Source organism: Leuciscus leuciscus (genome assembly GCF_965113295.1).
Source record: "Leuciscus leuciscus genome assembly, chromosome: 15".
Classification (NCBI taxonomy): Eukaryota; Metazoa; Chordata; class Actinopteri; order Cypriniformes; family Leuciscidae; genus Leuciscus; species Leuciscus leuciscus.
In genome coordinates this window covers 26,631,418-26,775,596 of record NC_138739.1, presented here as the reverse complement: position 1 = coordinate 26,775,596, position 144,179 = coordinate 26,631,418, and the positions used below count along the sequence as shown (strand labels likewise).

At 37.6% G+C, this 144,179-nt stretch overlaps 9 protein-coding genes across 18 annotated transcripts in view; 4 read left to right on the top strand and 5 right to left on the bottom strand.

The window, feature by feature from the left end:
• The window catches only part of slc30a7 (solute carrier family 30 member 7), a 16,785-nt gene extending 3,634 nt beyond the window's left edge, over window positions 1-13,151 (top strand). The window contains exons 4-11 of the mRNA XM_082138246.1: window positions 48-135; window positions 233-362; window positions 454-606; window positions 1,794-1,844; window positions 4,988-5,123; window positions 10,673-10,763; window positions 12,192-12,341; window positions 12,441-13,151. Of these exons, the coding sequence (XP_081994372.1) occupies window positions 48-135; window positions 233-362; window positions 454-606; window positions 1,794-1,844; window positions 4,988-5,123; window positions 10,673-10,763; window positions 12,192-12,341; window positions 12,441-12,488 (847 nt within the window). The 3' untranslated portion in view covers window positions 12,489-13,151. The remainder of the gene's footprint in view (window positions 1-47; window positions 136-232; window positions 363-453; window positions 607-1,793; window positions 1,845-4,987; window positions 5,124-10,672; window positions 10,764-12,191; window positions 12,342-12,440) is intronic.
• Window positions 13,152-14,515: 1,364 nt separating this feature from the next.
• dph5 (diphthamide biosynthesis 5) lies at window positions 14,516-25,389 on the bottom strand. Its single transcript, XM_082138254.1, has 7 exons — window positions 25,032-25,389; window positions 23,791-23,915; window positions 22,694-22,802; window positions 20,038-20,158; window positions 18,548-18,587; window positions 15,441-15,544; window positions 14,516-15,261 (listed from the first exon to the last, which is right to left on the bottom strand). Exons 1-7 carry the CDS (start codon window positions 25,164-25,166, stop codon window positions 15,029-15,031), a joined length of 867 nt encoding a protein of 288 aa, XP_081994380.1. The 5' UTR covers window positions 25,167-25,389; the 3' UTR covers window positions 14,516-15,028.
• A 29,299-nt stretch (window positions 25,390-54,688) lies between these two features.
• On the top strand, window positions 54,689-57,661 carry s1pr1 (sphingosine-1-phosphate receptor 1). The gene is made up of 2 exons (XM_082138271.1): window positions 54,689-54,845; window positions 55,752-57,661. The coding sequence occupies exon 2, from the start codon at window positions 55,952-55,954 to the stop codon at window positions 57,038-57,040; it is 1,089 nt and encodes a 362-aa protein (XP_081994397.1). The 5' UTR covers window positions 54,689-54,845; window positions 55,752-55,951; the 3' UTR covers window positions 57,041-57,661.
• Window positions 57,662-60,071: 2,410 nt separating this feature from the next.
• Window positions 60,072-69,136, top strand: zbtb37 (zinc finger and BTB domain containing 37). The gene is made up of 4 exons (XM_082138231.1): window positions 60,072-60,595; window positions 62,673-63,643; window positions 64,115-64,214; window positions 64,464-69,136. Exons 2-4 carry the CDS (start codon window positions 62,703-62,705, stop codon window positions 64,983-64,985), a joined length of 1,563 nt encoding a protein of 520 aa, XP_081994357.1. The 5' UTR covers window positions 60,072-60,595; window positions 62,673-62,702; the 3' UTR covers window positions 64,986-69,136.
• serpinc1 (serpin peptidase inhibitor, clade C (antithrombin), member 1) lies at window positions 68,415-72,752 on the bottom strand. 3 transcript variants are annotated; one of them, XM_082138237.1, is made up of 8 exons: window positions 72,596-72,752; window positions 71,570-71,931; window positions 71,275-71,490; window positions 71,060-71,197; window positions 70,317-70,535; window positions 70,061-70,235; window positions 69,686-69,750; window positions 68,415-69,565 (listed from the first exon to the last, which is right to left on the bottom strand). In XM_082138237.1, the coding sequence occupies exons 2-8, from the start codon at window positions 71,924-71,926 to the stop codon at window positions 69,386-69,388; spliced, it is 1,350 nt and encodes a 449-aa protein (XP_081994363.1). In that variant the 5' UTR covers window positions 71,927-71,931; window positions 72,596-72,752; the 3' UTR covers window positions 68,415-69,385. The 3 variants fall into 3 exon arrangements, with proteins under 3 accessions (XP_081994363.1, XP_081994365.1, XP_081994364.1); XM_082138239.1 differs by having other exon boundaries at window positions 71,570-71,927; window positions 72,596-72,749; XM_082138238.1 differs by having other exon boundaries at window positions 71,570-71,980; window positions 72,596-72,744.
• Window positions 72,753-73,030: 278 nt separating this feature from the next.
• Window positions 73,031-95,718, bottom strand: rc3h1a (ring finger and CCCH-type domains 1a). Of its 3 annotated transcripts, none has more exons than XM_082138208.1 (20): window positions 95,560-95,718; window positions 91,061-91,496; window positions 87,303-87,423; window positions 85,973-86,218; window positions 85,714-85,889; window positions 85,105-85,305; window positions 84,763-84,895; window positions 84,541-84,659; window positions 83,422-83,534; window positions 83,056-83,343; window positions 82,201-82,406; window positions 81,758-82,116; window positions 81,512-81,673; window positions 80,685-80,831; window positions 79,069-79,273; window positions 78,895-78,979; window positions 78,704-78,797; window positions 78,392-78,523; window positions 78,062-78,153; window positions 73,031-77,768 (listed from the first exon to the last, which is right to left on the bottom strand). In XM_082138208.1, the coding sequence occupies exons 2-20, from the start codon at window positions 91,289-91,291 to the stop codon at window positions 77,612-77,614; spliced, it is 3,267 nt and encodes a 1,088-aa protein (XP_081994334.1). In that variant the 5' UTR covers window positions 91,292-91,496; window positions 95,560-95,718; the 3' UTR covers window positions 73,031-77,611. The 3 variants fall into 3 exon arrangements, with proteins under 3 accessions (XP_081994334.1, XP_081994336.1, XP_081994335.1); XM_082138210.1 differs by having other exon boundaries at window positions 85,973-86,212; XM_082138209.1 differs by lacking the exon at window positions 95,560-95,718 and adding an exon at window positions 93,608-93,806.
• Window positions 95,719-96,202: 484 nt separating this feature from the next.
• On the bottom strand, window positions 96,203-107,448 carry stil (STIL centriolar assembly protein). The gene is made up of 17 exons (XM_082138207.1): window positions 107,152-107,448; window positions 106,823-106,909; window positions 106,618-106,725; window positions 105,458-105,573; window positions 105,195-105,376; window positions 101,415-101,656; window positions 101,245-101,328; window positions 101,008-101,094; window positions 100,430-100,577; window positions 100,059-100,168; window positions 99,793-99,919; window positions 98,711-99,697; window positions 98,509-98,641; window positions 98,228-98,426; window positions 97,937-98,081; window positions 97,546-97,832; window positions 96,203-97,469 (listed from the first exon to the last, which is right to left on the bottom strand). The coding sequence occupies exons 2-17, from the start codon at window positions 106,906-106,908 to the stop codon at window positions 96,746-96,748; spliced, it is 3,765 nt and encodes a 1,254-aa protein (XP_081994333.1). The 5' UTR covers window position 106,909; window positions 107,152-107,448; the 3' UTR covers window positions 96,203-96,745.
• Window positions 107,449-109,767: 2,319 nt separating this feature from the next.
• Window positions 109,768-136,363, top strand: eps15l1a (epidermal growth factor receptor pathway substrate 15-like 1a). Of its 6 annotated transcripts, none has more exons than XM_082138217.1 (26): window positions 109,768-109,865; window positions 111,420-111,461; window positions 111,553-111,642; window positions 111,724-111,771; window positions 111,851-111,946; window positions 112,025-112,090; window positions 112,186-112,311; window positions 114,283-114,342; window positions 114,646-114,888; window positions 114,966-115,123; window positions 115,210-115,366; window positions 117,682-117,744; window positions 118,299-118,384; window positions 119,378-119,450; window positions 120,446-120,607; window positions 120,695-120,892; window positions 121,112-121,276; window positions 122,383-122,488; window positions 122,729-122,779; window positions 124,166-124,302; window positions 124,394-124,454; window positions 125,691-125,773; window positions 125,963-126,053; window positions 129,983-130,188; window positions 132,577-132,593; window positions 133,193-136,363. In XM_082138217.1, exons 1-26 carry the CDS (start codon window positions 109,839-109,841, stop codon window positions 133,260-133,262), a joined length of 2,682 nt encoding a protein of 893 aa, XP_081994343.1. In that variant the 5' UTR covers window positions 109,768-109,838; the 3' UTR covers window positions 133,263-136,363. The 6 variants fall into 6 exon arrangements, with proteins under 6 accessions (XP_081994343.1, XP_081994342.1, XP_081994341.1 ...); XM_082138216.1 differs by having other exon boundaries at window positions 109,769-109,865; window positions 129,983-130,141; XM_082138215.1 differs by lacking the exon at window positions 132,577-132,593 and having other exon boundaries at window positions 109,769-109,865.
• Window positions 136,364-139,367: 3,004 nt separating this feature from the next.
• On the bottom strand, window positions 139,368-142,156 carry klf2a (Kruppel like factor 2a). The gene is made up of 3 exons (XM_082138245.1): window positions 141,783-142,156; window positions 140,431-141,328; window positions 139,368-140,315 (listed from the first exon to the last, which is right to left on the bottom strand). The coding sequence occupies exons 1-3, from the start codon at window positions 141,852-141,854 to the stop codon at window positions 140,140-140,142; spliced, it is 1,146 nt and encodes a 381-aa protein (XP_081994371.1). The 5' UTR covers window positions 141,855-142,156; the 3' UTR covers window positions 139,368-140,139.
• Between the last annotated feature and the right edge of the window lie 2,023 nt (window positions 142,157-144,179).

Sequence of the window (144,179 nt, the reverse complement as noted above, 5' to 3'; positions counted from 1 at the left end):
GTTGCATCACTGCATTCTAATGCAAGCCCATTGGATTATTTTTGTAGGTATGTCAGAGCAGAAGTTCTCGCGGGCTTCGTGAACGGCCTTTTCCTCATCTTTACCGCCTTCTTTATCTTCTCAGAAGGAGTAGAGGTACGTACGATTATAAGATTACAGTTGATTCACTTGCCAAGTGACACTGATCCAGTCAAATCTGTTTATGAATGATGCCATCTCGTCTTCTCACCAGAGGGCGCTGGAACCCCCTGATGTGCACCATGAACGCTTGCTCCCGGTGTCTATAGCTGGGCTGTTGGTGAATCTTGTAGGAATATTCGTTTTTCAGCATGGAGGACATGGACATTCACACGATGGGGAAGGTAAGCATCTTGTAACTATTTGGTGAAACAGGTCCGAGTCGTTCACACACGTGCTTCTTCATAGATGTGTCATCTTGATTACAATTTTAAGGTCATGGCCACAGTCATTCTCTGTTTAATGGGAATGTGGGACATGGACACAGTCATGGAGACCACGGCCACAGTCATGAGTCCAAACATGGACATGATCATGGTCATTCACACGGAGGACATGGCCATTCGCATGACGATCCCCACTGCCACGGTAAGACCTGAAGTTACCTCACTGATTTGTGTGCTATATATACAGTGGTGTAGTCTAGTTTTTTGTAGTGAGTATACTCTAATATAACACCCCCAGCTCTAATATAACACCTGTCCCTGAAGCACAGGTTTTATCAGTTGACAATTATCAACAATTAAAAAAACAAAAAACATTATAGGCACAAATACAAATTTACTTTTAGAAATGGTGTTTTTGAAAAAAAAAAAATTTTAAAATACATTTTACTGTGCAATTCCTTTCTAATTAATTTGAGTTAGACCGAACTTTTATTTTGGTGGGTTGTAGACATTTGAGTTTCTGTGTGTTTTAATAAACTATTATTATTATTATTATTATTATTATTATTATTATTATTAGGCCTGAAGTATACTCTGTGCAATAGTAATATATTTCTGTTATAATTTCTTCAAGTTATACAGAACTTTTATTTTGACAGGTTGTCGTAAAGACATAACAGTTTCTGTGTGTATATGAAACGAATGAATGACGATAGTTTTATCAAATGAAATGGTGAAATTCTCATCAAGTGACTCTCATAGCAGCTCTGCGATGAAATGCACATGTGTAGCCTACATCATGTCTCAATACAGTGAAACGCTGAAAACACCACGAGCGTGAGTCACGCGTGCTTCTGTGTGTGTGTGTGTGTGTGTGTGTGTGTAGTGGAGCACACTGAGCGCTCATTCCCAGAGACGCGTAGAACAATTGCAGTCTCTTTTAGCTTTAATATTCATAGACACTAGTCCATATCGAGATTTGATTCATTGTACAGCAGCTACTTTTGATTTATTCATTCAAAAATAGCCTAATTCCGTGACGTTCTGCTTTATATAGCAAGTTCCATTTGTGACTGGATTCCGCGATTCGATCCGTCGCTTCGCAAACACAGACGGGGTGAATTTATGAATGAAAGTGTGAAAGTTCTGACACAAAACGAAGTTGATACGTATCCTCACACTTTTTTTAAGTGGGTATACGCAAATCCTTGGCCTTTTCTAGTGGGTATACGGCGTATACCTGCGTATCACGTAGACTACACCACTGTATATATATATATATATATCTGTTTAATGCATCAGATGTGTTATTTGGTGTCCTCATGCTGTGTCAAAATTTGATGGTGTCTGATATAACATGATTAATTTCTAATCTGTCTGTGTCCTCAGATGACCAATCACACACACCGGGGAAAGGTGCCAGCAAGCAGATATTGCAAGGTATGTTTTTTTTTTTATGTATGTTTAGTCACCTCCAGATGGCGCTAGAGATCTCTTGTTTAACGATAATCAGCATGCTTTTAGCAAGGTACCAGATATGAAAATATTTACAACCACATCTATCAGGTCTAGACAGCTTTTTCCTCTTTTATAGGCGGTCAATATTTCGAATTCTTAGTAGATGAGGTTCTGTAGTCATAACAATTCAGAAAATTATGCATCTTCATTTAAACAAGGAAAACACTTGAAATGAGTGGTCTACATAAGATGTGACTGGATGATGGACTTTTATGTGTGGTGAAGTGACACCTCTGACCATCCCAACCTCTAACCTTTGACTCGGACTCTAACCTGGTTAACACTGACACTAGAGCAAGTGCGGTACACTGTCGCTTTAAATCCCTTTGTCCGAGCTTGTGTGGGAAAGAGCAGAGCAGAGAAAATAGTTTGTCCCCTTCACCCTGGCACACACAGAGAGAGAATGGATCCTTTGGGAGGCCTGCTCGAGGGAGAAAGAACGGGGCACAGAAGGGAGGACCATGTAGAGAAGGGGGAGGGGGGGAGAGGAGGTGACAGTGCAAAAGGTTACGCTGCCTCCATCCCAGCCGTGGATCCTCTTCTCCACTCACAGTGATGAATTTGCAAGTAGATTGTACCAACCTTCCATCCTGAAGCTCGTCATGTCTAATTTGGCTATGTTTGGAATAGCATTCTAGTGTACTACTCTTACCTTTTACACAGAGCTTAGTATGCTAATTTTCTGTACTGTGTTTGCCTAAATGTGCAGTATGCAATATAATGCACTGCACAGACTACTGTTCCCCAAAATGCAATGCCAATGGTGGACATTTTCACACAATTATCATCATTATTAAATTGGATTTCAATTTAGAATTTAGAATATTAATATTATTAATTTCCCAAAATAATGTTATTTGGGAAAAATATAATGGAATATATTAATTCCAGTAGTAGTAGTAGTATCATTATGAGATGAAAATATTAATTATTGATATTATTTTACAAAAGACAAATGTTTTCATTAATAATAATAATAAAAAAATCTTTTAATAATAAGAAAAGTAATTTGACAAAAAACATTGTTTTAATTCCATTATTATTATTATTATTAAATTAAAACAGTTTTATTACTATTATAATTTTACAAAAATAGATATTATTATTATTATTATTATTATTATTAAGGAAATTTATATATTTATAATAATAAAGAGTGATATGTTTTATCAAGTGTTTTTATTTTTAAAATATTTTGTTTAATGAATAATAGAATAGTAGTGTGTGTATATGTGTGTGTGTGTATATATATATATATATATACACACACATACACACACACACACACACACACACACACACACATATACATATATATATATATGTATGTATGTGTGTGTGTGTGTGTATATGTGTATGTATATATATATGTATATATATATATATATATATATACCAAAATAAACACTTTCAGGTCATTTTCTTTTTCATTTGTCTACTGTTCCCATTACTATTGTATTGTCTTAATTGTTGGCAGTATATACTGCATATAATCTGGTAAGCTAGTATTCTATTCAAAACACAGCCTGTTTATAAGGATGCGGTGAGCTCCAGCATTCTTGATATTTTTCTAGTATTTGCTTTGACCGCATTTGGACGGGGTCTTCACTTATTAGGGAGTTTGCTCCAATACTGCGGTCATGCTTTCTGCAAAACTGAGAGTAACCGCAAGTATGTCATCTCATTCTGGGGAAAGGAAAGGACTTAGTGGACTGTCTCATGGCGTGCCATCACACCACAGTCCACAACTATTCTCCAGTGTCATGACAGGACAGCCAGTACAGACCTTTGAGTTTAGGAAAAGTTGACTAACTCACTTCAAGGATTTAGCGGAGTATTGTATGTTTTGATATATTCTGGAGATTTTGTCAGGGATGACAGTCTTACAGGTTGGCTATTCATTCTAGGATGTTCTCGATTACCTGTTTGTGAAATTACATCATTAGTTTGAGGGTTACCACTAGACATGGTATCCCAGACAGCAAGTTCTGCCCACAGTCGTTATGTTTTGAATATGGGTGCTAGCAAATGTTGTATCCTCATCTCAGACTCAATATTTACTCAATATTAGTGATTTTTAAGTGAAAATCATGACCTTTCATGTAGACAAAAGCCCTAGTGCAGGGGTTTTCAACTCACTGCACTTATTTTTATATTATTTTTAATATAATTTGTTATACATATTAAAGAATTAGTTATAATATTAATATTACATATATTAATACTACTTTGAGATATCGAAAAATATATTTTGAGTATTTTTGTATATATTTTATATATTTATATATACACTACCATTCAAAAGTTTGAGGTCAGTATTAGGGATGCACAGTATATTGGCCACCGTATCAGTATCGGCTCATATTAAAAAAAATGTATTTGAACGTTATCGCCCCGATAAGAATATGGATTTAGATTTAGATTTATCGGCTTTGAAATATAAAGAATTATCAGCTATTGGTATTGGCTAAAATTTTCATATCTGTACATCTGTAATCAATATAAATATATATATGTAAAGAAATTCACCTTTATTCAGCAAGGATGCATTAAATTCATCAAAAGTGGCAATAAAGACATTTATAATGCTACAAAAGATTTATATATAAAAAATAAAAAAAGCTGTTCTGTTGAACTTTCTATTCATCGAAGAATCCTGAATTTTTTTCCCACAAGAATAAAGCAGATGATCAACATTGATAATCAGCATATTAGAATGATTTCTAAAGGATCATGTGACTAAAGACAATTTAAGCTTTGCATCACAGCAATAAATAACATTTCAAAATGTACTGAATTAGAAAAGTTACTGTAAATTGTAACAATATTTTACATTATTACTGTTTTTTTTTCTGTATTTTTAATCAAATAAATGCAACCTTGGTGAGCATAATTTTTAAGCACTTCTTTCAAAAACATTTAAAACATCTTAACCCCAAATTTTGAATGGTAATGTGTATTTTTTTTTTTTTTTAGGTTTTGGAACAACTAACATTTACATTTATTTGTTTAGCAGACGCTTTTATCCAAAGCGACTCACAAAATGCAAATTTTCTTCATTGCAGGAGTTTTTCTTCACATTGTTGCGGACACATTGGGCAGTGTCGGAGTCATCATATCAGCCATCCTAATGCAGAAATACGACCTGATGATCGCAGACCCAATCTGCTCCATGCTCATCGCACTTCTCATAGGAGTGAGGTGAGTACGCACACCTCGGCCCACGCTATTATGAGCATTGACCTCTCTCGACTCTGCTCAAGACATCCTCCACCCTCAACCCCACCCAGAAACCCTCAACAGCACCCAACACAGATCATACAAAAGCCACTTCACAGTGCCCTTCACCAAGAGCCCTGTGGAGCCGTTGGCACTCCAGCCGGGTGAATTACAGGATACACGCTCGGAGGGTGGGGCCCAGAGCACTTTCTCAACATGTGGCAAAGCCAGAAAACCCAGGACTGGAGTCTCTCATGTGGCATTTTTCAAACAACTCCAGTTGAGCAGGAAAAATGCATGCTTGTCTAGCATTCTTGTGCCTTTGTTCGCTTTTTAAACCTACCAAATCTACCATTCCTCCTGCATAATCTCGGAAATAGTGATGATTTATAGTGATGAATAGGCTTTATTTTTTCTGTGTGATGTAGGTAAATGTGCTTTACGGCTGTGTAAATTTGAGCAGGAGCTGCTGTGTGTGTGTGCCCCATGTTTAAATTGCAGATGGCCTGCGGTTACTGTGCTTCAGTGAAATACCACCGCTCCGATGGAGAACGCACAAACCCCTTTTTGCAAAATGCACAAGTCTTTCCCGTATATTCATCTCGTCTCTCCAACCCCCCTCTTCTGTGTTTGAGGCTTTTCTTCTCCCTCTCTGGAATGTGGTGGCGATCTGTGAATGTTACTGCAACAAAGGCATCTTTTAAGATGGATTTTTCCTTCTCTTTGTTTCTCAAAGAGGGGAGGTTTATGTCAGAGACCCCAGCTTAGACATTTTTTCCCCTCTGTTCTTGAGTTTTCCATGCATTTGCAGAGTGGCAAATACTGAGAATTGAGAGTAAGGCTAAGAGTATGGCAGCTTTCCCACATTGCACCTGCGTGACGGCGTCTCGGTCTCATTCAGGTGCAATCTGGAGGCGGATCTGGTATGGCACACACACAAAGGTATCACATGAAAATGGGAAGCCCTTCATTTCTAGAGCACACAATTAAAATTGTTGCAAACTAGAACAGAGCTTAGCCTCCATCTCATGAAGCTCTAGACGTCTCGTTCCTGTGGTCCATATGTAGACATTGTCTTTTGACGCTAACAGATTTTGATATGACTAAACCTGTATTGGTTTTCTCAGACCTCAGATTAAGAAAAAGTGTTCACAATTGAATACTAGGCAGTACAACTTTTGTTCAAACATTTGGGGTTGGTAAGAAGTCTCTCCTGCTCTTCTGACACTTTTGATAAATAAAATAAATGCTGCATACAGTCTGTTACACTTAAAAAATATGATGTGGAACAGTATGTATAATTGCTTCATTATGGAACGATACGCATTCCAAACAACATTCTAAATCACATGACCCAAATTAAAACTTTATTTTGTATTTTTAATTACATTTTATGTAAAATTGGTCAAAGAATGAGTTAAAAGAAGTAATAACTTCTGATTGGAAGGCCATGTCAAACACATTGCATTGTGGGATACTGTGGTATACCTGTTTTTGTCCATATAATGAATGTCAGTTGGGACCAAAACGGTTTTGGACCCCATTGACTTTTTTTCAAAGTATTTTATGTTGTGTTCCACTTAAAGTTGTGGGATAAAACACCCATTTTGCCAAATGTAGAAGGTCAAGGGTACTTGCGAAATTTGCATACTATATACTGCAGAAATTATTCTGAAAACAGCCTAAGAAAAGTGATGTATTATCCAGAACTAGGCTTAATGTGTTTGGGGAAACCGGCCTGTTACGTGTACATAGATTTATTAAACACATGATACCAGTATGAAAGATTTGGACCAAAGCACATATTAATCTGCAACTCTAGACTCTCTTATGCGTTTGAACTTCATGTCTGTGTACGTCTGGCACCGCAGAATCATTTATTGTTCGAGTCTTGTGAGAGATAAACCATAATTGGCCACGTGGAATGTCTGTGGTTCTTCGTTTGATCGTTAAGATGGACTCTGCTTTGTTTGGATAGCGTTTTTCCCCATGCACCCCACATTGTGAGATTGATATTCTCAGTAGAGTGCCTTATTTTGATCCAGCCATCTTGCTCACATTCAGATGTTTGACCTTTCACTAGGGTGAATGACTTCTCCTTCATCAGCCGCACCTGAGGCGTGACCCATGTGCGCGGGACTCTCCGCAAAAGACCCCCCGCTGTACGCGAACCGGGGCGTGTTTAGCTAAGGCCGCTCTGGGTGCGGTAGCCTTGCTTTAGGGGGATATCTGGGGAGCTGTCTTGGTACCCTGTGATTAGTAAGAGGGAGTGGAGGAGTCCTGCTGCTGTGACCTACAGCAGTCCCCCACCACCAAAGTCTCCCAAAGACCACTAATCGCTTTGGGTCGCAGCCTAAAGCCCAAGGAATGGGCGCGTAGGGAACATTAACAGTAATTAACATTTGTTCTGGGTGTACAAAGCTGGGCCTTTGAGGATGGATTCGTTTGTCTATCCAAAGCTGCTTTTGTTTCATGTTACTTTGTTATTCTTTGATTTACTGTATTTCTTCACATAATGTGCTTTAGCACTGTGCTGGCTGCATAACTAGCTACTTTACACTGTACTGGTTTTCAGAATTCTAATTCATGGTGTTTAATTGGTGGGGAAAAAGCCACATATACATGCAGCGTCATCCACTTTATTTTGGCTCAGCTCTGCATATTAAAATAATGAACGTTCACTGTTAACTTGATTTCTTTTTAATTTCATATTAACTGGTAAGTTCTAGCTCTTATAGAGCATATTTAAAAACAATCATTTGATTATTTTTTGCGTAACATTTCATTAAAATACATACAAAAAATGCATGATTTATATGTAATTTAATAAAGAAATGTTATGCAATAATATATTAAATATGAATACAGTATATATGTATTAGGCTAGATAATATTAATATTTAAAAATGAATTAATCTAATATATTATTTAATATATATAATCACTTATTTAGCTATATTTATTTATAAAAAATATAGTAGACTCTATTATGATCTTTTTTTTTTTTCTTTTTTGTATTTTAAAAATAAAATATTTAATTTTAATTCTTTTTACAGGCTTAATTTTTTTAGGTGAAATGAGACAGACGATTCATCCAGGTTTACTTAAATTGTCTTGTATATTCAGATTGGACCCCTTTTTACAATCAGCTTTGTGGCAAGAGAAAAAGTTTTAGTAATCATTTATAGTAAAGTATTGGCAGAGCTGGTCAGATGTTCAAATGTCTGTAGACACACAAAAATATGCCCTTGAATCCAGACATACATTTTTTTTTTTTATGTTCAAGGCCTAATAGCTATTTGACCATAACTTGAGTGCAGTAGGTTCCTAGCAGTAAATCACCTTCAGCTTTTTGTGGTAGAATCCCAAGAACTTCTTGCCCTAGAAATGAAAAAAGTTTGTTTCCTTTTCCATATAAATCTCAAGTTAAAAGTACCTGCTCTAATTCCCACTGTGCCGATTCAGACGCAGACTTCACTAAGGTCACATCATTCCTGCGGTGGTTCTGGTGTCATAAATGCTTCTGCGCTCCAATTAGGGTCTAGGTTGTCTGGGCGTGATAACCAATAATTTCTGTGCGGTTTAGAAGTGCTTGTGTTTTACTGTGACTCCAAGCTGGTTTCCGAAAAGTTCATAGGTGATTACATTCGTCCGTGCAGAAATAATTTATCCTGGTTGCCACCCTGACCTAGGTGGTGACATTTTGTCTATGTCACTGGCCAGCTTACCCTTGACACTCGCACGTAATTGTATTTTGGCTGGCTGAGTCACACTAATGTAACTGCATTACGGGTTTTTTCAGACAGGTTAGCGATCAAGCACCAGTGAACGGTGAGTGCCTCTGTTTCAATGAACAGGAAGGTGTGGAACAATAGTATGATGTCAGAGGTCTGAGGTACCCTCATCCAGTACTTTCCTGTTTTCATTTTATTTTCTAAAAGAGGGACAAACAGACCAGTTACTGAGAGGAATGCACAGTGGCCAGTTTTATGATGACCTGTCACAGTACATGTCGATGGGAAACATTATGTTGCAGTGGAATAGGTAACAGACAATAGAAAATCCTTCGGGAAGTTGGCATGTTCTGTGATGTGACATGCTGTACTCCATATAACACTATTTTAAACAGCATTTATTCTTAATTCTTCTTTATTTATTTATAAATGCAGCTTTTATAACCTAATTTTAATTAAGAGTCTACATGGAATAGTAGTATATAAAATTGCGTATATAATATATTAAAATAATAATATATATATATATGCGGTCAGTCTGCTAGTAGACTTGATTCATTTTACTTTCCAGGTGTACTCAAGCTGATAGATCCAAAGAAGGACGAGACAGACCACTCAGGCTCTGGTGTCATGTTCCTATATGGCTTTTATATAGATTACAAGTTTGTTCGGTTGCTTGGTAAACCAGAGTCATTTTAAGTGAAGTATTAACAAAAATGTTTGCATGCGTTGCAGTTTAACAAGTGCATTTAACGCATTACCTAATGTTACTTGACCACAAAGAGTCCTGAGTAGTCAGTAAAGCTATAGATTGGTCTGGAGCGCAGTGTAATATTACTCATCTCTGCTCTCAAAGTAGGGCAGTGAAAGTCTGTAGCACCTGACAGGAACATTTCAGCCAAGTCAAGACATGACTATTGTGAAATCGAAGCCTTGTGAGTAATATGATGGCAGTTTGTAATAATTTATCAAAACAATGTTGGGGCAAAATATTTTTAAGGCTGACATTGTTTTTTTAAGAAGGTAAAATGTTGTGAAATGCTTCTTTGTTGAATGCCACATTTGCGTTTCAGTTTTGTGAAGGTCTAAGAGAGACAACGATCAGCTTCTCCACTTTGGCGTGTCCCAAACTGAGGCTGGGGTTTCAGGGAGGAGTTCAGGAGAACGTGGGGGTGATCGAGTAGATTAGGGACCGGTAAAGAAGTCCAAACCAAGGAACCCTCTAATGGTTCCCAGATGGAGCAGTGGTCAGGCCTTGAAGGTTTGAAAGAGGACTGATGACTTTATAAGATGCTGGCCTAGCCAAGACCTAGCTTTGATGGGGCAGAAACGGCTGACTGGTTAGGAGAGAAATAGTCTTAGTCCTTTCCTAACCAGTCATCCGTTTCTGCCAAGTGATTCTTCTGCAGAATGAATGGGTTTGGATGTCTATCCTTGTGTGCTCAGGGTTGCTTGCCGGCTCACGCGCACTACATCTGTTGGAATGACATCAGCACAGCTCTCTGCTACTCCACCCCAACTATAAGATGGGCAAGTTTATGTTGGACCATGTTTAGCATGCTCTGAAAAAATCATGACAAACAAGAACTCTTTTCATTAGGATTATGACAGAATTTCCTCTCCCCAGTTTTATAACAAGATGTGTCAAGCTTTAAAATCACAAACCAAATCAAACCCAATGACGTCTTTACGTGTGGCATCCCTTCCTGTTGCCAGAGTTTGCCTTGTACTTGGCGCCCCATTGAGTTTATTTCTGATAGAACGGCGACTCATTTCTCACTTTCCTCTTTCCCACAGTGTGGTTCCTCTGCTCAGGGAGTCCATAGGGATCTTGATGCAACGGACGCCTCCTTCTCTGGACCATGCCCTTCCTGAATGCTACCAAAGGGTGAGTCGTTTCCATCTCCTGGATCCTGTTCTTCATATTTGCCTACTTGGTTAGAGATAGAGTTTCAGGATAATCTGGGATATCAACTGGGATTGTAGCCAAGTTGTCCCAAAAATTAACTAGCTAACCAAGTAGCCACATTTGAAGATTCAGGAACTTGACACCTTATTGAGGGTCTGATCTTTAAACTTTATCCTGCTGCAAAATGGCGATGCCAGGTTGTCCTTAAACATTTCCAGATAACCAATGAATTTGGCCTTAAGACTAGAGGTCTTCACGGGTCCAAAAATTCGTGCCCGAACCCGAAAGAGACCCGTAATGTGCTACAACGAACCGACCCGGACCCGTCTATTATTTCAAAAGCTGGACCCGGACCCGGACCCGTGCAGATCCGAGAAATGCCTAACCGGACCCGACCTGGACCCGTCTATTATTTGAAAGCTGGACCCGAAACCGCCGGGAAGACACAGACCCGACTGGACCCGATTGTCACATATTCCACCTTAAACTGCTTACAAGTCAATAAACCTGTTGCGAAAAATACAACTTTTTGTCTTACCTAATTTAAGGAGCCGTAGTAGCGTAGTAGGCTGGTCTCCTCTCCCTTCCTTGTAACGTTACCTGACTGGCTGTGATCATGCATTACAATCCTCCGACAAGTTATCCATGTTATTCCTCTCGTTATTCCAAGTCCAAGCTTAATCCACTCATTATTTCAGCTTCAATAGTCCACTTGATGTCACGGTGACGGATGACAAATGCAACTTTGCACATGTAACTTACATTCTAACTCGAGTTAACTCGCATATTAACTTTGACTGTTTGCCCTTTTGAACTATAATAACGATTGCTCGTTCAGTGCCATGGCCGCTGACGTTATTTATTTGCTATCATCTCCGTGCTCTCTGCTCTGCATCGAGTCTGAATCTGACCACTAAAACTTTAAGATTAAACAAGACGGTTAATTTATATTGTAAAATCTAAAGCGCGGTTTGGCGGTCCCTCACTGAAGCTCTGGTAACTGGTTGCCATAGAAACATGACACGCGCTTGAGACTGCACATGCGCGCTAGCTGGATCAACCTAAAATAATGCTTTTTAACGCAATTTATTTTGAGTGTCCTAATTTTACAAGTTGCAAGTTACAAAAAAACACAAGCAGTGTCTAATCACGGCCGTTTTTTTTCCGCGTCTGATCTGATGACTCCGATCGCACGGGTATTACACACAATGTTAAACAGACCCGGGACCCGAAGTAATAGATTCGGACCCGACCCGGCTGATCATTTAAAATATAGACCCGAACCCGTACGGGTCCCGGGTCGGGTCCCGGGTCGACGGGTCTCGGGTTCACTGTGAAGACCTCTACTTAAGACCTTAATGACCGCTAGAACCTCCTCAATTTGCTAACCAGTAATGTTCTTTGCAGGTCCAGCAGCTTCAGGGGGTCTATAACCTTCAAGAACCTCACTTCTGGACCCTTTGCACAGACGTCTACATCGGTACACTCAAACTCCTTGTGGCGCCCGATGCAGATTCTAGATGGCTTCTCAGCCAAACGCACAACATTTTCACACAGGTGGGGACTGTTGGAAAATATGGCTTGAACAAAGTCATCTTGTTAATTAAATGTCATTTCAAAGTTTCCATTACATGATCTTTTCCGCCCTGTGCCCAGGTTGGCGTCAGACAACTGTATGTTCAGATTGAGGTGGCTGCCATGTAGGAGTCGGCCAAATTTCTCCTGATCTTTGGGAGTCCCGGGACCAAAGACCTTCTGTGCTGCTGTGGGGAAGTTCTCCACCTCAACCCATCTCTTTGGGTTTCTGTCGCTCCACCTCCATCTTGGATCAAGATGGAGCTGGTGCAGTCCAGCAGTCTGACTCCACTTTTGCCAGAAAACGACAACTGACCAGCTACAACAATCTGATGTTTTGGAGGGAAGAAAGAACTTGCAACATTTTTGCACCCTCTTGGTCATTTGAAGTTTGTTTTTTGAAGTTCCCCATTGCTTTTTACTTTTATGATCCCACCAAACTGTTTCTTTTCCTAATAATTGTCGCCCTTTTCCATGATCAGAATGGGGTTTTAATTATTGGTGGTATGAATGTGGAGTTCAGTGGACATTTGTAAAAAAAAAAAAATAGCAGTATGTGATTCATTGACTCTTTTTGTACATCGCCTGCTTTGTTTCAGTTGTAAAGAGTTGCAGAAATTGTTTGCTAATGCCATTATGTAAACATAAACAGATTTGCCTGCAATTTCTTAAGTGCCTTTTTAAAAACGATCATGGACAATCGCTTGGACCGTGTTTGATGGTCAACATGAATGCGATGAAAACTGGATCTTTATGAATTTGAGTTGTCTACAATTAAAACATTCCTTTGCATTTGGCTTTGCTGTTTAATGCATGGTGTAAAGTTTGTATGAAAAAGTTTCTAAAACCTCATATCAACAGAACGACAAGGTAGCAGCTGGTTTCAAACATAAATCTGATGAACGACTTGAATGGAAATCGTTAAACTCCAATTGCACTTTTTTTTTTATGCACAAAGAAGGTACAAGCATCAGAAGCCAACTTCAACATATTTGCAGTAAAATGTCAGAGGCTATTACTGTTTATTTCCTTTCAAGTAATAGGTGGAAACAGTTAATCAAGATCGTTTAGTCCTGTCTGGACACACAGACCTTTTCCAGTTTAAAATGGCTTGATTTCCTTCAGTGAATTTCTCATATAAATAAACCTTTTACCTCGTGTTTTCAGCTGTAATTATAAATCTAAGCAAAACAAAAAAATATTCTGTTCTGCAATAAGTTGAAGAAAGGACATATGAAAATGTTTGGTTGCTTTTGAATGGTCCAATTATGTATTTTGAGGTTATGAGTTTCAGGACAATATCACATTAAAGTGTCAAACCAATTGCTAAAGCTTATTTTTACCAAGCTATTCAAATTGCACCAACATGTTAGATTTATCTTTATATAAAATTGCTTTAATGTTATGTAAAATATTCATGAACCACAATATTGTTCACAGATGGGTTGAATGCAGTGTTTTCAACCCTACCACTGAAAGGATATAAAGACAATAAAAAAAAATGCACTTCTCCTTTGTAAGAATAAACCATGTTTCTTTGAGACACACCGGATATTCTTGAGAGTGTTATCACAGAACCAGTTTCAACCAGTTACTTCTTAAAATAATGTTAAAGGTATAGCAGAGGATGTTTTACTTCCTGGTGGGTAACCTATACTATTGGTCCTCTTAATTGTCAATCATTCTGGTGAATCAATCAAACTTTTCAAAAAGTGGAGAGGGCGGGTCTTATCTAAAATTTGGAAAGATCCTCCGCTATACCTTTAACTGGAAATATAAAACTGTAAAAAAAAAAAAAAAGAACGACAAAATAGGCCAACACCATGTCGACGCAAGTTCTTAAAAACAATCAAATATATCTTAAGAATATTTGGTGGGTAGAAAACTTCTTCAAACAGTTAAGCCCATCACATAAAAACAAGAACACCACTTTTTCCCCTAGTTTTTTTTCTTAAAGGTGTGCCCTTTCGGCACATAACCTTCATTTGAAACAATAATTGTTTTATGAATTTGACTTTATATAAACAAACCAGAAAGAGGCAAAAGTTTGTTTGACAATTGCTTGGCTCACTTTCTATGCAATTCATGCCGACAGAAATGAAATGAGAGATCACAAGCAAAACCACAGATGTAGATGAAAACAGTCAAACTACATGTTGAGCGTTGATGTCATCAGTGGCAACGAAATGAGTGTCTTTATTGTTTGAAAATCGATCTTCATCCATTATGACATGGGTGGGTACATGCTCAAAAGAATCTCAAAATTCGCTTTTATCTTATTTACATTCTTACTGAGAAAGTTCCATTAAGAAAGGCTCTTGGTACAGAAACATGATGCCAATTTTGAAGAAAGCTCAATTTCATAGGCACTAATGCAACCCAGATGCAGTTGGTCCACAATAACCTTTTCCATTTCCTCTTATTATAATTCCATAATTTATTTTTTTGACAGCATGAACATGACTGCCACACATCAAAATAACCATCCCACTCCCAATCTAAATCTTCTGCAACTCTGGCCCGACTGGTGCTTAAAGGTTAAAGTGGTAAACTTTGATCTGGAATTCTTGTGACCCTCCAGCAGCTCTGGCCTCTCATGTGGACCAACTTCTGTCCACTTGTCCTGGGAAGTGAACCTTTCTTCTTCAGGACCACAAGCTTCTTGGATATCAGGAAATGTATGTGGAACTATCAGTCATCTTCAAGGTCTTCAATCCCTCGGGACCGCTGAAGAGTTTCAGCATGTCCACCTCCAGAGGGTGAAGGTGTCCACTGATGATCATTGAGTGAAGTGGTCCTCCCAGGTCACAGGAGGCCAACTCACGCAGCGTCCCGGAACGGATGGCCTGGTCCTCGGCTCCGACCCGAGCCAGACCAACACACACTGTGTCTTCAGTCATTGCTGCATTGAAAGAAAGAACATAGGATAAACCTATGAAAAAAAGCTTTCAATCAAATCTAATTCAATTTTCCGTCAATGCTTGCCAGTGTCTAAAAGCTGGCCAGACGTCCAGATGGTTCAACCACAGAATTCATTTTAGGTTTTCATGCAATTCAGAAAGGTTTGCGAGAGTTTCTTACCCAGTTCCTCGCCACGATCCCGTCTGTTCTGTAGAATCTCCAGGAGTTGCTCAGCTGCCTGAGCGACAGTCATGTACCTGGGAGGCTCGTAAATCTTTCGACCCCTGGAAACAAAGTGGACTTGTAAACTTTAAAGTGAGCAGAAGTGTCTGGTGTCTTCTATTAATTTGTCTCAATCCCTGACAGTCTTGAAATTAGATCTGAGCTGTTAAGGCGAGACACGGCAGGCAAAAACATCGGGTTTTTTTTCACTGGTCAATTTTGAGATTTTGGACTATTTGTCTTCAATAACATGTCTTCTTTCAGACTTGTGGTGAAAAAAAGTCAGAAATACACATTTAGGTCTTTATTTTACTACACTTTGTCTATTTGAGTCTGTAGATTTCTCCTAAATTCAACAAAAGTTGCCGTTCTAAATCATCCCGCTGCTCCGCGATCGCTGTCTGCACACTGTCATCACATATACCGTTGGAAAGCTCTCTCTCTCCTGTACAATGCTGTCAGATCCAAATATGGTCATTTCCTTTTTATCAGCAACCAATCGTGAAAGTACAATGGGGCATTTAACTCTAAAAGCGAAATCTCATTGGCTGATGTCAATTTCTGACACGTGATTCGTTCAGATGCATCACGTGACGTGCTCTGACATTTCCAGAGTGTGTTTTTGACTGTTTTTCACTGGGGTTCTGTTTAGTTGAAGACCATAAATGCTATGTTATATAAGTTTTGATGTATTTTATGTGGTTTGTATTGTTGATTGCTAATGATTTGATAAGATATTTTGTCAGTAAATAGTTGTTTCCACTAAAAAAGTATCAATTTTTACAATAAAAATCTTTAAAGGGATACTTCACCTCTGGAAAGATGAATGTGTATTTAAAATGGATCATTTATGTAGAAGAAATGTGAAATAATTTTTGAATTTGGAGCTTTCTAGACTGAGAAAAGTATGTGGATGAAAGACAACAACTCCCAGAATGCACTTGCTTCGCTGCCCTAGGAGGCCACTCCAAAGCCACGCCTACCGGTAAGAGAGCGCAACAGTTAAACAACAAGGCTAGGCTACTAGAGAGTCTCCGTGACGACTCGAGTCTACCCGGGATCGCCCAAAATGTCCTGGATTCGGCTTTTGCGTTCTACAGTCGCCATTCATTATGTTTATTGTGGCGAGCAGGACAGGACTGAGGGCCGTGGGAGAACGATGAGAGGCCGGTGGCGTGATTACCGATGAGCAGGAAACAAAAGGTGTGCATGTAAACAATGTATGGCGACTGCAGAAAGCAAAAGCCGAATCCCAGACATTTTGGACGATCTCGACGTCCGGACATGTCCGGGAAAAAGAGGATGGTAACCCCTACTACTCAGCTTTCTCCACAGAACAAGAGCCTGCTAGCTTAGCTTCCAAAGAAAGATGGCTGACACTATTTGTACATTCTGTGAGTGAGATCCCACTCTCTATGGGCGGTTTGAAAACATGCGGGACAGCCCCTACTACTGGCTGTAGTCTTCAGCCTCTGGCCAAAAAATACATAAATCTCTCGTCTCAGGGGGATATGAGGGTAGAAAGCACGGTAATACGAAAATACTACAGGTTTTCTACTAATACAAAGCTTAAGGCTAAATCCTGAAGTATCCCTTTAAAGGCCGTTTTCTCAAAATGTTTTTTTTTCTCATACTCATACCCAAACTTTCCAGTTGTATTCCTATCTATATTCTTAAGGTTTTTACAGAGGGGTTTGTTCATATATCGTTCAGATTCTTATTTATACAACATTTTATAACTAAAAACGGGGCGAAACTGGATTTTTCTGATTAATGGAGTGATAAAAAGAGATATCCAAAATCCCCTCTGTAAAAACCTTTGACTCTAATATGTCAACAAAATGAAACAAGAATCTGGCTTTATCCAATGTTCAGATTTCTCTTCTGGAAATATATGTAAATTAGTGCATTTTTAATGAGATAATACCTAATTTGCATATTTAAACATAAATATTCTTAAAAACTTGTAATACAAAAGATATTTGTCTTAATGTCAGTAATCAACTGGGGAAGTTTCATGCTGATATCTATTAGTTAATTTTTGTTTCCTATTCACCTGGGGTGTCTCCCATTAAAAAATTCTGTCATCATTTACTCACCCGTCAAGTTGAGTAAATGATGACAGAATTTTCATTTTTGGGTGAACTATCCCTTTAATGCGCAGGTAACTTGAAGTTGCAGTTGGTCCCAGAACCCTGAGCAAGAAGATGCCCATTAATGCGATTTACATCTGAGCTTTGAAGTCAAATACTTTGCATGCTTTACTTAAGGTGCACTAGCCATCCATCCTTGATGAAATCAGGCAACTTGAAGAAGCTGGAAACATGCTTTGAATTTCTTTTTGGGGCCGTTTCCCCCTCCCTGCAGTGAAGGGCATCAACCTCACTGGACAAGCATCTGACTGTGACCAAAACCATGCAGCATATGGTTATTCCATTTCCGAGTAATGGTACAACAGTGCCAATAAATCTGGGAGACATTAGCACACTTTCCAGCCTTGAACAGTGAACACGCACCAGGCCTAATGCTCGTCTCCTTATAGCGTACATAGTGGAACACTAAAACCCATTTGGGGTTTATGTGGATTGGATATAAAATTACACAAAGTACGCAACCATGGGGGGAGATAATTATAGGACACCAAGGAGAGAGCAAGGAGTTAACAGCCATCTTCTATGAGGAGAAATAACTCAAGTTCAACACCAGTGAAGGTTCTTCGGAAAGACTTCGAGTTCAAGTTTGAAAGCAGAGGATGAAGTTCCCTATTGCCGATAAAACATGTCTGAAGGCTTCAGATGGGAAAATTATAATGTGGCAGATCTGGAGGCGGCCCAGGGAAGGTCCATGATAACATATCATGCGTCCAAGTCAAACAAGCAGCCACAGTTTTTACTGTTGTTATTTTTTTCCAGCTTCACCAGTGTGCCCCCCTGCAACTCACATGAATGTTAACTCAATGTCTGCTGCAAACCACAAATCGACCCTCCCGGAAAAGCACCACAGACTTGATATAAATCTGCAGAACCCCCTCATCCCCACAGAAAATCAGAAAATGAGAGTCTTACCTCATTAAATTCTCCATGGACTGCTCTTTGACTTTGATATCTGCGAAATAGGGGAGTTGTAAGTGCCGTACGATACAATAAGCTTGGGTTTTATAAACTAGGCCTCTCTGGATGTTACTGTCACATCATAAATAGTAGGTCGCCCCTCCATCTGGCGCTGTTAACCCCACGCAGTCTGGAGTTAAGTACATTTTCAGACTGCACCTGAGAGAGGCCCATATTGAGAACAAAGCAAAGACAAATGTACAAATCATGACCCGTCATGTTCTCACACCATGTCTACACCGAAAGCATCGATGTTAACCTCAAAATGTTCAGGAATAACAGCAATCAGATGAAAGTTCAAGGCTAGACTTCGGCTACAGTCAAATAGTTTGCTTCCTTTGTTTGCTACTTTCTTTTGAATGCATTTTAGAATAGCAAAGCTTACGTCCAAGTTTTTTACCTTCCAACTTTGAAAAAGATTATTTAAATTAGTAAGCTATATACCAGAAAAAATCGTTATTAAGAAATTAGATTTGGGGGAATAAACAGAAATCAGAATATTGGCATAATGAATAAAAAAAAATTATTGACGTGGCTGTAGTTGCTGTGCAAATGCCACATTTTGAAACAGAATGATCTGACTATGTTGGGAGTAGACACTATATTTGCCTAAATTTTATTAGATTTCCAAATCTTACTTTGAAAATAATTTAGAAACATCAGCAAATAAATTGACCAATATTTGCCAGCTTGATGAATAGCCCATGTCTTGTTAGCAACATTATGATGAATGGATGCAGCGTATAGTCTTTGTGTTTTGTCTGTGTGTGTGCTTTTGTTGTGTCTGCGGGTTATTGTGTTAGATAAGCGCACTTGCGGCCAAGGGTGGAAGGGGGGGTGTCCGATCCCCGCCTCCCTCTGTTTGCTTTTGAATAATGAGGTTAATAACACTGATCCCTCCTCTCTTGCTCATTTTGGTCCTGGCTCTTGCTCTCCGAGTCCTCAGCTGGGAAGCACCTGGGGACTCCCACCACACCTCCTCTGGTCCCGCCATCCAATGAGACACGACAATCAATCTGTAGACTTCGATTTTACCAACATTCATTACCAAAGACGCCTTCCACTGGGAAATCCCACTGGTACTTTTGGGGGTTTATTGAGAGTTGGCTGGAAATCTCTACGGCACACAGATTTAAACGTAATTTATTTGCTACCATCTGCCTTGGGGGTACCAAAGCATTTGCAACGGGTCCAAGTTTAATGTGCCCCCTGAAGGGAAAAGCCTATTTGACGGGACGTCAAAATACGGGGGTCGTCGCATCTGGTTTTGACACATTCGTTGCTACAGTGACTATTAAAGATGCAACAAACATGCATGCTTGGATAATTGCTTGGGGACATGTGAGCTACGGGACAGACCGGAGAGCATGCCAATTGCACGGCACCATATAACTTTCTATCTAAATATAACATCACGTTCACAAAGACTTGAAGGGAGTGCTTACCCAGCAGGCACAGCGTGTGCAGGCCCATATCCCTGTTCTTCTTGATCTTATCATAGAAGCTCTCGGGTCTCCACGTGTCCGTCCAAAACACAATGGACACTGTCTCACCAAAGTTGTAGAGCTAAGGAGGAAAACGCAATCACGTTCAGATTTATTTTACTCGCACAGCATCTATGCTTCAGTGTGTTAATGTAGACCATTTTCAGCTCCGTTTCAGCGACAAGGTGCTTCCTGTTATTCAGTAAGCATGACATCATTATAAACACTAGAGTGCCGCACAGCTGACACAACAAAGTGTCATTACGGTTACTTTACGTTCTACAGACCTTGTAAAGCACATATTAGTCCGATATGACCCAACCAGGGTTATTATAGATAACTGAAACTAAAACCATGACCAAAATTGTTATCTGTAATAAAACACAAATGATTTTAATTCAGCTAGTTACCAACATTACTCATTTTCAATTTGTTTAACTTGATGCTCTAAAATAACACTGGACCCAACACATAGGTAGGGATGAAGTCATCAAACATCCAACCTAGTCAGTTAGTTTAGGTTAGATTAGTGACCTAGATGCATTTATTTTTGCTTAGCTCTAATAAATTCAGTTGTGATGATTTAAAGGGATGAAATTTAGAGTCACAACTTCATGGAGATAGTTTTTACGAGGTGATATGTTGGGGGAAAGAAATAAGATATCGTAACCAAAAATCTGGAATTTGTTCCCTAGTTTTAGTTAAATTGTGGAAATGGTGTAATTAAATTAAAACGTAGGAACAATTTAGTACAATGTGGACTCAATTCAACTAAACAAGGGAATGAATTAATATGTTTGTCGAACAATATAACTAAAACGAGGGAATTATTTAAGAAAACATGGCCACAAAGTGTGAACCAATTCTTAATTCATGCCCACTACATCTTTTTTTGTCACATGTTATGTGTGGGGCTCAGTAGGTTTTAGCATGTTGATAGTCTAATAAGTAAAGACGATATTTTGAAAAATATCTGGCGTTTTTTTGTCCATACAATGAAACTCAATGGGGTCCAAAACAAGTCAAGTCAAGTCAAGTCACCTACTGTCCAGCTAAAGTTAGTTTTGATTGTATGATTCACTTCTGTTGCGAAGATCATTAGTTATTAACTTAGTGTTGCTAACACAACACCGTTCTAAAAGGAAACCAACGCGCTCCGGCCCGCTAATCCGCACAACAACAGTGCCTGGTGTCTCGAGAACACACACTCCCTGAAATAGGTTTGAAGGTGCAAACGATTAACCGTTATCTCCGCGCAAACCTTAAAAACGCAAACCTGCGAAAACGCAGACGTCGTGCACATGCGCATTACGTGTTCAGTCCAAAGGTAAGTGCGTTTGAATATATGTGTAGTCCTTCTTTACAAATCATCCATAAAATAAACTACTTGTCTGGCGTTTTTTTCAAAACAACAACATCATACCCCATTGACTTTAATGGTATGGACAGTTGAACGTTTGAAACATTCTTCAAAATATCTTTTGTGTTCAGCAAAAGGAAGTCAATCAGGTTTGGAATGAAATGAGGACAGAAGTTACATTTTCCATGTGAAATATCCCTATGAATTCAGCATGAAATATCTTTTTTTTTTTGCATGTTTCATTATAAAAATTTTGTTTTGACCTCGTAATTTGTAATCAAAATGTCACAATGATCCGTCGAAACGTCAGACTTCACTCTAGTGATGTATGCTGGACTCCTCCAATCATTTTGTCCGGTTAAACTCCGCCCCTTTCTTACAATCGACTGCAAGCTCGCATTCAGATCCGCCTTACAGAGGAAAAGATCTGTCGCTACTTCCACTTCGTTATGACTTAAGACGTCATTCAGAATCCACTACCTGGTCATGGGGAAGTAGACCAAAACTAATCCTTCAAATACAATAATTCGTGTTTTGGGTAACAGATAGTTACACACATGGGTTGGGGAATGTCATGCTTTTTTCTGGCATCCCTATTTGTTGATTGAGTCCAATTGGCGCATCTTAATCTGCACCCAAAACAGTAATTGCAAAGTGTGTGTTAACCTCTGTAGCTGAGAGCGGCAGCTGCGGTAGATGATTTAGGACCTGCTTTTCCTACCTAAATAATATCCTTTAGAAATGGAGCCACTGATCTCAGATCAACTGAAAATGCCCATCGTGAGCTTAGGGCGGCATCTGGGGCCTCTTGGTACACAAAGCTGCCCTGACAGGTCAATACAGGGGGCTGTTATTGATGGCCACAAGGCTTCGTTGATAGACTCCGCTGGGACGCCTACAGCACAAAGGCCGTAATGCCGTTTGATCATTTTCACGCGAGACTGGGCACGAATGATGCGCAAAAGCAAATTACGTTCTCTGGAAAGTACATGTTGACAATGACACCACGGGGAAGGTGCGGTCACATTAGCGACATTTCGGAAAACTTTTGTATGGCGATGTATGAAGCACAACTGACAAAGGCGTCAATTTCAAACCAAGCAGCTTTTTGTTAGTCAGCGCAGCTAATTTGCATGACCGATTTGAACCAGTCAGTGGGGAAATATCTCGCCCTGACACGAAATTCACAATTCGTAGATTCCTATTGAAATGACTGGATTTCGCCTGTGAAAATTCGCCAAAGTGCGGGAAAAGTACCTGCAATCCACAGCAGCCCACCGCGTTCATGATGGAGGCGTTGTGGATAACGCGATACTGTATCCCAGCATTCAGCGCTCGCAGAACCAGGTCGCTGTGAGTTGTGGCCCTGGAGAGAAGCAAAAATGTATTTATTGTTTTGCGTACATTAATCCAAAATATGCGCCAACCGCAGATTGGCTACTTGTCAACATCTTTTCTTACTAATGTGTTGTGCGGTTTACAATTTGGAAGTAATCCAAATTGCGCCACAAACGCTTATCCTTTTCGATCTTGAATATATCATTACATTTTATTAAACCCACACATTCTTAAGTGCAGCAAAATGAGGAGTCAGACCCCCATCCCTCCTCCCAGCTTTGTGGGTTTTGGTGGTTTAGATGGAAAAACGCTGGAGCCAAACACTTCGCAACCGTGACTAGAAACGATAGAGACGGGAAAGTGCGGCGTAATTAGCTCATCTCTTCTGGAAAGTTCCCAAAGTACCCAGACCTCAGGCGTCCACATCCCACTAATCGTAAGACTGATAACATTGCAGCCCAGAGCATTGGTGCTCAACCACTCCGTGGTTCAAATATTCGGAATAATAGGAAACATTTACATTATTTATCTACAATTAGGCTGTAAGAAGTGTATTCTGATGGGTTTTTTGTAGTTTTTTTATACTTTTGGTTGAAAGGGAAATAAGTGCACTTAAGGGCATTATCAGAATCGAAATGAACCAAACAAGTCTGAACATTTCCTCCAATTTCTCATGTAATATCTTTTTTTCATTTTTTGATGAATAGGCTTGTGACAAAGCTTTCCAATAAAAGCTTGTGCAACATCTGAATTAAAATTTCCTGTTAAGTCATTGCACTTGTGGTATTGTGGTTTAAGTGATGGCAATGTCAGAGTGACTCAAAACATCATATGACAAATATGCACAGAAACCACAAATGAAAGTTGCCAACTATATTGTTGAGGGTAAATCCTCCTAAACAGTCTGACCGGATGTTTTAGTTCAGGTCAAGTTTGTAGTTGTACATATGGATCAAATATTTCTTTAACAGCGGAGACTGGTTGTTGTAGATTCTGAAGTAGTGTGTTAGTCTTACCCAAAAGGATCACCAACCACCAGGAACGCCACATCACTGACATCTGCTCCCTTCAGGATCTCATCCGCCTGTTGTTCCACCATGTCTCTGTCTGCCAGCAGCAACTCGCGCCCATAATACTTCTCCTGAGACAGAAAGCAATGGCAGCAGCAGAAATACATCAATATTTCAGATGATTCAAATGTTTCACATGTGGGTTTTCATATCAGTGTTGCACTTTAAGCACTCTAAGCACTTTAGGCTTAAATGTTTGATATTAATTGTGCGGATAAGTATAATAATTTAATAACATTATATTTGTAAGTATAATTAATATGATTAAAAATAAAAATAATAAAAATAAATATAATTGAATTTCTTATTGGACAGTTGAAACAAACCATGAAAGCAAAGGGAAATTTTTTTACTGGTACTGATTTCATTTAAAATAGTTTTGATTCTCAAAATATTAAACATGGAATTCATATTACTTCTGATATTTATGTGTGGCCTACACTCCGAAATAGTCCAGAATGTCTAGAGTGGTGTACACATTTTATTTATTTATAAAAAAAAAAAATATTAAATATTAAAAATTAAATATTGGGTTAAGTACGGTTGCATAACCTTATATTATCACTGCTTACAAAATACTTAATATCAGAAAAACTTTTGTCCGCCATATCAGTATGGGGTAACCAACATGCAGGAAGTCATTTTGTTGTCAAGTGACAAGAAAACTATTAAAGAGGAAATGACATCACAGAGAGTCAGTACAGTCCTTCAAAATATCACATATTTTGACCTTTTATGAAAAGCCACGGCTAGTTCAGGTCAAACTGAGTAACCAAAAAAATATATATTCTTAATGTTCATGATTCAATTATTTCTAAAACATTTTTAGCCTTGAAAAATGTGTTTATTTTATTTTTTCATGAAAAATTCTTATTTTAGAATCAATAAATAATTTTTTAGTAGAATATGTAATAAAACTTTTCAGAGATATTTGAAAAAGTGATGAACACAAATATCACATTTCATGGCATGTGTGTTTTAAACTAGTTTAAAAAAAATATTAGATCATTGCAAGCATCATTTGTCATCAACCTGCATATTCCTGGCACGTAACGTTACTATCTCTCCATCTTCGGTCTCAAATTACAGCAATATTTCAAAATGCAATCATAGTCTTCATCGAGATATATATCGAGCTGTCAACCGTCAAGATTCAGACCTAATAATATGTTTAATGATCCACATACCAAAGCTTCCTTCCCGACGGTCAGTATGGACGTGTAAGCCTCCAAATAAACGCGACTACACTGTCGGATGATCTCTAAACCTTTGACAGTGATGTCTTTAGCATCGCCCAGCCCGAGACCGATGAAATACAACATCTCTAGATCAGAGAACACAGCAGGTTTCACCGTTACCCGTCGCTAAAAGGCTAAATCACAAAAGAACACATTAAGGAGCGCTTTAAAGAATGGAAAAGAGTTGTCTGTCAATATACTGTTTCGCGATATTTTATCAGACACTAAAAAGCTTGCAGAATACATTGAGTTTCACTGTTATTCAGCACTCACATGGTGCCACATGGAGCTACTGACAACCACTGCCGTAAAGCATAGACTACTTCACGACAATGTCGCGTGCTGTAACCATAGAAACATAATAAACTGGAGTGAACTAGACGTTCATTTAAAATCACATTTATTGTGTCTAGGATGTGGTGCACAGTTAATAATTGCCATTAAGTTATTTTAAAGTTAAAATAATATGTATAAAATGTTCATATTTGTTCATATATTATAATAGGCATATATTTGAATATATATTTAATTAGTATATAGCCTATATATAGGCTACATTTAAATATATTATATAATAGAAAGGTTTGAACAAATATTAGTGTAGTTTATACTGAGCAGACATCTGTATAACTTTACTAACTAAATTGTAATTTTGTAATTTTAGCACGTGTCTTTGTGTGACCTATAATTTCCACACAGCTCCCAAAACACTGATTTAGAATAAATTCTAGGTGTTTAATGGGCAAACTCTCACTAACCTTAAAACCACACATTCAGACATTGTGCAATTACAACCATATTGTGTAGTTTAGTTCAAAATGATGAATAATTGCCAAGTTCAGGGCTATTTACTGTGCTGTTTTCTGTTTGTTTACTCTGTAAAGCCATCCGTTTCACCCTCAAATTGCAGAGAAACATTATGAAGAAAAACGTGCACACAATCTTCCCCAAATACCATATAATGCAATTAAATTTTTCTTTATGTGCTGTTGATTTATGTTTTGTGCAGCGCTTTTAGTATTTGGAGTAGCACTTTTTCTATGTTGCAGATTCCAGGATGTTTTTCATCACTTTATGGATTTATGATTGTTTGGATTGCTTGAAAAAATTTGCATAAATCTTAATAATAATGATGTGAAAATAATTCCCTTGTTGTCTATGTGTTGTATGTATGACTGTGTGAAGCTGTACTATGACTCATAATGTGATTTGGGATAAATCCATGGTACTTAATAACCATGGTTTAGTGGACCATGAGCTTGACCCGTTTTATTTGTAGGTTAATAGGCTGTGAATTAGGGTGAGGACCTTTTGTTATAGACAGCTGATACCTGTAATGAATGAACACAGAGTGCAGTCAAAGGTCTTAATCTAAATATAAGGCTTACAAGCCCTAAAGGCTCATGGACCATCTGGTTTCCACCCCCATTGAACTTGAAGTCCAACAAAGTCATGTCAGATTTTTCAGGCTGTGCTGATTGACACAATTATTTAGGTCTATCTGTTTTATTTAGCAAAGGACACTTGATTGGACAAAGTCTCTTAAAGGGATAGTTCACCCAAAAAGTTATATCATCATTTACTCACCCTCATGTTGTTCCAAACCTGTAAGGCATTCGTTAATCTTCGAAACACAAATGAAGGTATTTAATCAAATCAAAGAGATTTATGTCCCTAAATTGACAGTTATGCAATTTGACACTTCAAAAAGTTCATTAAGAGATCGTAAAACTAATCCATATGAATTGAGCAAGTCGGCCATCTTGGCCACGCCTCCAGGAAGCTATTTCAAGTCAAGCACAGCTCCTTCTGGAAATCTCAAAAAAACATTTCTTGGAGGAACGCAAAAGTTTGACAAGGGAAAGCAAACATTTTGCAAGCAAACGCAAACTTTCTGCGAGTAAATGCATTTTCTTGGGGGAACGCAAAGGTTTTGCAAGCATACGCAAAGTTTATTGGGGGAACGCAAAGGTTTATTGAGCGAACGCAAAATTTCTTGGGGGAACGCAAAACTTCTGTGTTCAAAATTATTGAAATATATTTTTAATATTTTTTCCATCACCATGTACCTTTAGGGACTCTGTACTATTTTATTTTTAATCTTTAGTGCTGTCAATTTGATTAACCGCGATTAATCGCATATAACATAAACTTTTTTTTACATAATATATATATATATATATGTGTGTATGTGAATATATTATATATATATATTACATATATACTGTATGTCTGAGTGTGTGTGTGTGTCTGTATACACACACATACAGTATACATATGTGTGTATATTGTTTATATATGTGTATATATATACATGTGTGTATATAATATATATATATATGTATATATATAAATATATATGTGTGTGTATATATACAGTATACACACATACATACATATATATATATATATAATATATATATAAATATAATAATATATATACACAGACATATATATTATGTAAACAAAACTTTTATGGTAGATGTGATTAATCGCCGTTAATCGATTTGACAGCACCTTTATTTTTAATTTTAGAGTAGTGCAAGTAAAATAAAACAGTAAATAAAAAAAGAGAAGAATATTTTAAAATGGCGATAATGTATAGTAAATATATTTTAAAAGTATAGTAGAGTAAAATATAGTAGTGAAGAGTAAAAGAAAGGACTTTTTTTTTGTAGAGTATGGTTGTGCTTTATTGTCATATGTACAAGTACATTGTCGTTGTTATGCAAAGTGATCTATCATTGTGTTTACTAAGAGGCGTTGTTGTTTGCCTCACTCAAACTGACGTGTTAAGCACATCTCAGACTGAGGTATGTGTGAAAACATATGACTCGTCTCGAGGCCTCTCCAGTGGAGCTTCCTCACCATTTGTAAAGAGCAGAATGGATTCCGTCAGTCTGCATTGTGCCAGGCAGAATGGGCTTAGTGGAGCCTGGCAAAGAGAGGGTTTTTTTTTTTGGTTTTTTTGCACTGTGGGCTTTGGATCCGGTGCTGTCCATTCCACTGCCAACGCTGCTCGCTGCCTCCCAGCTCGTTGCTACGGCAACCGGACCAGGCCAGCATCTGAAAACAATTTGGTTCTTAATGAGAATTTACTTTGCGCAAATGGTGGGAAAATTGGGGGTGGGAGAGAGAGAGGAGAAGGGGGAAAAAAGGAAGGAAGGAAGGAATGAGGCGCCTGGATCTTGCGTACTTGTCATGTACTTCTAAGGCATACTGGAGGAACCGAACATGTACTTTTTTTCCGTTGCATATTTCTTTAAAACTCTGTTTAATTTCTTGAATTTGTGCAGTATGAGCCCATATAAAATTGACCCAAAAAATGTAGAAACATTTTTACAAAAATCCCACGTTAGTTCCCAATCCCGAGTGAGAAACAGCTCTAATTTTTCCACCGATTTCTGAGTGCAACATTATGTAATGTTTCTGTTGATGCCCTGTGTGTGTATAAGGGGCATTGAGCTCTTCTCTGGATGAGGAACGATGCCAGCTTCCACTGGGATCCCCCCTTTGTACCCATCTCCCTTTTCCCTGGTTTTGTTTGGACCCAGTCAGCCAGTAGCAAATTGTCCCAGCAGAAAGGGCCAATCTGGTTGGACTGTGGCAAGAGAGAGGGTCCCTACAGCAAAATTAACTGTTTGTCAGTGCCAGGGTCTGGTTGTACCACCTTAACATCAGCTCAGAGGACCTGGTGCCACTAGATTAACAGAGGAGAGGTTGAGATAGGCGTGAAGGGGTGGGAATTTGGGGTTTCTTTGGACCAATAAATCAAATCACTGCTGTGACTTCGAAATCGTCTTGTTGGGAACTAATTGGGTGAATGTCACGAAAATGTCCGGGTCACATTAAACCGGCAAAATCAGAAATTGTATTCGAAATTATACAAATGATGTATATATGTATATATTCTGTTAAAAATATATATAGACATTTTTGAGACAATTGTTGACCTAAAGCAAGAGTACAGTGTTTAAAATGAATGTGAATAGATCATTTGGTTTAGGAAAAAAAAAATTTGAATGTTTATGAGACTTTTGAGTGTAGAATTGGAGTCTGACTGAGCACAGTTTGAGACAATGTTGAGATCTCTTTTTAAACTCTAGATGAGACAAATATCTCAATTTTCTCTGCCTTCAATCAATGGTGTCTTGGAGAAACAATTAAGATATTTGCTTCTTTTAGCTTCTGCTAGAAGTAATTCAGGTCATGAAGTATCTCAGGACTTACCAAGTTTGTTTTCTTAGCGATAAATTATTAGCATTCATGACATAGTTTATCTTCTTCCGCTATCGTTATGACTGGAATGTCCAGTTTATTATATTAAACCAATACAAAACCCCCTTTTACTCAGTCCTCTCTGCATCCATACAAATATCTACAAACAATAAATAGCTGATAATGCCTAGATATGTTTAAATAAACCAATAACAGGAAGAACGCCCCCTGTTTCCTATTCCTGTGCCCCGGGCATGAATATTCCCCCAGTGGCCACTGCCTTCTCCCACGATTCTCAGTGGGAAGTCTCTGGCTCTTTGCGTACGTCGTCGCTGTGAGGCAGACGTGTCAGGGGAATACTGAAGAATGTCTTTTTTTGGGGTCTGTTGTGTTTTCACTCCCCACCTTTTTCTCCGTAATCCTCCCTCTAGGTTATACATAGCTGACAGCATGGGGCTCTGAATAGCACCTAATAACCAGTGGGACCATAATGTAGAGGAAGAGAAAACATGTGCTTTCCACTGATCCAGAGTAGTGTGCGTGTCATGAAGTCATGTGACCAACTGACAACTCTTGGAACCTTCAGATCCTCATGAAATGTTCCAACTTATGAGTTTGGACTTAATAATAATGATTTGCATTCAAGCCATGTGTGTTCAGAAAAATTGGCCATTGGGGAAATTTCAGCTAGCCTTTTAGTGCTAATGCAACAAGATTAAGAGCAGAGAATGTGAATAAGGTATATAAATGCTTTAGCCATGTATTTTAGCATTCTTGTGCTGCTACAGTGAATTCTAGGACATTTTGCTTTGTTGCGCAAGCAAGTCACTTCATAAACACGGCTAAGCTTCATTGCTAAGACAAGCTTCATCGCTATGTTGTCATCAACAACAAAACAAAAAAAAGATGAACAAACTAAATCGTTTCATCGATATTCAAAATTATAACAAATTATGACCAAAAACTGATTTGCTTCCAGCATGTTTTCTTAACTGACATGCCTCCAACTCGGAAAGCTTTGAAAGCCACTCGCCTCAAAAATATGGCTAAATAAGGCAAGCTTCACCGGTATATTTCATCAATATCAGTACATGAAAAAAAAGATGTACACACTAAATAGTTCCATTGACATTCACAATTAAACAAATGGTAACCCTTTAGTTTAGGGTCCAATTCACACAATTAACTAGTTGCTTATTAGCATTAATATTACTAAGATATTGGCTGTTTATTATTACTTATAGATCACATATTAATGCCTTATTTTGCATGACCATATTCTACATTCCTTAATCCTATACCTAATACCTTACTATTAATAAGCAGTAATTAGGAGTTTATTGAGGCAAAAGTCGTAATTAATAGTTAGTTAATAGTGAGAATTGGAGCCTAAAGTGTGACCAAACAAATGATGACCAAAACTGAGTAGATTCTTCCATGATTCTTTAACTGACATGACTCAAACTTGGAAAGCTTTGTCGCGCAAGCCACTTGCCTTAAAAACATGGCTAAATAAGGCACTATTTTTCATCAGCATCAGTACACGAAAAACATGAAAACGAAACAGTTCCATCGACAGTCACATTATAATAAATTATGACCAAAACTGATTAGCTTCCACCATTATTCTTTATCTGGCACACTTTCTTGGGTTTCGCTCTGATACATAATCTCATAAGTATTGTTTTGGGAACATACGACAAGTGAGTCATTAGAATTCGATTACGACAGCATCCAACGTGTGAATGGACAAGTCCTGCTTTAATCGTACCCTGGGGAATCTGAGACATATCAAAACTGTTGGATGCGTCAGGAATTAGATGCCTCAAGAGTAATGAGCATGCATTATTAAGGATATACACCATGTGTAAACAATTTAAGGTCATGAACACGGTGCAATTACACTACAGATTGTTTTGTGTGTTGGCCTGGAAAAAGTCTAGAGTGACCAGGAAAGACCTGTGGAATGCAATCCTCTTCCAGTCAAGGGATGCGCTAGCCAGCCAGAGTGAGTCACTTCCTCAGCAGCTGACCTTTGTCCCGTTCAGCGTGCCCTACAAATGCCATTGACATCGACACATCCTTCCACTGAAAACGCCAAAGTAAAAGTTAGATTTGAGAGTTTGCCGGATATATAAACCCAAACAACAAAGAGACTGTCAATGCAATGCCAAGTGCATACTTAGGTGTTCAGGTGTGCAGGAAGCTGCCTCAGCAACTGTTGGGAAAGTCCAATGATAGTCTCCAAATGCTACTTGAAATATTCGGATGTATGGTGAAACTCCTGAGGAAATAGTGTGCAATGATTTTGGCAGCAAAGGTAAACAAATCAATATACGCTACTGCAAAAAACGGGACTTAGTGGCACCACAATGCAAAGCAACTGAGGGAATATGTGTGTGTGTGAGTGTTGCACGGAGAGCTCCTCTTAGCATTCCGCGTAGTCTTCATTTCCCATGCAAAGCCCTAGTGTTCAGTCCGTGCCTCCTGAATGAGCTCCTTTTGTGCGGTAATTGGAGATCGTCCTGTGTGGCTAACAAAGAGTTGCAGGGCCTCTCTCGTCCCTCCTCTGTCCCACTCTCTATTTTCCTGCCATCTTTCTTTTTTCCCTGTCCTCCTCATTACGCCTTGGGTCTCTTATCTCTTGTGTAATGTATTGTGTAAAGGTAGTTCAAAGCGTCTGTTTTCTATCTTTGGAAGAGGCCGTGTGGTAGCGAGTGGCTCTCGTCACAATCTTAGCATTTATTGGAATCGTGTTCCATTTTTGTGGTGCACCATTTCCCCATTTGCCTCAATCGACAGGCTTCTGCAATTTCAGTTGGCTGAAGCACAGTTCCACAATCCCAGCTGACCAAACACGGTGAAAAGCAGAAGAATCCGGTTTGAGTTATGCTCAAATCCGTATCCGTACCTAGCTTAATGTTTGTTTTGTAGACCTTGCACGGACGTGAATCAGAGTCCCAGACGTTGAGGTTTTCTCTGTTGAAAATACATCATCTTTTTGGTACCGATTGGAACGCCGACCATGGAAAATCCACAAAGTGCTCTATGAAATACATTAAAAAATAAATAAATATGCTCTTGACAGTCATTAAAACCATAATAAACAAAGAGTTTACTGGATCTGTAGTTGTTGACCCTCAAGACTCTTGACTAATGACGTCCATGCTACTATTGTTGTTGTAAATGTTTCGGTTTTAAATAAAGATATTTCTAGAAGCCACTGGCATCATTCACTGCAACTAAACTCTTTTTCTGGTTGTGACCTATTCTGAACTTCCTGAATTCCGATTGATCTCTGAATGCCTACTCTATTTCTCTCCAGAAGTCATGACCAATAAAATGTTTAATGTTTAATACTCTTTTAAACTAGAGTTGTTTGTATCTCGTAAGCCCTCGTTTGTCAAGGCGGGTATCTTGTTGTTGACGTCTTTGGTATTTTGATGTTTTGTGGTCTTCTCTTCACTGCATAATCTGATTTCACCAAGTACAACGTATTTCTGGATCAACATCCTTGTTGATCCTGGAACAACATTCTAATCAACCAATCAGATTTAAGGGACAAGTTAACAGTTTATGTTAAGTTTAGAAACAACCAGGGACAGGAGCTTCTACATCAGTGTTATTTACCTATCATTTCCCTCTGATTTTAGGGATAACTTATGGGTTGTGTTGGTAAGATTAATTTTTCGGACAGGAATGTTCTTCAAGGATCAACAAAAAATGTTGACCCAGGAGCTCGTCTAACTCGCCAAAATCAGGATGTGTGCGTACTAGTTTGATAACGAAATTTACGTCATGTGTACTATATGTGTAGTACCCAAGCATACGTGCAAAAACTGAAGTACTGTATACTTTGTGCTTTGTATGTGATAAAAACCAATGTGAAAAGAGCCAAACTGAATAAATCAATTATGTAGGGTAGGCTATACATAATGCAAAGTTAAGTGACAATCACATTTAAATGCAGCAGTAAATCTTGCAAAGCTCAAAAAATGTCACTGCCTGGCAGCTGTAAACAAGAAACGTAGATGCTAACAGTTTAACCCATATTTATTTTGTTTTTGACCAAACCATTGATGGCAACAAGAGATGTATTATCATCCATCAATGTTTAAAGATTTCAGCTGGTGGGATCAGCTAACAGTTGCTAGATGCTAACGCTAACTTGGTAAAAAATATCTATTACCCACTCTTTGAACTGCTAGTATCCCTATTCTAGTTTACAACCATGAGACTCCAAAATGGGAGTTTCAGTATGTACTGTAGCTATTGTCTGACTGGCTAGTTTCGATATGTATTGTCTGACTGGGTAGTTTCGATATGATTCCCCCCATCATGATCCTGAATCATTAATCCACAGCACACATCTCAACCCTTCTTCACAGTGACTTATTACAGTGAGTCATTCCAGAATCATGCCGGGAAAAAGCCACGGGTGATGAGACCGTTACACAGTAACAGACCATTATCTGCAGCATGCAAAATGGTCACCTGTAGTCATACCGCTCGAGTTCAACCAAGTTTTTGATCAGCCTCCATAAACTGTATCCATATGGATGTAGATAGCATCAAAGTGTTATTTAGGGACATCTCAGCTGGTAGTAGCGCAAGAGATTAGAGTGTGCTACTGTCAGACGTTATCATCAAACCATCTCAGGAATGTCACTTCCACTTATGTAATGCATCATTTAAACGCAATTGTTCACCGACAGCTGCCAAATAATTGTCGGCCATTGTGTTTAAACGATTTTTGTCAGTTTCACAGTGTTTTGTTCTTGTTTATGTACACTCTCTGCACAGTGTGTGTTTTTGTTTGTTTGTTTGTTTGTTTGTGTGGGGTGGTAAGAGAATGAGAGGTCCTAAATGACAGAGTTTCCTGAATTTCGAGACAATCTGTTCAAAGGAAATTGAAGAAAAGTGCATAGTAAATAAACATTGCAGCATGTTTCACTGACATCGTATGCTGTCTCAAGCAAAGCAAAGTTTCCTGTTACTTTGAGCTTCAAACATAATTTTTCTCCTGAAGATGTGAAAAATGAGAATGTGTTTGCCCATGTAGTACACTTTGTTACAATGCTAGATTGTTCCGGGTGGTTGCTAAGCTGTTCTGAGTGGTTACTAAGGGGTTGCTAAGGTGTTTTGAGTGGTTGCTAAAATGTTCTAATGGGTTGCTATGGCATTGCTACATGATTGCCAAGGTGTTCTTAGAGGTTGCAATGTTGTTTCCTTTCTAAGTGATTGCTAGGTGGTTGCTATGGCGTAGCTTGGTGGTTCCTAAAGTGCTCTGAGTGATCCCTTACGTAACGAAAATATATTTCCTATATGAATTATCAATATATTACATTTAACAGTATATTTGAAAATATACAGAATAATATTGAATATTGAAATATATTGCATTATATTTTGCATTATATTCCCATATATTTTTGTCCCGTAAGGGGTTGCTATGGTGTAGCTAGGTGGTTGCCAAGATATTATAAAGGTTTGCAATGTTATTGCTTAGGTTTCTGAGTAGTTGCTATGATATTGCTAAGGTGTTCTATTGGGGTTGCAATGTGGTTGCTGTGGTGTTGCTAGGTGGTTGATAAGGTGTTCTGAGTGGTTACTATGGTATTGCTATGTGGATGCTAATATGTTCTAAGGGGTTGCAATGTTGTTTCTTATGTTTCTAAGTGGTTGCTATAGATTGCTAGCTGGTAGCTATGGCGTAGATAGTTGGTTGCTGAAGTATTCTGAGGGGTTGCTATGGCATTGCTAGGTGGATGCTAAGATGTTCTAAGGGGTTGCATATTGTTGCTTAGGCTTCTAAATGGTTGCTATGGTATTGCTATGTGGTTTCTAAGGTGTTCTCAGTGGTTGCCAGGGCGTTGCTAGGTGGTTGCTTGAGAGATTTTTCTCCCGTTTTTTGTTCGTTTTTCCATGGTTGTTTAATAATAACGATACATGACTTATCATAGACAACCAATAAAAAAAGGAAGAAAGTCATAAAAGGAGAAGGAAATGCATCTTTACACATCAATAGCATTGATGTGCTATCAGACAAGCTCGTCGTAAACAACATCCTCTTCTTTGAGGTCTGTATACAGGAAGGCTAAAAGCCAACTGAAATCAATATATAAACCTCAACTACACACACTCTCTCTCTCTATATATAGTGGTGTTTATGTATAATGCCTTATGTCTTTATGTTCTAATGACAGATTGGCCCACGTGTATGTATAAAAACACAGGAGTGACCTTTGACCCATCTGTGGGACTGTGTCTGGAAACGGCTGTAGTGTTACTGTAATAGGAGCGCACATTGTGGTCTGGGATCTCTGCCTTTCCCAAACATAAACACACGCATCACTGATGTGCTGATGTCTGCAGCCGACAGTGGATAAGAGGCAATGGAAATGACGCACACAAACGATTACAAATTACATAGAGGACCTTCTATATGATTTATGTTTTTTATGTGCACTCTAAAAAATGCTGGGTTGTTTTAACCCATGTTTGGGTCAAATATGGACAAACCCAACTGTTGGTTTAATTTTTTTTATTAATGGTTGGGTTTGTCCATATCTGACCCAAACATGGGTTGAAACAACTCAGCATTTTTTTTTAGAGTGGGACAGTTTATTATACAGTTAAAGGGGCAGTTCACTCAAAAATAGATCTTCATTTACTCACTCTCATTTCGCTCTGAACCTATGACTTAGACATGCTCAAAAACCTGCACGTCTCCACAGATTAAACTCATCTGTGTTTGTTATGAACACTTTCAGACGCATCTCGACCAGACAGTGTCCACCTCAACCTGATGACCGATAGCACACAGACGCAAAGGTTTAATATTTCATAAAACCCATTTTAATTGGTTTATGGTTGATGTCATCTTTAAAGATGCTGCAGTGCTGACTAAGAAACCACGAAACAGATTTTCTATATAATGTATAACTGCTTGTGTGATAGTGTGTGTGTGCGTGTATTGCTTTGTAATGTTTTAATATGTCTCTGACTTAATAGCAATGGACGTACATAGATTTTGCCACAACAATGGATTATGCCATTGGTTTGTTGAATCAACAGCATCTAAGGATACACAATAAAAATAAAAAAAATGCTGGGTTGTCTCAACCCATATTTGGGTCTGCAAGTGTACCATGCAGAAGAGTGAACTAAGCTGAATTCATGGTATCTTTTATGGACAACTAATCAACTTCAAGTGAAACTTACTTTTTCTCTAAATGGGTAAAACTTTACAGCTGTTACATTTTAACATAAAGGAAAGCTAGCAGTTGGTTAAAAGTCAGTGTAAAATGGCATAGAGAAGTGATTCAATCATGCCTGCTACAGGAAGCAGTATTGCACTGAACTATGCCTTGATCTCTGTTATCTGATGCACAAAAAAAAAATCTGTCTGCCCATAATAGTATTTCATAATACTAAAATATTGCAGTCTTCTCTATTGAGGCATTTTGGCTCAAAAATAAATAAAATAAAATAAAATAAAATAAAATAAAATAAAATAAAATAAAATAAAATAAAATAAAATAAAATAAAATAAAATAAAATAAAATAAAATAAAATAAAATAAAATAAAATAAAATAAAATAAAATAAAATAAAATAAAATGTATCGGTTGTGGCTTCAAAATCGTTGTTATCCATGAAATAAATGTATGATGTTTGTTTGATCAGTACTGATTTTTTTATTTTTATTATTATTATTATTATTTTTTTTATTTTTTTTTAATTGCAAATTAAAAGACATTTTAGATTTAAAATGATCCTTGTTTTTTCCTCAATTCATTAGATATAAGTATATATATATATATATAGTAATGATCTATTTATTTTATTATAAGTCAATTTTCATCACTGCATTGCCGAATGTGGCCATTACTATTGTCCTCTTATTCTCTATACCATTATAACGGCATCTTTTGTTTTTCCATCGCCAACATCTGGTCATTAGAGCTTTCCGTTGTCTTAAGACAGAATTTAAATTTAATGACCAATGAGATGCTTTAATTATCGCATGTTTACATGTCTGCTTCACTGACCACGCCCCTCTCTCTCTTTATTGTTTGTTTGTCTGAAAGATTTCCTCCGTTGATATGCTTGATTATACCGGCACATTCACACGCAAACTCCAGATGAACACAAGGACACATGCACACAAAGCATAATTCACTACAGCTTCTGTACTCCTGGTTTGTTTTAGTGGAATTATCACAACTTCCCTTTTCTTCTCATTTCACTTGCACTTATCCCAGAATCAGAGGAGCAGCAGCGGCATAAACGGGGGAATTCCGTCTTGGATACAAACATCTGCAATTTTCCATTGCATTCTTCCAAAGAATTCCCATGTACCTGATGCCGTTTGCTTCTCTCTGTTTTCACCTCTTTCTTTGATTAACAGTGGGATGTATCCTGTTGAATGTTTTCAGTTCTTTTTGTTTACGGAGACCCTTTTTAAATGTGGTATGCGGTAAAAGGCACAAATATATGATAAAATCTCTTCCGCAAACATTAATGACCAGACTTACATCCCTTGATTGTTTCCCTTTTCACTATTTTATAGTTTTATTTTAGGTTGATGTAATCAGTTACATTCATATTTTACAGTATTAATATTAATATTAATTTAGATTATATATTATAATATTAACAATATTTGCACAATTAAGTGCAGCTGCTTAAAAAAAATAAAAAAAAATAAAAATAAAACAATACAAATAATGGTCTTAGGACTCAAGTGTAAGAAAAGAAGCGAAAGAAAAGAAAGTTGTTTTTTGCCAGTCTCAAGGTTTTTGTGTGTATTTAGTCTCAACACATTTCTTTTTATATTTGTCCCTATAGTGTGTGTTTCAAGGTGCATTCGAGATGAAACAGGATCGAAGTGCAGCAGCTTTATTCAAAAACAAACTCAACTTCACAAAACAGAATCTTGGGAACAGGAACATAAACAGAACAACCAACTAAATGCAAGGTAGAACTGGGGCCTGTACCATGATGGTAGTTGAACAAACTCAGGGTTACAGGATTAGTTTCGAGTTGACAAAACCAAACCAATCCAACCATGCTTTGTTGGTACCATGAAGCTGATCATCAACTTTCTCTGTCAACTCAGGCTTTGATCCTGAGTTTAGGTGTGACATCAGTAGCGAACAGCCAATCACATGCTGAGAAAGCGTGAAACTGCGATTCACTTCTCGCGAGAGAAACTCTTCTGCAGAATATTACGAGAGTGAAAAATATTAAGAATTTAAACAAATTTACACAGCAAGAAGAAAATAGCTGTCTATGAAAGAGGCGACTAAAAGAAAAAGTCTTGCTATATCAGTGCAAGTAAAAGTTGTGAAGTTAATTTATACAGTTGATAAAGGAATAGAGAGAATTGAACATTTAAAGGGGTGGTTCGGGATTTTTGACATCGGACCTCATTTTTAAGTCAGCCTGGTTGTTATTCATCAGTGGAGACATTTTTTTTTCAAAATTATCCAGTCCTTATATTTGGATAGTTAGCCGATGCTAGGCTAGCGCGAGTCAATGGTATATGTTAGCCAGCCATTAAAACCGTTTTACCCACTCCACAGTGCACCAAACGCAAATCAATTATAACATTAGACTATCGATGCAAATGTCCGTTGAGAGAATAATGTTAGAAATCAAACTTACCTTTCATCTCAATGATCCCAAAGGAACTAGTTTCTCAGCAGCTGCGGAATTTTACATTGCTCCTGTTAGTAATGTAATGCGGCAAAAAGTAAACACAGAACAGAAGCGCACTACAGTCGTTACATCCAGCTAACGTTAGCTAGCATTCCTCAGCGATATCAAAGTCGCGGCAGGTAACTACACTTGCGTCATGTGTGTACCGGCTCACTCGGTTGCCTAATCAATATCACTCCGCTGCTGCTGTAGACAAGGCTTATGATTACAGGGAACAAATTATAACTAATGCAATGTGATGAAAAGGTAAGTTTGATTTCTAACATTATTCTCTCAACGGACATATACATCGATAGTCTAGTGTTATAATTGATTTGCGTTTGGTGCACTGTGGAGTGGGTAAAACGGTTTTTAATGGCTGGCTAACATATACCATTGACTCGCGCTAGCCTAGCATCGGCTAACTATCCAAATATAAGGACTGGATAATTTTGAAAAAAAAATGTCTCCACTGATGAATAACAACCAGGCTGACTTAAAAATGAGGTCCGATGTCAAAAATCCCGAACCACCCCTTTAAGCTCACATGTAGTCATTTTATAGCTTTATCTATTGATTCTATTGTGTATTTATATTACCTTTATATATTTATTCCTTTAAACTGTGCGTAAAAATAATTGATAAATTAAAATTGTACGTGCGATCGATTAATAATTACATAAATAATATCTAAATCATAGCCAGACAATTTTGTCTTTAAAAATCATTTGCTATGTAGTGAGTTGACCTTTAATTTGGAGTAGAAACAGAGTGACTTTATCCTTTGCTCACAGCTGATTGGTCCAATTTCGGTTTGAGATCTCTTACCTGGAACATAACCTGCCTCGTACCAGGTTAGCCGTGGAGCGTAAGTTACTATGGTGATAAACACTGCTAAAAGCCAAACCACTTTCATGGTGCCTAAAACCCAGAGTTGCCGCAAACTAAACTGAAACATAGCTGGCTAGACACCTAAACCGGCTTCATGGCCTCCTTGACCAAGAACTGAAAGAAACACAAGACTTAAATAGACAGCAAACAGAGGAACTAATGAGACTAATTAAAGAGACACACCGAAACTCAAACTCAAATCAAACCAGTAACCATGGAAACAAACAGGCAGGGGGCGGAGAAAGACAGAAATTAACTAATTAACATATTAACCAAAAACAGACAAGAACGGAAATCAAAACAAACTGACATTGTGACAGTGAGTGTATTGTTGTTGTATTATTTTAAATGCTGTTGTTTTAGTCTTTCCCGAAAAAGTATTTTAGAGATTAGTCTGATTAATGAATCAATTGTTTATTTAATTATTTATATTTCTTTTTAAATATATTTTAGGCTATATATAAAGGTTTAACAGTACACATCAATACAAAAGTTTTTTATTTGTTTATTTATAGTATTAAATAATTAAATAATTAATAAAAAACATTTATATTAAGGTGTAATAAAGTATATACCAATAAAATGGTTTGTATGTTTATTTATTTATTTTAAAGTTTATTAATAGTTATATATTCCAATAAAGTAGTTTTTAATGTATTTATTTATTTGTAGACATATATGTATTTTTTTAAAATAATTTTTTATATATATATTTTATAAATAAAGGTTTAAACGAATTTAACTGAATGTATAATATAATATATATAAATATATAATATATCAATACAAAGTATTTTATTTTATTTTATTTTATTTTATTTTATTTTATTTTATTTTATTTTATTTTATTTTATTTTATTTTATTTTATTTTATTTTATTTTATTTTATTTTATTTTATACAAAGGTTTAAAAATAGGTACATTCAACCACTGGTCATTATGAGTCAGAATGAACCAGTGAATCATTCTTTCTGTGTGACATAATCATCTGTTCTTTTGTAGGTGTGCTTCTGTGAGGACAACATGACATCAGAGGATGAAGAGGAAGATTCACTTCTTCAGCCTAATGCTTTCACCATCATTACTCACAGCCTCTCTCTCTGGACTTTCAACTTTCTCAACACTCTCTTTTATGTCTTTTCTCCTTAAGGGTGGAAAAAAGGAGGAAAAGTTGCCTCTCCACTGTTTTTTCTGTTTTTTCAGAAATGCCTTTCAAGAAGGCCTCCAGGAAATGACCATTTAGAGGCATAACTATAGTTAAGCCATTTTTCAAAAGCCGTGCAGCTGAGGGGAACTATCTATAGATAGTCATGATACACGTCACATCACCACTATTCGTCAGAGCTAGTGGCAACAAGGCACGACTTGTCCGACTCATCCTGAAAACCATGAGTCCGTTTCTCAGGAAAGACAAGAACATTTTTGCATCATGATTAACTGAATTGCAGTGCCCATATAGCAGTTTTGCGGGCTATCGCTTGTACCCGTGCGGGCAGCTCATTAGTAAATTACAGGCTCCGGATTCGAGCAAGCGGGGTGGGAGTCTCCTCCCTATGGGTGTGCGTTTGCTCGCTCCAATTCAGCAAAATCCCATTTCCATTCTCTAAGCACGCTTGGTTGGATCCCTTAATACCCCCGCCCACCCTCAGTTTCCCCCTAAAGGCGCCTCACTCCGATTGCCCCGTCACTAACAGTCCTCTTGTAACCAAATGGGGAAACAATATTGGGTATCTTTAACTTCATTCCATGCCTATCCACATCTTCCCTTTTTTGTCTTTCCCTCATTTCGTTTCCTTCCCCCTTGAGAATATGAGCTTTATTAATAGACCTAGTGGCTTTTGGGTCCCACAGCAGCTGGAAGAGTAAGCCAGACTAGAACAATTAGCATGAAATTACTGTGAAAAAAGGGGTATAAAGCTGAGTCTTAGTTAAGCTAAGTCTAATAAACAGTGTTTGTCTTGACTGATTAGCTACAATATCATTCCATAAGTAATTGTAATTTAACAAAAGACATGTTTAAATCATGAAAGTAAAGTGTGCGGATTCAAGTCTCAAGTCTAAATGTTGGGTCTGAAAAGTAGCCTAAATCTAAACCTAAAGTTATGTCTAAAGGTTATAAGAGAAAATTAGAGTTTAAATATTGTCAATAGTGATGTTGTATGAAGCACCAACACAATCTCACTGCAATTCGTAACTTTTTTACTATTTACGTTGCCACTTAATTGGTGGCTAATTACGCATTCAAACAATCTCACTCATATGTTTTCGTATGATCTGTATAAACCCCAGTGGCATGTTTAGTTAGGGGTGTTCTTTCATCATGAGTTTCTTTTAAAAATCATGTTTTTATACGATTTAAATCGTTTGAATTCATGCGAAATCGTCACCTGGTAAAATAGTTCAGTTTTCCTGTGAGATCGTTGGAAGCACCACTCACTTGGAAGACGCTAACCTACTACGTGCGAAACTACGTGACCTGCTTGAAACCGCTGTAAAATCTGCGTGGGGAAATCTTTCGCCTTCACGCAAAACCCAATCGTGTGGATTCTTATTGAAATGACTGCATTGCACAAAAACAATGTAATCAAAAGAATGTTAAACGTGGCCTCGCGTTTTTTCCATCAATTATTGTAATTTAGCAAAATACGTGCTCTACTCATCAAAAGCTAAGTCTAAAATTTATTCTAAAATTGTTAAGTCTGAATGCCCTCATGTACCTCATGTCTCAAAGCACATAACATTACAATAATAATGAACATACACAACTTACAGAGCTCTAGTTGTATCACCTGACTGCTGCAGATTGTTGATAGTGTTGCCATTGAAACGAGTCTGAGGATGAGAAGAGCTCCGGGTAGAACGTTACGGGTTTCCATCACGTAATTACGGTTATGACATGGTGTGAACGCAGCATAAGTTTGTTGTTTTGGTTTAGGAGGAACTGTAAAAGACGGCTGTCTGTGGTTCTCTGTGACTGTCTAACTCTGTATTGAGGAATGTGCTGATGACGTGTGATGTCTGCGCAAGGAGGAATGGAAATGCACAGGCTGACTTGCAGGTAGGACATACTATCACTGCATTCGGACCGAATGCAATGATTGGACGAACATTTTTTGGACCTGAGACTTCCACAGAAGATATATGCACATATATCTCCACTTCTATTATTAATTGCTATCAGGAAGTGAAGAGAGTTTTAACCTGTAGAACACATTTTTTTTTAATGACAAACATTCCATATCCCTTCTTTAAGAGTAATGAAAAATAAAAACTGGTGGAAAGATTTTGTATTCACTCAAAGGTGGACAGAATCGAGTTTGGTTTGAAGTATTGAAGCGAGCAGCCTAATCAATTTACATCGTTGACTATGTCCATCACTAACGATGACTGACGTATTCAGTGATGTTGTCGGGACAGAAGAAGATGCCGTACATCTGGCTTAGTTGGTTGGTAGATGATTGGATTTAGACATAATTGATTATGCAGTGATTTAATTAAAATTCATAATGAACAGATAACATTGTGAAGGGCTTGTGCCCTGAGATTAGGGCTAAATAAACAAGGGACGGAAGTAAACGTACGCGCTCCTGAAACAAAATAAACGCAAAACGCATATTTTACCGTCAGTCAGTGCACTTTCCATACATGCAACATCAGATTACTATGAAAAACACAATTAAACTAAAGTTTAGTGGAGATTAAGTCAGTCTTTGTTCACAAACATTCTCCACAGGAACCCTCCCGCGTGCCTCGTACAAATAAACGACTTGTTCTCTTTGTATGTCAGACCTCCTCTGTGCGACGTAAATGCAACGTTGATGGCTGTATAGATGATTTATGCTTCTTTCATACACAGCATATGTGTTTTGTGAACGCTGACATTTTTGCTTCAAGTTGAAGCGTTGATGATTGGATACACAAGCGCTTTGTGTCAAGAGCGTTCTTTCATATTATAATAAGCCATCCCTCTTCAAACAAATGTCAAAAATATGTAAATGATCTCTGTATTATCTGTTTAAGTGTAGGCCTATCCCACTGGCTTCTAATTAATGAAACAGGCATTTATCAAAACAACCCCGGTGAATTATTAATGAACTGTTTTGTTTGTGTTACCAACGTCTTAACGGCTAGAAATTTGTAGGCAGGTGAAATGCCTTTTCTCATTTATAAATGGACTGAGAGGTATTCAATAGGCATTTACATTTTATTAACTCTACAGTTAATTTAACATTACCAAGAATGGTTTGGATTCACAAGCATATCATTAGTGCGGCGGTCAGATTTATAAGACCAGCCAGACATCAAAATGGGTTTATGTCTGTTGGGATGAAAAAATGCACTCATATTATTACTGTTTGATGGGACACCAGGTGGCGGATGGTTTTTTGAGCCATTACAGAATATATTTCATTTTTTTGATATATTTAGATATGGCAAATCTTTCAACGAAGCACTTTTTTCCCCTGTTGCTCAACTTGTAACTTGCATTGCACTAGGCCTATATGCCAAGGTCATGGGTTTGATTCCTGGGGAACACACATAGTAGGCCTATAAGTGTTTAAATTTACATACTTTCTACATTTTATACTAAATGTATATGTATACACGATTAAAAGTGAGACTATACTACGTTATAGGAGCTACGTTATTTAAACATACAGCGAAAATTTTCATGCCAGTTTATGGGAAGGTTGCATATGGAATTTTTAGAAGCATGTAGTTACTCCAGTGTAAAGTTTACTTTGGGATATTCCCGGGATGTGAACCCTCTTCCACCTGGTATGGCACTAGCCACATGATTATATGATGGGACGGGGCCAGGCTTTTGTGTTGAGGTTGTGGTGCTGGATTATACCAAAGGAACCAAGTGTAGGAAACAGGATTGGAAAATAAGAGCCAGTCCTTCAACAGGACGGTCATTACTGCCATGAGTAATGGATTAGTCATTTACTTGCATCCTGGAACATGTATCCTTTAATGTGCAACACTCAAGAATTCAGTCTCATAGGGTTATTATAATGGAAACAGTGTTGCATTTTAGTGTACAAATGGAATTGAAGATAGTCTTTTTTGACATGGCTTCAGTGTAATATTGGATTAGATTAAGAGGAGATCGCTAGCTCTACAAGCACGTCTGTGACTAAAGGAAAACTTTAGCGTCTCGGCAGGGAGGCTTAGGCCATTATCTGAACAGTCAATCTGTAGGAGGAAATTAGACAATTGCTTGAGAACTGGGTGTTTGTGAGATTTAAAATAATGGGATTTCAACTCTTTTGGCTTTCAGTGGTTAAGGGGCTGTTCATTAGAATAGCAGAAGACATAAAACTTTATATACAACTGTGTGTATATATAATAGACCTATATTAAATGCAATTAATAATTTATATATTTTATGCCATTTTAAATTAATATATATATATATTTTTAAATTATATAATAAAGTACTTATGTATGTTATGATGTATTATACATCTATATATGTGTATATTATATAGTATTATATTATGTTCTATATTATATTTCATTTCTATAATATATAACTATAATATATAAATTGAATGTATATGTTTTATATTTTAATTATATAATACAATATTATAAAAATTATGAATTTGAACACTATGTATAGTAAATTAATGTATTAAGATTCTTATGAGAATTGCATTAATTAATATATCATATTTCATTTTATTATATGATACAGTACTTTAATATTAATTTGTTTATATACATTTAATTAATATATATTTAATTTATACACACACACACACACACACACACACACACACACACACACACACACACACACACACACACACACACACACACACACACACATATATTAGTGCTGTCAAATCGGTTATATATGTGTGTGTGTATGTGTACTGTACATATACAATATATATATATATATATATATATATATACATACATACAAACGTTTAAGTTAAATGCGATTAATCGATTTGACAGCACTTATTTATTATATATTATTTATTTTAAAAAATTTATTATTATATATATATATGCTTTTATTAATAAAATCTAAGAAAAATAAAATTTACTGTAATTCAAGATTAGCAACAGCATGTCCTCAAATGACAGCATGCAACTTTAATCAAAGTTGGTTAAGTCCTCATGTTACATACAGGTTTTGAGATTATGCGATGTTAGTGACTAACCATGGTTGACGTGCCTACAGAGGAGCAGCGTCCCGTCCAGTTACGTTCCCTCAACTTCCTTCCAGCAGCTCGGCCCTGAGAACTGAGTCAGACGGCTGCTGATAGACTGGAAGTTGTGTTTATACTCCTACAGAAGTGTGGCGGAATATCGATTGGAGCGGTGCAAGAGGTAGATCTGTGTAAGAAATGAATCATTGGAAAGGGAAAAAGTGGGAAGATATAGTGACAATAGCATGGGACCTCTTGAGAATAACTGTAAAGTTTATATATTAGGTGTGCTTATTGTGGCAGGTTTTGACATTGAGGATGAAATATCTTAAAGGTAAAATTGTGTTTTAATTAGAGGCGTTTGATAAACCATGCAATCACTATTATTGCTAGTACTTCAGGTAAAAAGTTTCACTTAAAGGTAGGGTAGGCAATTTTTTAAATAAAGATTTTTTGTTATGCTGGTTGAAACTCCTGATGGCAATCAATAATAGAAATGATCTAAATATAAAAAAGTGTATGTATATACTGGTGGAATGCTCTCCCCACCCTCATCCGGAATGCAGAAACCCTGGCATCATTTAAAAGACAGCTGAAAACCATCTTTTTCGTGAGCACAACTTGCTTATCGGGCTTATGCTACTCTGAACAATGCCTGAACTTCGTATTTTGAGCACTTCTTGCGTTGTTTCTTGCCTCTTCACGTTGACTCGCTTAATTTAGTAAGTCGCTTTGGACAAAAGCGTCTGCTAAATGACAATGTAAAAATGTAAAATGTATATCTTCTGTGGAAAAATAATTATTTCAGCTTATTTTTAAAATAATCGCATTTAACAGCATAATTCGTGGTTAAAAACTGCATTACCCATAATGCTGTGCAGAAAATTATGCCAAAAGAGCTCTTTTGCTCCACCCACTCCCATGAAGCACTGCGAATGACGTTATCAAGTCGGTCTCCCTATATGCTCTCAAAATACTTAAATATTTGTATATGTATGCACATTTTGCAATGAACTTAAAATATATTGTTTTTAGATATAATCAACATTTGTAAATGAGTAGTTTTATATTTCTCCATCGTTTTTTGCGGTTTCCAATGCTTCATGGGATTGTAATTCTTTTCCCTCACTAAAGCTGTTAAAGACACAGTCTTGTACCTTTGTATTTTTGTCAGACTTTTGACAACTTTTTTTGCTAAAAAATCTAAGTTTATAATGTAATGATTCACCTCGTTGCTGGTTGGTTTGGTTCATGACTTAAAACGCTTTAATAAAGACGTTTTCCCTATGGGAAAAATTTATGGAAAACATACTTCCGGAACAGGCGCTGCTAAAAGAGAGAGTGGGCACTAATGCACTCTATTGCAGATATACACTGAACAAAATTATAAACGCAACACTTGTTTTTGCCCCCATTTTTCATGAGCTGAACTCAAAGATCTAAGACTTTTTCTATGTACACAAAAGGCCTATTTCTCTCAAATATTGTTCACAAATCTGTCTAAATCTGTGTTAGTGAGCACTTCTCCTTTGCCGAGATAATCCATCCACCTCACAGGTGTGGCATATCAAGATGCTGATTAGACAGCATGATTATTGCACAGGTGTGCCTTAGGCTGGCCACAATAAAAAGCCACTCTAAAATGTGCAGTTTTACTGTATTGGGGGGCTCCGAAAACCAGTCAGTAGGAGAAATAGGTCTTTTGTGTACATAGAAAATTCTTTGAGTTCAACTCATGAAAAATGGGGGCAAAAACAAAAGTGTTGCGTTTATAATTTTGTTCAGTGTAGATATTCATACAACTATACAATATACTTTAAAAGTGACAATCATAGTAGAGTTATTGTCGAGCACAAACTGAGACACATTACTGGTGTTGAGAGGAGATGGCGAATGGAGAGGGGAAGAAAAGAGAGGGAACTGAGTGTGGACTCTGCATAGTTTTCCCTGTTCCGTGGCAACCGGTGTATAGCAGAGCGCTGAGATCTCTGAGATCTCCAGGCTTCAGTGCTACAGTTCTTCACCTCTCCAGCCCAAATCAGAGAAACAACAGAACTGCTCTGATATCTGCAGCGGGACACAGACACAGCCTCGTGGGAAATAGCTTTTTTCAAATGTACTAACATAATGGTGGCAAAGCCCACTTTTGTCATCTTCATTCACAATACATTTGCTCGTTTTGTTTGCTGCTTATTATCATCAACCGTTTTGGCAGCTGGCTTAGTGAATGAAGTGAGTCAGCTGTTTCAACAGCTATTGTGAGATTAACAAGCTGATTGTCATCTAACTATTTAGCCCTGTGTAGTTTTAGCTTAGCTTCCACCGCTTATGTTGCCCTTGATAAAAAAATCACCAATCGTTCCACAAGGTTAATATTTTATTTGTTTAGCTTTAGTTTGTTTTATTTTTTCTTTATTTATTATTTCTTTCTTTTTATTGTATTTATCTTATTTTATTATCTATTTTATTGTGTGTATCTTTATTTATTTATTGTGTTGTATCACTTTTTTATTTTATGTTATTTTATTTTATTTTATTATCTATTCTATTGTATTGCTTTCTTTATTGATTTATTTATGGTTTTATTGTTTTATTTGAGCTTTTTTATTTTATGTTATCATTTATATTATGTTATGTTATGTTATGTTATGTTATGTTATGTTATGTTATGTTATGTTATTTTATTTTATTTTATAGAGTTTTATTTGTTTTTATTTTATTATTTTATCTTTCTTTATTTTATCTTGTTTATTTAATTTTTATTTATTTTTTGTATTTTTTATTATCTAATTTATTTTATTGAGTTGTTTATTTCTTTCTTTAATTATTGTGGGTTATCTTACGTATTTATTGTTTTTTATCTTTATATATATGTATATTTATATATGTGTGTGTGTGTGTGTGTGTGTGTGTGTGTGTGTGTGTGTGTGTGTGTGTGTGTGTGTGTGTGTGTGTACTTTTTTGTTTTATTTTTTAATTTTTTCCATATTTTTATGAATGAGGATACCAGCACACTTACATTTTTTCGGCCCAAGTAGCCGAAGCCGCTCACACTGAAAAAATGCAATCAGACCAAAAAAAGGTCTATCAAAAGTGTATCTTTAATTGTACATTTTGCATGTGAAAATACATGGTTTCAATACACTTTGCAAATTTTTTTCTTCTTTTTTTACCACATGCATTGTTCTATGCATCTGAGAAATGTCTTTTTTTTTGTTTTGTTTTTGCATATACAATTCTTTTTGATGAAGGAGATTGCCCTTCACAATGACAGATCAGTTGCATTCATAACTAGGTGCTGACATGGTGACCTTGGTTGTCCTTTGGTAGATTTCGTATTTCGTTAGTTTTTTTATGCATGTTTCTGAACTGAGATCAGTTTTGAAATTTGAGAGGACGGAGAAATCTGCTCTATGGTCAGCATATAATGCTGTTTTTATTTGACCCTGCCTCTAATGACTAGAGTCCAATATCATCTTACATAACATTGGCCAAATCATGCGTACGTGTATGTGTGTTCATGTGTCCTGCGTTTAACCACAAAGTCTTCTTTTGTTCCAGAAAGCCTCAGTAATAAACAGTTCTGCAGAAAGGCTTACACTGAGCTGAATCACGCAGCGGTTGGATTTACCCTGGACAACAAAGACCATGCGGGTGGCTTTCAAGACTCTGGTCTCCACGGTTGTTTCACTTTTCCTCCGGCCCACATTGCGACGGGTGCGTTTGTGCCGATAACCATGAAGTGACACCAACATGATTTGACATGCTTTTCATCACTCTGATGTTGGTGGGATGGTCAAAAGTTATGCCTTATGTGATATCCTGATTCAAAATGCATATTTAAATATTCTACACATTGGTTTTAAATGGATATCATTTCATAGGAACGTCATATTCCTTGTGCAAACTTCTTGACGTTGCTGTAAATATAGGTGTATAGGTGTTTAGCTGTTGTCTTGACAAGTGAAGCTCCACAAAAGCAGTCGAGAAACGTCATTATTTGGGAGAAATTCCTTCGTCGGCCCAGCTGGGCATGTGGAACTAATTACTGTTGAGGAATTTACACAGCAAGTGAAACCGAGAACGTGTGCTGCATGTCACGCAGCTTGTACGAAATGCTAGCAGTAATGACGTTGTTATGAGCGTCTTCCCGCCTCAGGATTAATGGATGGAACCCAAGGTCAAGAGACGAGGTCACTGGCATATCAGTTAAAGTTGATTAATTACTAATGACTAAACCGGAGCAAATACACAAAGACTCTACCTAGCGTATGCGCAGTTATTGTCTACGTCACGTGATGTGCTAGCCTTGCCTGTGAGAAGCAAAACGACGTAAGTTATTTTGGGGGGTTTTGGTTGTGAGTAAGAGGATAGAGTTTGACTCTCAGGATTGTCATCGGCTCTCAGCGGTTCCGTTCTCATCCTTCGACCTGTTGCTGAACTGTTTGTTTTTTGTGGACATTTGCGAAGCTGTTTAATCTTCCTATCTAGGATTTCAAACAAAAATATCTGGAATAACAGAAAGAGGAGCTATTTGTGCCGTGTTTCAGTGCGGTCAGCGTGACCTCGGGAACTGAATATAGCTGTCTCACTTGCTTTTCCTTCTTTCTAGGAACAATATGTTTTCTTTATCAGTCACTTTTCCCATATTTGTCTGTTAAATCATGTCTGCCTGTGTAAACCCCTGGACGGCCTTGTTAAAATAGCAGTATCGTGTGTGTGTTGGCTGGCTGGCAAATGAACAACTCATTTGTTGTTCATTTGTTGTTTCCTGAGATCATATTCCCCAGGAATGCTTTATGAGGTCAATTTGATCTAGTGACTACAAGTTGCAGCCATTTTTATTACCCATGCCTGAAGGGGCACCAGATCTTTACACTTTTTCAAAGACTTTCAACTGTTTTTTAAGTGGCCTACATCTGGATTCAAAGAAAATGTTCTGGGTTTAATATTCAAGTAAAACTCTATCGATAACATCTGTACCAAAAATATATAGTTTTGAATTGTTTAAATCAATGAATGATTGAATGAATCAATCAATGAATCAATCAATTAGTCAGTCAGTCAAGTTAAGTCAAGTCAAGTCACCTTCATTTATATAGCACTTTTAACAATATAGATTGTTTCAAAGCAGCTTTACTGTGATAATAGGAAATTAAAGTAACAGAGATTGTTTTGGCTTTACAGCAGCTCTAGAATAAGTCAGTCAGTCAATCAGTCAATCAGTCAATGAATCAATGAATCCCTGAATCCCTGAATCTATGAATCAATCAATGAATCTATGAATCAATCAGTCAATCAATCAGTCAATGAATCAATGAATCTATGAATCAATCAGTCAGTCAGTTAATCAATCAATCAGTCAATCAATTATCAGTCAGTCAATAAATCAATGAGTCAATCAGTCAGTCAGTAAGTCAATCAATTTATTATTAATAATATTTTAAATATTTTAAAAAGTGTATGTATTAGTTTTAGTTTTAAATGTATTATTATAATTAAAAGTATTTAAATATGTAAATAATAAATGTATCTATTATTTAAGTGTATATTATTATTATTATTATTATTGTTGTTATTATTATTAATTTTATTAATTCATTAATTCCAATTTAAATATTTAAATAATAAATGTAGTAATTATTTTAATGTTTTATTATTATTAAAATAATAAATATATGTAATCAATTATTATATGAAACATTAAAAAATATCTATGAATAATAATAATAATAAAAATATAAAAAACTATTAAATAAATTATGATATAAAATATTTAATAATAAATGTATTAATCGTTATTATTATTATTATTTAATAAATTATTATTATTGTTAATAATAATAATAATAATTGTTATTATTATTATTATTATTGTTAATATTATTATTTAATTAATGATAAATTGATTAAAAAAATGTTTTTATTGTTATTGAGTAAATTCTACTACTAAAAGTACTAAAAGTCTAAAAATTTAAATGAAAGGTTAAAAAAAGTTTTTGCAAAAATGCATTTTTGTTTGTTTCTGTAAACTGAGGGATGAATGGAGTGGAGATGACTTGTTTTTAACCCAGAACTTTTTTTTTTTTTTTTTTATGTTTTGCCTCAAAGAGTCATGTGAGCCATGTGATGGAAACAGGATTTGTAATATTTTCTGCGTGGGTCAAACATCCTTTGGATCCACCAATCATCAATTTGGCACTAATTGTAAAGCTTTTTGATCCCGAAATGTGAACTGCAGCTGTAGAGGAAATTATTGCATGCTAAGTGCCGAAGAATGTACAGATTTAGTGTTGAAAGACTTATGTGCAAATTGTGCACGATGCTTCGGACACTTTCCACGGAATGTTTACAAAATGGTCCGTTGTAATGCCCGAAAATCATCCGCGTTTTGCTGGCATGGGAAGGAATGGGGCGAGGAGTTGACAGGAAACACATGGCATGTTAGGTGAAAGGCTGGGAAGAGGAAAGAAACAAATGTCAAAACCTGTAAAATCTTGTGTAACCACAGTACATACATCATGTGTCATGCCAGTGCGCCGTTGCTCAGAATTGGGTTTGAAGAACTTTCTAAGAACAGAAGACACACCAAATACTTTCGCCCCCAATGGGACTATTGCCTTTCTCTTTTCTCTGAAGCTGTGAAACAGTACCATAGGTGAAGACAGAGAAACACAATTAAAAATACTGCTCCCTGTTCAACTTTGCTCTCTTCCCACCCCCCAATCCCATATACAGCTGCAGGTTTTCTCACAGCAGCCCCGGGTGTGTGAACTTCGACCCTTTGCAACCTTGACCTCTCGATCTGATCTTTGAAGAGGCTGCCTTAACATGAACAATCGCTCTTGAGGACGTGTCTTTAAGATTCTGTGACTGAACACCCTATTGCAACCACTCAAAAAACCTTAGCAACCACCCAGAACACTCTAACAACCACATAGTAACACCCTAGTAACCACTCAGAACACCCTGGCAACCACAAACAATGAGTCTGTTTTTCCCACATGACGGTGATCATAACGTTTTATTTTTTAACCTCTGTTTGGCCTGCGACACATCCGAGAGATTTATGGGTGGATGGATGAACAATGACTTAAAGGAGAAGTTCACTTTTGAAAAAACTTTTGCTGATAATTTACTCACCCCCATGTCATCCAAGATGTCCATGTCTTTCTTTCTTCAGTCGAAAAGAAATTAAGGTTTTTGATGAAAACATTCCAGGATTTTTCCACATATTATGGATTCCATTGGGACCCAAACGGTTCAAGGTCCAAATGACAGTTTCATTGCCGCTTCAAAGGGCTTTAAACGATAGCAGACGATGAATAAGGGTCTTATCTAGCGAAACGATCGGTCATTTCAAAAATAAAATAAAAAGTTGACGTTTTATAAGCACAAATGTTCGCCTTGCTCTGTTCTGTGATGCGCGTTCGTGACGTCACGTAATACGCAATTACGTTGAAAAGGTCAAGTTTGATGTGTTTACAAATGTGCGGAAGGAGGACCATATAAACATTTTCAAATGTATTTGTGTCAGTTTATCGTTTAAAATGCCCATTTCGTGTGCGCATCCTGAGTGTTTTAATATTAAAAAGCCAAAAAGAACATTTTCTTCAATTTTTCAAGCGTGACCTTTTCAACGTAATTGCGTATTACGTGACGTCACGAACGCGCATCACAGAACAGAGCAAGCCGAACATTTGTGCTTATAAAACGTCAACTTTTTATTTTATTTTTGAAATGACCGATCGTTTCGCTAGATAAGACCCTTATTCATCGTCTGGTATCGTTTAAAGCCCTTTGAAGCGGCAATGAAACTGTCATTTGGACCTTGAACCGTTTGGGTCCCAATGGAATCCATAATATGTGAAAAAATCCTGGAATGTTTTCATCAAAAACCTTAATTTCTTTTCGACTGAAGAAAGAAAGACATGGACATCTTGGATGACATGGGGGTGAGTAAATTATCAGCAAAAGTTTTTTTAAAAGTGAACTTCTCCTTTAAGTGTAGCTTAACACTTTTTTGGGGGCCACTATATATTCAAAACATTCATAAAAATATCACAAGATGCAGATCACCCCTGACTGGGAATAAATCTATTAATCCAACTATGAAGATGTTCCTTGGAGGCGTAAATCCCTGACATATCAAAGAGCCACAGGCCTCTGGACCTGCAATAGAGCTTTAGGGGCCATTGAGAGCAGTAGACCTGAACAGACTGGGTAGCGCAAGTGATTAATGCTGAGTTGAAATTAGGGCAAATGGGGGGTAGATGAGCAGTCATGCTTGGCCTGCCCACCCTGTTCAGGTCGTGGTGTTTGGGGTGAGTCTGTACGCAGCTGGGACATTCCCATAGGAAGAAACAAAAGAACAAGGGATATGGGGTTAATCTGAATTTAGCATAATGTGATTTGACATAATACAAATCAGATCTACTTCTATAATGAACTATAACTATATTATATGAAATATTGTGTCATTCTTTATTATCGCAGTGTTTGAAGTTCATTGTTTTGGAATGTCTTGGAGAGCTTTGGATGCTGTGGAATAATAAGAGGGCAATGATTCTGAGGGAAGGGGGAGGGCTATGAAACTGGTGGGCTGAACTGCAGAGGGGAGAATTGGCTGTCCAGTCTCTCTCCAGTCAGAGAAAAATTACCCCTACAATCCTCCACACGAGACTCGAGCGATGCGATAAATACCAAACCTTTGATATCTGGCCATATTGCATCAATATTGCATGATTACACGGTCAAGACGTTTGGTCTGGAGTTTAAAGGTAAGAGAAACTCTTCTTGTCCAATCTTTAATTTTCCGAATGTCATGCGACAGTGATCTTAACCGTCAGTAAATCTCACGTTTTACTTTAAAAGTTAGAAATGGACGGTTATAAATGTTAGTTTAAGTTATAACAGGATATTTTTTTCGTGAATACGACTTTTTTTTTTTTCACCGCGATTTTGACATCTCTTCTCATGTACAAATTCGAGACTGTTAAAATTAGTATTCACAAAATGATAGCGAAAATTCAAAGAGCGAATATTTAAAAGGTAACGCATTAATTAGCGCGATTATTCAGTTTTTCTGGTTTTACCAAAAACATTTTTTTAACAAAAAGTAAATTATTAATTTGCTTTGCTCTTAATTTTCTTACATTAGCAATACGTTTTTATATTTCCAGTAGGCTTTAGGCTGTTTGAAATGTTGCTTTACGAGTGTTGCTATATGATAGAAAAACAGTATAATCGTCTTTAGTTTATATAGGCTATCTGTTGTGGCATTTCTTGGCATGTCGTCTAAATTTGACATTGCTGGGATTCGTATGAAAAAGAGAACACCGAACATTCCAGTAGCGAAACCTGGACATTGGAATAGCGTTCTAATTTAGCGGAATTATTTTAAATTATTAATCGCATTTTCCCTGTGTTCTACTTGTAGTGAAACTTTTTTAACAAACGTTTTCATGTAAATTATTCTCTTTTAACGAGTAAATTATTCGTTTAGATAGGCCTATTATATATTTTTTATAGTTTTTGTCACGTGCTTTTTAATAAATAAATAAATAAATAATTAAACTAGTTTTCAGTGAAGCTGTGTTCATAACATCAAGAAATATAACTATTCTATTATACTAGACTAATATGCCGTTCCAGTGTTCTAATTTATGGCAATTTATTTCTTCTAGCGTTTTCATGATGCAGTTTTTGGATTTGTGGACCGCATTCATCCTCTGTAAGGATTTTTACCTGACTTGAGAAAACCTTGCTTACATGACATCATACTGAGAGGAGAACTGGATACCCAGCTTCCCAAGTCCACCAGCACCCCTCTGTGGCCTGTGGTGGGTTGCACATTGGATATAAAAGTACCAAGCCAGTGTGAACCATGGATGACTTAATCGCCAGACACTACAACTTCACTGGGAAATTTCGTAATGTCGACAAGGACCCGGGACTCAAAGCGGACTCTGTCGTGTTCATTATCGTGTGCTGCTTCATCATCCTGGAAAATGTTCTGGTTCTCCTCACCATTTGGAGGACCAAGAAATTCCACAAGCCCATGTACTACTTCATCGGGAACTTGGCCTTGTCAGACTTACTGGCCGGGGTTGTTTACACGGCAAACATCTTGCTGTCGGGAGCCAACACGTATAAGTTGACCCCAACGCAGTGGTTCTTCAGGGAAGGGAGTATGTTTGTGGCTCTGGCCGCTTCAGTGTTTAGTCTCTTGGCCATTGCTATTGAGCGACACCTGACCATGCTGAAGATGAAGCTCCACAACAATGGCAAAACTTGCCGGGTCTTCATGCTGATCAGCACCGTGTGGTTCATTGCCGCCATCTTGGGTGGCTTACCCATCATGGGATGGAACTGCATCGAGAGCATGAACAACTGCTCCACAGTTTTGCCTCTCTACCACAAGACCTACATCCTCTTCTGCACCACCGTATTCAGCGTCATCCTCATGGCCATCGTCATCCTGTACGCCCGCATCTACGCCCTGGTCCGCACGCGGAGCCGCAAGCTGGTCTTCCGCAAGGTCTCCAACGGCCGCGGCAGCAACAAGAGTTCGGAGAAGTCCATGGCCCTGCTGAAGACCGTCATCATCGTGTTGAGCTGCTTCATAGCGTGTTGGGCGCCGCTCTTCATCCTGCTCTTGCTCGACGTGGCCTGCCAGATCCGCTCTTGCCCGATCCTCTACAAGGCCGAGTGGTTCCTGGCTCTGGCCGTGCTCAACTCCGCCATGAACCCTCTGATCTACACCCTGACCAGCAACGAGATGCGCCGGGCCTTCATCAAGATGCTCAACTGCGCCGTTTGCTGCCAACCAGCGGGCAAGTTCTCCAGACCGATCATGGGCGCTGAGTTCAGCAGGAGCAAGTCGGACAACTCCTCCCATCCCAATAAGGACGAACCCGAATACTCGCCCAGGGAAACCATAGTGTCTTCTGGGAATATCACCTCTTCTTCTTAAAGGGACTATCTTCATTTCTGTCTCAATCCGTAGCAAGTGTTTGTCTGAATGAGTGTGTTTGTTCAGTCTTCGGCGGCCTCGTCGAACGGTAGCGGAGTGTTGGGAGAAACCAGGATTTTTTGGAAGCCCCAGCTTGCGCTTACATTTGAGTCTTCTGCTATTCCTGACAGACCACCTGTTGAAACTTTTCCGCAACTTAGGGAAGCACTTAACAAACTGTTATTCATTGTATTTTTTTTTTTTTTTATCCCAGTCAAATGGATTCCTGTAGACAAGCACTTTTCGGGGAATTGCTCCTTGAGAACCAACATAGGCATTACTGACTCGGTCTAAAATGGATTGATGTGAAACATACTAGCTTGTTATGGTTGTTTGTACTACATTTTTGAAATTAAATTGAAGAAATGCGGTCGAGAGGTACTTGTGTTTCTTTGAGTTAACACTATGGTATTAGGATGTTATTTCGCCCCTGATCCAGAATGTATTTTGTAAATGTATTTGTTTTTTCTTCACCTTTCAACAAATAAACTGTTGTTGTAGAAGAGTGTGCATGTACATTAGCTGTCAATATTAATTTATCTTGAAACAGTTCCAATAAATTTGAAACTTGGAGGGATGGAACTAAGTGTTGTGTTTATTAATTGTAAATATATTTTATTATTTTACTTTGATAGTATGCCATGTATTATAGCTTGTGCACATTGATCTGCTCTGCCACCCAGTTTTGTCTTTGCTGGGTTGCATGGCTCAACTCTAATGAAATTAATCTGATGGAATGGAAAGATCCAGAGAATTTAAGATTACATTTTCTGATGGCATGTCACAATAAAACAGAATTCCAGCTGGTTTATTAATGTACAGGCTTCTATTTATCCATATGTTCCTCATAAATACAATATCCTCTGTTCACTGTTGCACATTGTAACATCTAGCCTGTGTTTTTGTTCTGTTAGTTGTTAATAAATATTGTCGATGAAAAAGAAATCAAAGGTGTGATTTATATTTGATGTATTTAATGTTTTGTTGTGTATTTAGAATTCTAAAAGTTTGAGACCATGCAGAATCAAATTTATGGAAATAAAGTAAAAAAAACAAAAAACTTATTGGACAAAAAAGTCAGATGATCTTCTATTGAAGCTTAAAAGGCTCTTTGCATCATTCTCAAATAATTCTGGAGAACATTATCATCAGGTTTGACACAAAACCATCAGCTGCTACTGTCCATGCTACTATTAAAGAAGATATTTTGAAGAATGCCAGTAACCAAACAGTTGATGGGCCCCACTGACTTCCATAATATGGAAAAAGAAAATACTATGGAAGTCAATGGGGACCAAAAACAGTTTGGATCCAGAGATTCTTCAAAATATCTTCTTTTGTGTTCAACAGAAGAAAGGAACTCGTACAGGTTTGAAACAACTTGAGGGTGAGTAAATAATGACATTTTGGGTGAACTATCCCTTTAAGGCAGATATACTGAATACATGCTGTTTTTTTATAATTTTTTATTATATGAACTATTTCAAGTTAAACTCAATTTGTTATGCTGAGGATATAATTTGTAATTAATCTCTCTCTCTCTCTCTCTCTCTCTCTCTCTCTCTCTCTCTCTCTCTCTCTCTCTCTCTCTCTCTCTCTCTCTCTCTATATATATATATATATATATATTGCATTTAGAAAAAATAAGCATTTTTACAAGTGTAATAGACTTTTGGACCCCATTGAATTTTAATTAAACAATAATGATTAAATAGATACACTTAAATTATATGACTATTTAATAACTCCTAAAGATCACTAAATTTAAAATAATAAAAATGAATGTATATGTAACTGATTCATTCACAGTGGCAAACATTTTCACATTTATGAGCAAAGAGCGCCACCTACTGTATACCTGCTGAAATGGCAACGTCCTAACTTTTATCACTGTAATACACGATTTTCATAAATAATAATAATAATAATTCATTCGAAAAGCTTAAATGCTTATCATGTACACATTTACACTGAAATAAAACATTTACATTTAAATGAATATCATAGTACGATTTTTATGACTTTAAAATTCTAGATAATTACCATGCATGTATGAACATTCAGATCATTTGTTGTTTGACATTAGATGTACATTGTTTATCCTTTATACATCCATAAAGCCTATATTTTTAATCTAAAATCTTGATGTTGATAAAAAAAGACGCATGTTATGAATAAACCCTTTTTTAAATTTTAAAAAAAATTTTATAGCCTACCTAAAAACGCATTTCCCCTCAGTTATCGTTATACTTATTAGGCTAATATTATTCTAATAATAACGCAAATTAAAATGGAATTTCATTACTGATGAAGAAAATGTAGAAGAAACTCTTCAAATTTATAAAATAGAATGTAGAAATGCTAGAAATTATTGTGACAAGTTAAATGGATAGAAACAAAGATGTTGATAATACAATGATGAAAACATTTTTTACAGTGAACCAAATCATTACCATGACAATAAACACATAATTCAATATTGCAATAATTTGAATATGATTGTGAATGTGAACACAATGCAAATAGGCTAATGGATGGCAAGGTATGAATAATGGATGAATTACCTAAAGAGTTTATTTTAGTTAGGACATGACTAATATATATATATATATATATATATATTTTTTTTTTTTTTTTTTCATGGGTTCAATGGGTTCAGTTTGATCATGGAATAGGCCTGCATTGCCCTACAATAGTTTATTTTACATGTGCGTAATTTATCCATCAAATGCAAAATATGAATGTTTATAACAGCAAATAATATTTCAGTAAGTAAATGTCTCTTCGTTTATATCTTTATACTCCCACTCACTCACACATACAATAGAGGAGGAAACTGTCACCAAAAAATGCAACCAAACTCTTTACCCACTTTCACGGCGATGGTAAAGCAAAGCATCATGGGAGCATAGTCCTTTTCGCCGAGTTTCCCCATTGCTAGTTGCTATGGCTGCGAAGCGACAGAACTACATTTCCCAGAATGCCGTTTTCTGTACATTGGCTCATGTTATACATGGGGGAATAAGAGAGCGGCGGAGGAACCGAAAGCGACAGCAGAATCCCTGGCGATAAGTATAGCGATTAAAAGCGATCGTGAAATGGGTGGAATTCAATGCCAAATCACTCAAAACAGGGTGTCGTAAAAGGAAACTCGCATTTTGGCATTGTATTTTTTAAATATAAATTTGGCGTGGACCGGGGTAAGGCACCTCCCTGCCTTCTCTGCGCCGGGGTGTGTGCGTGTTTTTCGGGTAGGCTTCATCGCATCACCGCGCTGCAGTGTGTTACTGGAACCGAACTGAGGTGCCACGCCGCCGGTTACAGCTGCCCTGCGTCGTCGCCCGATACTATGTCAAAAACAGAGAGAGACAAAGTAACACTGCGAATCAAACATACTGACCTATGCAATGAAAAAATGGCAACTTTGCTCTCTAACAGCTGTGGTTTGTAGGCATAAAGAAGTGCAACTGTGCCGAAAAATAGAGTGGAGCGATTTTTGTGCCTGGTAATAAAAAGGTGAGGTAAAGAAATTGCATCTCACTGCAAATGTAACTTTCTTTAAAAAAAAAAAGGGGGGCCACTTTACATTACAATGTTACAGTCAATGCTACGGTTTAATTGCATAGCTACAGAATGTTATTAATGAAATATGTATGTATGGTGATTGTGAAACTGCTTGTAATTGCACAAGCTTATAATTGAACAGGTTGTTGTCATTGCTGCTGCTAACCCATACATTTAGTTATCCATCATTCAGCTTTGTAATACAAGTTTTTCAGCATGCTACATTGTAATGTAAAGTGTTACAAAAATATCTTGTCAATTGCTGAAGGTGAAATGTAACATTTCTGTTCATATTCATGTCCATTGACCGAGAGCTCCCTGCAAAGTGGACTACACAGGGTCACTTATAGTGGAATTTTGTATTTGCACTGCATATGGCTTAGGTAACAAATGTACAGTTATATGACTTTACAGGAAGTAGGAAGGGGAAATGTACCCACAAGTCATGTTGTACCACATCGAGAATGTGTCTTGGGTATGAGTGCTTTGCTACAGTTCTGAATGAAAATGCCAGTTACATTTGTTTTAGCCAAACATATTCTGTGTCCAAAATCCCATACTATTAGAGTGTGTACTATTATGATGAATAATTGACTAGGCTGACCAACATTCTTGGTACCTGTAGCTCTTACTGAAAGAGCCACCCGTCTAACTATTTTTATTTGTCAGCTTTTTGACAGCTCCTCAGTTTCATAAGACTTATGGGACAGGAAGGTGGCCCCTGGCTGCACACCTCAGTACTAACTAACTGCAGATGTAATCTGTCTACTACCCAAAATGTTCACCTACTGTTTCATGAATACTGCATATTCGGACACAATGCTCATTTGACATACTGTTTGTATGGTAATGCATATTCACTTCTATAAGGCCCCGTTCACACTGCAGGCAAAAGTGGCCCAAATCTGATTTTTTAGGGGTCAAGTGACCAGGTCAGACTTCTTCAGAGGTAGTGTGAACACTCAAATCTAGCCCAGATCTGATTTTTTCAAATCAGATTTAGACCACATACATATGTGGTACTTTTACGTCAATCTACGTCGACATTTGTCACAATTCTGCGTCGGCGATGAAGCCCTAGACAACAGACATAGATAGTAGCCTAACATTAAAAACTTGAGAGTGAGGTGTTAGACCTAATTAGTAGCCTATGGAGATGCTTCAATTCAAGCTAAACTAGAAGGATCCTACCGTAACCGCTCCGTTTAAAAAAAAAATTCACACGAAATGGAAGAACGGGGACACAGGATAACGTGGCTGCAGTGTCAAACTACGCATCCACACAGACCTCTGTAGTGAATTTGCAGCCATAAACCTGCAAAAGGCAAAAATAGCCAATTTTGCTCTCTTTCTCTTCGTTCTTCTCCTCCTCAGCATCTGCTCATTAATGTTACGGCTTCCATTACACAAACATGTTTAAATAAATGTGAATATGCTTACTTCCTCCATAACCTCCCGAACTTTAGTGCAACCGCGTGCTGCGTCTGATGTCATTGTTATTGTTCTTTTGCGCATGCGGGTTAGTTTGAAACCTCAAACAGTTCACACTGCAATCAGATATAGGTCACATTTTAAAAGGTAATGTGAACAGCCAATCAAAAAATCGGATCTGAGCAAAAAATCAGAATTGAGCATTAAGACTTGCGGTGTGAACGGGGCCTATGTTGACCCTACTAGGGACCCTGTGAATCGGAATACAGCTATACTTTTCAAACAGGTTTCCTGAACACTCTCCCATCGACCATTGGTCGGCTGAACAGATAGCCTAGTCTCGCCCTAACTCGCATCACAGAGAGACAGTGTTCATACTTTTTGTGGGAATCAACCTTGGAATGGTTAACTTAATAGTTTTCTCTGTATATAAATTTGGGATAGGAGAAAGTACTTTCATACACATCACCTGTAACATTGTTTGCTAATAATGCAGATTAAGTTTGGGATGTTGTAATGGGTTTTATTGCTGACATGCTCAAAAAGTCTTACTGTGTCATGTCCAGTATCCTAAATGTTTCTTGTTTTTTGTCAGCAGCTTTGCAAAGCAACGCAATAGGCAGCCCGCATGGAACGAGCAGGAAGCATTCAACTTGATATTCCAGACTTCAGCAACTCCGTCCTGTCGCACCTGAACCAGTTGCGAATACAGGGCCGTCTGTGTGACATTGTGGTCAATGTTCAGGGCCACAGTTTTCGTGCCCACAAGGTGGTCCTCGCTGCCAGCTCCCCTTACTTTAGGGACCACATGTCACTGAGCGAGATGAGCACCGTGTCGATATCAGTGATCCGCAACCCAACCGTGTTTGAACAGCTCCTTTCCTTTTGCTACACGGGACGCTTGTGCTTGCAGCTTGCCGATATCATCAGCTACCTGACGGCTGCCAGCTTCCTCCAAATGCAGCACATTATTGACCGCTGCACCCAGATTTTAGAGGGAATTCACTTTAAAATCAGTCTATCTGATGTGGAGGAGGAGCTCGGAAATGGGGCCCACAGGACCACCAATCAAACCATTGAGTCAGGAAGAGTTGGGACGGCGCTAGGTGGGTCCCGCTCCCTAAGTCCAAGACATACCAACTCCCGATTGATCAACACTGGGGTGATCAGCATCCGTGATGTGAGGGAAGTCCGAGAGATCAGTCCCCCTGGGGAGTCCATGAGCCCCCAGATAGTGGAGCACAGCGGCATTAGCTCGGAGGAGGTGGGATCTGGGAAAGAGCCCATTCTCCGTATTAACCGAGCCGGGCAATGGTATGTCGAGACAGGGACTGAGATGGAGAGAGGTGGAGAAGAGAATGTGCGGATGGTGGAGGGGTTTCGAATTAAGACGGAAAGGATGGAGGAGTGGATGGGGGCAGAGACTCAGGCATCGGCAGAAGAGGGCAGTGGGGCCGAGGAGGGTCCGACAGTGATGATTGACACCTCAGGACGCAGCACACTGGTGCAGGAAGGAGGAAGAGGCGGGAAAGGTTCTCAGCCGTCCAGTAGCTTCAGTGAAACAGAGAGGTGTGGAAAATCTTTTGGAAGTTCACTTTCACTGTCAGAAGGAAATAAAAATGTACCCTATTTAAATGTTTATATTCATTCCTTGTCTTATTTCACATAATTCCTCAGTTCATGTTATTCCAAAGAAATTCTTTCTTTAGTTTCCTTTATCAAAATGTAATACCTCTTCTATCTCTTTTGACTTGTCACCAAGCCATCTTACTTCTCAGCCCCTTGTCTTCAAACATTTTTCATGATCCAGACAATTCTAGGTGGATAAAATCTAATAAGTCACAGTCTACATTTTGTTTTTGTATTGTATAAGTATCCCATTCCACTCTCAAATATGGCATATTGGATGGAGTTACAAAAATGTTCATGTTGCTTTTAAGGTTTGGAAAATCCAGGTGTGATGCTTTAAAATGTGCTACATTTTATTCTGTCAACATGTCCACTGTAAAAGATGTAATCCATTATTGGGTTTTCTTTCAGGTTTAGTCCAACAGGGAGTGTGGTGGTAATGGCTGATCGCCAGAGAGCCAAGAGTGAGTCCCCAGGAAGAGTCGACGATCAGAGACTCCCCACCTCACAGGTTGGGCATCCTAAATGTAGAAGACTTGATCAAGAATCAACCTTTACACTTACTTTGTTTCAAATTAATATCAGTGAAGCACACCTTATTAAGCAAATAAGCAAATAAGAAACTATAGATTGGTTACATTGCTCAGAACAGGTGGTGTGCCTAAGTTAGCAACAATTTTAAAGTGCAATTCAATTTGATTTCAATGTGGAAATTGGGTGGGGATCATAAAAACAATGACCTCTCACCTTTTCCTTACAGGGAGAGGAACAAGCTGTGTTTGACATGGGGGGATACGAGGAGTACCTACGAGAACAGGTAGGTGACCGGTGGTTCCGCTACAACCCCCGTCTCACCTGCATTTACTGCTGCAAGTCCTTCAACCAGAAGGGCAGCCTAGATCGTCACATGCGCCTACACATGGGCATTACCCCCTTCGTCTGTCGAATCTGCGGGAAGAAGTACACCCGCAAGGACCAACTCGAGTACCACATCCGTAAGCACACAGGAAACAAGCCCTTTCATTGCCACGTCTGCGGCAAGAGCTTCCCGTTCCAGGCTATTCTCAACCAGCACTTCCGCAAGAACCATCCAGGCTGCGCTCCACAGGAGGTGTCCCACAGTGCCTCGCCCGAGACCACCACGGTCACCCCCCGTGGAGGCCAGAATGAAGATGAGTCGCCCTCCCAGGAAGAAGCCGAGGGCAATGGTGGAGGGGGAGGCGCCGGCTCGTCCTTCGGAGAAGGGGTCCAACCTTCAGTATCCACCACTGGGCCCGACTGAAACCCTTCAAAGGAAAACATTGCAAGTTTAGGGAGACACAGGACAGTGGGGTGCAACAGGACCTTTTCTCGAGAGATCCCTCTGTCCCTTGTCTCCCGCCATCCACACTGAAATTGCAAGTTGGAAGGAGTTGAGCGAGCAGGAGGTTCTCTCAGCTGCTGTCAACAAGGAACGGATAAAAAGGGAGAGTCTTCTGCGTCCCACTGGGACAAAGATCCTCTATTTTTTTCATGATAACAAAGATGCAAGGAACAGTTTGCTAGGAATAGTATACTCTAGGGATTTATAAATGGTATTTCCGCTTTAAACCGCATCTACCTTCACCATACAAACTGAACAGAACGTCAATATATGAAGACAAGCCACACTCCAACAACCTCACACACCACTGGATGCAGTGATTTTTGTTTTATTTCTTTTTGTTTTTAGTCTTTCCTGTCTTTTATATGTTACTTTTTTATATTTTTGTACTACTACAAATCTTTCAGGATAAACAAAAAGAGAAGCTCTAGCCACGATTTGGTCAAATTGCGTTGAAATTGCCAAACATCTCTGTGCCAGAAGATGAGTTTTAAAATGAGAGGACATCGTAGTCCTTCGCTACTTTGCCTTGAGACAATCTTGATAAAATTAATCTGGGGCTAGACGTTGCGCTCCCCAGCCATGGCAAGCTTAGGAAAACGGGTTCAGTTTTTTATTAGGGACCCTCAGGTCTGATCTAACATCAGATTCTTGATTTATTTTTTTCGTTTTTGTGTTAAGTGCCGATCCGGCCTGCCATAAAACCGAAAAACATTTCTCACACTCAACGTAAGGAAATTGTTGCAAGTAGTTGTAGAACTTTGGGTTTATAACAAGAAACACTCAGATCATATTATTTTACTGTTTAATGTTGGTGGTAATACTGTGATATAGGCACGCTGTTGAAAAGATGATGGTAGAGGATAGCAGTTACATACTTTATTTATTCACATTTAATTCCTGTTAAGGCCTTCATACATCTCCGAACTCAACAACTCAGCTGCTGAATGTTGACAATACAGTGATCTAAAACACAGGAAATTCTTCAACCTCAGATAAGCTACAATAGACCGCTCAGTTACCTCTCTCACACATCACTACGCAATACCGATCTGTCGCACGCAGATGCGTGGATGCACTCGGCCGAATTTTTTGTTCATTGTTTTTTTCTTTTCATACTTTTTAACTGCTTATAAGTCGCTCATTGAGATTCGCAAGTCTCACCAACTTGTTTTACTGGACTGACGATATTTTGTTTGAGCAGGGGGAAGGGGTCTCTCAGAGGGTGTAACCCTCTTCCTTTTTTATGTCAAGAATTGCAGGCTGTGTTGTCGATGCCGTTTAGGAAAACGGGAACCGTATGTCTGTGATGACTGGGAAACGTTGAAATGCCACGGAATGACTTTGAGTGTAAGATTTCCCTTCATCTGATGGAAGGCACTTTAACCTTGGGGTCAAGTGCATTTACACTTGGCTTATGAACAGATGTTTCCAGCTGGTGCTATGACGTGAATTTACTGAAGCTTTCAGTAACCAAAGGAACTGAAATTTATTATGGAAGTTCTAAACCCTTAAGATTTGGAGGGCTAAGAGGGGGAAAAAAGAGATTACATCAGGCACTTAAAGAAGGGGTGGGGGTGTTTTTTGTTTTGTTTTTAGAATATTTGTATATCTATATACATGTCACTTATGCATATTTAGACAAATTTATACTTGTAATAACTATACGGAGGCAGTTTCTAGAACGATCAACAAAAGCAAAGGTGTTTTAAGCGAAAGTAAAGCTGTTATCATTTTTATAAGGCTGTGAATCACACTTGGTTGTGACTGATTTTTTAGGAAAGGTTTGATGCATATTATAAAAATCAGCTACTGATGTTTCCAATAGGGATTTTGTGCACCTCACTTCATATCAACACTTACTTTTACCCTTACTCACATCTGTGAACACAGGTCAGCAGGTAAACACTTACAAAAATCAGGAACTCACTGTTTACTTTTTGTGTTTACCTTTTTGGGTTATACCAAGCCGATTTTCTTACTTGGAATTCTAGCTCTGGGTAACTTGGGTCAGCAAATTTCACAAGTGCAGCAAAAAAAGAAAGAAAAAAAAACATGCGTATGATCATTTTCTCTCAGTGTAAATACCCATGCTTCAGAAGCAGTGGCAGTGAATTACAATCCTGAAACTGTATAATTTGACGTTTGTTGTACAGTACAGAACCCAGGTAAAGAGCATGTTGATATTGCTTTTATTTGTCACAATGCAACCTCATGATAATAGAAAAGGGCAAATGTTTTTGTCTGTAAACAACATAATCATAACCTAATATTTTACAATATATCAAGAAAATAGGTTCTTTTTATGGCCTTTAAGTTTAAATTTAGATTTGGGGCATGGGCCTGTTTTGTGTATGCCAATCATATAAGGGTGATAGTGTTTTAAATTATCTCTATGTGAATGAATTAATTGCAATTTAATAAGGGATCTATATCTGTAATCAATCATTCCAATTATTGTACTGCACATTTTAGCAGTCTAAATTTAATCGTATTAATTTGAGTTTTAGGGCTAATGATAACTTTCAGCATGTTTTCCCTTTGTTGACCTTCAAAACATTGATGGTTGACCAACCTGCCCGTTTGTCTTTAATTTTAAACAATATTATTCATTCAAATATTATGTGTTTGGCTTCTGTATTTGTTTTTCAAGCTTTAAATAACATGACAGAGGATAGATGTGTTGCTACAGTGTATATATTAGGCTGTAATATTTAATGTTTCTGTATGACAATACATTTACTGCAGTTTATTGGCATTGACTGAACAAGTCATGCGTAACCAAATTATGTCTAATCCTAACACAGTGTTACTGAATGTGTGGAACTACATTCAAAGCAATATTTCACCCCATTTCCAAATTTGCCAAGTTGCTTTCAGATAAAATGGTGAATTAAAACACACCATTTTGTGCAAATGTTGACCAATTGATTTCGACTAGAAAAAAATCATGTGTCCTGAATTTGTAAAGCAATTATGCATATTGGCAAATGTGATCAAATTTGTTTCAGCGATTACATTTACCTCATGGTTTTTTGTTAGTTTGGTTTTTCATGGTCTGGCTTGTGAAAAGTGATACAGTGCATGTCTCTACTTAGTTTTGGTAGACCGAATGACAACACTGAGCCATATTTACAGAGTTTGTTCAGTCTTGTCGCAAGTCCCTCTGGAGCGAATATTTTGTACATGCAGCACATTTCAGAAGTGGACACTTCAATGCAAATAGCCTACTTATATATTTCAACACTTAGTCTGTCTGAATAAGCAAGCAAATGTGATGCATTGTCAAAAAAAAGTTGTCAGTTGTTTTCTTACCTCAAAAGAGTCTTTGTACAAGGAAACAAGACATTGTTTTTCAGTAGAATTTGTTTATTTGCATGTTGTCTGTCTTTTGTAATGGCCAAACATATAGACATTTCCAGGCATCTAAATTTGCACCAAGAGAAGCCAAAATATTGACATTTACGATTTGTCTTGCTATATTGTTTTATCTTGCAAAAAGCAATATAGTCTTTCCATGTGTCTTATATGTTAATCACTTTAATTTAAATCATACTTCAGAAAATATTTTATTTTACATAACCATGAAATAAAACAAAATATAATAGGTATTTTATTCTTGGAAATAAAAAGTCAAATTCCAAAACATGAGCATTATTATAAGTCAATTTCTTTGATTTTATTTGCAAACCAATATATTTATTGAAATAGTAAATATGTTTAAAAATCTAGAAATTATATTCATATGCGATTAAGGTATAATTGCTTGTTTGAAATTAATCAGAGTTTAATGATTAGTTAATTTTAGACTTTTTACATTTTAAAAGGTACAGGAATCAAAAAAGATTAATCATTATTAATGTGAATGCCATTTTCACAATAACCACTATGTTTTTTTCCTCACTGGCAGTGTGTCAAGTCCATTCTTCTAAATAGAAATAAAGCACTTTAAGTGTAACTGTGAAGGATTTTCGATTATGTTCTTTAAATGTATAATTATGTAAGCCCAGATTGTGTGATACTGCTAAACCCAAATTTCTAATATGAAAAAATAAACCTGTTTTATCCTTGTTCTGTGCCTGTACATAGTGTTTTTATTTATTTATTTTTCAAATCCTATTTGCATCTTCTTGCTCCTCAATGTTTTTGTTTCCAGTTCTTTCTTGGTGGACGGACAAAAACAACATAGTTACAAATTTAATCCTCATTATTAAGCAATAAGGCAAGAAACCAGGCAGCCTTGTCAAGTTAAAAATTAGCCACAAGGATGATCAATAATCGTCCTCAGCCTGTCCTGTCAAATCCATATCCAATCCATATTAGCTGCTCCCACAAGGATTTGCGACTCGGCCGGTGAAGATCAAGGCGTTGATACTGGACTCACGGATCAGCAGAAGGAAGGGCTGGTCCGCAACAAAAAAATCCCGGAAGATGTTTAAGGAACGTCCGGTAGCCACTACTGCTGTGGCGGCAGCCGCCTCACTACCTTCCTCATTCACCTGAAGAATGAGAAAATCAGGCCGTTGACTAAGAAACTGGGTAAACTTTCTTGCAATGCGGTATTGCAAATCATAAAAAGATGGTACTTGTTTTTACAAAAATTACTGAATGCGTCTTACCTCAAGGAAGGCCTTATGGTAGGCGTCAGAGATGTACAAGTTGGGCCCATCATCGGCAACCATCCCTAGTGCAACGTGTCATGGGGAAATATTATTGTGCAGTCATCAAATCAATAGTTCACCCTGACAATGACAATCCTGCATTTTTCCAAACTCATATGATGTTTTTGTCTCCATTGAACACACTTCCATACAGCAAAAGTTCATAGTAATCACACCAAGATCCCTAAAGAACCATAATGTGCTCTAGTCTTATGAAGTTTTTAGGTTCTACAGAAGGATGAAAGTCATACAAGTTTGGAATGACATGATGACAAAAGGTTCATTTTGGGGTGAACTATCCCTAAACAATAGCAACAAGTTTTCTTATCATACCTGGGAGACTGGCATTCTCTGGACTAAAAAGATCTTCAAGTCCCATTTTTTCCAGCTGCTCTTTGAGGCTGAAGCTGTCCTCGATACGGAAACGAGGAACCTGCACTGAAACTGTGGTCTCTTTCATGGCATGTATCCAACCAACAAGTTTCTTGAGGGTCATATTTGCCACCACCTTAATTGGATGAAGTTTTGTTATGTAGGACTACAGAACAAAATCTTTAAGGAAAACATTTATTATTTATAATCGACTTACTTCCGGCAGGGTTATACCATCAGTGGGTAATATGAGCACCATTGTGATGTCACCACCATTGTAGGGCAATTCAAGGATCTTCACTTTGTCACCATCGATTTTTGCGTACTGGAATTTCCTCTCTTGGTACATCATGGAAACAAGACACTTGTGTGTCTTGCTAACATGAAAGTCTGACTTTATGACATTTTGCTTATCAAACTTGTGTTTCCATTGACCCTGGAACGCAAAAAAAACAGATTGTACAGAGTTCACAAGTCAGAGGGTCCAATCCTGCTCCTGGAGGGCCATTTTCCTGCAGAGTTCAGCTCAACAAACCTGCCTGGATGTTTGTAGTGAGCCTGAAGACCTTGATTAGCTGGTTCAGGTGTTTAATCAGGGTTGGAGCTAAAGGTGCGTTCACGCTATGTCGTACTTACCGTAACGATTCTGAACTGTAAAAAGCCTTCTCGTGCTTGTAGAACTTGTAATTACAACGGGTAAACTCATCATTTTCTGAGAGCTACGACTTGTACCACCTGACCATTGCAGATTCAAAGTGTTCGTCTTGAAGCAATGCTGTTCAGACCGATCTGTGTACGACGAGTACCAAGCATATGGAGCTTTATTTACGGTAATTACGGCATGGCGTGAACTCAGCATAAAGTCTGCTGGAAGATGGCCCTACAGGTGCAGGATTTGACACCACTGTCACAGGTGGAAAAATTGCATCTTAATAGGTATCTCTCTACATCCTCACTTACTTTGAAGTAAATCGCGTTGACCAAGACTAATATGGTGTTGGAGTCTATTGAACCTTCAGGCAGGGTGTCTTTTATTCGGTCCTCCGTCTTGTTGGCAATCCATTCATTTATCGCCAGCCTCGAAATATCTGGTTGCTCCTGGAGGGCGAAACTTGAATTATTAGTATAAGGTCAAGGATCAGATACCCTACATTAGGCACTTATGGAAACGTAACCTTGAAATTGAGAGGCATCAACTTGGCTCCATAGACCATCTCGCTGATGTGCTGGAAGGACTCATTAAAATGCGTAGATTTGTCTCCAAACAAACGGTTTGCAGAGATCAGTTCTGTCGTCTCATGCTTTTTACGGTATAGTCGACAGTTCAACTTGGCGAAGAAGTAGTGAACCTGGTCTGACGTCTTTTCCTTTATCGAATCGAACCGAAACACCTACATGTTAAGGATAGAGAAGTTGTTGACCTGCTCAAGTGATCGATCTTTATTTGAAGTTACAATTTCTTGACCTTACTTTCATGAGCTGCTCCAGTGTGGTGTTACAAGCCCCTAGCTTCGTCATGGCGAAAGCTGTTGATATACTAATCGGCGACAGAAAGATGTTTTCATCGCTGGACTTTCCTTCGGCAAGCTGCTTGAAAAACGAGATGGCGAAGAGGCTGTTGGCTTTGGACAGTTCCCACACTCGAGGGTTGGTGCCAGGTGGGATCTTCTCGGGATCTTTGGTTGGTAGTACCTCAAGATCTGGTTTGCGGTAGATGCACATTGGCTCCAATAGGTCTTTGGGCTTCGCGGTGCAGATATCTTTGGTTGCCTGGACCGAACAGAAGGCAAGTACCCACAAAGCCCACGTACATGCCAACAACTTCATCCTGCCTGAGGTGGAATGGGAACCCAGCCCAGGAAAAGTAGTTCAGTGCAAGTTCTGGTGGTCAGTCAAGTCATGGAATCATGTGATACAATGTCTGTTGCGGATTCGGAAGAGATTTTTTATATGTATACTTTGTAGGTTTGCTCTTTACTAACTTGTTAAAATCGAATCTACATTTACATAGTTAATAGCTTGCGCATTAAAATCCACAATGGTTACAAAGAAATAAACATTTGAAGTTTTAGCATAGCGGAGATAATTTTGTCAATTTTTAACTTTATTAATCATACATGGCTACATGGCTTAATATGGGGATATTTTGGGGATATTTAATTTAATTTTATCAATCAATAAATTCCTCTTGAAACAAACTTTGTTGTATTATTTTAATTTAATACTGTGAAGCTGCTTTGATACAATCTGTATTGTGAAAAGCGCTATACAAATAAACTTGACTTGACTTGACTAGTTTCCCAATCACAAATTAAGGTTCAGTCGGACTTAAATTTTACTACCAATGGATGAATTACTAATAAAGACCCACTTTATACTTGGATCGTGTCTGACGTAAGAAAAGTAAACGAATCGCCAAAAAACTTTTACAACTGTTCCAACAAAACTGCTTTTTTTATCATGATATTCATTGCATTTATGAATCTTTCCACTTACCTGATGTTGTAGTGTTTTTTTCCTTTTTAAAGACCAGTTTTGGGGCAATGAGGTACTAAAGTAAGCAGCCAAGTGAAGAAAAACACTGCTCTCTGGACAGGTCAGTGCCCTTAAGAGTAGCTACTGGAGTGACTAAAGAGATGAATTTACTCAGGACAACCTTTGAGCTATTGATTGGTTTTGTTAGGTTAGACTCAAGCAAAGCAACTATGATTCATAAAGTGGAACCCGTTCAAAACAACCATTGTTAAAAATAACTATTTCAGTCCAAATGTGTACATCAAATGCCTTTTGAGGTCTAAGGTGAAACTATTTTGTTGGCGACAGTGGTAAAGGGTCTTTTGTTTAATGTTCAGCACCTAGTGGTTGTTGTGTAAAGCACCTAGTGGTTGTTGTGTAAAAGTACATGAATTTGTAAGAAACACCAGGGAGGAAAATGGTTTACAATATCATTTAATCATAATCCATGCCAGAATCACTGCTGCACATAAAATACATTTCTTATTAAATAATTTTTTTTCACGTTTTTTGATATCTAATTCAAAAATCCAGTTAGTAATACCCCCTGCCCTCTCAAAGAAAAGCAATTGTATTATACAAAAATGCAATGCAAAATTTCACACAGTGAATTCTTGTACAAAGAGAGAGAGAAAAAAAAAGAAGGTTTTACAACTACATCCACATTGGAGAAATATTCTAAACATTCCTTAATGGAGTATAATATACACACATTTATTTTCTTATTCAGGTTGAAGTTAAAGTGTACCTTAATTTAAGCAGTCTATCATGAGATAACATGGGAGAAATCATCAAAAACAATTATATATCCCAATGTTAGGAATCATGGTATAAAGACCACAATGCAACACCCCATCTCACGAAAAATAGTCAATACATGAGTGCAAGCAATGAGTTTCAGTGGGAACAAACATACAGAAATGAGGTGGACAGCACTCTCTTTGGACACACCTTAACACAAACACACAACCATTCAATTCAAAACTACTTTCTACAGCTATAAGCTAAAACACTAAAGCCTGTATTTGTGCACAACCCTTTTGTTTTCAAGTAACATTATGACTTTTCATAAATCTACTACGTGTGTACGTGCACGACGCATACTTTCCCCTCGAGACCGGGGAACAATATGTACCATTAATCATTTTTCTGTGTGGGAAAACATACTACAATCTCTGGTGTTTCAGGCACTAAGTGTCAAAATTCAGATTTCAACCATTCCTACCTTCTCATTTTTACGCCGTTCGACACTAATTAGTACTACATTCGTATTGAACCCTGAACACAGTCAACAATCACAATAAGAAAATGAGTTCCAGTGAAGAAACACTGAGGCTTTTTATTAGACACTGATCATAAATACAAATTTTTTTTTTAGAAGTCAGTATTGGGTGGATAAATCTCACGAATTAGTCATATTTCACCCCCAAAAAAATGAAGCGCATCTTTAGGACCATTTATTTTTTAGACAACTAAGCCAATTTACCAAAAAATGTAATTACCGCAATGCAGGAAAAAAATCTCATTACCGTAATACAGTAACAAACAAATCATTTTTTAAAAATAAAATCAGTACAAGTTAAACTATAATACTATAATGATGTATCAAAACTTTTACATTTCTACAATACAAAGAATTACTTGTGCTTAATGTCATGAAAATAATATCCACAAAGCAAAAAATAAAAGGTCGCAAAAATAGGATTTGTTTAATGTGATGAATATACACATACTTTAACTTTGGGATGAAATATGACAGTTTTTTTCCAAGTTTCATGAGATTCATCAAGTTAAACATTTTGGTTCCCTTTTCAAATCTATAGTGATTCCCATTGGCTCATCGGGTGGTCATGTAAATGTTGCTTTGCAACAATAGTTTAAAATGGCTGACTTCAAATACACAATTTCAAAACCACAAGAAATGGAGCCCTTCTGCAAGAGTGTTTATACAATCTGCGTTTGGTTCAAGGAAACATTGAAAATCAGTCAAAGACTGGTACAAAGGAACTGTCGAGGATTGTATCAATGGCTTATATGAGAACAGTAAACAATGATCTGTTTACCTGTATTATCAGACCTCCAAGAATGTCGTTAAATATGAGCCTTGATACTCCCTCTCTGAATATCCATATCAAACTATGACAATATTCACAGACTGTCCTTGTTTTCCTATTCCAATCCAGACTCTTCAAAGAACCCTAACATCAAAAGACCACCATCACACCATGAAGCATGCTTAAATACTCAAGTTCACTTGCACGAAAGATACACAAAATGGCTACAACAACAAATGACCTGGCAATAAATTCCTTTATCTCAGAAAGGATAGGCAGTACTCAGTTTGGCGGTCTAAAAGCCTGCAGATTCGAAGAGATCATTTAATATAAATGCTGACTTAGACTGAGAAGAGTTGAATATTATAAATAAAGATGGTTCAGCTACATCTACACACCCTATATGCGAATAACTGCAGATCTGCATAAAGGCACAGTCCTGAAGTCTTCAAGTCTCGAAACAGACAATTGCAGTCCTGAAAACAAAAAGAGTGCGCGATGCGACAAAGACGTTTACACCCAGATACACTAAAAACCGACCCTGAGATAAAGACAGGTGTTCCTTTAAAACAAAACAATAAAGGTGACGTTACCCAAGTGAACCTAGGACGCATTCTAGATCCTAAAAATTTAATTTGCCTTCACCTTTAACTAAACACCAATAAAGTTCGTAATCCATTTGGCTTCAAACCAACAATAAGAAAAAGCTTCTGCTTTTCTGTTTCTTTCGAACTAATTTTGGGTAAATTCGTGCTATCCTTAAAGTCTACACTGTGCATCACAGTTCTGTTACCTAAACGCAGAAATATCCAATCTTGACGATTGCTTAAAAATGTCAAAAGCTCAGATCAAAGCCACAGTAATACCGTAATAACGTAAATAAAAACAATAGAAATCAACTCCAACTTAAAGAGAAGTTCCACCAAAATAGGTGCTTTTAAGGTTGCGGTAGGATGTCTCAAGAGACTATTATATGCTAGCAGGAAAAAATAAAATAAACTAATTTCCAACTTAAAAAGACTTGTTTCGTAAGTGATGAGATCTCACCACCAAGGAAGCGATATACATGGAAGAATGCAAGTTTGAGATTTACAGTGCAAGTGTTTTGATAACCCGACTGCAGATTAATCTAACTGAAATATGACGACGTGTTGCGTCACGTTTTTTGTAGGCTCATCAGCAATTGCATGAGGAATCTGCGAACATCATCATCTTGTGTCTTTGCTCATCGTTTTCAGCTAGTTTGATAATGCGTTTCGCCAAAATCTGCACAGGAAATGTAAAAAACATCTGCAGATTCTAAAAATGTTTATACCCAACAACAATCTATAAGCCATAGGTGGTCACTCTTGGATGTTTTTATACGCCAAACGCCTTTCATTTTCGTCGTGAGAGAAAAACACAGAACTGGCTGGTGGTGGGAGTGACGCGATTACAAAATAATTTTTTGGTTGGGTTGCAAAAAAACTATTCCAAATAATGTGAAATATGGAAATATTCTTAATTAGCAGATTGGCTATCTTAAAAGATAAGGAGTCCAACTCTTTCTAGTTCAAACAGTCAGACAGATCACATGGCGTAAAAGATCCGTTAATCCCCCATCAGTGTTTGAATGACGTTGAGGAGGATTGTAATGTACACGGTTTGAGCACAGCCTGTAGGGGAATTCGATCGAACCGGCCCATCAAAACAATGTTTTTTCAAACTTCAAAGACGAAACAGAGAATGAAGGAGAGTCTTGAGGCGGCTACAACTGGATCAAAGTCTTTCTTTTTTGCTCTGAATATACGCCACATCTTTCGAAGTGAAAATCACTGCATATACGAAAAATGTGGCTTGTTCTGAAGATCGTAATTTCACTGACAAAGTGAAGAGAAGTACATACGGATTCTTACAACAGAATGCATCTGTATGCATTATCGTAGCGGCTTTCTTTCCATCCTCAGGATGGAAAATGTATCTTTACCCACTATGAAAAAAACTAGACTGACCTGGATTGTTATTTCTATCCACAAAAAAGAGGCTGAATAATGCATCCCTGAGGACATTACAGCAGAAGATGATGATGATGATGATGATTACAGGCGGTTCAATCGAAATCCCACAGGCAGTGTAGTGTAATACACTGAAAACAATATAAAAGGGCCATTTTAAGACTTTTGGGGCTTTCGGGTTTGTTGGCATGAGTGCAATCGAGGTCAATTCAGTTAACATTTGGGTTACGAGCATTTCTATAACACACAATAACGTGCATCATAACAATCACACTGTAAAAAGCCTAAATGAAGCCTATTGTATAAAACATGATACATAGTTTTGACCCTCAAAGATAAAACAAAATGTTTTCTGTTGGGTGAATATGCAGCAAGCCTGCGGTTATAGTAAATGATGAGTTTGAACACTGTAAACTCAGAAGAAGACAGAAGTGTAAACACCACACCAAGCACAAACAAGAGCGTAACTACCGAAAACGTAGCACATTATGATAAAAACGCAATTTTGAAACCCAAGATAGTGGATTAATGATCATTAAGCAACATAAGCGAGATCATGTTATATGTTGCCTGACAAATACTTAAGACTGAGGATATTTTGGATTCACCCTGATTTACGAGGCAATGGAAAAAGGCTTGTCTCAGGAAAAAGGATACAAAAGAAGAAAATACTCAACAGCAGATACTGCTGTAAAAAAAGGAACTAAATCAGGGCATGATTGTGCAAGTCTGTTGAGGCACATGCACAGTGAATCCCACCCAAACTCCACCCATATTTGCCTGACGGGTGTTGGAGGGTCAGCGGAGGAAGCTAACAATCAGGATTAAGTGAATGCGTGTCGATGCTGGAGAATCCTGCTCCAGAGGGTTCAACTTGGGACTGGAGCGCCGACTGGTTACCGAGCGCTCCGGTGGTTTGCAGGAGGAGAATCTGAGGTAGAAAGAGTCGGCTAGGAGTGGGCAACTCCGTTCTTGGGCAGATCAGGGCTGCTGGCCACCTGTTCAGAGGACAAACTGAGGGATGACGTCTTGCTGGTCAGTGAGGACATGCTGCTGCTGACGAGACCGCAGTCCTGGACCAAACCGATGGAGCCGTTTAAACCCTCACTACAACAAAAGAGAGAGAGGCGATGAGAACTACTGTGGTGGACAAAATAAACCACATCATTTATGTGTATTTAAATTTCATTCAGTGTAGTGGATGTAAAACATGCATTTCTGAAAACAAATTATTGAGTCTCACAAAACTTGTCAGGACAAATATCCCCCCAAAATAAAAAATAAAGAACAAACAAATACAATTGACACACTTGAAATGTTACTGGTAAAAAAAAAAAAAAAGAGGAATATATATATATATATATATTTTTTTTTTTGTAAGATTCACTGTTATATTTCACCTAAGAGTTAGTGGATGCTCCTCTCGCTGCAAAGCATGTTCGTCTTGTCCGTTTTCGACTGAGACCCGCTTGTACTTGCCGTCATGGTTCTCCTGAAGGCAAAATAATTTAAGCTCAAGCACAGTGATGTAAATCACATGAACTTCCTGAACTTCATCGAGCCTTTACAATAACAAAAAAAAAAAACATCCTACTTCTACAAATGACCTTGCTTAAAAATGGATTTTCTGCTCAAGACACGGCAGTGGCCTCATGAATTATTCAGAGGTAATAGAATATATTAATTATGAATAATTAATAGAAGCTCTATAAATTGCATGTCTCACTAACCATGGCCATCTCCTGTGTCCTCATGTCGATCTCTCTCTCCACCTGGTGCAGCTCGTGACTCAGCTGTTCACTGGACAAACTCCCAGAGGACCAGTCCGCTCGAGGCGGCTGGGACATCACTGAGCTTGGCTTCTGCCAAAGGAGAGGATGAGTCGCTGAATCATGATATTTTTATACACACACAGTCCTCGTAAACCCTACGTTATGGGGACAAAACGTCCTCACAAAGATAATTCGGTACCATTTAAGGCCTTCAAAATTGGTACCATTTAAAGCCTTTAAAATGACATCGAGGTAGATTGACAATCTCACCTCCAGGCCACGGCTCTGTGTCTGTTGGCTGATTTGCTGGTTGACCTGCTGTAGCTCCATCCTCAGCTGCTCACGCGCCTGCACTGCAGGGGATCTATACGGAAAATATTTTGCTCATTTAGGACATTTACAGATTAAGACTAAACTGAAACCAAGCGATTGCTTGTAAAGAGCGGGGCAGGGCAACATACCGCTCGCTGTAGTGCCCCTGAGACGTTTGGTGCGGCTGGTAGGAGTCGCCGCTCCACCCGCTGTGGTTCGCATAGGTGTAGTCGGCTTCAAAAGAAAAGACAAAGATCATTAAAAAAAACTAAATAATCGTGTTGTCCCATTAGTAATCCTGATACAAAGCAGGAGGAGTTTACCGGTGTGTTTGGCAGAGTTAGGCAAGGGTGGCATCGCACTGTTTGGCGGGTAGCCAGATTTAGACGTGCGTGAAATGGCGCCAAAGCGAGACACGGTCGGCAGGGAGCCAAAGGGAATGATGGGGTCGTCGTCTTTCACGTCTGCCGCTCTGCGTTGAAGCTCCAAGCTTTGCGCTCTCAGACTTTTGCCTTTGTCTATATTTTGCTGGGAGAAATGGTTACAATTCAGCTGAAGAACTTAACTAAATTAGAATATGCTTAAACTCGTTTTCAGCATACTATTATTTAAAATATTTATTTATTCCTAAATGTAATATTTAGGAATATTATCAAACTGTTTACATGGAATAAGCCTGAACCAAGAACAAAACTCACTGGTCCTCTGTTAATACATATATGGCCTTTGGTTTGTCAACAGTATGGTTAGTACAAACTTGACAGAATAAACACTGATAACCTTTTGTAATGGAACAGCCGCTGAAAACAGGGAGAAATTGAATGTGAGGGAGAAAACTGGACGAAATCTACTTGGAATGCGAAGCCTTTCAGCTTTAATGAACTCAAATGTACATTTTCTAATGCAATTCTTGCCCATAGAAAATTCTCAATTATGATGCTAAGGTGTTGGTTGGGGTTGACGACTTCAGATTTTTTAAAGTCGACATTTATGTGATTAGTCACTGATGACGTCATTGATGAACAAATCAGCTTGAACCTCGAGCCGAGACTCGACCGCGGGTTACTTTGTGCACAGCTACGGCATATGACACAGCGCTGCCCAGAAGGCTATTGCTCCTACATAACAGCTTATTTTTATCAGCTCTTTTGACTTTGGGTTGTTATATTTCTCACAGATTTCTACTGGTTCTAATAAAGCAGCACAGTAAAGATTACATTTATATGAATGTATTACTGAGAGAGCATTGCATGTGAATTAATTCTACCTGGCAGCGTCACAGTGAAGCTGTGGGTTTTGGTTACTAAGAAATATATGCTAGAACTTTTCAGTTTCTAAGCTATTTTATTGATGATCCACAGAACACATTTCTGCGCTCCTGAATAATTCTGTGTGTACGTGCATTCTGCACGTGCTGTGTGAGCTCCTGTCTGTATGTGTGTTACAACGCAGCAGCGCATTAGTTTAGAATGGCGATAAACTTACATAAGCTGCTTAAAATGTGCATTCTCCCGATCAGTTTTGAGCATCCAGATTGTATAATCAAACATATCTTGTGGAGCGATCTCAGAGTATGCATTTATTTGTCATTTTAACTGTTGGAAACGGCGTAAAAATGGACTTCAAAGATTTATTTTCCTGTTGCGCCCTCTATAAGCCATTAACAGGTTACGTAAAGCTTAAAGCGTCATTGGAAAGTATTAAACTAGTCTATGCAAACCCTAGTTGCCAGAGCATTGCCCTGCGGTTGCTAGGGAGTTTTGTGTGGTTGCTTACAGCCTCAAGTCAAAAGAGCCCATTACTAAGTTTTTATAATATTCTGTTCCCTAGAAATGGCTCTAGAAAGTCTAAAGCATTTTTTCGGCCGTTTTATAATCAGGAATGTGAAAAACATCGAAATTCACCTGCTGAAGAATCCCTATAGAAAGGCAAAACTTACTGTTTCCATGGAGTTCATGCCCTCTTTGGACTTCATATCCTTGCTGCCGATGTAGGAACCGAAGGTGTCACATGACCAAGGGGAATATGAGGCGGTGTAGTCCTGTTCCCGGAAGTGTCCAAAACCGTGGGGGTTCTCCTCCATGTACTGTGAACAATACGGACATGGAAACTCATTACCAAACGCTACCTACTAGGGCTGCAAGATTTCAAATTGGGGAAAAAAAAGAAATTCTAATAAAAATTGCGCTTTTCAAAAAAGCTCTATATTTGATTTGTAGAGCTGCACAATTTCACTCAATTTTGTGATTTTATATAAATAGATTATAATATTATATATATGATATAGGTTTATATATATATCAATCAATACAACTATAACATTAACAATAATATTTATTATCATTATTACAAATTATTATTAAATAAAACCATATCTACTATATTTCACTATAAAAATCTATTATACATTTTTTTAAATGATTATTATTATTATTATTATTATTATTACAAATTATTATTAAATAAAACCATAAATACTATTATATTTCACTAAAATATAAGAACTTTTTTTTTTTTTACAAATTATTATTATAATCTTTCACTGTAAAATGATAACTGTAAAATAAGTATAAGTCAAATATAATAATAATAATTATTATTATTATATCTTATTTTGCATTACAACTGTAAAATTACAATACTAGTATTTATGTCTGTCTTCGATTCTGAACGTTGAACCAGTGTTTTATTTAGATTAAAAGTGCAGCCCTTCTACCGTCTTCTTTATTATCATTATTATTTATGTGAAATATTCTCCTGGCTTACATGGCTCTGTCCCCTCATGTCCTGAGGGTAGCTGGGGTCGTATGAGTGTGAGGAGCCGAAGTGCGGCGGGGAAACCACCTTTCTCTCCTCCAGCTGGGCCATGATCTCCTGTCTGCGACGGTGCAGGTAGTCTAGGGAGGGCTGTGGTCGTGTGTAGGTATTCTGGGGACACATTATCGGGTTACATTTTCTTTAGGTTTGAAATGGGACTGGTGCAGTTAAAATATTGTAAGCAACGAATCTTACCCTGTGGTAATTCCTGATCTGACTGGAGTGGTTATAGTTCTCAATGGCGTATCTTTCCTGAGCTGATTCCGGTGGGTACGAGCCGCCAGTGTTTTGGGGCTGTAGTGGCGGGGGAACGTCCGGACTCCTTCGGACCAGTTCCTCCCGTGGGGCGAATGTTTGGGGATGGGCGTAGGCTGAGTGGCGACGGCCATCGTGGTGTGAAGGGTATCCGTAATGGGAGCTGGGGTTGGCATACTGATGCTTTGAGTATGAGGAGCTGGAACAAGTGTCCAGATATGGTGACATGCCTGGATCTGGAGCGGGATGACGGGCGTAGCGTGGTTGGTGTTGGTGGTGATGGTGGGGATAAGGATTACCTGTTGAAATGAGAAAATGGAAACTTGTTCCATCTACACGTGCAACAATGTGTTTGTTTAAATTTTTTTGGTGTGTTTTTGTACCTGCAGAGTACTGGGTGGATTCATATTGGGCGGATGGTGGTGGTGGCGGCGCTCTAGTTTCAGGGTAACACAGTTCAGACTGGTGTGGTGAATATGGGTAAGAACCTCTAGGCACAGCAGACATGTGCTTCTGCCCGACTGAGCCTTCGCTTGCCAGCCTATGGTGGGAATTCATGAGCATTCCAGATTTTGGGATGGATTCCAATCTGAAAATCAAGAGAGAAAGTGCAGTTAGTCCGCAGTCTCACTTTTTTAAGATAATAAATATTTTCAACTCAAATCAATATGTCCATTTATGCATTTGTATGGCAAGTAGCTGTGTACATGACACTATTTTGATCATTTATTTATTATTTTACACTTTTAACAGTTATACATTATTTAAAAGTTAATATTTTATAGATATTTAAAATATTGTTATTTTTCACATAGCTCTTAATACATGCAAATTCCTTTAAATTTTTGTAAAATAGTCCTTTGCAAGGGAATCATCACATTTGGAGATCTGTGGAGTCAAAAAGTTTGAAACCCCCTGTACCGAGTAGATGAACGTGATTTTACCAAGTACAACATGTTCCTGTCAACCAATCAGATTTGATGGAGTTTTACAGTTAATGTCAAGTTTAGGCTTACAATCAGGTTTAGGTGCTTCAACATCAGTGTTATTCACCTATCATTCCCCTCTGATTTTAGGGGTAAGTTATGGGTTGGGTTTAGGAGTAGGGATAGGCTTAGGACTGTGTTTTAAGACAGCAATGTTGTTCCAGCATCAACAAAAGATGTTGATCCAGGAACATGTCTTACTTGGCAAAATCACAGAGACACCAATCAATAAATCAAGTAAATCAAACTCACGAGTCTGGAGGTGAGCCAGGGGCACTGTGGCTCCCAGAGTCCATCTTCCCCGGTTTGTGTGGTGGATCATAAGATGGGTCCGAGCCTCTGGAAACCAGGTGGGCCAGAGTAGATCCAGGTCCTGCTGCTAGGATGCCATTGGTGATGGAAGAGGATTTGCGTGGAAGGCCCTCCATCAGCGGCCCCTCGTCACTTAACAGACCAGCGCCGAAGTCTATCTCGTTCAGCTGGGTCAGGGACTGACTGAGCTGTCGGCGCAATCCCAGACGTTTATTCATCTTACGGTACCTGTCGTCAGAGAAGAGAAGGTTAAGCTGGTGCTAATGCTTATTCCGTAGTATTTAACATCATTAATGTGCCACTCACTTTTCAAGCTCATCCTGAGAGTGTGCGAAGGTGCAACTTGCTCCACGAGGACAGCCGCCTTTTTGTTTCATGTCCCGACACATGTAGGTCTTGTATTTGCTGTGCTGAGGTGGCTGTGGGCAGGAAGTGAGATGTGTTTACTCGTATTTTTGTGCAAGGTATTTGAATGTTTGCAACCTGTGATTTTGTTTCCGACCTTTCTGAATAAATTAAAGCTAAATAGAAATCTTTAGAAAAAAAACAGTTTCTAAATCTTAAACAGAAAATGCTAATAAGAAATATTATAATAGTATAATAAATACAACTACTAAAATAACACTGATATATATAGACAAGTAGTCAATAACTGTTTCCATCCACCTATTTTTATGCAAACTTTATACTTTATATAAAAACACTTAATGGAAACACCAAGATGTGAATACGTAAAAAAAAATGTGCATAAAAAAAATGTGCATAAAAAATACATATACGCTCAATTGAGGCGGATATTTTTTATCCGATAAGACGACAAGCGCATAAACTACAGTGGAAACACATTTACCGAATAAATCCCTCGACGCGCAACAAAAAAACTCACATGATTTTGCCTCAGAGGATGTGATTGGATAACATGATTAACCAGCGGACCAATCGCATCGCACAGCATCTCAAATGTTGGTTTGATCATTCTGAAATGCCTGAGTCAAAGTCAGTCATCAAAATGATTTGGTATAATGCCCTCCCAGTCTTACACGATTGCGTTCCCAAACATCAGGGAACACATGCGGTTTCGTCTGCGTGATCTGAGGCGCAAGTCATTTATGATGTGCGAAAAAGAGCCACAGTTTCTTCCCTTACATTATTACAGATATTTTTTATTTCCGAATTTTTATGCAATATTCCAATTTTGCGCTCAAGTTAAATTCGCAACTTTGGATAAAAACAACTATTGTTGCAAAATGTAGAAAAACAGTGCTTCTGCTGCTACTACTACTAAAATAATAATAATAAATACAAGCCTTTTCATCTTCTAAACACTGGTCGTAAATCATGAGACAATTCTGAATTTGATCAATGATTTAAAGGTATTAAAATGTTGAAAAGTTAATATTTTATGTTTGTGATCTGGTTACCGACCTGCTGCTGATCACCTCCCTTCTTGCTATGGTTCTGGATGAAATCCACCAGGCCGTGAACGACGGTCCGCACCGCTTCCAACCCTTTGGCTAGCTGCTCCCATGTGGGCGCAGGGGCATCTATCAGCGCAAAACAACAGGCATCAAAAATCCACACGATTATGTTTTTATGAATGTATAATGGTTGTACTGGCAAATGTGTGAATAGAGCAGGCCGACAGACCTGGGCTGGGGTCGATGTCGGCCAGAAGCTCCAGATGGGGTCTGAGGCGGTTGAGATTGGCTGGATCTCCGGTTCTCTGAAGGGCAATGGTGAGTTCCTGAACACTCTGAGCAAATGATGCTGGTGTCTGCAGCTGAAACACACAAAGCCACATAAACACATACTCCACATACCAACAGACAAAATCAACATGTTTTTGTGCACGACGTGACGTTTGCTACACCCAAACTGCGCTCTCTACACAGGGAGGGGTGTTACTGGAGAATTTAAACATGTAACACTGGGTAGTACCTACAGCACCACCTAGTGAAATCTTAAAATAATACTTTTGCGAGTTCATACCTTGTCTATAATAGACTGCATGTGGGACTTGTGGGACTGGTCGCCGTACAGTAGAGATGACCACTGGTCAGGGGCGATGCGCAGTCCGCCCTCCATTGCAATCTGAACGATCTGAGAGTCGTGCTCTCTCCGAAGAGCCTCGTATGTGCGAAACTCCTCCTTCAGCTGCATCAAGGAGGAATCCTCATCACGTTTAGTGACCTGAGGTTAAAACAAACAAAATGTTATATATTTAACAAAAAATTATGAGCAGGGTTCCTACACAATTTCCCTTTTAAAATTCCATACTTTTCCTGACTCAAATTTCCAAACCTCTTCATACAGCATTATCTTTGGTATATAGTACAGCAATCTGTAAATATTTTGTTTTCTCGAAGTGAAAACATGAACTCACATGATGAGAAGAAACCTAAAACGCTTTATAACCGACACATATTTACCTATGACACATCAGTTTGATATTGTAAATGTGGTTTGATGTTTAACGATCACCAGATAGCAAAGTACAGTCTGATTTAGACGATCATTTGGTGCGCACACACATTTAAATACCATACTTTTCCAAACTGTGAAGGAACCCTGAATATGGCAAAGGAAAAGTAGAGGCACCTTAAAGCAGGAGGCCCTGTAGAGGAGCTGCACCACGTGTCCTATGCTGGTTTTTGAGGCCTGAGGAAAGCGTGGTTCGAGTCTCTGAACCACGAACAGAACCAGAACCTTCCGTGAGAGGGCCGAACCATCTTCCAGAGCGAGAAGAACCAGCTTCAATGCTTCTTCCTGCATGGCTTTTGGACGACAACCAATTTTCAGTTAGTACCCACATATGATTTCACCGGCCTGCTATCACGTTATGATGGTCAAATCTTACCAGGGCCGAGAAACTGGCAGCCTCTGGCTCTGACGGCGGCCCACAGGTTTGAGGAGAGCTGCTGGGGGTTCTGGTGCTGGAGGATGAGCTCAGTGACGGTACGTTCACCCAGGGAACGGGCCGCCCGCATGGCCCGGATGCGGCCCTCCTCCTCCACCAGCTGGCAGTGCACCAGAGTCACCAGTTTCCGCTGCATGGGTCTGCTGAGCACGCTCTGAGCGGCGCCATTCAGCCCTGCACCTGCACCTGCACAGACCGAGAGCAACAAAAACAAGCGTTAACTGAGCCTTTTCACTCATTACTAAATGACACGAAGGATGATACACACTGGGAATTGTTAGGTATCCAAACACTTGTAAATAAATAAAAACTTTAAATAAAAAGATTGATTACAATAATTAATACATTAATTTGGCATATAAATAAATATTTAGCATAATTAAATAAAATATAAAATATTGCATTTAAAAAATATTAAACCATTCATTATTCCTTTTTGCGCTGCAATCACAATCTAATTATGATATTTCTATACATTTTATTACGTATGTTTATGTGGTTTGTTTATTTAAAAAAATAAATAAATGAGTGAATAAATAACAATGTATTTATACAAATGTATTTATTTATAATTTTTTTTTTTATTGAAATAAAATATTAAAGCGTTTTTTTGTGGCGCAATCGCAATACAATTATGCTATTTCTATACATTTTATTACCAATGAATGTTTATGTTGTTTATGTTTATTTAAACAATTTTTTTTAAATAATAAATAAATGAATGAATAAATAATGTATTTATACAAATGTATTTATTTATAAATAAAAATAATTATTGAAATAAAATTAAAAAAATATTAAAACTTTTTTTTGTGGCGCAATCGTAATACAATTATGATATCTTGATGCATTTGATGATGCATGAATGTTTATGATGAATTACTTAAAACGATAAACAAGGAGAATTGTTAAATAATAAGTAAATAATAATATTGTTAAATAAATAAATAAATAATAAATAAAAGCATCAATAAATAACAATAAAATTAAATATTACAAAATAAAATAAATAAATGTAATATATTACATAATATAATATATAATATATATAATATATTAATATAATTTAAAAACCATAAACACTTAAAAAAGAAAAGTCATAACAAACCCCCCCGAAAATAATAATACCAATTTTCTTTTTAGATCTGTCAGTTTCTTTTTGCGGTGCAATCACAATCTAATTACATTTTGATGATGTACGAGCTTGATGATAAATCTCTTAAAAAGCATATGCTAACTTCTACTGAATAAATGAACAAACGGCAGGGACCTCTGGTGTTGCTCAGGGGTTTGAGATAGAGCGCCAGGTCTTCCACACATGTGCGGGACTCCTCATAGTGCTGGACGTCCTCTGCCGCTGTCAGTAAAGTGACGGGGGAAGGTTTGGGTACCTGCAGGAGAAAAAACAACAACAACATTTGTCTCTTACCATGCTAAAAGATAGTTCTCGTCTATAACATCTTGCAAGAATTCTTCACATAACTGACCAGCATTTGATGGGACTGTGAGCATTCCTCTTTTACAGAACACGTTCACACCCACAGCCTGCATCACGCTGAGAAACCATTCTCATTACAACGCGATTAATCATCAAAAACCGAGAGAGGAACGACTGTTTTGACCACACGGTTGAGCTGTCATGGTTATGAGGTTTGGCTGATTAAAGGTCATATTAATAACTGCATTTCTGAGTGCAGACTCATCACTGAAACTCTAAAATGGTACATTGATTTTTAATTATACCATTTTAAATATATTTTTTAAAGAAATTAATACTTTTAGTCAACAAGGACACATTAAATTGATCAGAGGTGACAGTAAAGACATTTATAAGTAACAATAGATTTCATTTCAGTAGTGTATTATTGTCTTAGTAGATTGTCAAACTTCACAATCAAGCTTCATGTTATAATAAAAATGTTTATTAGTACTTATAGATCACATATTAATGCCTTATTCTGCATGACCATGTTCTTCATACTTAATCCTACCCAATACCTAAACTTAACTACCTTACTAAGTAATAAGCAGTAATTAGGAGTTTATTGAGGAAAAATTGTATATTAAACTAAAATGTCTATCATAAATATGTTTGTTTTAACATTTGAAAATGGCAATATGTATAAGAATACATTCTATATGGATCTAATGATATGAATAATATGATTTTAAATAATAAAATGGGAAGAAATACTTCCATCCACTTTGTGATTGCCAAGTCTGATTTCCATATTCACTGTGATCTTTTTTGGACCCATCCCATCTGAACAATATATTAATATATTAGTAGTATTAGTAATAGTGGTACAAACTAATATTTTACTACTATTTCTGGTCATTTGCATAAATAAAGACCTTTGAGTTTCTTTGTGTAGTTGACAGATTTTTAAACAAATATTCCACTGGGTAGAATTACATGAATAATATAATTCTAAATACTGAAATATGAAGATTTTTGGTACTCATCCCAACTGAATAATATATTAGTAGTAGTAATCATTATTATTTTCCAATAGTAAATGTTTTCAGAGCTAATTTCCTAACTTTTTTCTTTAATAATTTTAAGGCAGTCATTGTCTGTGTGTAGTTGACCATTTTTAACATGCTGCTCATTTCAGATTTGGACAAACGCTCTCATCTACACCTCATCAGCTTTGTGTGAAAACCTGAAACGAACCAAAATATCTGCAGTTACGCAAATGTGAAAGCATGGCATTTTTGAGTTTGCTTAAATTCCCTTATTTGAATGCAGTGAAGCGCTCAATGCCTGCGGTCATCTGAAATAATCGTGACTAGACAATTATGTAACAGTTGCGACAGTCATACCTGTTATAGAGTGTGCAGAATAGAGAAGTATTTTCACAGACAACCATAGGAATGACTGGCTGATGAATTCCTGGTTCTTTATTGGGGGTTTGTGAAGAACTAGTGTGTTTTTATTGCCTCCGATCAAGCATTCTCACGCTTCGGTATGTCACATCAGGGCTGAAATGCAACCAGACTGGAACGACCGCGAGCTGATCTTTAGAAACACGACGCCCTGAGCTCCACCTCTCAATGCTGTACCTGACACGTTCTGCTCGTCCTCTTGATTCAGAACTGAGTGGATGCAGTAAAAACTGTGATAAACACAGTCACTCCACGAAAACACAACTGCTGTACTGTTTGCGCGATCGTTATCAAGGTAATTTGAAAAGGGAAAAAAGCACAATGTTTAAGTGACAAGGAACCACTGTAGTTTTACTTCCTCATCCTCGCTGTTCAAAAGTTTTGATTGAGATGGGGGCGGGGAGGGGGGCGCTCAACTTCATCCTTATAAGGCAAACAAAGTCAATAAAGTAAAGGTGTTGTGCACTGGGGCGGCACGTAGCAGTGCATTAAGGCAGTGTTTTTACCAACCTTGTTCCTGGAGGCCCACTAACAACGCATATCTTTGGTCTTCGAGTCTCTACTAAAGATCTGATAAGTGGAATCAGGTGTTTGATTAGGAAGAGTTGGAAAATGTGTAGTATTGGTGTGCCTTCAGGAACAGGGTTGGGAAACACTGCATTGAGGTACAGTCACGTGTACAATTGCGCATTTTAGCTGGTGAAATCCAGTCATTTCAATAGGAATCTCTGCAATTGGGAGTTTTGTGTGAAAGAAAATGGTTTCCCTGCCATGTTTTGCTCATGGTCAATTTGGTCATGCAAATTCAGGAGTTTGCATGCGCATTGTAGCTGTGCATTAATGTGCCGTCACACTTATTGTTGCTCTGCAAATTTTTGAGGGTGAAATCCAGTGATTTTTTTTATAGGAATCCGAAAAGAGCTGTTTTCCTCAGCTCATATTCAAATTGGTTACGAATTCGCGAGTTGTAGGGCTTGCATGGGAATTGTAGCTGTGTATTAAAGGTGCAGTAAGCGATTTCTTATAAACGCTATGGATATTTGAAATCACCAAAACAAATACGCCTCTACCCAAAATGATCGCACCCCTATCTTGATGCCTCCGCCCCTACATGTTCACGTTGGTCACGCAAATCCGCGAACTGAGGGCCTTGCATGGGTATTGTAGCATTATGGTGCGGTCACATATAAATGTGTCCAAATTATCTGAGGGCGCGGGCGGGTATAGATATATACACTAGATGTCGCCTTGGCTACTGCAGTTCATTGGAACGAAACCGTAGCCAAGGCGACATCTAGTGTGTATGTCTATACCCGCCCGCGCTCTCAGATCACTGGACGTGGCTGTGTTCAAGAGGTAACAACGATATAAATACTGTTCGTTTTCTCACACAAACCGCTCGTTTCGTGTCTTGGGCCATCAATGTGTACTTACGATGGGGAATTGTTTAATTTGGACGATGGGGAATTGTTTTAATTTGGACTCTGTGCATGCTCTTTGAGGTGGTGACCATAGACCTGCATTATATGACTGACAGACAAGAACGGTTTGACCTAAAAATATCAAAATTGAAACTTCTGCGGAAAAAAAGACACCTACATCTTGGATGCCCTTGAGGTAAGCTAAAACATACCAAAATTTTATTTCAAAGTGAACTATCCCTTTAATTTCAACAGAAATGATGATGATGAAAAGTTTCTCATGCAGAGAACAGATTGGTTTGTAAGTGACTTCTATGTGAGCTGTACTTCATACATTGCAACACAATGGACTTTCATGAAATTTTGCTGATGTGAGTGCACATTTAGGGTACGTTTACATGACAACGATATGCTTAAAACGGAGAAGTTTTTCCTTCTCTGACACCATTGTCAAAACGATCCCCATTCACACGGATCCACAAAAACGACTAAAAACGCTCTATTCTGCTGCCAGGCCATTAGATGGCGATGAAACACAATAGACTGAACATGTAATACGCATGTGCTTGACGTCATGACGTACTTTGTAACCCGTTTTCAAAAGTTCGCGTTTTCAGGAACCCAAACCGCTGTTGTCGTGTAAATGAACGGCCAAAACGCGTAAAAAGTTTCACGTTTCTAGTTGAAAACGGTGTCGTGTAAAAGCCCTTAGACTCACCTGGCCGCTGACGAGCTGCAACAGCGCAGTGTTGACGGGCAGCTGCTCGATGTCCGTGCTGATGGCGGTCTGGTCGAACGGGCAGGCCTTGCGGTGCAGTTTGTTCAGGCACATTTTGCACACGGTGTGTCCGCAGCCCAGGCTGATGGGCTTGCGGTGGCTCTCCTCGAAGGTTTGCGTGCAGATGGGACACAACAGAAACTCGGTCCATTGCGGGGCTTGCACGGGCATTGTAGCAAAGCGCGGTCTGTGATGCACCGGTCCCCGAAATCTTCTCTTATTGCTGCATTTGTATCAATGTGCGTTTTGCGTAAAGCGATACGGCGGTAAGTCCTAGAGGTTCCACTGGAACCGATAAAGCTCTTCCAAAGATCACAGTTCTTAAATAGTTCCTGGCATTGTGGGGGCGTTCAGCACATAGTGTGAAAAACATAACCTGCAAGACAAAAAAAAACAATGATTTTACTATGTAAGAAATGTCTAGCTCATTCCAACATGCCAAATTAACCTATTATTTTATTCAAATAAAACATTAAAAACATCTTTCTAATTCCATACCTAAACTGAGCCTCATTTATGAAACATAAGCACAACAAACTTGTGTAAATCAATGTTACATTTCTTGTTTTTTATGAAACATTTCAATATTTATAAGTTATTTGAATTTTTTTTTTTTTTCATGTCCCTTCGTAATTTTTTATCAAAAATACTTCCCCTCCCTCTTCACTGATGACGCGTTTATTGGCGTGAGGGCGGGACAACCTGTCACTCACATGAGATCGACCAATAGCAAACCACAACAATCCAATCAATTCCTGATGGACAAAATCAAGTCCTGCCCCTACATTTTTTCTTGTTCAAGACGCCATTCCATTTGGATATATATACGCCACAATAGGGAAGAAAAGACTATCGCAACTTCCGTTTCATGTCGACTTTAAATTAACTTTTGTTAAAGAAAATAAATAGCCTAAATACTCTCTCATGACTTCAAAACTAACCAAAATAAAATGGTCTCAAATTAATTTGAGTTTTTTGATACAGAATATAACCAAAAAGGTTTAAAATGTGATAATCAGCCTTTAATTAAACAACACATTATTTAACAACACTGTCATTAACAACACAAAAAATTTACATAAAAAAACAACTACATAAACTGAAACAAAAAAAACAAAAATGAATGAAAAGTCTAAAAGTTGGTAAAAACTAACAAAAAAAAAACCCTAAACTAAAAGGAGTCAGACAAAGGCAATAAAAACTAAATTCAGTTTTTCATCTTTTTACATAAATTGTCACACTGAATTGTAAAGTAATCATTTAAATTAAATGGTTTCACAAACTCTTTACAAAAAAATTTAAATAAATTCAGCTCACTTTATAAATAAGGTACAACATCTTCAATGCATCACTTTTGATTTTAGATCAAATCTCAGGAAAACTTCATGATCTCCAAAAATGTTTATAAAAAAATATACTTTTCATACTTGAAAAATAAGTTTAAAAACTGTTTAGTTAATAATCAAGAAAGAAGCAAAGAAAAATTGTACTTCGCAGTGTACTTGGCCTTTGTTGGAAAAAACAAAACAAAAAAAACAACATGATTACAAAGATTAGCCTACAATCACCAATGCATAAAATCAGATGACTTGTTATTTTTGTAAAGATTTTTCTTTTTCGTCATCGTAGACAATCTTATCACTGACTCGAGTACGGTAGGTTTATTTTTGGTATCAAAGAATACCAACCAGGAAAGATCTTTCAGCTATCATCACATTCAAACTCTTTGGCTTCAGCCAGACAACGCCTCTCTAGCACGACAACATGAGCTCTATAAAACATTCAGACCCGGGAAGTCCAGAACAGCAGCAATAACCTGACTCATCATTTATTACAGCTTACGTCTGCGACTGTACCTTAGCGCTGCCCAATATAGCCATTATATAACCAAAACAACACCTCCGCAGCACAAAACCAAGGGGATTTCAAATGACTAATAATGAGTAAAACACAACTGCTTCGACCGCTCCGGAGGAAGACATCACAAGGAAGCGTTCAAGCTCAAACGAAGTTATGTGCCCCTCGCTGTGACTCATCTAGGAAATATCAAAGCTGCGTGAACATGTTTTTAGGAGCAAGAAGGCAGGAATACTGACCTAAAGGGAACCGAAACATGAGCCATAACAAAGATCACAGTTTCTATCACACGCGCGGCTGTTGCACACTCATGCTTCATTGACAAAGGGAAGCTGAAAATAAAACGATAGGGTAATGAGTAACACACCTGTTTCCTTTCTGAGTGTCGGAAAAGGTGTACAAATCAACACTGAAACTATTCAGGACTCCACCTGATCGCAATGACACCACCAAGAACTTTCGCAAGGATTCCTTTAGGTATTTTTAGCACAAGTTACGTGCAAGTGTGTGAACTGACCCCTTAAAAAATTAGACAAGTAAACATAAACCCAAAAATATATAAACTATATATATAAATAATAATTTGTATATAATATATATATACACATATATAAACATGTATTGTCTTACCAAATGGGTGCATGTATATGTAACATTCAAATATGTGCTATTATCTTCAGCAGCCACCCAAGCAACAAAGGTACTTCCTCTTGTGGCAGCCATCAAAAGCACCGTTTTAAGAGGCCACACCCACTCATTTTCTTTCTGACATAAATTCATTGGTACCAGGATTTCCCAATAACTATATTTACGTTTGGTGGGTGATTGAGGAAATGGGAACCACTATATATATATATATATATATATATATATATATATATATATATATATATATATATACACTATTGAATATATATATATATATATATATATATATATATATATATATATATATATAAAAATAACACACACACACACATATATAGCGAGCTTGCTAGCTTGTTAGGATGGCCACTAGGTGTGTGTGTGTGTATATATATTATTTATATTATATATTATATATATATATATATATATATATATATATATATATATAAAACACACATACATATATATGGCCATTTGGTACAATGTTAACTGTATTACCCAGCATCTCTAAACAAGGAACTGATGCCGAAAATGCAGTGTAATCATGACATTGTGACCTGTTTGTCAACCTCATGTGACGGTAAATGTATTTATTATGAATCAGTAAGGTAATTTACATGCCTGATCCTCATCCATGCATGTGATTCAAAAAGAAAAGAAAATATGTTCAGATGCCAATGCAGTCATGGAAAAAACGACCTCAGTTCAAAGCATGTTGACTTATCTCTTGCCATTTGTCTATTGGAAACCCCCTTAAAGCAGGATAAAAAGATTTTAAGCATCACTTGACTATCAAGATTATCGAGCTTATTTATACGACTCCACGTGATTTAACAATATACAAAACTACATCCATCTTACGTTGTGCTAAGAAAGAGACAATAAGCACGTGTGCATCATCACATTCACATTAGATTTAGCAGCCAAATAAGGCAAATCAAATGGATAATTATTAAATGACCCTCCAAGACACTCGTAGTCAAACACTTCTTGAGAAAATCAGATTTCTATGTAATATTTTGCATAACATCGAACCCCTCAGGGCAGGAAAGAAAGAGACAAAGCCCTTTGACTAGAGCTGGATATAACTGGAAAATAATAGAAAACGCACGTAAAACTTTAAATATATGGAACTCTTTTATACCTTTAAATATAAATATATATAATATATATATACATAACCTACTCGTTTATTTAGCCAAATGCCACGCTATAATAAAAAAAAATGTACTTACTTAAAAGCTAAGATTGTCAATCTGTTATGCTAGTCAGCTCGCAGGTTAATCAATAGCTATTTCTAATAAAACAAAAACACCTTACTAATACCTACCAAGCACCACGAGATGTTTTCTACATATAATCATTGCACATCAAATTTAACCTAATATAAGTGTGCATTTCGACAGTTTAAACCGAAATAAAATTTGAATATTAACAGCTAGCCGGTGTGCTAACAAAACAAAGCTTGTAGCGTTCGGCTAAACGTCATCTGTTCAGTTACAACGGAAGTATCGTTAAAACCCTTGGTACTTGAAATAATATTTTGTTAATTGATTTTTTTTTAAAGCATACAAACTAAACACTAACCGATAGTAAAATATATTCTTAGTTAAGTTACTTAAGCGACTGAATAATGTGCTCGTGAGCGTTAGCATTTATGCTACGCCGGTTGATGCGTCTTAGGTAACGTTAACGCTTACAACGCTCGATTGTAATAGTTTAAGGCGTTTCAGTCGAATTACACCTATATTTAACGATATTCACTGTAGAAATGTCGATTTTAGCGTTTTAAACGGGATTCAAGCTAAGCTGCTGCATTCCTTAGCTATATACTCTTCGCATTGTTTTAGCCTCTATAAACGGTGTATATAAAAAAACAGAACAGTTAAGGACAATAAACCTACATAATATAAAGCAGTACAATATATACTCACAATATTTGGTTCAGCTCAATCTTCACAGAAGAAGGGCGAGTTTCGCCTGCTGCTGTAATGAAAGTTTCTTTGGACTGTCTGACTGAGTCTCAGAGCTCAAGTGAGAGAGAAGCCCAGGATTGCGCAACCGGAGATCATCCACAAATCAAGATCGTGTCCTGCATGGAGTTAAGAGTCTCAAAACATGCATAGACAGCATTGGTAATGTCCAATGCTTATTGTTGGCTCAAAAAACGGCTCGGTTTTGAAACACAGCCCATAATCACCGATGAGCCTCTTTAGATTTGGTAAAAGGTGATGAGAAACTCAAGAGGTTGTGTCTAAGCTTTTTTTTTGTCTGAACAAATGTTTTGAAGAAAATGGTTCTTGTGCATGCAAAAGTCACCACCATGAAATGGTGTTTAGTACTTTGCTATGCAGTTTCTGGATGTAGAAACCATCTTCAGTGGTAACTTACCAGTACAAATCAAAAGAGCCTCCATTCTCCATCCAGATATTTTTATGTAAATCTATGCGGTTTTGTTGCCAGGTGTTTTTGCTAAACATTAACCTACTAATTAGTTGACTGAGATGCGTTTTTCCTGATCCATCAGGATATGTGAACAAGGTTGTGATGGTCAGAGATAAAACTCACACAATGAAGTTAAATAAAAGAATACGTAATTTAATTGAGACAGATACATGTACATAAAGTCATTTAAAAAGAACATACAGAACACAAAAGGCAATAAAAAAACTTGGGCAAAAGTTCTCCCTCTGAAATTGTCCGACTTTAGGTAATTCAGCTGAGTCAAGTAATGCCAAAAACAAAAGAGAAAATTTTAAAAGCATTTAAAATTAGTGAAGGGAAAATGAAACAATACTGCCCAGAGTAAGTCACTTCATACATGCCACTTTTCTCGGTTGCTGTTCCCTGATGACTCCTTATGTGTCATGTAATGTAAAAATCCTTCAAGTTTTCACATAAGGCCCCTTTGGGTTACAAAAGACAATTCACAGAAATAAAACATACTTAAAATCATTTACTGAAAAGGGTCTGTACACTTTACAAAAAATAAAATCATGTTATACTATGTAAACAAACAATGAAAGACATTTTTGAGGACTGCATCAAAACAGAGAGACATCCCTTGAATCCCTTTCACACACAGAAACAACTCGGTGACCATTTAGAAAATGGTGCATTTTAGAAGAGCTTGGGCAGCTGCCGTAACCTACTCAGATCCAGGAAATTTCCCACTGACCCCTGAGGCTCCATGACTTCCTGTGTCCTCTGGTTTTCAGTTAGCGAGGACCTACGTTGAGGCAGGACATTCTTTACGTCATTCTCCTTCTCCAGGTTCTTCCCGCCACGCATAAGCAGCTGCATTTTGGGTCGCAAGTCTCGAATTAACTGCTCTTGAGAGTCAACAGGAGTCATATAGAGATTGGTGACTGCCTTGTTTGTAATGTTTTTGAGAACCATAGCACTTTGTTCTTCGCGGTCTTGCCTAACGCTCACGTTCTTGGACGTTTCATGCTGTATGGAACACCCGAGAGCGGAGTCTACCAGAACGGCGTCCTCTTGCTCTTCCTCACTACTGTTTTCTCCTTCAATCAGTCCGTATTTCTTCATGTACTTACAGGTAGCAAGAGACATATTGCTGGGGGACAGTATACTGAGTCCAACACTGCTCTTTTCAACAGAAGGTCTTCTCAGGAGAATTGCGCCAGGGTCTGGATGTGGCATGGAGGACTGACCGCCCAATGAGAGTCTTGACAGTTGCGAGTCGCTTAGGTACTTAAGTGCAATAGCGTTGGCCTCCAGGCTGAGGTCTACACTGCCGCTTGGTCCCCAAATGCTGGTCCCCACTGGTTCGGAAAGAGCTAGTCTTGAAATCACAGCATCAGGGTTTATGCAAGCGAGGGTACTGAAGAGAAAAATGTGTTAGAAACACAACTTTTAATAATGCTTTGATTAAACAATCTGTCAGACTATGTCATTACCTGGCACTCTCAACAGTTGCACGTGTCATCTTTGCTTGGGAAGAGTCTAAGTCTACGTTCACCCCGAACTGTTGGAGTTGTCTCAACGTTGCACTTAAGACACGGTCCTGATCTGGTGGACTGGATCTGTGCTTAGCTTTTTGAGTTTGGGCTATGGAGGTTGTCTGTGATTTTCTTGACTGATGACCTACAGGGGAAAGACTTTGTCTGTTTGAGACACTCTGTTGGTCTTGCTCAACCTTTTCAACCACAACCGTGGAGCCTTGCAGACGACTTTGCACCTGACCCTGGAGCAGGAATTAAAATCAAAGTTAGTTTGAACATTAATACTGTGTCAATTTCAAATTAAACATGTGAAAATTGCAACTAAAGCATAAAAATGGGGCCATACCAGTAGTTCTTGGTAAAATCTTGGGTCGTCCATTTCTCCATTTTGAGACAAATTTTGGCTCTGTGACTGTGAGGGATAATACATGCTAGCACTCTCTCCCAACACTGGACTGGAAAACGAATGGGCTCCAAAACCAGACGACATGCTGCATAAGACAAATAAAGTCACAATAAACATTAAACACTGCCTGGAAAAAACAAAACATAACAGCCTTCTACAAACCAAGTATAATGGACTTCAAGAGGTTAACAATTGGTAAAAAATTGTTTCTGAAAAAACAAGGTTCATTACTCGTGTTGTGGAGATGTTGGATGTAGAGATCCTGGACTCTGCTCTTCAGAGTAATGAAATGCATTTTCAGATCCAAGTCTGGAAGTGACTGTACTGTTGTTTTGACCTTCAGACTTTGGCTCCACCTCGGTTTGCCAATCCAGACTTGAGGCCTCATGTGTGGGGGCCTCTTGGGGAGCGGTCCAAAACAAACTCGCCCCTTAATAACAAACAACAATAGACAAGAACTTCATGACATTGAAAGAACAGATAATAAATGCAACAACCTTCCGTCATAGTACCTGTTCCAACAGCGACACTGACACTTGTTAGTTTAGGTGGAGATGTTGCCATCTGATTGGTTCTTTCCTGCTGAGCATGTTCGCTAGATGATCCTGGAGTCGTCTTGCTCTGAGACTCAAGGAGTTTTTGAATCTGTTGAGGAAAGTCTGTTAACAACCAGCGGTGACAGGTCAACGCAAAAACAATGAAACTAATACGAACCTGGAGTTGAAGTAGCTTCAACTGACGCTCTTGATCCATGAGCATCCTGTACGCATCAGCAGGAAGCAGACCCACAGGGGTGTCCTGGACTTGGCAGCACTGGGCTTGACAGGCAGGGACTTGCTCAACAGAACCTTTGTTGGGGTTAACTATGGGGAAACACGGACTGGGTGATGGAGAGTAGTGAACTGGAACAGCAGGATGGCAAACAGGACTTTTAGTGGGAGATATGCGACAACCCAAAGATTGCCGAGAAGGCGAGAGGCAGTGATCCCTAGGTGGGACACTCTCAGCGCTGCACTGAAAACCACAAGGATTGTGCACAACAGTGGGATACACTGGTGGCCCTTGCCAGTTGTTTTGATACATGGGAACATGGGTGGGTTGGTTGGTGCAGCAGCTGCAAGGGTTGGTGGCTGGGGTGCTATGGAAGAGTCTGTGTTGGGACGGATGAGGGATGGGGGTCTGGCTAGGCATTATTGAACTTTTTCTGGCACTGCAGTGACCCGATGTTGGAGGTTCAGAATAAACTGATTGGGATTTGGTCGGAACACCTTGCGAAGAACGGTGCCTTTGTTGATGAAAAGAGCCATTGGGCGAAGCAGCGTTCTTTGTCGAGGAAGAAGATGAAGACGATGACATGGATGATGCTGACGAGCCCTCTCTTGATCTTACTGAGGTCAGGGATTTTCTATTTGCATTGGATTGTGGTGTTTGTTGTCCTGGATAAGGATGTAGTTTGTTTTTCGGCTGAGAGAGGATAGAAGTTAGTGGTCTTCGGATTGGGGGTGGTCCAGGGACACTACTCTGTTCTGGAGGTCTCAACACTGAGAGGCCCTGGTGGGCAGGACTAATGCTTCTCCGCTGAACATTTGATAGGCTATGAGGAACAGGAGTTGAGTCTTGTGTTTTAACAAAACTCGCATCCAAAAAACTGCCATCTAATACCATAGAGAGTTCTGGAACTGAAGGATGAACACGCCTAGTCTGAAGAAAAAAAGAAGAATATTTGAACCTGCTAAATGGTAATCCATCCTGAATAAAGAGGTATATTAGGGGTGCAAGGTCACAAGTTAACAAACCTGCTGACTGACAGGATGAGGGTTTGGAGATGGCCGAGGAGAGAGGTCTTCATCTTCTACACCCGAGTCATGATCACTGATAGACAATTTATTCTGAGGAGCAACTGAAGATGCTGCAAGAGTCATCCTGATAAGACAAAGCAGATATAATGTGTTATATTTCTTCTTGCTTTAAAAATATTGTATTCTGTCAGATACACTAAACAGCCAAACATAAATCTCAATTAAATAAAAGTTGAAATTTTAGATAAATAAAAAGACTGTACCCTGTTAACACAGTCTGAGAGAGCACTTCCTCAAACAGCACAGTTTCCTGATTTTGGTTCTCAGCACTAAGCTCAAATTGTAGAGGCCGTCCTTCTGAAGGCTCTACATTCTGTTTTGGTAAAATATGTAGTATGATTAAAAAACTTTTAATAATTAAAGCAACCCTAAAAAAACAATTAGTACAATATATGCAATACAAAAACCAAAGATCAATTGGAAAAACACATTTGCTTAAGACATTACAAATTTATTTTCATAATCAGATTACACATTATCAGTACAGGTTGCATAAAAAGGGGAAAAATGTTTCCTATACACCTTGGCATATTCAGATTTAATTTGTCGAGTACAAAGGAATAGATGGACCGACCTTGTAAAGTGTGAACGACTCTTTGCTGGTGAGCAACTGAAAGCTCATTTGCTGCTGCCCGACACATGGCTTACACTGATAGAACTCCGGATCCCGGTGAGTCAGAGAATACAGGACCACCAGGAAAGCACCTCCCTCTGACATCACTCTGGAAAGCCATCAGATGTAGACATGAACAGGAATTTTTTGTTTTGATAATCATTTTTCAAAGATTTCACAAAAATTCTAGCAACACAATGAAGAGATCACATTTACTTTGATTAACATCAACAATAATATTAAAACAATGCTTTCATAAACAACAGATCAGTAATCTACAATTATCTATGAAAATAAATAAAACATGAAGCTGCATTCAGAATGCATTTCATTTCTGTAATATGATCAGCATCATGATTATATCATGAAAAGTGGGGTCATATTTTGTTATTTAAACATTTTTTCAAATAATTATTTACTTAATATTTTATGGTTACAAAATACGTACATACATTTTAATTTCATGTTGTCTTTATAATTGAGCCCTTCTTGGAGTTAACTGACTTATTGGCAAAAGAGCAGATGGATGGGACACTCACTTGTCTTTGAGGGCGGAACTGTGCAGGTACCTCAGACACCACGCCCACACCAGAGGATTATGGATGTGTGTAACGCCACTCAACCATCTGCCACAGGAGAACAACTGTTACACACCTACTCTGAACATCTTGCGGGACTCCAAGCATGTAATTAATGGGGCTGAATTATTACACCTTCTAACAGGCTGAATAAAGACAGCAAGACAGTCACCATTTCTAAACACTTAAAGTACTTACATTCCTACTAACGGGAGAGTGTAAGCCTTCGGGTCGGATTCAAGTACGAGGAGAAGTTTCCTGGTCTGATCCATTGTTAGAAACCTGAGACAGAATGTCACATTTTAAAACACAAAAAGATTCTGGAGGAGGATACATGGCCATATAAGAAAAGAGAAGTGCTTCCTTACCCACGTTTCCTGCTGTTTTGGGTCACACCTGCTGGGCTGCTGAGGTTCCTGGCCAGTGCGGTAGGGATGACGGGCACTGCCCGGACAGGGACGGCATCTAGAGTGCAGGCCAGTGTGACAGCCGCCCAGGACAGGTCAAAGGTGAGTCTGTCCATGTTCTCGGAGCAGCTGAGACGAGCTCGCAAGGTGAGGAGTTTGGACAACTCCAGCGTCTCTTTACTGCAGCAGAAATGTTGAAGCATCTAGAAAGAGACATGAAAGTAAGCATTAATGGACCATTTAATCTAAATGTACGTACAATTTTAAAGAAAAGGAGGAGTGACGATCGTGAAGGACGAGAGAGGAACAGGCCTGGACTATTTTTTGTTTTATTATGTGTGGCGGCAGTCAACCGTGAGGGGCTGCAGTCTTTACTTTCGTTTTTGTATTTGTTTATTTATTTTATTAAAAGTCTTTATATGTTCGTCGGTTCCCGCCTACTCCTTCCCACAACATCTAACCTCGTTACAGCTACATTTACACTACAAGCCTTGGTGCTCAATTCTGATTTATTGCTCAGATCCATTTTTGTTTGTTTGGCTGTTCACATTATTTTTTAAAAGGACGGGAAGGCAAAAATATATTCTGTGGAAGTCTCAGGACCAAAAAGTTTATGTCTTGCCTGCCTGTCAACAGATGTATTTCCATACCTCCACGCAGACATCCCATGTCATCAGCGCGTTACGTAAAGCTATACAGAGTTATAGACGGACAGTGACAGAGGGTGCTTCTCATTTCTTATTTGTGCATCCTCGTTTCCTTTCCTCGCTTCCTTTCCTCGCGTCTCAGCTCCGCCCCCTGTAGGATGCGAGGGAAGGCTGCAAGGAAAAGACGCGAGGACGGAGGAATCGAATGTAACTTTTTTTTAAACATTGGAATACTTGATCACTCAAGCGTCACTTCATCGCGTCATCAGCAGCACTCAAAGGATCTGCCCTTATGTTGTTGAAGTTTGTTTATTTAAGAAATTCATAATAAATAATAATAAAGCAAGATACCCTGTTGAAATATGTGAGATGTGTGGTTTATATAAACTGCAAAGGTAAAGTATAAATTAAAATGATTGTGACCGATGTGAAAGGGGAGGAGAATTTAGACGTGCGTCACGTTTAAGTCGATAAAACTCTTCCGCATAGGATACACCTGTGTATCCTCGCTCATGACTCCTCAGGAAGCCTCCTAACTCCTCGATCCTCGACTCCTCACGGTGCAATTAGAGAATTGAGATGTCCTTCAAGATGGCTGAGCTCGATCGGTTTCCGGGTCATAGGATGGAGGACGGAGGAGAGAGGAGACGAGGAGGGATATTGAAAAGCACCCAGAGTGCCACAAACAAACAGCAGCCACCTTTTACAGTTCCTCCAAAACCAAAACAATGAAGTTATGCTGCATTCACATCATGTCGTAACCGTAATTACGTGATGGCAACCCCTGACGTTCTACCCGGAGCTCTTCTCGTCCTCACTCAAATTTATGCATTTCTATGTCAACACTAATCAATGCCGAAATGATTCTGCAGCAGTCAGGTGGTACAAGTAAGAGCCCTGTAAATTGTTTACATTCGTTGTTATTATTATTGTAATGTTATGTGCTTTGAGATACGAGGTAATTTAATGCCGTCTCTCGTCTCGTGATGCTTCTCTGCTATGTGCGACCATTCATGCGTTTTGAAGACGACGTGGAATTAGAGACGCTCTAAAGGAAGGGTGGGATCTTATGCTTTCAAAGCTAGCTTGCTATTGCAAGCCTCTCCGAAAGTCTGAACAGCATGCGCAAAAGAACAATAACAAAGATGACGCGCAGCACGGAATAATACGGAAGTAAACACAGAGGTTACTGAAAACAACATTCTAATGAATTAATATAAGGTGATGCGCTGCGGAAGCCAGCGAATTTGTGTGCAGTTCAAATTTATTGTCATATGCATATTAGTACAGACAGAGTACCACAGCAATGAAATACAATGTGCCTTGGCACTCTCTCAGCACCAGTCAATAAATAACAATTATAATAACATTAAAATATCCAAGCACAGTAAACATAGTAACTACGCTCAAACCTCAACGACGAGGACACAGACGAGGAGGCAACGTTTTTCTTGTACAGTCTTTCCTCAATGTTCAGACTTGAGGTTGCATTGCAAAACATCAGGGCCCGTATTCATAAAGATTCTAAGAATCCTCTAAGAAAACTCTTAATTTAGCTTAAAAACTTTTACGTAGGAGTCTTAGCTTAAAAGCGATTCGGGACCGATCTGAGAGCAACTCTGAGTAAGGAAAAGACAAAAACTTTCATCTTAGTAAGGAGGCGGGGTTGACCCCGTTGCTATGTATGACACAATCTTTTGAAGACTGTGATTGGTTGGTTGTCCAAGAAGAAAAAAAAAAAAAGTGATTTTAAGTATAGGGTCTATTCTAAGCCTTCACTTTGAAATTACATGTGTAATTTTTTCCTATTTGACCGTTCACACACACACACACACACACACACACACACACACACACACACACACACACACACACACACACACACATTATATATGTGTATATAAATCCTTTTTTTTTTATTTACCATGCAGTTAATTTCCTATAAGGTATTTGATTGGAAAGAGTGGAACAATTTTTATCATTCTAAGCCAATTACACTGCTGGCATGTCTATTTAAGTGGTGGTTTTAATGTTGGTTTGAATGTTGGTTTTAATGTATCAAACATGGAATTTTCCCAGTTGCCAAATATCGTAATGTAGTGATTACTTTCATTTCTGGCGCTATGGCATTTCTGTGCTGTTTCGGAGATGTTAGCGTGTCTCTAATAAGATCAGTCACAAACATGATCCCTGCACGATCTAATCTATAGCGTCTTATTAACTCACTGTTATTCATTGTCTTCAACACATTTCTTCTCCCTCTTCGTCTTTCTGCCATTTTCTCCTCTGCTAAAGAAACTCTTAAGCCTCTTAAAAGTCCTCGTCCGTGCTCCTAACAATTTTGACCTTAAGACCTCTTTTAAGGGTTAAGATGCTTTCTGAATTACTTTTTTCTTTACTAGGAATTTTTCTTTAATTTTAAGAGTAAACGCCCACATTTCTAAGAATTTTCTTAGAATTTTGTCACTAGGGGCTACTCTTTGCATTAAGATTCTTTATGAATACGGGCCCAGACCTATAGCTGATTTAGGAGCACATATGAAAGTGGCCCACATCAGTAGGGTTTTGGGCCGCTTTTGCCTGCAGTCTGAACATAGCCTTATATTCTCCAAGGTTGCATTTATTTAATCAAATAAAGTAAAACAGTAATATTGTGAAATATTATTACAATTTAAATAACCATTTTCTGTTTGAATATATGTTTTAAATGTAATTTATTTATGTGCTGGCAAAGCTGAACTTTCAGCATCATTACTCCAGTCTTCAGTGTCACATGATTATTCAGAAATCATTCAAATATGCTGACTTGCAGCCCAAGAAACATCTCTGATTATTCAAAAGAACAGCATTTAACACTTTTACTCGTATTAATAACACATCCAGGTTAAATTAAGAACATTAATAAACCACGGCAGATGGAAGCAGTGCCACACACACATTATAATCACCTGTCTCTAAGGAACACTGAGTCACAATCAGGGCAGCTGTTACTGACAGGTTATTATGTCTCAATAAGTTGCCATAGCAACAAGAGGAAAGCGCCCCAGCCATTCGATCCTAAACATGTCCAGTCAGCAATTCTCAGATCAGTTACCTTAAACGAGATGTTCAAATCCTCCCCCGAGTGCACCGTGCTGATAGTAGCATGCCGGCCTTCAAATACACATGGCACAAGGATGTCTCCGGGGAGCAGGGCAGTTGGTGCTTTCCCAGGACATCCCGTCTGCTCTCTGCCCGGATCAAAACGATCCAGGGTTATCGTCACACCTTCCTCGTCTTGGAAAATAAGATCTAGTCACTAAAACGCATCAAAATATGAATCATTGTAAGATGTCCAAACACAGGCACTATACTAACCGCTGTCTACTGCCAGCGTCCCAAGCAGAAAACAGAAAAACTGAGGCTTGTTGGTCTGTCTAGCATGCCGGTGAGCTAAACGTAAAGCTTTTTCCACAAGTAACAGTCTTGGATTCCTGAAAGACACCAAATGTTATTGCAATGTAAAAAAAAAAAAAAAATCCTTAATCCTTTTTAAAGTACAATCCACTTGGATGTTTAAGTCATTTTGACTTAAATTACATTAAGCTGAAGTTGAAAACTGCTTAACTTATTTTGATGAGTTAAAGCAATGTAAAAACATTTGTTGTTATAACTTACTGATCATATTTTTTACAGTGTGAGAACATAAAAATCATAAAATTATTCCAACAGTTTTAAAAAATACTCTATTAAAAGTCATCTTCAGTAATTGCAAAAGCTGAAATGTAATAAAATATTCGATGAACAACTTACACAGTTCTAATTTTTTAAGTTAAAAGTTGAAGAACTAAATTGACTAAAACTAAGTCTGAAATAAAAACTAATTAAAGTTAAATGGGAATAGAAAAATAAAATAGAAAAAACGGTGACACTTTACAATAAGGTTTCATAAGTTAACGCCAGTTAATGCACTAACTAACATTGAGCAATTCATCATTTATTAATCTTTGTTAACATTAGTTAGGCTAATAACAATACAACTGTTCGTTGTTCATGTCTACTCACATCCATTAAAAAAATATTTACAGATGCAACTTTTGTTTTTAATAATGTTGAAATTAACTACGATTTTTAAAAAATAACTACGATTTGTGTTAACAAATGGAACCTTATTGTAAAGTTGTGTTACTAAAAAAAAATACTAAGTATTTAAGTATTAAGTACTAAGTATACACTAAGTAAACAAATATTAATTAATAATATTATGATAGTTTATAAATTGTAGAAAAATCAACTTTGACTGCAAAGAAATGGCCAAAAAGTTATTTAATTTACTACAATTTTTAAATTAACACAGCGATACACATCAAAATAAGGCTAAATGCAAAATACATTTTGCTATCATCATCCCTAGTACATGAAAATTAATCAAGATTGTGTTATTTCCCCCAGTAAGTAATCACATGACGTTGATGGTGTAAAATATGAAAATATGGTTCACCCATAAACTTACAAATATAGATGACAGAAAGGCTCACCTGTAATATGAGAAATGCAGACTGACAACATCACCACTGGGAGATGGATCCCAGAGAGAGACTTTAGATGTTGGGAATGTCAATGGACTGTGAACATTGTCCGATGACCTTAAAAATGCTAAATCATTACTTTTATGAACAATAACAACGTTTTAAAATAGTGGTTTAGGTGCAATTTAACTTAAGTGAAAGCTTAAGTAGTTACCTGAGGTTTTGAAGGGTTTCTGTTCTAACACTGTTCTCCAAGATGTGGGCTGGCAACCCTTTAAAATCCACATGTACACGATTCATTCTGTGGGGAAAAAATGCCTCTTTAATTAACGGAATCTGATCATGCACCGATGCTTTTGCCTTAAGTGTGCGCTTTCAAAATATCTTAGATAACGTTACTCAAGACAGGATGTTTTGATATGTTTGGCAGGTTGGGAGACTTAGCTTTCATGCTAACATTACAATACTACTAGAAACGGTTAAAAACCGATAACATACCAATTCAAACTTCTTATAACCGATGCAGGGTATATAATGTCTTACCTTTGGGCTGTTTGAACGCTTTGCTCATGTCTTCGTCGTGTTTTAATCGCGACGCTGCAAATCTTGCAGGGTGTGAGCGTGAATACGGACCACGAATGTGTTAAAACGGTCCTTCCAGCCCTTCGAGCGGTATTAACCGCGCCAAGACGAGTGTAATGACCACTGAGTTAATAATTTATCTCGTTTAACGTGTCAGAAAACGGAGAAATGCCAGTTGTCGTCAATAAACAATGAAATACAAAACGAACGCATTCAACAAACGCAACAACTCGAAAATAAATTGTGGCGCTGTTTCCAGGTTCCAATGGCGGGGCGCTGCAGCAGGGTGGCTCAGCCAATAGGAATCCACTTGCGAGGGACGCTCGACCAATCAGAAGAGAGGAACCGGATCCCTTGCTTGCGGAGTGTTTTTGAATGGATAGAGAGTGTGAGAATATTAGCGTACTATTTTACACGTGAATTTAGCTTTTTGAGGCTGTTTATTATAGAAAATAGTAAGAGTTTATATAATGGTATAGTAATAGTAACTTTGTGATCCTAACTGCTTTGAATATCTTTAATCAAATTTGATTCTGATTTCATGGGTCAACATCAATAGATAAGTATAATAAAATATACTCAGCACACAAATTTGCACTTGTTGCTCAAAAAAGAGGTAATTTGCTGATGTTTTGAAGAATTTGCATATAATTAAATTGATATTTACATCATTCTAGTTTAGTTGGAAAGAAAGATTAATGTATTTAGTTTGATTTTATTGTTTCCTATAAATGTAATAATTATTAGCCCTACTGACAGGTGCTAAAATGAAGCTTGCCAAATTACTACGCTCTCATTTTTTGATTATATGTCAGTTTTACTTACGCAAAATTTTTTTAATTGTTCCAAGCTGTTATTTCAATCCTTAATGCAACTTAAAAAATATATAGCAACTTTAAAAAATACTTGCGCAATACATTAATTAAGTATTAATAACTTTAGAATTTACCTTTATATATTTACCGGTATTATTTGTAAGTTATTATTATTAGTAGTAGTAGTAGGCTATCAGTATTATCATCATCATCGCTATTATTATTATCAGTGTAGGTGTAATAAATTAATTACAGTCATTTAATTACTTGTCCCTTGGAAAAGTAAAGTAAGGGATTACTCTTAATTTTTCTGTAATTTAATTTTAGTTACTTCTGATGTAATTGCATTAACCCTTTCATGCATGAATTATTTTACAAGTAAAGTAATGCATTACAAGTAACGTGCATTACATAATCAGATTACTCTTTGATGTTACAAGTAAAGTAATGCATTACAAGTAACGCGCATTACATAATCAGATTACTTTTTGATGTTACAAGTAAAGTAATGCATTACAAGTAACGCGCATTACATAATCAATTACTTTTTGATGTTACAAGTAAAGTAATGCATTACAAGTAACGTGTATTACGTAATCAGATTACTCTTTGATGTTACAAGTAAGTAATGCATTACAAGTAACGTGCATTACGTAATCAGATTACTTTTTGATGTTAAAAGTAATGCATTACAAGTAACGTGCATTACGTAATCAGATTATTTTTTGATGTTACAAGTAAAGTAATGCATTACAAGTAACGTGCTTTACGTAATCAGATAACTTTTTTGATGTTACGAGTAAAGTAATGCATTAACATTACATAATCAGAATACTTTTTGATGTTACAAGTAACGCATTACAAGTAACATGCAATACGTAATCAGATTACTTTTTTTATGTTACGAGTAAAGTAAAGCATTAACATTACTTAATCCAATTACTCTTTGATGTAACGATTAAAGTAATGCATTACAAGTAACGTGCATTACATAATCAGATTACTTTTATGTTAAAAGTAATGCATTACAAGTAACGTACATTACGTAATCAGATAAATTTTTGATGTTACAGGTAAAGTAATACATTACAAGTAACGTGCATTACGTAATCAGATAACTTTTTTGATGTTACGAGTAAAGTAATGCATTAACTTTACATAATCAGAATACTTTTTGATGTTACAAGTAAATTAACACATTACAAGTAACGTGCAATACGTAATCAGATTACTTTTTTGATGTTACGAGTAAAGTAATGCATTAACATTACTTAATCCGATTACTCTTTGATGTAACGAGTAAAGTAATGCATTACAAGTAACGTGCATTACGTAATAAGATTACTTTTTTGATGTAACAGTTCATTTTTGATTATTCTGTAATCAGAATTCACTCCCAATCTAAAATCCACACATGGAAAATGTTAGTGTCTTTTTTGTGTGTTTTTTTGTCAATTCAGTTGTTTAATTTCTATAGGTTTTATAACATTCTAAGCTCTTAATTCCAGAGATACTACTAACTGGTAGGTTATTATGGAACAATAATATAACAATGCATTGACATTTACTTTTTACTTTTGATACTTAGGCTAAGTATACTTTTAAAAACGAGTAGCCTACTTCTGTACTTAAAAGTAAAAATCGGTCTTTACAAAATTTTCCTTGTAACGGAGTGATATTTGACCAGTAGTATCTGTACTTTAACTCAAGTAAGGAAGTTGTGCACTTTATCCACCTCTGATTATTACTATTACTATTATTATTATGTGATGGTTGTCCTCTTCAGCCCCCCCTCATTCCCTCATCCGCTGTTTCCGCAGCAACAGGGAAAAGATGGCAGCCCTCGCGACCCTCACTCAGGTAATACCTGCTAAAAACACCCATTACAAGAGAATTGTGAGGAAAAACACCGGTATGTAGAAATAAATCTAAGAATTAGACACGAATCGATCTCATTATTTGCGCTACCGGCTTGTTTTATCGACATTTATAGTGAAAATGTCACGGGCCTCGTATGTCGGGCTCAGATTGCTAACCGATTAGCTCGCTTTATATCGCATGTCTGTGATAAAATACGAAAAAAGCAATGTAGTTTTCAATGAAATTTGCGATAAACATTCAGTAGCAAGAACATATAACGATAACAGCCATTTATATGAATGAGAAATATAGTAAACCGAGATGAACTAATGTAACTAGCTAGCCGCAATATATCAGAACATCACTTTATATCAGAACACTTTAAAACTGTTAAGACGCTTCACGTATAAAGTCGTAATTTCAGTATATGTTTATAGTACAATAATTAAAGCGGCTTAATTATACCGAACAACATTGTAATATTGATATTAACTCTCATAGCCTAGGCTATATGATAATGGGTGTTGAACCGCTAGTTTAGCTTAGCGGTGATGGGAATTAGTGAGCATCAGTAATCTTACTGGACTGCCTTGGCAGCCCTTATGAATTGTAATGGATTAAATTGTATTGTAAATACAGTTATGTGCACAACACATATTAGAATAAATATTTAAAAAAATCAATTACATGTATTATTATATTGTATAATAACCAGTGTTATTTTAAAATGATTTATATAATATTAGTTTTTATTCATATTTTGAATGAGCTTTTACTTTTCACTTTATTTAATGTTATGTAAAGTTTTAATAATTGTATTGCTTTTGTCATTTTTATTATTATATTTGGTTTTCATTTATTTTTTATTTCAGTTTAGTTGTAGTTATTTTAGTACTCCAATTATTTGCCAAGGCAACCGTTCTAAAATGTTCAAGTTTAGGTTTTGAATCCAATATTTATATTTTATTTAATTTGAGCTTTTATTTGTATTAAAACAGCTTTAGATAAAGGGTTAGTTCACCCAAAAATGAACATTATCCCATAATTTACTCACCCTCAAGCCATCCTAGGTGTAAATGACATTCTTCTTTCAGCCAAACACAATCTGATTTATATTAAAATGTATCCTGGCTCTTTCAAGTTTATAATGGGAGTGAATGGATTTTGAATCCCAAAAAAGCACATCCATCCATAATCCATATGGCCCCAGGGGATTATTAAAGGCCTTCTGAAGTGAAGCGATGCGTTTTTTGTATTAAAAATCTCCATGTTTGTAACTTTATAAACTATTAATCACTATAACTATAATAGTATATTTGGAAGAATATTGGTAACAGATGCTGGTCCCCATTGACTTCCATTGTATGAAAAAAAAATACTATGGGAGTCAATGGGGACCATACATTTAGTAAATCATGACAGAATTTGCATTTTTGGGTGAACTATCCCTTTAACAATTACATAATAGTAAAACTAATGTTACAATTCTCAATAATCAGGCATATTTGCCATATACCCTAATTTATTTAATCATAAAGTTTCTCTTTCTCTTAGCTGTCAAGCGGGAACCCTGTGTATGAGAACTTTTACAGACAGGTAAGGCTATAATTCTGTTATTCTAAATTTGTAGATTATCACAGTGATCTTTTTTTAATACATCAGTCTTTGTTTGCGACAAAAACAATAGGTCGATCCGGGAAACACCGGGAGGGTTGGACCTACAGAGGCTGCCTTGTTCTTGAAAAAATCAGGCCTGCCAGACATCACATTAGGAAAGGTTGGTGTTTGGGTAGATCAATGCACAACTTGTTCTGAAATGATACTTGGATATTCATAATCACCAAATGTTTCTTCTCAGATCTGGGATTTAGCTGATCCAGATGGCAAAGGTTTCTTGGATAAACAGGTAAAAGTATCCTAGTTTATAAGAGCATCAGTCAGGATCAGAAACTGAATGCTAACTTGATCCCGTTGTGGTTTATCAGGGGTTTTACGTTGCTCTGCGACTCGTGGCCTGCGCGCAGAGCGGGCACGACATCAGCCTTTCCAGTTTTAACCTCCCCGTTCCCCCTCCTAAATTCGTAAGTCTCAGGGTTTAGGGTTGATATCATTGAACTCCACGCAGCATGAGCTCACAGATGTGCTCATTTCTGTTCTAGAAGGACCACAGCAGCCCGTCACTGAGTTCTGTGACATCAACCAATGAGAGCCACTGGGCTGTGCGGGTAACTTATTTTGATTGGTTATTGGTTTTTGGACCGCAAATTAACAAAAGCCTTTATGATTATTTATCCTAAATCCTCTTGGTTTTGTTTTTCAGCCTGAAGAGAAGAACAAATTTGATGGTATTTTTGAAAGTCTTGCCCCAGTGAACGGATTACTGTCCGGTGAGAAGGTCAAACCAGTGCTAATAAACTCCAAACTACCTGTGGATGTTCTCGGAAAGGTAAAATTCAAATAGGTACTTAAAAAAATTAAATAGTATCTATCTATTGTTCTATCGTTCTATCTATCGTTCTGTCTATCTATCATTCTGTCTATCTATCATTCTTTCATTCTTTCTGTCCATCCATCTATCCATCTATCCATCTATCTATCTATCTATCTATCTATCTATCTATCTATCTATCTATCTATCTATCTATCTATCTATCTATCTATCTATCTATCTATCTATCTATCTATCTATCTATCTATCGTTCTTTCTGTCTATCTATCTATCTATCTGTCTATCGTTCTTTCTATCTATCGTTCTTTCATTCTTTCTGTCCATCCATCTATCCATCTATCTATCTATCTATCTATCTATCTATCTATCTATCTATCTATCTATCTATCTATCTATCTATCTATCTATCTATCTATCGTTCTTTCTGTCTATCTATCTATCTATCTATCTATCTATCTATCTATCTATCTATCTATCTATCTATCTATCTATCTATCTATCTATCTATCTATCGTTCTTTCTGTCTATCTATCTATCTATCTATCTATCTATCTATCTATCTATCTATCTATCTATCTATCTATCTATCTATCTATCTATCTATCGTTCTATCTATCTATCGTTCTTTCTGTCTATCTATCTATCTATCTATCTATCTATCTATCTATCTATCTATCTATCTATCTATCTATCTATCTATCTATCTATCTATCTGTCTATCGTTCTTTCTGTCTGTCTGTCTATCGTTCTATCTATCTATCTGTCGTTCTATCGTTCTTTGTCTATCTATCTGTCGTTCTATCTATCTATCTATCGTTCTATCGTTCTTTCTGTCTATCTATCTGTCTATCTATCTGTCGTTCTATCTATCATTCTATCATTCTATCGTTCTTTCTGTCTGTCCATCCATCCATCCATCCATGCATTAATCCATCCATCCATCATTGGGGAAAGTAACGCTTTACAATATTGGTTTTCTCTCCAAAAAAAGTGATGAATTGCGTTACTTTTTATGGAAAGTAATGCATTACATTTCTTTTGCCTTACTTTTTCTCACCTGGGCTGATCTTGCTTGTTTGAAATTTTTTAATAATGAAAACCAGAGTTCTATTTTTGGCAAATGTAAAGACAATATAATGTTTAACACTCTTACTTCAGCAAATAAAAACTAAAAACAAAGGAAACACAAATTTGATGTTTATCTAAAGTCATTTTTGCTTATTAGTGTGGTTGAAGCAAAGACAGCAGCAAAGACATTGGTTAATAAAGTGAGATTAAATATATAAAGTATATTTGTGTTATTTAACATGTTTAATTATTGCAGGTTCGTGTAATATTCAGAGTTTGCATTTCACTGTTTTAATTCATTTTGAGGAATACACAGCGCACACAACGCCTCTGCCTCTTACTCACGATTCCTCTCAACATGGGGACAGGAGAGATGTCAGTCTATAAATGGGATAACAAAGTAACATGCGTTACTTGTTTGAAAAAGTAACTCCGATATTTTGTTGTAAATTTAAAAGTAATGTGTTACTTTTGTTTTTTATATATAATACAATAGTAAGAATGTAATAAATACTAGGGATGTCCCGAGCCAATCGCAAAGATCAGTATCGGGGACAATTTAGCATATAGATGTTTACAAATGTCTATATAGATGTTTACAAATGTCTATATAGATGTTTACAAATGTCTATATATATTGACATTGATGGATGTAAACATCTGTTACAATGAAAATACTTTTTTGTATTTTATATGTATACTCTGTTTCGGCAGATACTCAATATTCAATAACTCGGATCGGATCGGGGACACAAAAAAACTTGTTCGGGACATCACTAATAAATGCATATAATTTAATATATAATAAATTGAAATATTTATTTGCAGTTATTAATATTACATTTTAAAATGTAATCGTTGAATAAAAATATCATTATTATTATATGACTGTCTGATCAGGTGTGGGATTTGAGTGACATAGACAAAGACGGACACTTGGACAAAGATGAGTTTGCAGTGGTGAGTAATTATTTTTTGTGTTATAATAAAATCACACTCATAATATCATACTACATACAGTTATCCCATGATGCAATGCACTCCTCTTCATCGTTAAATATATTATTATTAAAAAAATTATGCTGTGAAATAGTGTAAAATATATAAACGTGTGTATATATTGCATACTGCGTGCTATTTAACAGTAAATTTTTATTGTGTATATATATATATGTATATGTATGTATGTTACATAAAAAAAAATTGTAGGCAGTAAAAAGAAAGTGTTAAAACGCCATAATGACACCAATTTCTTTTGTCCAGGCTATGCATCTGGTGTACCGGGCCCTGGAGAAGGAGCCCGTGCCCTCCGTCCTGCCCTCCTCTCTCATCCCTCCATCTAAAAGGAAGAAGTCCTCTGGGTCTTTGTCCAACATGGTGCCAGTGTTACCAGGCAGCCCACCGCCACCTAAAGACAGCCTGCGCTCGACCCCCTCTCACGGCAGCATGAACTCTCTCAACAGCGCTGGGAGTTTGTCCCCAAAACACACCCTCAAATCCTCACAGGTATTATCTGTGCGTTTTCGTTTTGATGTTGTACAGAAGAATTGAAGATGGTCTGATGGTTTAACTCTAATCATCAGCATTCGGTAAACTGGGTGGTACCAGTTGCAGACAGAGGGCGCTATGATGACATCTTCCTCAAAACTGACTCTGACCTCGACGGCTTCGTCAGCGGTCACGAAGTTAAAGATATCTTCATGCATTCAGGCCTTCCTCAGAACCTCCTGGCACATATTTGGTACTATTTCAAATGTGCTTTCGATTTCTCTTCACTCTCGCCGTTGTGATTGTCACATTCATCGCTTCCTCTGTTGTGTTTGTCAGGGCTCTGGCGGACACTAGGCAAATGGGCAAACTCACACGCGAGCAGTTCTCCTTGGCCATGTATTTCATTCAGCAGAAAGTGAGCAAAGGCTTGGACCCTCCACAAGCTCTGACTCCAGACATGATCCCACCGTCCGAACGCGGAACACCGGGACCTGTAAGTCACATGAGCACGTTTACAACTGCTTGCTAATAATGGGCTTCTGCACCTGACTGAAAGGTTGCAGGTTTGAATCCTGCAGGAAGTGAACCATGGTTCATGAAGACTGTACATGTAATAGTGTGAAGTGACCTGGTCCAGAGTTGTAATTGTAGAAAAAAAAAGTTTATTGCAATTAAGCTAATATATATAATATATATATAATACAAGAAAATAAATAAATGAAATAATAAAAAAACGTAAACTGGCAGGATTCTGAAATAAAATAAGTTGAAGTTGAAGTACTAAATTACTAAAACCAAAGCTGAGATGAAAATAAAGCTAAATAGAAATATAAAAATTGATTAAAAAGACAAGCACGTAGCAAAATTACTCAGTCTTAATGAAAATGATTAAATTACACTAAATTACTAAAACTGAATTAAAACAAAAAATAAAAAATAAATTAAAATATTAAAATTTTTATTTTAAATACTATAACGGTATTTAAATAATACTAAAATAACACTGTCCTGTCCTGTCAAAAGTAAAAAAATAAATACAATTTGCATAAAGTAAATGCCTGTTTATGCCATCTTTTGCATTGTGACATTATTTTCTTCATGCAAAAATATATTATTTAGATGTATTATTTGTCATGTATATTATGTAAGGAATAATTGACGACAGGCCGTTGAATTATTAGAAAAATAATGCACACCCGAGGTGGTAATGCGGTCACGACGCGAAGCGGAGTGGCCGTTACACCTCGGGTGTGCATTATTTTTCTAATAATTCAACGGCCTGAAGTCAATTATTCCGCTTATACTACAGTTACCACACCTCGAAACATTGTTCAGATTATGTATTTCAAGACGTTTGTAAAGTTTTTGTCATTAAAACGCTCTTGTATGTAGGACTAATTTCTTACGCATCTAATCCCATGCCTCCGTTGCTAATTCCAAAACGTCATTTCAGAGTTAGTAACGGAGGATTGAGCCGCTGATAGCAGACTAATGCTGGGGACACACGACTAGCTGACACATTCTCTGACTGGTTTCATCGACTGCAGCAGATTTTAAACACAGACTTTGAACACAGACTGAACGCGCTGAACACGCGTTTGGTCATGATCAGTCATAAGTAGGCTATCAAATTACATTCATAACCGGCCTTAAAGTGTGTTCCCGGCTTTATGCAGTTATTAATGCAGTTATTAGAGAGAGATGTTGCAATAATGAGACAGAAAAGCATGTGCGTCATTATTATTATTTATTAATTAATTCAATTCGTTTGAATTAATTTGTTCATTCTTTTTTTCTTTCTATTATTGACAGATGACAGACTAGCCAAATAAATGAAACCCAAAGCCCTTTTAACAAGTAGGCCTATCAATAATTATTTATTTGTTAAATTATCTGCAATAAAAATCCGTGCTGCAGGACTATCCATTTATTTAGCCTATATTCAGTTTAATTTTCTATTGATTAGATAGGACTTTATAGTTTATTTATTCAAATTAAACTGCATGTTTCTATTGATTGTGAAGCTAGACATTGAAAATTGCAGATCAAGCGCATGGGGCGAAATGCTTTTTCTTGTTATGAATTGTATCCTATTTTCCGTTATTACAGTTGACTACGCGAAGTGATATGGAACGGTAATGCGGTCAAGACCTGCCTGGAACTACTTTAGCCGTGCGTTTCCCTGAAAATAATGCACACCTTAGAACGTTCGTCAACCAATCAGATTCAAGCATTCAACGGCCCTGTAGTATAATTATATTTGTTGTACTGAATTGAATTTAAAGATGAAGTAAATCTCATCCTGACAATAAAATAAATCTCATTACTGTAATACAATAATAAAAAAATATCCTCCTGTCCTGATACAATGATTAAAAATAATAATAATGCAAGTTTCATTAAAATCAGCATCATTTAAATGTAAAAAATAGTACTATGCTAAATAAATATTTAATTAAAAAACAAATATTTCATTTATTTATAATTTTTCTGCATTTCAGTCTGAAACAGTCACAGTGAAAATAAAGCTGATTGAAACGGCCCTAAAATAGTTAGAATTTTCCCTGTGCAAAATGCAATTTCACATATCAGTTAAAATATTTTATTGACCGATTTTTGTATTTATTTTTAGCTACATTGACTCAGTAAAAAAAAAAAAAAAAAAGAATGAGCAATGTGAACTGAAACAATATCACTTTATAATTGAAATGAAATGATCACAATACAGATTTTCTCTTGCTTTAATGGGTTAACGTGAATCAGCACAGTTTTGTCCCTCGTTTGAAGAGCTTCCTCTGTTTTTTTCAGAGTCTGTCAGGATATATGACACCAGTGGGCTCTGAGATGGCTGCACTGAGCGAGATGCGCCGGGTAAACAGCCTGTTTCTCTCTCTCTCTCTCTCTCTCTCTCTCTCACGTTCTTTCATTACATGTATTTCCATTTCTTCAGTTAGGATTTCAAACCCTAAATATTTAATAGATGAAACTGTAGTCATTCACAGTACATCAAGAGAGCCACTAACATCTCATCACGAATATCTTACCAAACAATCTTCTGTTCCTTTTCATCCACGTTTCAATGCTGCTGATGCTTTATGCCGTTATTCGCTGGCTAAAATCAGGCAATAATGTTCAAGTTATGGGTAGGTAACGCTTAGAAAAACACTGAACAAATGCTTTCGATGGTCTGTTAGCCGAGACGTTGAGTTGGAAAGCATTTGTGAGAGATCCAGTGCTGTGAAATGGTGCCGTGTCTTGACTTCCCCATGTTCTGAGCGTCAGAGGTGGAAGACAAGCTCGTCTCTGCTCCCGTGTGGTGGCTCCTTGCTGTTCTCTACCCTTCTGTTTGTGTGGTGCTGTGCTTGTGTGTGGTTTAAATGCATCAGGACTGACTTTCTGTGCTGGACCCCCTCCTCCTCATACAGGACAGCTCCAGCTCTGTGGGTTCAGGCGAGTTCACCGGGATTAAAGAACTGGACGATATAAGTCAGGAGATCGCACAGCTGCAGAGGTAATACAATACGCTGGCATTTAAAGGTGCTCTGGGATAGATTTGAGCTGCCAAAAGAATAAAAGTTCACGTCATATGATTCATTATTTATTTATTGTATTTTTTTTACAACCAATGTCATTCTTTACTACTATTCAAATGTTTTTTTGCGGAAGAAATGGAGATTTTTTTCCCCCCAAGGATACATAAAAAAATCAAATGTGTCTTATAATGTAATTTATAATGTCACACAATATTTACACAATATCTATGTAAATCCCCCCCCCCCCCCCCCCCCCCAAAAAAAAACCCAGATGGAAAACACTATTTTTAACTATTTCCTTTAGATACTGCGACAAAAAGCAGTGTGTATTGCAATTACTGTGCAAAGTGTGAATATTTTAAGGTAAAAATTGTGTATTGCTAAACAACTTGCTGTAAAGCAAGTGAAATTTAAGCTTGGCCTCACAAAACTTTGGATTTTTTTTTAAATTGCACTTGCAATTGAATGTAATTTCAGTTTTTGCAGAGGCGCACCTATTTTCTGCATTTTGCCTCCTTCCATTTTTATTGTCCTCCATTTTTCTCAGTGGCCCAACACACCAAACCTAGTATATTTGTCCCTTCTGAACAGTTCCCCTATAGATGACCCTGAAATGACCCTCATGCTCACATGCACACTTCAAAGGAAGAGGAAAGGTACCTTGAAAGCTCTTGGTGGTGGATGAGTTTCCCTCTCCCTGACAAATCCTCATCTCACCCTCTTCCCCTCTTCACAGTGTCCGTTTTATGTGTGTAGTTTTTTTTTTTTTTAAAGAAATCTCTTGTTTCACTTGCTTATTCATGCTGCCTCAGCACTCTTGCTTTCACACACTGGGATACACTCAGGTAAAACCCTCTCTTGGCTGTCACGGTTCTTGTTTTGTGTGTGAAGGAGGCAGGTATGAGGGATGTTTTCTAGTTGGCAACAGTTGATAAAGGTTTTCGCGTTTCTTTTTCAAATTATTTCAACAGAGAGAAATACACTTTGGAACAAGACATCAGAGAAACAGAGGAGGCCATCAGACACAAAACCACAGAGGTTCAGGTAAACCTGGCAGTGCAATTATTATTTAATTATTATAAATTGTTATTTTTATTAGTAATTAAACAAATATACTGAAAGTATTGTGTGTGTGTGTGTGTGTGTGTGTCTCTCTCTCTCTCTCTCTTTCTCTCTCTCTCTTTATATATATATATTAGACACACACACACACACACACACACACATATATATATATATATATATATATATACACACACATATATATGTATGTGCGTGTATATATGTGTGTGTGTCTATGTAAATGTTTTAATTTAATATAAATATTAATATAATCAAAGCATTATATTAATAGAATAATAATAAAATACTATTATATTAGTACTTTAAATATATTTTTTATGATAAATATTTGAAAAATATACTTAAACTATTATTAATGTATTTAAAAGAAAAAATATTTAGTATTATTTGCATTATAATCAGGAAAATATACTTAAAGTATTATTCATATTTAAAGTAAAATGCATTTATAAATGTATTTTACTATTATATACTTAAATATTAGTTTGTCATTATTTATTGTTTTGCAATAATATTAATTATAAAATATACCTAAAGTATTAATATTTAAGAGTAAATGCATTTATAAACATTTTTATATTTTTTATAATTATAATAAAGATAATTATTGTACTATTATTATTATTATTTGTATTGTAATTATAATAACATATATTACATTTTTCTAATACATTTTATTTAAAAGTTATCTCATTTTTATAAATGTTCTATGATAAATATATTAAAATACACTAACTATTATTATTATTATTATTATTATAATTAAGTATATTTTCCTAATTATAATACAACTAATATTTAATATTAATATATTAATGTATTATAAATATTGAAAGTAAAAATACATTTATAAATGAATTTGACTATTATAAACATATTTAAACTAATCTTATATTATTATAAATATTGAAATTGTATTCAGCTTCGTTGTTAACTGGATGCGGTTTGATTGACAGGAGATGCAGAATGATCTGGACCGAGAGGCGTCCAGCCTCCAGGAGCTTGAGGCCCAGAAGCAGGACGCTCAGGACCGGCTGGAGGAGATGGACCAGCAGAAGGCCAAGCTTGAAGACATGCTTAATGACGTACGGCAGAAGTGCCAGGAAGAATCGCAAATGGTGAGCCAAAACAAAACAAGACAATTGACTAGATCCTCAGATGACATGCTGATGAACGTTAAACCGATCAATACTATTTCTGTTCAGATCTCATCCCTGCAGAACCAGATCCATTCGCAGGAGTCGGACCTCCAGAGCCAAGAGGAAGAGCTGGGCCGGGCCAAGGCTGACCTGAACCGCCTGCAGCAGGAGGAAGCGCAGCTAGAGCAGAGTCTACAAGCTGGCAGGATTCAGCTAGAAACTATCATAAAGTCTCTCAAAGCCACACAGGACGAGATCAACCAGGTTGTGCCTTTGGAACATCTGATGTATGAAACAAAAAGTGTACGCTAGGGGGAGACAAACCTCTAAAGATGTCTGTTATTTCAAACGCTTACATGCAAATTTGATAACTTAGGAAATTAGAAGGCAGACACCAGGAACTGATGTATTTAATAATGTCTGAAGAATGTGCTAAGCATGTAAGTATGTAACAGGTAAAGCTGACGTGTGTGCATGTTGCAGGCGCGGAGCAAACTCTCCCAGATTCAGGACAGCCAACACGAGATCAGTAAGAGCATTGAGCAGTACAGCAGCACCTTGAACGGGACCCACGGGGGCAGCATGACCAACCTGGCCGACATGAGCGAAGGCTTCCCAGAGAAGGAGAACGGAGGTTTCGGGGCCATGGTGAGATGTCTCTTTCCTGTTGTTGTTTGAGTTGGAAGTATTTATGGTTGTATTTTAGGCCTCTCTCAGAGCTTGAATGTCAATAAACTAAATTTGATCGTAAAATAATATTTATATATATATATTTTTTAGAATGCACAATACATCATAGTAGTAAGCATATTGCACAAGTTTGAATGCAAACTAAGTTGTATAGTATCGTACTAAATCCATATGGGTTATTAATTGCAGTATCAAGCTAATATGCAAGGTCTGTTTTAGTAGAAAAAAAATAAGTAAAAAAATATACATACAGTATGTGCGTGCGTGCGTGTTTGTTTGTGTGTGTGTGTGTGTGTGTATATATATATATATATATATATATATATATATATAAAAAATAAATAAAAATAAAATAATAATAATAAAAATATTTATAAAAAATTATAATAATAAAAAATTATAAAACAAATAAATATATATATATAAAAAAAAATGTATTTGCATTTATATATAGATAGATATATACAATTATTTTAATATATTTAAAAAATATAATAATAATAATGTAAAAACATTTTATACACACACATTTGGTATTATGTATTATTATTGTTATTATTTATTAAATAAATTATTACTATTTATTATAACTGACAACTACATTTATGATTCTGTTCATGCTCATACTTTCTTACTAGCAAGCATAATCCTCACTGCTCGCGTGATTGCAATTAAATTCCTGTTGACATTCTCTGGTTTCTGATGGAAAACTTGCTTGCTTTTCTTTCTGAATTATGCCTCGCATGCAAAGGTACAATTTGGAAACCCAGCACTGTCTGACCAACAGATCTTCTTATGTTTTTTGGAACAGCTGAGGCTTAAACTGCAGAAATATAGGCACAAAATGACTGAAATTTATACTTCATTCTTATTTCAAGTATTTTTTTTTCTCCGACGAGTTAGTGAAAGAGAATATTTTCGGTTGGACCTCGAACACAGTGTTGGCCTACTTAGACATTTTTGGACTAAAGCTAGAATCAACTAAAAAATGAATGTGACAAGGTTTCTACAATGTCTTCCAGAAAGGAAACACATTGGCTAATGGTAATTTAAACTCATTACAGGAGGACCCTTTCAAAGTGAAGACCACTGTGTTCAACAGTGCCCCTCAGGAGATGCACACAGACCCCTTCCAGTCTGAAGACCCATTTAAGACAGACCCATTCAAAGGTTGGTTGTGTGATCGTTTAATCTTTCTCTTAATCGGCTCAAATTAAATACGAAGGGTCTGGATGCTGTACTAACCATTTAGTTGATTATTTAGGGTTCACCATGGCAATAAGTAAACTCATTCCTGTTTAATTTCAAATTCCTGTTGTGTGACACATTTGTGGGACCAAGCTTTTGTAGCCTTTGCGAAGTCTATTAACCGGATCTCCCTCTCTTTTTTTTTTGTTGCTTTTGTTGTAGGTGATCCGTTCCAGAATGACCCATTCTCAAAGCAGACCACCACAGTTGCAGGTATCCAGTTCAACAAAATGCATGAAGTGCATACAATTTTATTTATCCATATATATATTAGTGCTGTCAAGCGATAAAAATAATTTATTCGCACGTTTTTCTGTAATTCATTGTGATTAATCGCACATAACATTAAAGTTTATATTAAAGTAATATATTTTCTTATTGTAAAAATATCACAGGTAATCTCCAAATTAATGTGGAAACAACAAAGACGGTTATTTTAAATATTTGATCTAACAGGGTAGGAATGGAGAGAAATTGAATAAAGTTATAATAAGTAAATTGAATATAGATTAATCCTTATTAAAGCTATAAAAGTGATTCAGTCAAGAGCAGTGAGATTAATGTTTTACATTACATTAATGCAGCAGGTGTATTAGGGTGCTGTCACTTTAAGATCTGAAGCACATGACTCATACTAATGCAGAGCAGAACTGTTGTGCGTTTGAATGAATATGTGTTTTGAGCGAATCAATCGGGTGATCTAATGATTCAGTGGCCCATTCATAAAGAGAGCCATTTACTTCAATCCTGAATGAAATGATTAATCAGCCGTTTGAACGGATCGAATTAATGAATGACTCAACAACCTACTAATTAAGACATTTACCACTAGTACTGTATCTACTGGCAGTTTTACTTTCTTATTTAAATAATATTTCAGGTTTTTTCCCCCCCATATTTTGTGAATAGTTTCCCCAAAAATTCTTTCTTTTGTGGAACGTATATTGAAGAATATTGGTGACCAAACTCTTTTGGTCTATAAATATATCTAAATACCAATTCATGTGCAGCCTCTGAAAAAGAAAAAAGAAAAAACCATGGCTGTTGTAGCCTAAAAGTTTATGTGTTATACATTCTATGTTGAATAAAATAAAATATTTCTTGCTAAAGCTACTTTTTGGAATGTCTATTTGATGAATTTTCTCATTTGAATAATATTTTGGGGGTAATTTCTCAGCCAAAGTTGATGTGCGATTATTTAGATAAAAAAATATATAATCGCTTGGCAGCCCTAATAATAATATTAATTACATTTTAAATAAATGTGTATGTGCATAGCAATATAAATGAATTTAATAATGAATGAATTATGAAATGCCACTCATTGTTGATGCACGTAGCGGTTCCCTTGCAAGAAAATGTTTCAAATGGAATATTTCATTTCTGTTTATGCACAAAGCTTCATGGTATTGAACATCATGTTCAGGTACCTTGGCACAGTTCCCCCTTAGTAATAAATGAGGTTTTCAGTTCCCCAACTCTCATCAAATGTGGGCTAAAGATAGAAACATGATAAGATGATATAATGTAGGCTAAATGATGATATTTGAATGCAGAAATGTCCCCTGGACGGTTACATTAAGCTCTAAACTCTCTCAGATCCTTTCGGCGGTGACCCTTTCAAAGAAGCCGACCCATTTAGGACCTCTTCCGAAGATTTCTTCAAGAAACCCTCAAAGCCGGACCCCTTCAGCAATGCCGATCCTTTTAGCAAAAGTGCCACTCTTCCTTCAAAGGTACCCGGAAAATCAACAACATCACATTAATCCCCTTCGGGTTTGAACTTTTGGCTTATGTCCCGACTATGTCTTCTCTTCTGTTTTTTAGAGTCATCATTTCTCAAGTAACGACCCCTTCATCTCCACCAGCCCGAAACCAAAAGGCCCAGGTACTGTTTGCACGACGTCTCTCACTTACTCAGCTGAATCATATCATCCCTGCCACTCCCTTTCTTTGAAGATGCTGAGCGGAGATCAGCCTCTTAGTTTCTGCACACAACATTCTTGAACCTGTGAAACTGATCTGGCATCAGCTCAAAAATGCCTTGTTTTCACTCGCGAACATCTTGAGGGACATGCTCAGTGTGCATTATACAACTCAAGATGCAACTTTTACACCTCGTGCCCACACTTTCTTTTTTTCGGAGACCACTCAGAGAACAATTCGAGAGCGCTTGTGTGAAGTAGCCGTCAAAAGAGTTCCCATGCGGTACGTCCGCTCGCATGCCCTTTGGCTGCCCCAACTACGTGAAATTCCTCTGCAGTTTCAGTAAACAGTTAATGCAGCATTCGGTTGCAGCATTGTTGAACACTGAGGCGATGCCAGGAAATGCTCAGCACAATTTTTTTTAAACTTTTTTTTTTAAACCTGTGGGTTGAAGGCAAAAAAAAAGAAGAGAGAAAACAAAGCAACTTGATGCTTGTCTCAATTTTGTTTTGAATTTTTGAAATGGAAAATAAATACTCCTAATTGATTGCTTCAGTATGCATCTTATTTTTTATTTTATTACTATTGTGATTAAGGGAAGGAGTGTATATTAACCACACTTATTAATTAAATAAATGTCATTTTATTTATTAAATGAGATATTAGTCAATAAAAGTCTTCAAATACTTCAGTGACCCATGAATAAATTTGATTACATTTCTCATTTAATACTTGAAGTATTTATTTGGCCACTTTTATTGGCTTATTTTTTATTTATTTAAATAAATAAATAAGTAAATACTTTTATTAGTACTTTAATTAAAACCTTTTATTTATTTATTTAATTTAAAAAAATTGTGATTAAGATAAAAGTGGTCGAAAAACTTTATTTTAAGTAATAAAAAAATAAATTAAAGGATTTTTATTTAAAGTCCTATCGAGATCAAGTATCACTGAAGCAAATTACCACTTTTATTGACAGAGAAAAGTGGGAGCAGGATAAGATATGTCATCTTTTATTACAAATATGACCCTCAAATATATCTCAAAACATTTTAAAATGTCTAACGTAATTTTTAGTACTATTACAGGCCGTTTTGAAATACATTTGGGACAAACTGATACAAATATGATACTTATTTATGTGGACACATTTAACCAAATGCATGCTTCATTTGTTTTTCTCTGCCAATTCCAGATTTCTTTGGTACTCTGGACCCGTTCGGGAGCAGTACATTCGGCAGCAATAGCGGATTTGCAGACTTCAGCCAAATGTCGAAGGTAGTGAACAACTTTCATTTGTTATTTTTCCATCTTAAGCATAATGGAACTTAACTTTCTCATGTGTTTGCAGCATGATATTTGTAAGATGTGGTTTTGATTGATTGTTCCACCCATAATTTGCGTGGTTTGCACCTTATACCTTGATAACGTCCCTCTGCTTCTCCTTTCCACTGCGATTTAATACAGGGCTTCGTAGATGACCCCTTCAGTCGAAAACAAGACATGCCAGCCCTCCCGCCCAAGAAAAGCGTGCCACCACGGCCCAAACCACCCAGTGGTAAGCATTTAACCTTCATCTTGAGGCCCACAAACAAACGGTGACCCTTTTCAAAAAGTTTCTATACATATCTTAACCATAAAAGGTGATTAATCAAACTAGTTTTTAGTATCTCAAAGTAAATGATTACTAAAACTATACACAGCTGTTGTGCCGGGAACCTGGTGCAATAAACAAAATGTAGACAAAACAAGCAATCTAAACGAGCAACATGAAAGACCCGTCGAATGTTGTTTGGGTGGATCACATCTCTACGCTTTTGACACGGATATTTAAGAAGAAAAATCTTCAAAGTGCAGCAGTAACATCTCTTTTAACTAGTTATTTGTTAGGAGTGAGAGTAAAACGGCTTTGAACAGAAAGTTGTTGACGTCAGTTCACACGCGTTCACGTTTTGGAAGTCTTGCAACTTCTGGCGAAACTGAATTTTGCCTGTCAATAATGGTATCTAAGACATCCTCGCTCTTCCTCCGTTGGTTGTCAACAGGAAATCGAGGTACAACCTTAATATTTTTTTTTTTGTTAAGCTTTTTATTTTGCCAGTGCGCAGTGGCGTGTTCTTATCTCTGTCCCAACTCCAAAACGGTGCACAAACAAACCTGAATGGAAGATGCATTTATCACTTGGAGAAAACGAAACCTGCGCTGTTTCCTCTCTGCAGTCGGCAGTTGGAGGAAAAGGCGAATCTGTGCTGCTCACTCTTTTTCTTTTTTTTCTTTTTTTATCTGCATCATGTTTTTTTTGTTTTTTTATCCTAGAAAACAAGGGAGTGCTTTCCTGGTGTAACCGAGGTTTAAAGTTGGGTATAGAGGTTAGAGAGAGAGGTTTGTTCGGTGTGCTCGGGGTGGTATAGCTAACATGCTTCGATGATCTGCGGTTAGCATGCACTGCCAGCACTGTGCGCTGATCTACACACCCCTCCCCACTTCCTGTGTGTGTGTGTGTGAGTGTGTGCGTTCACACACTCTAAGTGGGTAGTGTGGCCTAGCTGCCACAACTTTTCACACTTAGAGTATTTGACATTTTAACCTTTCCCCTCTCATAAAACATATTTCGAACAATATAAGTGGCGTTCAATTATGTATACCATAACATGTTGATATATACAGTATGTTTTGAGCAGTAACTTGCTTAATGGCAATAGTATACTAACAAATTGAATACAAATGTAAAGAAAATATGCAATAGACGAGCAGTATTTTGCTGATTAATTCCCCCCAAAAATGACTTGAATTTAAAATGCAAACCAAAATGTTTGTAAAATGTATTCTTTTATTTTTGTTAATGCACTGTATCATTAAAGAGCACTGCTTGTTTTTGACCTCTTTCCCCTCAGCAGGGTGGAGTCATTTTGTGGTTTAGTATTCCGTTTACTGACAGAAAGAAACTGATTGCTGGTCTGGTATAAAAACAGCCCTATTGAACATGCGGTTAACACCTTTAGAGGAACCAGCAACCAGTTTGAAGTTCTCACAAGCAAGTGAATGCCAGTCTCGGCAAATGGTGCAAGAGAGGGGGGGGGTGAATAAGTATGCATAAGCAGTTTTTTTATCCGAAGATCCTTGCCGGTTTGTGATTACATTTCTTGCGCAAATCTCTAAAATAAGCAAATTGCTTGTGCAAAGATTCTGCTTTCCTATAAAAGAAATAACAGCGTTTGAGCCATACTTAGTGCTCTTGTTGGGCGTGTTGAAAGAAACCGACATTTCAGTGTTGTTTTGAATCGAGATACCGCATCATACGCGTTTGAACCACTGTGGGATTTTTGGTTGAGCTTGTGGAGAGATGTGCAAATGACAATTATTTGATGATTATTTATTTAGTAATTCAATATTATTAATAATTACACTACCATTCACAGGTTTTGGGTCGGTAAGATATTTTTTTTGAAAGAAGTCTCTTCTCTTCACAAAGAGAAAAACAGTCATTTTTGTGAAATAATATTACAATTTAAAATAACTTTTTTCTATTTTAATATATTTTTAAGAGGTAATTTATTCCTGTAATGCAAAGCTGAATTTTCAGCATCATTACTTCAGTCTTCAGTGTCACATGATCCTTCAGAAATCATTCAAATATGCTGATTTACTGCTCAAGAAACATTTCTTATTATTAATGTTGAAATGAAAATCTGATAAATGAAAAGTTCATAAAAAAACCCGCATTTATTTGAAATATATTTTGTAACATTTAAATGTCTTTACAGTCACTTTTCATCAATTGAATGGGTCCTTGGGGATTGTATTACTATTTTACATATTATTCATAATAATATTAATAATACTTGTTTGAATTTTAAAATGTCTTAAAGTCATCAGACTGGTTTCTTCTGTGCTGTAAAGACCTGGGTTGGTAACCCAATTTTTGTAAATCTCATCTAAATTTTCTAAAGTTATTTTTATTATTATTTAGTAAATAAAGCAATCAGAGCTTATTTGACAGTTATTATGAAGTTATAAAGTCAAGGATTTTAAACCCATGAAATTTAACCTAGCACAACGGAATTTTTTAAATCTTTTTAAAACTTTTTATATATGCATTTATCACAACACGCCTTGATTATTGTAATGCTCTGTATGTAGGTGTTAGCCAGGCCTCCCTTTCTCGTCTACAACTGGTTCAAAATGCTGCCGCTCGTCTCCTTGCTGGAACTCGTAACTGTACGTTCACACCGCCGCCGACTTGAGCTGCAAAGAAGCTCTGGCCGCCCTGTCAAGGACGCTTGTCAAAAAAGTACGGGGAAGCTTGTTGACGCTTTGGCCGCTCTGAAGTCTGTGTCACACCATGAAATGTAAACAGAAAAAAAAACAAGCAATACATTGACACTAGGAACCTTTTATAATGACAGCATTTTTATAACCGTTTTGGTCCCATTTGGTCGGGGGAAAAAATATTTTGATTAATATGCGCGAGGGAGAGAGAGCAAGACGTATTGTTTGAAGACGGTGAAGGTGAGTGCGCGCGCGCGGCCGGGGCTCTCTCTCTCTTTTGTAACTGGTCCCTATATGAAAATAACGTCATATCATAAATTATAGGAAACCCAGCAACAGCGATTATCAGTTTCTCCTCCATTTTCTCGGAACTAATGTTTTGGTAGGAACGAAAGTTTACATCGTATGTTTCTCCGGAATCAGCCAGCGCGAAGGACGTCTATATTCCGATTGGTTGCTGGCGTTTGCCGCTGCTTGCCGCTGAACCGCGTCATAGCTCATTACCATAAAGTTGAGATACTTTCAACTTTCTGATTGACGCTCAAAACGCCCAAAACGCGACGCCGATGGATTTGACGCTCCTTGCAGCTGAGAGAAGCCAGCTTCCATTGAAAATGAATGACTTCCGGTAACTTTGGAAGCTCAAGTCGGCGGCGGTGTGAACGTACAGTAAGCGTGATCATATCACCCCTGTCCTTGCCTCTCTTCACTGGCTCCCTATTCATTTTAGGATTGATTTTAAGATTCTATTGTTTGTTTTTAAAGCCCTTCATGGACTAGCTCCTGTCTATATAACTGTTCTGTTGAAGCCACATGCTCCTTCAAGGTCTTTAAGGTCTGCTAACCAGTCTCTTCTTGTCCCTAAACACGGCTCAAGAGCAGAGGGGATCGAGCTTTCTCAGTCGCAGCCCCGAGACTGTGGAATGAATTGCCTCTTCATGTTAGACTGGCCCCCAGCCTTCCGGTTTTTAAATCGCGACTTAAAACACATTTTTATTCCTTGGCTTTTAATCCGGGATGAGAATGAATTGTAATTGTCTGGTGTTGTATCCTGTCTATTTACTGTTTCTTGACAATGTACAGCACTTTGGTCAACATGGTTGTTTTAAAATGTGCTTTAGAAATAAAGTTTGTATTGTATTGTATTGTATAAATTAAATGCAAAGGATGGTTTAGACACTCTGAATCTTTTAAATGAAAATTGCTATTTCTCAACAGGTAAAAGCACTCCTGTAAACGTGCCGGGATCCGCAGATTCGGCCAAGACCAGCGATCCCTTCCAGCCCTTCAGTGCCGAGCCCGTCGATCCGTTTCAGAGTAAAAAGGGGGTTGGAGACCCGTTTAGTGGCAAAGACCCGTTTGCTCCATCTGCCTCAAGTAAAGCCTCTAAAGACTCTTCATTGGGTTTTGCTGACTTCAGCTCTGTAAGTTGAGCTTAGTGATACTCTTCTCTTGTCCGGTCCACTTGTTTCTTTCCAAAATCCAATTAAACCCAACCAACAATCCAAAAAAAAAGTGCTTTCTAGCGATCATCAGTGAGGTTTCCTAGAGCAGACCGCACCATTGGCTTCTGTACCGCTCAGTCTGTCGCCTTGTCCCGGCTACTCATTTATTTTCCTCCATGTCTGCAGTCCATCTATCTGTGATTAACTCACCAACGCACAGAAATTTGGATAATAAGCCCTAATCAAGCAGCCAGACATCTCTCTCTTTCAGTGACTCAAATGCAGTTGTTTGTGGTGCACATGGGTATGATGTCATATGCTGTTTTGCTAAGCACTTGCACGGGCTTGTGGGAAGAGGAGCAGTCGCTCTCGGTGAAACCAAGCGCCCTCAGCTAAGCTAATGTGGCTTCTCGCTGTTCTTATGTGACTTTCATTAGCTTTGATGCACATGTGTCTTGTTTTTTGCGGAATGTATTTAAAATCAAGATGAGATACTATATCGGTTTTGCGAATTTTAGTTTGATAGTAAAAATGTAGTATCTTGCAAAACAGGGGTTTAAAATCATACAGCAAATCATCAGATATTTTTATGTTTACTTGTAAATTGAAGTGACCTACAAAAACATCAGTGTCAATCATTAGAGTCGATGTGAACATGTCAGTATTTTTGCTTCTTAGTTTGCATTTTCTCGAAACCCAAAAGATTGTTCTCAAAGCTTTTTGTACACATTTTTTTATGTCAGTGTTTTTGCTTTATTGTCTGCAAAATGGACTCACTGGCTCCTAAAGGAAACCCGTTTCGCTAGCGTCAGTGTTTGAAGCATAATCTGTGCCCAGTGTCGGTTTTTTAAAATGTCATTAACACGAAAGTCTGTTAGCTAGAACAAAACGTCAGTGTTTATATAGTGTTATTGTTGTGTCTGATGTCAGTATTGTCGCCTCTTTTATTTTTTTTGTCTGCAAAATGAACAATCTGATTGGCTCCTAAGAAGACTGTGCATCCTGAAAGTTTGTTTGCTTAAACAACATCAGTGTTAGTGTAATCAAAGTTGGTGATGTCAGTATTTTCATCTCCTATTTCGTTTCGTTTGTTTTACCGATGTGTCTTGTCTATTTTCGCCTGATGGTCCTCAAAGTTGAACCGTCTGATCGTTTTCTAAAAGAAACGTACATTTTCTTGCATCTCAAAAGTTTGTTTGTTTGTTTGTTATTTTTGTTTCATGATCCTGCAGCTTTGATCCTCTGATTGACCTTTGTGAGAAACGTTCATTCCCTCGAGCATATCGGTTATAGAATTACCAATGTTAAAAAAAGCATGAAGTTATTTTGTTTACTTTCTTATATCAAGCAACTCCGCCTTCTAATGAAGTCCTCCTGAACCAACTTTGGTTCTCACCGTTCTTTTATCAGTCATCAGTTCATATTTCAAGAAGTGTGGGCAGATTGTATTGACACATCTGCCGTGTAGTCACACTTCCACAAGTTAGTGGAACAAGCGTAATCATCATTATCTTATCTCAACCAATGTGTTTTCAGCTCACACGAAAGTTGTTTTTTGGAGGAGAATTGAATTCAAAGTATTCCCAAAAATGACTGGGGTCCATTTTCGAAGTTGATAAGAGGAGATCGTATGACGTGGGAAGTGTCAGTATCACTACTCAGCTCTCAGGCTGTTGTTTTCTGCGCATGGGATCAGTGTGCGCTCCATACTGCAAATCCGCTTTGATCCTAGTGTTTGACGTAGCATCATTTTCATCCGCCCTGCCTCCTGTCCTTAGTATCGCTTTGCATGACTTGGGTGCGATGGACCTGCTAAACCATCTCTGATTTACCATGTGACCAAAAACTCCCTGGAAGAACGATAATTGCATCGTTTATAATGAAAATTATGATTTTTACTATAAATCCAGTGGTATTATTAGTTTGTATTTTCAAAAAAAAATTTCCCAACCCAAAAAGATCGAAAAACTGACAGTTAAACCATTTATTTAAAACAAATTATAATATAATTTGTAGCTAGAGTACAGATAAAATTCTCCAGGGTGGTTTAGCAATGCTCTCATGCTCCTGCAGTCAGCTTAGTGTGCATGTTGTGTTGCATATAATATTACGCCTATTTATCAATGTACACGATTTGAAAAAGCTTTGTAATGTCTTTTCCTTCTGTCGTTTTCTTGCTGCATGAGATCAATGCACGTTCATGACATCATTCGCTATTAATGACCAATTAAAAAGGTCCATCATGAGTCATCAGTGGTAGTGGTCTGTTGGTGTCCAATCGGCATTTGTGTGCAGTTCGGTGGATGGTTGCGTGGTAGTTTGGTGTAAATCTCTTTTGTGTTTTTTAAATCCATTCCTCTCTTGCAGGAACTGAGCGAAATAAGGTAAGATCTGTCTGAAAATGTGGTGAATCTTACTTGTCTTTTGCTGTTTTGCAATTTCAAATGAAGGTCACTGACAAAGAAATGTTCCAAAATGAGCCATGCATGCTTAAATTTTTCATTTGTACACGCGTGAGATCAAACTGTGCACTTTTGATTTTTAATCTTTCATCAGTGGATATTAAGCAAATTGATTTCTGTACCATTATCAGCACCGAACAGATCTGCAAAAATCAAAAGTTTCAAACGGTCTTCCATTGTTAGGACAAACAGAGTCCTACCCCAAACTCACCTCATTGGTTGATTCGACGTCAGACGGATTGGTGTTGCTAATGGCACAGAAACTACATGCTTAATGTTTTTTGATGACTTCTAATATCAAAACACTTTTTGGTAAAACGTGGCACAAAAAGATGATTATCTGTGTAGCTGTTTATAAATATGCAAATATGTGTAATCTATGTACCAATTTAGTACATTTAAACTGGATTTTTTTAAAGCACTGTACCGATCAGTTCAGACCGCAACTTCACACCACTGTGCAATCCCCAATTTGGGACCGATGGGTCTTAATGTGGCGTGTTCCTGTTTTTCCGGCCCAGTTTGGTAATGAAGCCCAGCAGATGGAGTGGGCGAAGCGGGAAAGCGAGAGAGCGGAACGGGACCGGCTGAAGAGACTGCGCCAGCAGGAGCAGGAAGACCTGGAGCTGGCCATCGCTCTCAGCAAGGCCGAGATGTCCAACGCCTGACCGCCATCCCCTCAGATCCACCCTTCTGTACACTACAGCGAAGATTGTGTGCGTGCGTGATGGACCAAGATTAAATACTTGCAAGTGGGACACAGTACCTGACAGTTTCAACCTCTATCCTTTTGTGTTCATGTGCAGGAGGGCGGCCCATGGTTTGTGAATCAGCTAACTCATTCTACATGCACTGCATTAACCTCTCAGATGGAGTATATAGTTTATTTAAAGTGTATTAGTGTGTGTGTGTTTGTGTGTGAATGTGCATCAACAGAGCCATGGACATTTAAAGACCATTATTGGTCTCTGCAGATCACTATCTCCACTGGTGGGGAAAAAAGGGACTGAAACCGCCAAGAAAGTTATGGTTTGATCCCGGTTCGTACCAGAAACTTGAATTACCGACGCTACGAGCCCTTGAGCAAGGCACTTAATTCCAGGTTTCTTCTCGAATTCAATCGCTGTAAGCATACTGTAAGTGGATTTGGATAAAAAGCATCTGTTAAATGATAACTTACTGGCCCTGGCTGTAGTCAGTATGGTACACACTGGAATTACAGCAGAGCCTGCAGACTAAACGTCTGTAGGGAGATCTTGACGTGACGGAAAGCCGAACAAATGACAGTGTGATTTCAAAAGCGTCGTTTAAGAGTTTGATTCAGAAGTGAACTTGTTTTCTTTCACAGAACTGTTCAGATGAGAAGGATCATCAAAACTTCTACAACTGCACTGATAGTTTAAATATTTTTTTTATTTGACCATGTTTAAAGGTTTAGCTGGTTAACACCACTGCAGGACTCAACAGTAAGGTTTTTTTGGGGGGGCCTCATGACAAAAGTTCTTTTTTCTTTCTTTCCTTTTAAATGTTACATTCTCTTTAAAAAAAACGTGAGATTTTTTTCTTTACAAAATCTTGTACATTTCTGTCTATTCGATTCGTCTGTCGTTGTCTAATTTGATCGATCTGTCGATTGTTTTATCGATTACTCTGTTCTATCTATCATTCTATCTATTGTTCTTTCATACTATCGTTCAATTGATCTATTGTTCTATCTATCATATTATCTAAATGTACGTACAAAATCAACAAGTCTACGATTTTTGGGGAAAAGGACTGCAAGTGACTTGCCAACTGGCCTGAAAGTCTTTCACACACGCAATCTAATGAGCCAGCCTTTTTGTTGAGTTCTGCACTATAGTGTCAAATTTGGTTGCATAAAACAAAAACAGATGCCACCATGAGGGAACTGATAATAGATTATTCCGTTTAGATTTTCGTCGTCTTCAATTCGTTACTAAGTGCGTTTCGGCATAATTCGTGGCATAGTGATATCATTTTTGCTTGAATGTGAAACGCATTTTTTTCTTCTTTAAATGCGAACATCTGCCGAACGGATTTAAATGTTAAAATGTCAGGAGTACTAAACCCCTGTTGGTAGCTAAAAGCACAAATTAGCCTAAATAAATTAATGCGGCGATGTGAACTTTGTGAATTCAGGCGCAGTAGATTCCTATAAAAAACTGGCAATTGTTGTTGTCGTTTACTGCTTGCTTTGCCCTAACTTTTAGTCAGAATTGAATATGACTTGAACGTTTTGGTGATGGTACTTCCTGGCACATTTCAAACCTGTGTTTTTGTACGTTTGAATTATCGTACTACGTAATATCAACGTTTTTTTTAACGTACCATCTGCTGTTCTTTAACAGTAGACTGTTTTACTGGTACTATTAACACATTTATCCGCGAATGATCTGTATTCATTCATCCAACCTTGAATCATTGGAATAGCTGTTTCTTCGGTTTGAATCTGTAATGTGATTGGTCATTACAGGTCAGATTTTTCTGCGTGATGATTGATGCTCGTGTCCAACATTGTGGACACACATGTGTAATGTTAAGACGAACAACTGTGACATATCCCAGTACACTGCTAACTTTCAGCTATGTCATCTTTCTGGTTTTTTTTTTCTGTTTTTTTAGTTTGTTCCTCTTTTTTATTTCTTTACTCCCAATTAGCTTGTGTTGTTTTGACCGCAAATAGCTGCTTGACACTCCCTGGTCATGTTAGTGTCACACTAAACAGTGTTACTTTGTCTTATTTAAAATGTATTAGATGGAGCCTAGCTCACAATGAAACTCGTGCGGTGGTTTTTGAACCCTGGTTTATCTGATTCCAGTACTACACTAATCTTCAACCGTACGTCTTCAGGACTGGAATCGAAAGCCAGTGTGTCCCAGACACAGATAACGTCAGTTTTTGGCCTACGAAGGTTTTTTTTTGACGTAATGAAGGCAAGTGGGTTATTCATATACTGGGGGATTTGGTCCCGGCCTTTTTGCCTTCTACTGTTACAAAAATAAATAAACAAGATAACAGAACCATTCAAATTAAAAAACAAATCGCAAACATTTTGTTAGCGCTCCTTTTATGCTGTATTTGTCCTTTATACCTCCATTGTGCAATAGTTTGTATATTTTATTTGTTGTAATACCTGTACATTCATTTAATGTTTTCATATCCTGTTTTATTATCCATGTTTTTTCTCTTTTTAAAGAAAAAAGAAAGTGAATATTTTTTTAGTGACTGTCATAATTTTGGGCTTATGTCCCATAAAACTCGAGCTGAATGCATTCCTTTTTGGCCTGCCTTTAACCCCCTCGCCTGTGTAGATAAGACCGATATTAACCCGATAGAGAAATGCATAAGATTATACATAAACCATGTATATTATGTGTTATATTTGTCCTATGAAACATGAGTAACTGCACATGTGTAACTCTAAACATTTTAAGGATTTCAGACTGCATTGATAGTGATTAGTGATGCTTGGATTCCTTTGGAAATGTTCATGCTCCGTATGTTGTCCCTTGATTTCACGGAATAAACAAAAGATAACATTTCAGACGCATGCATACGTCACTCTATTCAATTCACGTGTTTGTCTCAAATGGTGTAATGTATAACCAGAAACCCCAACATTTATTCGGACACTTAAAAATGTGTAAATGTCACTTTGTTGAACTATTTACATTTTTTTTTCGTCTGTCTTTGTTTGTGTTCATAGTAATCTCACATTCTTAGCCAAATGTAACTGCACTTTAAGTAAAAACGTGTCCATAGTTAAATCTGATGAACTAGTCCTCTGTGAACTTGAAGGGAACTGACTTCACATTCCAGACCAGTTAAAATTGTAATGAAAATCACTTGGAAAAAAGTTGTAAGGAAAGGTTTGCCACTTGGTTTGATATTTGTCAGTGTCTTTCATACAAATTAAGCGTGACTTATAAAAAACTTGTTGGGATCATTATTTTTGGGTTAAATTGTGTCAGCATTTGTTTTTCTCAGTAGGGGCCCAAGGTGCAACGGTAGGGCAAATTCTTGTATAATACTGCATATTAAATTGCTTTATTGTATCTACTAAAGTCAGAAATCCAATCTGAATGCAAAAAGACTGAGTCATACTTGTAAAGCTACTAGTTTCTTGAGGACTTCCTTGTAGCCCAGTGGAAACTATCCTGGAACATGAGAACCTGCACACAGAATGTTAACTGTAACAGGAAATTCCAAGATTGGTATTTACTTAGTTTTGTGCTTGTGAACTTTGAGTATCAAAACGCGCCAAAGAGCCTCCCAGAATTGACTCCCTATGTTTATTCCACATGCCTCATTAGTTATTTTAGTTTTGTTGGGAATGCTTGACATTTCTAATAACTTGTGTACGAAAAACATCTTTGACCCTTGTAAATGCATATCTTGCTTACATAAGCAGGGAGTTTCTGGGAATAATGGCTATGTCAAGTGAGACGGTCCAGGTGTGCCAATAATGCTCTTGTGTTTTACCAGAGCAAGGTGAGTATGTTAAATGCGACACACATGTCCATGTTGAAGGTCTGGATGGGGTCATCATGGTAACAAGATCCTCGGTGCGCTCTCACTTGGTTGATTGGATTCGAGGGGACCCTTTCACGGACTTGAGCGTATTGACAGCTGGCTGGGAAATGTTGGCCCGGTCCTGCGCCAAAAATTGCTCGGAACGGGTATTGATTTAAATCAGCGCGTTGACTAATCGGACCTCGATCTGCTCGTGAAGAGCTCCAGACCCAGGCTGGATTTTGTGTATTTAATCAGCTGGGCCTGGGCCAGGAAGCAAGGGCTCTCCACCGAGTAATGCTGCCCTGGGGATGTTGCGGTGCACTGACGGACACTCTTCTGCGCTCCACCAGGACCGTCAGCAGAGGTATGCTGGGAAATGTAAGCCAGATGGCCACTTTCCATTATGTTGTCACACAAATGTGGTTTTTCTTCAACCATGGGGATTATCATTTTTCTGTCTTTGTTTTGTTGGTGCTGAGGTGATTTTGAGGAACTGACACATAATGTTATTGCCTCCCGATGCAGCTATTCGCCTGGATTTTGATGGTTTGTCCCAAGTTGGCCCAAATGACGTACGAAACATCATGCCCTGACGTTGTGCTCCATGGGAAGTATCACTACAAAAAGGTTTTGACAAGTTGTACAATGGCTCGCAGTGTCTTCCGCTAAGATGATTCCCGTGGAAGTCCAGCAGGTGGCAAACTCTTCCCATGACATTCCCAAGCTTTCCAAAGGAGTCTGCACCAAAAGCACACGTGAAAACAAAGCAGCAACATGGACAAAACGATACTGAACAAACTTCCAATACATTTTTCCATTGCAACCTCATTATTTTTTGTGTATTTAGTTCATTAAGTTTGAATAAAGCATGTTTTTAAAAACAAATGTATCTTTCCAGGTGTGGGTATAATGATTGATCCCAGGAGAGGAAGTGGAGTTAAATTAGTATCCCTGGTTGGTGGGTAAATTTTAGAAGAGAATTCAGGGTTTTTTCCATCTAAGGTCATTTATAGTTTGTATTTTAAAACGTTTTGCTGCCGGCATTAGGAATACCCTCAAGGCTTTAATAATACCATCACTCACTCTTACAAAAATGTAAAAGAGTTTTGTTTTTATCTTTTTTGCATGAAACCCGAGGAGCATTCTGGCTTGAAGCCAGGCAATTAACATAATCTTAAATGCATCATTGGTGTCTTTATCAGTTTCTTATGTAGGTTAAAAACCATTTCCTAGGTGAATAGTGTCAAGTCTCTGCTATCTCAAGGGATGTGACCTTTGTAGCAGACCCTTGAAGTTCATTTGAGGATTAGGGAATCGTTGTAAGCTGAAACGGCACACATTGACCTGGCTGATTTATCAACTATACAGCAACTCCGAAAAGTGATCTGAGACCAACCTGAAAGTGATATGAAAATGTTTTTCTTACTTCACAAAGTTAGCCATCCATTGACACAGTTTTAGTTCCTCATTTCCTCAAAATAACCATGCAGTGAATACCTCTCAAACAAGTGAACGGTATAATATTTCCATACCACTGCACAGGGCCCATAAAAACACAAGAGAGGGGGCTAATAGTATTATCATACAATACGGAGATGTGCTTTGTTTTTTTGGACTAGTGGCACCATAAGATGCATTATTGGATGTGATTTCTGCTGTGTGACCTGAATATACTGTCCCAACTGGTATTAAGCACCCAGGGGACAGTCTTTTGTTTAATAAAGAACATTTAGTATTCTATTTGCATTAAGACTTTGGTGCCAGATACCCTCAGGCTCTTGATATGTATTTTAATCTGATTGACTTTACAGCGCCTGTAAAGTTTGAATTCTCAACCCAACCGTAAAAAAGTAATTTGAAGCAGAAAGTTCACCCACTTCTTCCGTTGTTTTTCCAAAGCATCTCTCTCCTCATCTGTGGTGTAGCCCTCTGCCCAGACAGGGCTATATTCAGTCTCAACAATTATGTAAATGTAATGTTTGTATTTATAGGTCTAGCCGCAGCTCTCTGGCATGGCGAAGTTGCAGCTGGGAAAGATTGCAATCTCCCTCAAGGCTTTTAACATCTACCCTTGGGCGATACCACCGAGATCTTGTCTGAAGGATTCGAAAAGATTGACTGATGCGCTAACATATTGGACATATCGACAGACACACACGTTTATATCTCAATTAAGTTTAATATGTACATTAAGTACAATATTTACAGTGTATAAATTATGTACATAAAATGTTTGGTCCAGAACAACTCACATAGCCCTTATCATGTCATCCGAACATGGGACAGTCTGCAATTCACGTTAACAACATACAAATTTGTAAGAATACGTTAGAAAAAAAGAAAAGGAAAAAACCATAAGACCCTGATTTTTAAATGTTTATGTCGATAAATGCACAAATTACTTCAAACATTCAGTTAACGCCCTTTTGTTAACTTTTAAGGCAGTTTTGAAAGAAGAAAACATTGTCTTACAAAGCTTATTTAGTTTCTTGAAACAATAGCATACAATTTTTTTTTTTTTAAATGCCAAGAGTATTTATGGCACTTGTGAGATGTATACATGAATTAAAAGGCACTGTTTTCATGTCCATAGTACATCATGTTAACTTAAACACATTTAACTGTCTGATTCCAGTTCCGTCTTGAGGTTTAGGTCCAGCCTAACATGAGTTGAACTTGTTTGGCATTTGTCAAGCTCTTTGGAAAAGAAAAATATATTTTGTTTCTTTAAAAAAAAAAAAATCTGTAAAGAAATGAAGTGTAGAACCAGCTACAATGCAAAAGACTGTGTAGGATTCAGCAATAGGTCAAGTCAGTTCATGTTTCCTCTTTTGTCATACTTTAAATAAAGAGTACAGACAAAATGCTTGCTTTGAACATCCATGATGTTCACTGTTCAGTGCGTTTAGTCCAAATATTCAGAGTCAGTTCCTACATATGGCGTTTCATATGGAGGGCGAGATGGTCGGACCGGGAGAAGGCGCGCTCGCACAGATGGCACTGGAAGGGTCGGTGTCCGGTGTGCTTGCGGAAGTGACGGGTCAGTTCATCAGAACGGGCAAACTTCCAGCCACAACCTTCCCAGCTGCAGTGGTAGGGCTTCTCACCTAGCGAAAGAGAAGAAAAAACAAGGCACGTTAATATTTATATATTTATGACATTTCAATTTCAAAAAGAGCAGTCGAGTGTGATGTGATCGCATTGGCATAGATGTTTAATTACCTGTATGCGTTCTGTGATGCGCCTTCAAGTGGGAACTTTTTGTGTAGGTTTTGCCACATCCAGAAAAAGTGCAAGTGTGAGACGCTGTCCGTTTCCTCGGCCAGGTGCGACGTCCCCTTTTTGGTTTGGCGTCCATCTCCAGAGGAGATGAGGGTGGTGTCAGAAGTACTCTTTGGTTGGCGTTGGGCATTCCAAGCCCGTCGTCGCACATGCTGAAGTGATGCGCATTTGGGTAAGACAGGTGCATCTGTGGAGGTGCGGCATGGGGAAACCCTGTGTTGCCTTGGTAAGCCTGCTTGAACGTCATCGCGTGGCACATCTGTGACTGACAGTCTGTGTTGATGAGCTCCGCGGGGCTCTGCGGTGGAGTCATGCTGCCTGCCCCCTGGGGTGAGTTGGCCAGTCTTGGCTGCTCATATGACCTCATGCATGCACCGTTGCCCTCCTGTTTGACTTTAGGAACCATTCCTCTTGCAGGTCCATAACTGTCCATGCAGGGCTCCACTTTGATACACTCCGAAATGTCCTGATTGGGGAAGATAGACCTGACCAGGAATCTTCCCTGGGTGTTGTTGGGCAGAGATGGCTGGCAGTAGGTGTCTACATCGGACTGCAGAAGCTCTGCCATGAGGCTGGTAGTATACGGCGGAGGTGACGGGTTGATCTCGGGCACAGAGTATGCGGTGGGGTTGTACATGTTTCTGGATTCTTGCATTCTGTAATCGCTTCCCATACCGAGTCCGAGATTATCAGAACCCGCAGTGTTGGCCAGAATAAACTCCAGATCCAGATATTTATCAAGATCTTCGTCGTCTATTGTTCTGCTGAGGTTGTCCATGTTTGTTATGTCAGCTATGCAGCTGAGATGCATGGACCTGTCCAGTTCATCCTTCCACCTCTGCAATGGAACAGATAGATTAAACTTACTTTGAGATTTTAAAAGCAAGAATGCACAAACATTTATAGTATTTAAGTCAAGAATATAGCAAGGGGTCAAGAATTTCTGTCAATAATTTTCAATGCGTTTTGAAGTTCATCTCGCAATGACAAAAATTGTATATAATAAAATATTTAGTCGATGTAAAATCGAGCAGCTGTTGCTATGGTTACGATTTATTTTCGCGATGATATACTGTAAGTTTAGCGCACTGACTAACTTGCAATATAACTTTTGTAGTTCGTGAAATTGTTTGAAAATGCTTTTAAAATGTGTATATATATATATATATATATATATATATATATATATATATATATATATACACACGTGTATGTAAAAATAACTACATATACGAATAAAGAACTACATAATCATAATAATGATGTGAAATAAAATGAAATAGGCTACTCACGTTTTCCCAGCATTTTTCCTTCTGTGCTGAAAATGTGGAAATAGACGGTAAAATTGTTCCAGTCAAAGCCATTTCCAGTCGTCCCAGTAAAATTAAAAAAACGTAAAAAGTGATCGGGGACCAGTTGCAATCCCTCCAAGAAACTTTGGTTGTAGTGCACTACAACTCGGTTTCTGCTCTTACACTCTCTGTTTCACACTCATGCAGCAAGTATGAGTGGTGGAAGACCTTATCTTATAAATATTACGGCAGTAGAAGCTGGACCAATTGTACGAAGCGAAGGAAATACGCACTATCCGTCCCTAATTTTAGCCGCGCTATATAGCTGCTGCTCTCCGGCTCGTGCGCCTTTCGTCTTGGATGGTGAGAGTGCACGGGCTCCTTCTTTAAATCACCGGAGTCACTCCACGCCCCCTCGGTAAAACGAGTTAAACGAGTACAACATGATGCGAGAGATCCCTCCTCTTCTCTCCCTCTCTCTTTGCCTTTGGGGAGAAATCAGAATGGGAGAAAAATACACATCATTAACACGTTGTTTAAAGACGAAAAGTGTCGATACCAATTGCGCGCGCCACTGTGAGCCCTCGAGACACGTAGAGCTATTACAAAGGGGATTATGACCTCGGGCATTAATGCATTTTAATAATGTAAAAATTTGCTGGCTCAAGAGCTAATAAAATGAATCCATTTAATCCTATTGTTTTTCTTCTTCAGATAAGTGAACACACATGTATTTTAATCCATGCATTTCCTAAATAAAACACTAAGTTTTAAAGAAGTTAGTAAAAGTATGTGTTTTACGTTAGACTTTGCTCAGGTTTGCGAAATAACATTATCATTTTAACAAGCAATTGTTGGGTTAATTTTGTATGTTTTATGACATCATAAATAATAAAGGCATTTCTATTTTACTTTAATCTAACTATGAAATCTGCAGTTTGATGATGTAAACCAATCAGTTACTTATTCAAAATGGGGCTCTTTATTTTCCTACTGCAAACAAATGTAACCACTGATATATTTACAACAAGTATTGTGATAATGATTTACCTGTGAGTGTGTACATATGCTATATAAAAAGAAGCTTTTATATATTTTCTATATTTTTTAGACACTTAAACCCCATCTTATGCACAAATTAGTTGTACTGCTTATAAAAAGACAATGTTAAAGTGAGACTGTTTATGCACTGTATATCATGCTGTATAATGATGTAAGCGTGTGTGATGTTACTCCTTGCACCTGCAGCCGAAGCCACAACTTTATCGGATTTGCATATCATTGGACCGAAATATTAACAATAACACGACTCTCTGGCTCCAAATGTATCTGTAGTATCAAGCTCTAAACAAAACACTTGCCATTAAGCTCTTAAAACCCCTTTCATTTGCAAATAGAGCTGAGGAGGCTGGGAATCGGGAATCGGGAATCGGGAATCGGGAACCCCCCCCCCCCCAAATAGCAGGTATCGGGCAAATTACTTGTGCTAGTCTACGAATAGATATTTTTAGCTTCCAGCAAATTGCAAGGTCCAGTCACCCACAATCCAGTGCAAAAGAAAACATTAAATAGTGGTTTGTGTGAAATTACATCACTTCTCTATTTTTGTGCGTCAAAAATAACACGCAAATGGTGAGAACGTTCTGCATGAGAGTCCAAATGAGGTGCAAGCCGGGTGCGACGTGATCCGTTCAAAGTAGAAACGAATGCCATTCCCTTAAACATACCATTACCTACACGTGTTTTCACTGCGTTTACCGTTTTATTATTCCAGGAATCAACTGATATGATTCAATAGCCCAATTTAGGAGTACAGTATGTTATTTGGGCACGGAGAATATTGAGGCCTAAGAATGTCAAAAAAGGGTGTAGTTTTATTATACAGTACAGCTAGTTCTCCCCTCAAGGCAGCATGGGTCACACATTAATGTTGGTTTCTGTGCTCTGATCGTGCATGTAGGAAGTTTCCGACACACCCTCACACACTCCACCTGTACAGGTAGACTTTTTATTGTCATCTATGGTTCAATGAAGAACCTTTTACATACACTCTAAAAAAAAATTCTTTGGTGGTTCCACGCAGAACCTTTAACATCCATACACAAAGGTTCCAAAAGTGGGGTTTCGCAGTAAAGAACCATTTTTGGCTCCCCAAAGAACCTTTCAGTCAACAGTTCTTTAAAAGAAGTGTGAAGAGAAAATGTTAATCTGAAGAACCTTTTTCCACTATGAACCTTTTGCCCAATGGAAAGGTTCTTTGCATGTTAAAAGTTCTTCATGGAAACATTGATGATGCTAAAAAAAAGAGTGTGGAACCTTTACATTGCACAAAAGGTTCTGGAACAAGGCTCTTTGGATTATTAAAATATTTTTTTTACACTAAGAAAAAAGGGTTCT

Excerpts from the sequence above, each read along its gene's own strand:
- rc3h1a (XM_082138208.1), bottom strand. The coding sequence starts at position 91,291 with ATGCCCGTGCAAGCCCCGCAATGGACCGAGTTTCTGTTGTGTCCCATC. Across the intron at positions 82,407-83,055 it reads CCTGGCTCACCTCCAGACTC|ATTGGAATCCATCCCAAAAT; the intron begins GTGAGTTTGATT and ends CTTGATTTTCAG. Across the intron at positions 82,117-82,200 it reads ATCCACCCAGTACTCTGCAG|GTAATCCTTATCCCCACCAT; the intron begins GTACAAAAACAC and ends TCATTTCAACAG.
- serpinc1 (XM_082138237.1), bottom strand. The coding sequence starts at position 71,926 with ATGAAGTTGTTGGCATGTACGTGGGCTTTGTGGGTACTTGCCTTCTGT. Across the intron at positions 71,491-71,569 it reads CACTGGAGCAGCTCATGAAA|GTGTTTCGGTTCGATTCGAT; the intron begins GTAAGGTCAAGA and ends CTTAACATGTAG. Across the intron at positions 69,566-69,685 it reads ACCATAAGGCCTTCCTTGAG|GTGAATGAGGAAGGTAGTGA; the intron begins GTAAGACGCATT and ends CTCATTCTTCAG.
- stil (XM_082138207.1), bottom strand. The coding sequence starts at position 106,908 with ATGAATCGTGTACATGTGGATTTTAAAGGGTTGCCAGCCCACATCTTG. Across the intron at positions 106,726-106,822 it reads GAAACCCTTCAAAACCTCAG|GTCATCGGACAATGTTCACA; the intron begins GTAACTACTTAA and ends AGCATTTTTAAG. Across the intron at positions 105,377-105,457 it reads GACGCTGGCAGTAGACAGCG|ACGAGGAAGGTGTGACGATA; the intron begins GTTAGTATAGTG and ends TTATTTTCCAAG.
- s1pr1 (XM_082138271.1), top strand. The coding sequence starts at position 55,952 with ATGGATGACTTAATCGCCAGACACTACAACTTCACTGGGAAATTTCGT.
- eps15l1a (XM_082138215.1), top strand. The coding sequence starts at position 109,839 with ATGGCAGCCCTCGCGACCCTCACTCAG. Across the intron at positions 109,866-111,419 it reads CCCTCGCGACCCTCACTCAG|CTGTCAAGCGGGAACCCTGT; the intron begins GTAATACCTGCT and ends TCTTTCTCTTAG. Across the intron at positions 124,455-125,690 it reads CCCGAAACCAAAAGGCCCAG|ATTTCTTTGGTACTCTGGAC; the intron begins GTACTGTTTGCA and ends TGCCAATTCCAG.
- klf2a (XM_082138245.1), bottom strand. The coding sequence starts at position 141,854 with ATGGCTTTGACTGGAACAATTTTACCGTCTATTTCCACATTTTCAGCA. Across the intron at positions 141,329-141,782 it reads AGGAAAAATGCTGGGAAAAC|AGGTGGAAGGATGAACTGGA; the intron begins GTGAGTAGCCTA and ends GTTCCATTGCAG. Across the intron at positions 140,316-140,430 it reads GCATCACAGAACGCATACAG|GTGAGAAGCCCTACCACTGC; the intron begins GTAATTAAACAT and ends CTCTTTCGCTAG.
- zbtb37 (XM_082138231.1), top strand. The coding sequence starts at position 62,703 with ATGGAACGAGCAGGAAGCATTCAACTTGATATTCCAGACTTCAGCAAC. Across the intron at positions 63,644-64,114 it reads AGCTTCAGTGAAACAGAGAG|GTTTAGTCCAACAGGGAGTG; the intron begins GTGTGGAAAATC and ends GTTTTCTTTCAG. Across the intron at positions 64,215-64,463 it reads AGAGACTCCCCACCTCACAG|GGAGAGGAACAAGCTGTGTT; the intron begins GTTGGGCATCCT and ends TTTTCCTTACAG.
- dph5 (XM_082138254.1), bottom strand. The coding sequence starts at position 25,166 with ATGTTGTATTTCATCGGTCTCGGGCTGGGCGATGCTAAAGACATCACT. Across the intron at positions 18,588-20,037 it reads GCACACGCTGTGCCTGCTGG|ATATCAAAGTCAAAGAGCAG; the intron begins GTAAGCACTCCC and ends CCTATTTCGCAG. Across the intron at positions 15,262-15,440 it reads GGATCGTGGCGAGGAACTGG|CAATGACTGAAGACACAGTG; the intron begins GTAAGAAACTCT and ends CTTTCAATGCAG.